This window comes from Centrocercus urophasianus, unplaced genomic scaffold (assembly GCF_019232065.1).
Source record: "Centrocercus urophasianus isolate 14NV4802_14NV808 unplaced genomic scaffold, USGS_Curo_1.0 seq_10, whole genome shotgun sequence".
In the NCBI taxonomy this organism is placed as follows: domain Eukaryota; kingdom Metazoa; phylum Chordata; class Aves; order Galliformes; family Phasianidae; genus Centrocercus; species Centrocercus urophasianus.
Window position 1 is genome coordinate 93,812,190 of NW_024884142.1, and position 144,179 is coordinate 93,956,368.

General features: G+C 41.4%; 1 protein-coding gene across 6 annotated transcripts; it reads right to left on the minus strand.

The window, feature by feature from the left end:
* Positions 1-7,471: 7,471 nt before the first annotated feature.
* On the minus strand, positions 7,472-113,747 carry LCLAT1 (lysocardiolipin acyltransferase 1). 6 transcript variants are annotated; one of them, XM_042810038.1, is made up of 6 exons: positions 113,669-113,747; positions 75,395-75,563; positions 74,123-74,321; positions 63,552-63,698; positions 54,996-55,112; positions 7,472-11,544 (listed from the first exon to the last, which is right to left on the minus strand). In XM_042810038.1, the coding sequence occupies exons 2-6, from the start codon at positions 75,557-75,559 to the stop codon at positions 11,036-11,038; spliced, it is 1,137 nt and encodes a 378-aa protein (XP_042665972.1). In that variant the 5' UTR covers positions 75,560-75,563; positions 113,669-113,747; the 3' UTR covers positions 7,472-11,035. The 6 variants fall into 6 exon arrangements, with proteins under 6 accessions (XP_042665972.1, XP_042666002.1, XP_042665993.1 ...); XM_042810068.1 differs by lacking the exon at positions 113,669-113,747 and adding an exon at positions 111,367-111,388; XM_042810059.1 differs by lacking the exon at positions 113,669-113,747 and adding an exon at positions 104,990-105,064.
* Between the last annotated feature and the right edge of the window lie 30,432 nt (positions 113,748-144,179).

Here is a 144,179-nt window from a genome sequence, read left to right on the forward strand (position 1 = left end):
TTGTGTCTTCCTGCAGCATCCAATGCATTTTATTCAGTTTCCCCACCAAGCATGGACAGGAGGACGACAAGAGACTTACAGATCAGTCCTTTTCCACCAGAGCTATTTGCTGAAACAGGAACTGACCACTGATAACCCGCACCAAGCAGGCAAGGCAGCGCTGGGCCTTGCACAGGCAGCATCCAAGAGTCAGCAAGGCAGCACTGGAGCACGAGAAGCGGTTGCAGCAGCTGTGGGTGAGAAGAGGAAGACATTTGTCATCCCAGTAGATTCACTTTCATTAGCAGCGCCCGGAGAAATTTAGTCAAGTCGTGCTAAACACTTGTGCAATTAGAGAACCTGCTGTAAGCCTCCTCTGAAAGCTGGTGGGAAAATGTTAATTTATGTATCAGCTGGTGCCTGTCTCAGGGTGAAGGATCTCTCAGAAGGGCATACTTAGCATCCTGGGCATTCCAGTCAAGCTGAAATTTTGCAGCAGACCTGGCTGTAGTACCAAAAGCACATTCTTGGCCCCTAAATGAGCACTGGCTGCAGCATATTTTCTCCCATCACCACAGCACAGCACCATTTCTTCCCACGAGCAGACTCCCATCATTTCCCGGATCTTTACACGTACCATGGCAAATCTCTCTTTGCGTGTGCTTGGCTTTGCACCTCAAAAACGTGGTGGAGCACTCATGAACCCTCCAGGTTCAACTTCACCTTTCAGCCCAAGGAATAAGGGAAAGCTTGCCAAGTGCCTTTGCATTAGGAAACTCCACAGTGAATTTGGGAGCTCGATAAGCCAGCTGGGAGCAAGTGCCACCAAAACTCAAGCCCAGAATGCTGAGTTCAACATTTCTGAATACCTGGGTACTTACAGCCAAGCCTGAGCATGGTGGTATGGCTTTCTCTTTTGACCGAGTCTGCACTAATATCCTTCCTTGCATGACAGCCTGCGGGCCCATACCCTCTTCATCAGTAGCCCTGCTTTGAGGGGTCAAGCTTCCTCTCAGATTGATTTATCACAAGCATCTCCTTGCGCACAGCCAAATGACGGATGAGGGTGTACAGTATCCTCCCTCATGGGGTGGGCTGAAGGATTTAAAAAAAAAGAAAGGTTATTTAAATTGGGTCTCAAACCAGGAAAATAACATCACAAAGGCCATAATCCACTTTTCCATCCCATTAACTCTTTCTGAAGGACCTTCTTTGTTGCCAGCAGAAAATCCGGCAGGGTTTATGTGAGCCCAGCCCCTGCAGCCTCACTTAGGGGAGCAGCTGTGGGCACACTGATCTGCCATCTCCACCCTGTGCACCAGTAGGGCCCATTCAGTTACTATTGCTGGCTAAATGAGGATGTGTGAAACTGCTAGGGCTGCAAGTGGATGATCAAGGTCAGGTGTTTGTGGCACAGGGCTTGAAAATTAAAAGCAATTGCAGCAGCTCTTGCAGGATAGGGACTCGCAGCCAGGGCAGGAGAGAGGAGCTCTGGAACAGCAGAGCTGTCAGCATGGAGGATGGAGGAGAGCAGAAAATGTGCATGAGGAGCGCTGCCAGAATCAGCTCTCTTCCAAATAAATTACCTTGCTTAAGAAATATGCAATGCGCAGAGCAGCTTCACAGTTAGTTTTGGATCAGTGTCTTTTCCTGGTTGCTGTGCAACAGAGCCTCATTTCCCAGCCTGGTCCCAGACTGACCAGTGCATCCGTGCTGGGGGTACTGGGTTGGGTGGACAAATCACAGTGGCAGGGAGCTGCCCCCAGGTGCTTGGAGCAATAGCTCAGGAAGACTAGTCTAGTCTCACCAATGGGTGCCCAGGTCACTGGGTGGGTTGGGCAGTGACCACAGGAACCCCACAGGGAAGCATCCAGGTGCAGTTCATGCAAAGAGTGCACACAGACATCTGTGCAGAGCACCAACGTGATGGCAGCCTGTACCCGTGTCCCTCCATCCTGGGGAAGACCCTGAGTTGCTGCACCTCCTGTCCTTTCACTCTGCGCATCACTTCCACCATCCCCAAGACTCTGCTTCTTCTCATAGCCCACAGCTCAGCAGTATCCCTCTTTCAGGGCTAAATTAATACTGGCTGTAGAGTCGGGAAGCTCTACAGCTCATTTAGGTAACCTCAAGCCTGGCATTCACAGGAGAGAGCTGTTTTTTGGAAACTTGTAACAATAGCAATGAGAGAACACCTTCTGATGAAGCTTTTCCAAACCATAACAAAATGTGGAGGCTCCAGATGGGTCAGAGAGAATGACTGCTTTGTGGATGCTACTGAGAGGCACACTGACCTTGGTTGTGATGGGCCACTAATTCACTGGCTCAGTGCAGTTTAACCTCTCAATCATTGTGTTGCACTTCAAGTGGATTCACTGTGTGAATTGCACGTACTGCTTTTGTGCCTCCTTTAGCAAACATACAGATTGTATGGAGCAAGATGCTGAACTAGGTGATGCTGGGGACCAAAGGCATTGCAAGGAGCACTACAGGGATGCAGAGCCATCAAGATGGTCACCGAAGTGGACCATCAAGACATTGAGAAGAACATGCAGCAGGACAGCTGAATGGCCAGTGTCTGCCTCCAGCAGGCAGGTCTTCCATTTAGTATAAGGGAAGGCAGAACTGTGATCCAGGACATAGTGATTAAGAGCTTAAAAAGACAGCTGTCACATACTAGACACTGCACAAAATCAACATAGGGCCTGCAGAGAGAGGACCACTCTGCCCAAACTAAGCTGTGTTCTCAGGTACGGTGGGGAAACATAACCACTTACAACAGTAAAAAACAAACAAGAGACTATTCATTATTCTCCTCCAGCTGTTCTATTTGCCTAAGATATCTCTTCTTAACCACTTCTGTTCATGCACAACAGCAGAAGTGCCCCTCAGGCTGTCTGATCACCTTGCTGTCTCCAGCCACAGGCAGTAAGATCTCACAGGCAAAGCTGAATCTGTGTTGGCTTTCAGTTTCAAGATGAAGCAGCAATAGTGGTCCTCAAAACATTGTCAGCAGACCCTTGTGTGGGTCAGGAGACTTTCTCTTTAGCTCAACACTGGCTCAACATCAAACATCACAGCTGAAGTCTGAAATGAGGATCCAGCACAGGTTCTGCTCTCACAGGCAAGGAGTTTCTGAGCAACTACAGTCAGTGCCAGGATGGCACTTGGTGCTACCTGACTTTGACTCCCTGAGCTCCAGGACACATCCTCTTAGAGTCACTCATATTTTTAGGTTCTTCTCCCTGATGATTCATTAGGAAAGCTAATGTTTTCCAAGTTGCTGGGCATCCAACCCTTGAGGTGGGAACTTCATGCACTTCTGATAAATATAGACCACTTCAATTATATAAATGCCTCTAATAGGCAGCATCTTGTCTGGAGCAGTTTGTCTGGAAAAGAAGAGGCTCAGGGGAGACCTTATCGCCCTCTGCAACTGCCTGAAAGGAGGTTGTGGCGAGGTGGGGGTCGGTTTCTTCTCCCATGTAACAGTGATAGGATGAGGGAATGGCCTTAAGTTGTGCCAGGGGAGGCTTAGGTTGGGTGTTGGGAAAAACAACTTCTCTGAAAGAGCAGTCAGGCACTGGAATGCGCTGCCCTGGGAGGTGGTGGAGTCACCATCCCTGGATATGTTCAAGGTGTAAATGTAGAACTAAGGGACACGGTTCAGTGGGCAATACTGGTAGGTGGACGGTTGGACTAGATGACCTTAGAGGTCTTTTCCAACCTTAATGATGAATGTCTTCAGCGTCTCTGACTTGTTGCACCCACTTGTATTGGGTAAAGTTTTAGTCAGACATATTTTAAAATCTGAAATGGGCGTGATCAGCAATGAGAGGCTAAGAAGAAAGAGGGCTGGGAAGTTTTGGTGTTAGAGTGGTGTTTGCCATGTGGTGGTTGGTTTTTTTTTTGCTGCTGACAACTGAAATCTCTGTTCTCAGTATGAAGGCTTTTAGCAATAATAAGGGAATGAATACAAATAAGACCAAGCAGGATATAGAAAGACCTAGATTTAAAAAAAAAAAAAAAAAGGATTTGTTTCTTAATTGCATGTGAGAGCATTTGGCCAATCAGGAGACAACCGAACCACAGAACCAAGTTGGAAGGGACCTACAAGAATCACTGACCCCACATAGCACCACTCAAAACCCAATCCCTATGGCTGAGATCACTGTTCCAACACTCCCTGAGCTCTGGTCAGGCCTGAGCCTGGTCTGTTCGTATAACCAGCGTTGCCTCATCCCAGGTTGAGAATCCAACACTGGTGCTTGTTTAATTTGAAGTGCTGTATCCAAATAATTTCTGAAAACACTCAAGAGAACTGGCCCTGAAATGGAGCCCTGTGTGACCCACCAGTGACTGGCCGCCAGCCTGATGTAACCCCATTTATTACAACCCTTTGGGCCTGACCAATCAGCCAGCTGCTCACCTATCACATCATGCCTTTGCCTACTTGTATGCTGGGCACTTTGTCCAGAATGAGACTGTGAGAAACAGCATCATACACATCGCTGAAATCTAGAAAGATCACACTGACTGACTTCCCTTGGACACAGAAGTAAGCAAAGGACTTCATACCTAGGTGTACAATGGTATAGAGCTAGAAAAGAAACCTGGTTTTGTTCAGAAAAGGTGCCTGGTTTTGTTAATAAAGCAAAGAGAGCACCCAACAGCATGTTGTGTCAATACAGAAAGCTTGAAAAGTTCATGAGCTTTTTATCAAATAACAAGGCTAATGGAGTTGGGCTGTGATGTTACAAAAATCAGGACTGACAACTTTAGGATCTAGATGTTACTGCAACAACTGAATGACAAAATGCAGAATAATCATTAAAACATTCAAAATACAAAAAGATTCACAGAATTAATAGGCATGAGAAACACTTACATAAACGATGTTTTTACACAGTGATTCAGCCCTTGGCCTCTGTCTCCCTGTAGCACATGCAGCAAGAGCCCCATGGACTGGGGAAGGCCTGCAGTGGGTTTGTCTTGATGTCTCTCCTCAAGGAACATTCAGGGACCTGCTAATCATAAAACAATGAAAGCCCCAGGGGACGGAAAGACATGTTTGCACATATTGTTTAGAAAGAGGAGGAGCTGCTGCCATTAAATGCATTTGGTGCTGGCTGTTTGCTTGGCACTGCTCAGCCAGGCTGGCCATGAGCTCCATAATGATGGCAGAGAGGTCTGCTGCGGTGGATTGAGGGATACTTATGACCAGGACTGTTCTGCCTATATTTGTTGTTCTTACTGTGCAAGCATACATTATGTCCTGTTATAACTTAAATAGCTTTTATGCAACAGCTTAGAACAACAGAGCTAATTAAAGATTAAGTGCTTTACCTCCCTGGCGTTATCCTTGTCTTTACCTAACAGCCAGTGATCCAACCTCTTTCAGTCACCTGTGTTTCTTGCTGGCAGCTTCATCACGGAAAGGAGAGGAGGCATGGTCCTACAATGAAGCGAAGAACTCTGCTTTTGTTCCTGGACCAGCCCTCTCCTGACATGTAACGGCTTGCCAACAGGCTGAGAAAAAGGGACATGTGTGCCAAAACACAAGGGCACGCTGCTGTCATGGAGCTAGAGCTCCTTTGACCCTCAAAGAGGTTCTACAAAATAATGTAGTGTCTCCTTGCTGACAGAAATCCACAGGACCACAGGTCTGGGGTCTGCCGGAGCCTGCAGAGGGGAATGCTGAGCACTGCTCCCTCCTCCACCTCTGGGCCTGCTAAGGATTTTTCTTATGTGAAGACTCTGCAGGAAGCAGCTAATGCAAGCTCTCCTGCTCATCCACAGAGCTCACATCCAACAGATAATAAAACCACAGGCTCCTTTCTCATTAATCCCTAATTAAGCACTCTCTCACGTAGCACTTTCCGTCATTAGCTGTGGTAGAAAGCTGAGAGACTGCCTTTAACCTTCACACCTCACATAGAGGCAGATCCAAGCCCTTGCTGTGATCATGCCTACACACTTCCTATGTTTGCATTTTGGGGCTTATGGCAAAGATCCTCCTCTTTCTGCATGGAAAGATATAAAAGACAAACCTTCCTGAGAGGTCGGCATCCATCCAGAGGAGGCTGGAGAAGGCACACACTCCATGTCATCATCGAGTGACTGCAAGGTCAGGTTTGCCCTCACCCAGCATCAGGGCCCAAGCAGCTCCGCTGCAGCCCCGAGACAGACGCTCTGCAGATAACCTTGGTGTGGAAATGAAGACAACAGATGATACGCTTCCGGCTGGGCTCCTGTCTCCATTACTGCTCTTTGCTGCAGGAAAGGCTTGTTGAGTGCCCCGGTAGGCTTTTAAGCTGCTGTACAGTCGTGGTTCTGGCTGTGGCTGCAGAAGAGTCACAGCAAGCCTGAGAGCTTCAGCTTTTTAATTAAAAGCTAGGGTAGGCATTTGGAGTGTAGATCGAGACACCCTGAGCCGGGACTCTTGAGAGGTTCAGCAAGGACAGACATGAGCCCTCTGCCTCTGCTGTGCCTCAGCACAACCGTTCCCTTCCAACTGCACTCTAAGACGAGACTCACTCGAGCACATTATAAGCACTGACTGTGCTAATAATTTCTGGTCGAGGTAACTTGCCATCTGATTCACAGTCCTCACAAAACAAAACTGAACCTTCTGCCAGCTGTATTGAACCAAACGGGGTGTGCTGAGGGCAGACAGAAGGTGAGAGCTTTAGCTTTCTTTACTACTATTTTCTTTAATGCCAGGTAAGACATACAATATTTTGTTCAGTGCATATTTGAGCCCTGAGGAAACAAAAAGGAAGTGACAACAGCCTTTTCAGAGAAACAAGCCACTCAGTACAGAGTAGAGCACACTTCCACTTCTGGAGACTGATTTGAATGCTCAGAGCATACACAGAAATCCCAAACCATCTCCAGCTGTAAAAACAGCTACCAAAGTCTCTGTTTATTACAGTCTTTCTGACCACAATGAAGCAGCCACATTAAAGTCATTACCCTTGTTACTCTGTTTGATAAAAGGGCCACAGCAACTCCTAAGAAACAGAGCTCTTACCCTTCCACACCAAATTAGTTTCCAGACAATGGAGAAACAAATCACACTGAGCCTGCAAAGCCATATAAAAACAGGTCCTATGAGTAAGTGAAGCTTGCCACAAACTATTTTTTGTCTAATTACACTGATGGTAAAAGGTGAGCAATTATCTACATATCAATACTTAACGTGCTTTTACAAGCCAATTCTTGAGCAATATTGGCTAAGAAGCCAAGCCAGGTTAATACTGAGCTATAGCTCCGGCCTGCCCAAGGGCTTCTGCATCACTTTATGGGAACAGCAGGGAGTGTACAATCTTCTCCACTTCCTAGGAACAGAAGGGAAATGTCACCTCAACAACCGTAACAGCCATAAACCAGCAACCAAGTACCTGCAGATCAAGACATCAGCGTGAGTGGAGACAAGGCTCCTTAAGGATGCATACCAAATATGTGACACAGTAAAATGAAAACAGTGAAGTTAAACACATGCAATGCTTCAAGACTTTATTGTTGCTGTAGAGTAACTGATACATGGTTAAAATACCCTAATATAACCAATGAACTTTGAAAACTAAGGCTTTCTGTAGGTTTGTAGTATCCTGGCATTTTCTTTCATACAATGTACATATAAAATCAAGTTATAAAAACACTCATCTTTTTTAAACAACAGAGATGTACGCAATGCACAGAGCTAGAAACTACATTTCGTATGATCAAGACAACACCTTACAGACCAGCTTGGAGCCCCACAGCTTTGAACACAAGAGAAATGTCTTGGTTTGATGTTCTGTTAGCCAGAAGAGTTTCAGCACAAACACAGATGAGAGGACTTCAACTTTCAGTTCGTAGCAAAGAGAAAGAAACCCACAGCACAGATGAGGAAACATTTGAAGGAACAAACGAAGAGTATCTCCAAAGGCAGGAAAAGCAAGTCGTGTTTCTCAAATAACATAAGGAAGACAGCAGAGATGGAGGCCCCATAGTAGGAGTAGCCGTGGTTGAACGACGTGCTCTGTCTACCGGGACTGCGAGAGGACACAAGCCATGAGAAACTGGGCTAATCAGTAAGATAAACCTGGGTGCCAATATGAGGTCCTCAAAAGGTAGATGTGTGATTCCTGGAGTACTAGCACCTTTAGTCTAACAGCACTGAAAACACTTCAAGTGATTCACCAGCATGTCTTAGTTAGTGGAGTCTGAAAAAGGAAATGGTGAATAAGAACAAAGTATTCTCCCCAAAATATGCATATTAAACCTTTCGAGTAAAAGCTCTTTTTGACCGAATAGGAAAAGAACATACACAGAAGGATCTTCCTCATCACTTTAGCGACTTTTTAAACACAAAAGTTGATTTTTTTTGTCTTGCATTTCTAATTGAAAAATGAGGCACGTAGTCCGAAAAGTCCTGCCTGTCTCAAAGTCAAGAGCCTTCCCTGCGAGGAGGATCCCTCCCTTACCATGGGCTCTCCTACTGTATGCAGCCAGGCAGTGCAAATGCAGCATTTAGAGCTAACAAGATGAAGATTATTTCTGCTCACTCTGAATCCACGGGAGAGGAGGATGAATTACAGATTTGCAGGACATTTCCCACATTACATTAGTTACACGTTTGGCTCCAGCTGGACAGAAAACTTGTAAGGGTCATCTCTGAACCGCATTATATTTCATTTTCAGAATTGAACTCTAATCAAACACAGATACAAAATACTCTAGAAATCTTTCCCTGCTGCATGACCAGGACTCACACTGATGTTTCTGGTATGCTTTATGATGTCACCAAGTTCTCTGAATGATTGAAAAAGTGTAGCTGGTATTTATGTCACAGCTGCCCTCTGAAGTCATTCCCAAAGACTTCTAAGGCTGTTGGTGTGCCCCAGCCATGGCTAGTCCTGGTGTGAAAGCACAGCCGTGGCTCAGGACAGACTCAAAGGCCTTTGGGTCTCCTCTGCTTATCTATAAATGCCAATTTTAGTTTTTCCCTTGTGGTGACTGTTATGTGGACATACAAGGAACTGCACCAAAGCAGAATACTAAGGGAAAAACACCAGCTATGCAGATCTAGGCTTTTGTCTAAATGCCTTTGATATCACAAAATGACATTAAGGAACATCACCGCACCACAGAAGAACTGCAACAAAACAACAGTTACCCGACTTCAGGGACTACCATATAAATATGAAAAATCATTTAGAAACATAATCCTAAATATAAACCTACTTTTATTTATCTTTTAAGAAAAAAAGGATTAAAAAATTAGAATAAAACCGATGGCTTCAAGTACTTTGTGCATAATAAACAGTTATTATAAGCACGGATTAAAAAATACTTGTCACCTTGTGAGGGACAGTCGAATAGAGGCTGGTGATTCATTCAGAAATGGCCTTTGATAGAAACACAGGAGACAACACGTTCAGTGTTGTAGAAGAAACAAATGTACCTACAGTGCTGACCCAGTGCTTGAAATAGGCAGTTCGTATTTCACAGCAGAACAACTCAACATACAGTCAGGCTCTTTTGGTTTAGCTCAATTAAGTCTCCATGCAATAAACAACAAATGCTCAGAAAGTCCAGGAAGTTCTGCAGCAATACATTTGACCAAGTGATCTAACATTGCTGAGGCTGAACAAGTCTAACCTGAAGTGTCTCCTAAGTGCTGGCAATGTTTGTACCTTTTACTGTAGATATTACATTCATTACACTTGCAAAGTGCATTTTCAGAGTTTAATTTGGATTTCATGATATTTAGAAAGCCTCAATATCATGAAAAGAAGGAAGCGTGTTACAGCGGGAGTCTCCCAAAATAATAAAAGCTTAAAAGTGAAGAAGTATGGAAAAGAAGTGATGCAGTCAGGCAATGCAAGATAATTCTGCAAAAACAAGCTGAAACTCAGTTTCCCTGTGCTGTCATGGTCTGAAACCCACCTTTTCTAATACTCACAGAAAGACGACCATTGCATTGGATACATTCCAACAGGTCTGGCTGGCTTGCACAGAAAAGGCAATTTTCTTCTTTATGCATTTGGACAACTGAAATGTCTACAGAAGTAACGTGAGAATAAACCAAAAAAGCCTTCAAAAAACAAAAAAAGATACCTTGCCTTCTCCAAAAATAAAAAAATTTAAAAAAAAAAATCAAAATCATCAAATAGTGTCTATAATGAGACCTCTTTGAAAAACCATTTACCAGCTACTCCAGAGACAGACACATATTATTGCCTTGACCAGAAAAAAAAACCACCAATTAAACAACAAAAGCCAGCTCCCCTATCCTGCAGCTCTACGTACTACAGCAGGAACTCATCTCCCACAGCTAAGAGGGACACCAAACCAGCACCAACAGTGAAAAATCAAAACCTAGCTGCATAGATCTATTAAATAATCAGTAAAGACTTAACTGGAGGCAAAGCCAGCACTGTTTCTCAGACCACAACACAACACTGGCAGGCCTAAAAACCCTTTAAGTTCTGACTGACTGAGGCAGAGCAGGTTGAATAGCGTGCTAGGTTCAGTAGTGTTGGAAGAAGCTGAAGTCAAAGCATTTTAAAGTAAGTGTGACTATTTGAAACAGCAACAAAAAGAAATGGAACATCCTCTTCCAGCTTCCACCTACCATCAAACCACTGTTAAACATAGCAGCTTTTCCAATCCGGTGCTTCATGACAGTGTGATTGTACAGAAGTTACACATCTGTCTTTCTTAGCCGGACAGCTGGGATTTGTACATGGACTTTCAGTGCACGTCATATTTATTAACATCCCTTTGATTGTTCAATAATCCAGCAACGTGTTTCTTAATTACAGCAGAATGCAGTTGCTAGCTGCTCGCAAGAGCAATGCTGAAATTACATTCAGAGATAAAAACTATCATTTTCACACGCAGGGATAACTAACGGTTTTCTTTCTGTTCACAGAATTAAGTGCAAATGTCTAGCAAACAATGACAATAGTAAAAGACAATTCTCATGCAAAAATTCTCTCCTGTCCATAAAATTTGCAGTACGTCCCAAAGCCACCCATTATTATGCCCTTCTTTACGCAAGAAACTACTTCTCTTTAATTTTTGTGTCGTTAAGTTTCTGTTGCTTTTTAAAATATTGATGACAAGCAAGTTCAATTAGTTCCAGCCCACCAAATACCTTTTGCTGCACAACAAAAATGATTATCACGGCTGCAAAATACCATCGTGCAAAGCTGTACAGGTACAGCAGTGCAAACATACCCATTGGGAACACCGTCCAATACAGGAGTGAGATGCACTTGACTGCCAGGACCCTGAGCTCAGACTTACACGGGGGAATAAAGCTTTGCCCCGTCTCATCAAAGCACTTTCCACCTTCATAGAAGCGTCGAAGTCTCTCCTCTTTCTCTTCCCAACGCTTCTGGCACCAAAGCTGCAGCTCCTCCTTAGAAGTGGGCACTGTCTCTACAGGGTATCTCTGGACATGAAAATGAATCTCCTTTGGGAAGTTTCCATTCAAAAGGTGCTTCTCCGTCTGAGGAATGTTTTGGGGGTATGCCACAGTTATGTCATGGATAGCATCAAGATTGTTACCTGGAAGAAAGATGTGGGGAAAAAGATCAATACAGGCTGTACAACAACCAGAGTGCTAATTCACTTCAAGGCACATTGAAAACTGCCAAAATTGTAGAAGGAATCCCAAAGATACGCTAGCTATGCAGAGATTGTTTTATATTCTGGAATCCAAAGGCTGAGAGGTCAGATATTTCCCATTCACTACCTCTTCTGAATTGAGCAAAACCTTTGGAAACAAAATGACACTCACTTCCACAAGCTAGTGTAGAATTACAACACGGGGACTAAGGGGATAAAGTCAAATGAGAAGGAGAAAAGATGCAAATCTGATCTTGGAAGAAGAACAGAGTATGCACATCTAATCCACTAACACACATTTCCAAAACAGTCATATGTGTGTTGCAAACATATCTTTAACTCATCAAACATAACCTACTATGTACTCCTGCGAACAGAGCAAAATGTTTAGTCTGAACTTTGATCTGAAGCAAACAGCACACATAGTCCTAATTTACCAAACATCTGCAAGAACATACATGGAGCATACACCAGTTTAAATACCACTAGGTTCATTAAGTCTAGGGTGACTGACGAAGGCTGAGGAGCCTCTCTGTAGCTCGTCCAGCTTTGCAGAGCACTCCATCTAACACAGTTCTTTATGTTTGACCTGGTACTCCAATAGGGTGAGCTGTGGCTTACTTCATTCCAGAGCTGGTAAACACAAAGACACAAAGTGCAGTGCAAACAGTGGAGAAGCTGAGCTTTATGTAAACCACATACCACTATCTGGCCAGAGTTAACTCTTTGAAAAGCAACTTTGGATTAGAAATTCAAGGAATACTGATGAAAAAAACGGATCTGCATTACCATGCCCGATCAAGCCAACACTCTAGAATGGACAGCACTATTGCCAAAGCTGTTTTTACAAGCATATCTCTGTACTAACCATTTTTACACGGATGCTCTTCCCAGTATTTTCTTTGCCCTCAGCCTTTGCCTAGACATTCTTTTCAGATTTCATAATCTAAATTCTGCTAGTATAAAGCTGATCTAAAAATAGGTGCATGGTGCGCTGGACATTGCATAACTGTTAAGTTCTGCCAGCAGTGATTTATCCTGTGTTGCTGTTTCTATTTTGCTGGCTGTCTCAGGGCAAAATAGAATTGGAGACTAAATGCTGTCTGTAGTTGCAGTGTCTGAAGACGTTTTTTCTCATAGATTACGTTAATTCTTGCAAAAACAAATACAACAACTTCTTCTCAGCTCTGTTCTCCCTTTCCTTTTGCTCTCCTTTTTCACATCTTCAAAAATGACAGGAACAGAACAGAGACTTTAAATGGCCATGTTCAAAATAAGTTATCTAAAGTTCAACTCCAACTATCACAAGAGAGGAGGAAAAAAAAAAACCCTATGCCATCCATCAGAGTATTTTACAACGGTAGCATATTATAATGGTCTCTCTCAAGAGAGTGTCTTGGGTTTCTAAAGAGCAACCCAGACAAGGTGCAGTCTTCCTGAGATCCCCATATGAAAAAAAGTCTTCTGTGAAAAGTTCTTTGGGCTACTTGAGTGTCTCACTCACCTTGCAGTCATTTGTGTCTCAGAAGCTAAACAGGCAGTTTGTCATTACAGAATGTGCAAATGTTCTTGGAATATCAAAGCTGTACACAGACTTCCACATCATCATAAGAATTGTGTTAAGCACTGAACAGCTTAGTACTAGATTATTCTGATAAAGAAGCATTTATGTCTTGTACATCTTATGAACTCTTCGTCAGACTATTGCTTTTAACATACTTCCTATTATATGTGCACATCTGGTTGATCATGGTATCTTTCCTAGCTCGAAAACTTGCTTGGGATGTATCTAGAATTTATGGATGTCCCTTGTTCAGAAATCCCCACCTATGAATGTGGAGCAGGACTTCACCACATTCTAGAATGTTTACACTACACAAAGGTTTCTAAATAAGCTACTCAGAACAAAGCTCCCAGAGCTGCATACAAGAGGGTGAGCTCTATATTTTCTGCATCACAAACAGGGAAATTAAAGCAAATGATGATGAGGTGATCCCAGACTCACAGAACGGCCTGGGTCGAAAAGGACCACAATGATCATCTGGTTTCAACCCCCTGCTATGTGCAGGGACACCAACCAGCAGACCAGGCTGCCAGAGCCACGTCCAGCCTGGCCTTGAATGCCTCCAGGGATGGGGCATCCACAGCCTCCTTGGGCAGCCTGTTCCAGTGCATCACCACCCCCTGGGTGATCTGCTCAGTGTGGCCAACTTGAATCAGCATCTTCTAACAGCCAGCTGCAAAGTTTACCTATTAAACTCAATTTTACTCAAGAAGAAATTACGGTTATTTCAGAGGTAGATTTATCACATCTGGAAGCACTGAAACATCAGAAGGAAAAGATCAGAATACCGGGTTTCACATGCAAGAGCATCAGAGCCTCTCAACAGGTCCCTTGTTTGGGTCATGCATATTTAAAAACACACAAAAGGCAGACTGAAACTTTAATTCCCTGGTGAGGCAGGCAGGTGAAAAGGACCAGCTTCAATCAGTTTTCTACAGCTGTTGAAAGAAGCATGTCCTGCCATTTGTTATGTGCAGTGAAGCTGCTGGATCCACACCATACACTTGAACAAAAGAATTCTGCATATTCTCTGTTGATACGTCAGCAGTATTTTAGAATATGGTCAGGGTCTGTACATCATTTCCAAATGTGCTACAAGTGAATCTGCTAGAAAAGTTACTGCAGCAGATGAAACCACACCATCCACGAACAAGGACAAAACTCCCTTAGGCTATGTTTAATCTGGCAGTTTTGAAGATGCATCCTTGGCTAGAGCACATTTACCACCTTTGTTGCTCTCTGAAGTTAAGTTGGTTCCCTCTGCAGCCCGAAGATAGCTAACAGCAAATGCTTCAAATGAACAGCAAGATGGAGGACAGTGAGTGAAAGAGTGATCCTGACTAGAGATGCACTGAGGTGACTGAATTTAAAGATCCACTTAAAACCTCTATTTCTGTACATTTTAAGAAGAAATCACCCTAAGGGAAGTCACCCCGTTCTACTTCTCCACTGGATCAAAAAATGAAGTGAATTAAATGTGTTTGTTCATAGTTTAGAGAAGCTGCCAGTGGACAAGCCCCTCTTTACATTGCTCTTTGTGATGTCCACACGATCTTCTTTATTCTGCTCTTACCCATTTCCACTCATTGTAAGACTTGTGCCCCAAGTGTTGTGTGCTGTTGACTGAATCTGACCTGACCTGCAGTGCATCTTCCTAAATGACCTAAAAAGCAAGTTGTAACTCAGGCTTCTAAAAACTCAGTGCAACTGTAAGCCAAGTGCTAGAAACTGTAGATGATGAGCTATGCTGCTTGTTTCTTTCTTATGTAATAATAAATCTCTAATTACAACCACGGCCCTGCGGCCAGTTACTGCCAGGGATCCCCAAAGCACCTGTCCTGGTGACAAGGACAGAGAAAATCAAATAATATTCACAATGTTGCCTCTGAAATCTAATTTAACTAAGAAACCTCCATTAAGGCAAAAATGTCAGGTAGCTAGCCCAGTCCTTCCGGACAAACACATGAGTTTGAGTAGCTTTACATCCTCATTGCTTTCACTCTGCAGAATTAGACCTATGAACATTATTCTGTCCTACGCTTTACAGAAACACTTCAGAAAAAGAAAGGTTACTACTGTGCCCAAGAACGATTATAAAATTTGTTTGTAATTATTCTTAAGCAGCTACAAATACAAGGTGAATGATTAATAAATGTGGCAATCTCTATGTTGGGATGACAGAATGGCACAAAAGCCACAGAGTTATTTTTCTCTTTGAATGTTCTGTCCACCAGTCAAAGTGATTGATATTTCAGGATATGCTGATACACAACATTAGTTTAAGCAACCACAATGCATAGTTGGTTGCTATGGGCACTGAACTTACAGGTGGCATAGAAAGAATTTACCAGGATCCTAGCCAAGAGAAAAAACATCAAAGAATGATGCCTTCTTTAAAAAAAAGAATTCCAACAAAAAGTTAGGACATGTTCTCTCACCACACCAGCTGTTCCATCAGCATTTTTGTTCTGTGTCACAGAGTCAGCAGTGGTAGCCCAATAGATGTGAGGCTGCCCTCTTTTCCATCAGTTTTACGCAGAGACAGACATACACACAACCTGGTCTCAGCTGAGCCCAGGCCCTATGCTGCTGGGTTGGACCCAGCTGCGTTGAACCTTTTGATCCCTCTAATAGCCAACTTGTCACCATCTGATCTTCCCAGCATCCAACTCATACATACAGCAGCTTCAATAGCTGTCTCCCGAATATCCCATAAATCCCATATAATCCCCAAACACTCTCCTCTGCATCCCACAGTGATCCCTAAAGTCCTGCAAGGAGTCTTGGTCTATCACCTTGGTCTACAAGGTGATGGGCAGGTGCCTCCGTCACTGACACACTGTGATGGATACCCACCCCAGCTCATGGCTGATGGCCCATGACAACCCTAGGAGGAGGCAGGACAGGACTCTAATTCTCTGTCTGTGTTTTGGGATTTTCCTGCCTGCTATTACATCCCTGTGCTCCCCTGTGTGTGCACAGATCAGCCCTTTATCTCACAACCCAATATTATAAAACCTTATAACCAGGAGTCTATTCTTAGGTTCAAAGTAAAGACATCACAGGTAAATTTTGAATTCTTTTAATGATGTGTGTTAAAAAACCCAAGGTCAGCACAATATATTTCTAGGGGAAAAAGGAGTCCGAATATAAAGCCAGGATTAAACTATTTTAAGCCTCTTTCAAATACATTTGGAGCTGCAGTTGATGAAAATTGCCAGAACTGATGCTCAGCCCAAGAACACAGTCCCAAATAAGAAGGCTGGTCGCACACCCTCATCCCCTGCAGTGTAAGGATTGCTGCTCATTCCCCAGCAATGACTCACACTAGTGACAAGGACATTTTCTTGCTCATACCTGGGACAGAGCAATGCTGAGCAAGCTCACTGTGAGATCTATATAGGCAGTGACTTGAGGGCCAAAATGATGATTCAGAGCAGCAGCTCTTAAAAGCCAAAATGGCCATCACTGTGCCAAAAATGAGGTAAATCCATGTAATGCACTACTCAGGCTTTCAACAGTCTGGAAGGTGAACAGGTAGCTGAGTTTCCTCAACATTAGCAGTGGTGGCTATTATCCATTTCCATTCCTAGTGAGGATCTAAGCAGCTGGACTTCATCCCACTTTACTTACCACTGACACTACCTTAAATCGTACGAAGATTATATGGTCTCTTCCCTTGCATTAATTCAGTAGAGAAGATGCTATTCTTAACTGCAGTACATCACAGAGCAGTGAGCTGATGAGTGGTGAAGTCAAAATGAGAGGCATGCTAAGGTGCTTTCACAACAAAATAGCCATGATAAACTTAAGATAAACCGTTCTGTGAATATACACAAGGCCCCTGAGCCTCGTCCCTTCCATCTCCCACCACAGTGTAATTGCAGCATACCTATCCCATAATCACACAACTCTGAATGCATCACACATCTTCATACTTCCATAAACATCACCTGTAGCTTTTTCACCCTCCCTTCAATAGCACAGAGCCGTTTGCGTTGGAAGGGATCCTTAAAGGCCATCTGGCCCAACTCTCCTGCAATAAACAGGGACACCCACAGCTCCATCAGGTGCTCAGAGCCCCATCCAGCCCAACTTTGAATATCTCCAAGGACAGGGCCCCCGTCACCCCCCTGTGATGCAACCTGTGCCAGTGCCTCACCACCATTTCTTTAAATAACTTTATCTGCAATATATTTATATATATTTCCTTAGGAAAACAGGCAGAGGAGTTCAGCATCTGTAAACAAACATAATGAAAGCAAAGCTAGAAATGAGTAGAACAGATTGTCTACACTGCTCAGTATCTGATTTTTTACGCTAGCTTTGAGACAAAGATACATTTTTGGACATTAAAACAAAAGTTACCTAAAACAGCTTACTAGGAAATATTACTGTGTGGGCTCCTGAGATTTCAGTCATTTTTCTTTGAGAAAAATACATTCCAGAGTATCAAAATGGAGCAGATTCAAGAATTTACAGCTTCTCTTGGGAAGCATCATCCTTGCTGAGATTTAAAACTTCAGGCAGCCCTCTCTAAAGCAGCAGTGTCAACCACGGTTCACCTAAATCACTTTCAATTCAGTAGCTATTGGAAATCTTTTTTGGCTAAGTGCAGCAATCAAATAAGCAAACAAAAAAAGACAGAAGGTTAATGATGACCTTGATTAACAGAGAACAGTAATCCTGCATACCAATTCTTACTCTAGCTATCCCTTTTTCTATCGGCCCTGTGATAAAAGGAGATACAGAGACCTTCCTCCAGAGAAGATGGAGTTCAGGCACCAGCACCTCTTGTCCCTGAAGCTGGAAGCCAACTTTTCTGGTCAGCAGCAGGAAGAAGCAGCGCTCTGGGTGCTGTGCATGGGAGCAGAGGTCTGCTGGGAACCGTCCCAAGGTACCTTTCACTTGATAGTACAGAGGTTGGGAGGTGTTAAGGACATCCTCAAAAGTGTCAGCATACATTACACAAGTTTAGGTGTTTTGTTCAGCACATTCAAACCACAGTTTTGCAGTCTGATGCCATGTGTTGAAAACGTGCAAGAAAACATCATTAACTGAAGCTGTCTAGGGAGGAAACAGAGAAGGAACTGTTTTTACCTCCTGACCATAGAGTTCTGCTAAATAAAATGGGCCGTGCAGTGCTAGTCTGATCTATCAACCTTGTAAATTGCTCTAGAATCATCTAAACATACAGAGAGTACAGGCAGCGGTGCTGAATTTCACCTGTTTCACAACACTTCAGAACCAGCATTAACATTTTACAGCTCCAACCCTCCTCACCATCTCTCTGGATACTGGCCTTGGGATCAAAGTCAGGCGTGAAATGCTGTGTGTCACTACTGGGTGATGCTGCAACCACTATTCCAGTGATTTCAGGAGCCTCATCTGCTGTGTGTTCAGTGTGTGAGCACATGAAGGAGGGCTGTGCAGGGGAAGTGAAGGACCCAGCTATCGTGATAAGGAATGCATTGACCAGAAGGCTCCATCTGCAAGGCTGCCAGATGGTGGCTGCCCTTCAGTCTTCCCTCCTAGAATCCAAAGGGTTATTTAGGAACTGCAAAGTGAAAGCTGTTTGTGCTATTAATAAAATACAAAATATGTGGAGAGGAGGGAGCGAAGGGATAAAAGGGATGGAATAATAAGTTATTTTCAGTCAATAGGGATGACCAGGCACAACTGACTCACCACTCTTTACTCTATCATTCCTGAACTATATTTATCAAATCCAGATAACAAATATACCATATTTATTCCCTTGCCTGCCTAGCTTCCCACACTTCATGTCTGCTCCACGATATAAACATGAAATTTGGTTTTCAAATGCATGTTACACACTAGAAAGGAGAAAACATACTGTTTCTAAGTCACTATTACTGATTTGTAAATGATGTTTCATGTAAGAGACAGACTCCGACGCACTGGTACACCATTCATCAGCTCCACTGAGCTCTAACATGAATTTCCTGGCAAGCGGACATGAAAATCACAATTATGTTTGAAATAAAGATAATTTACTGTACTGCAGTGAAATCCTTCTAGAAGCATCACATGCAGTCTGCCTTGTCAGAAGGTATCTTTGCAGAAAGACAAATTTACATTCACCAGAAAAGAGCTGAACAGCTGTTTAGTTGTTTGTTAAAACCAAAGAAGTTCAATTAGTCGTACAAGTACTTCAGTAAAGCTAAGCATCATAACAATTAAGCAAAAGTAAGGTATCATATAACCTTCAAATACATCCCATCTATATATGATGCATGAACAAACAACTCAAGCTGATTCTTATCTTGTAACACAACAGGCTATCCTCCTAATTTCTCAGTTATTTGGTAGGCATTTGAAATCCCTGAGAATCTGAGAAAGAGGCAATCCATCCACATGTATTTCTTTGCACTCTGCCTAGATGAACAATCTCTCTGCAGCACCGATGGAATTCAGCATCAATCTCTGGAACCAAAACCATATCCTTACTGGAGGCAATCCAGTCCTGCTACAATCCAGCTGCTGCATCTGAAATTTCCACTGTCATGACGACTGGCCTCACTGAGTTAACAGTCAAACAAAACACTCTGGAACAGTTTACATACACAACTGCCATACCAGTGATGTTGAGAATTGCAGGACATCACTGCTACGTGAACAGCACTTCACCTTTGAGCCAGCTCAAAGTCTGTGAGTACTGGGAATAAAAAGTGATACGTTCCTAAAGCTGTCAGGAACAGCAGTATGTATCAACTGTCACGTTATAGCTTTCAGCATCCCAACTAAAATGAAAGCATTCAATGGGCTGCCTTTCCCCATCTCCCTGTTCAACTTATTTATTTCCTCTATGTCTTCCAAAGCCCTTGCTTATATTCTTTTCAAACAACTTTTTTTTTTTTTTTTTTTAATTTAATGAATCTGGGATTAGCCAGGATGTAGAGTAGGAATTTCTCATGATTTTCTCACAGTTTTTAATGTTTTTCAAATTGTTTTAAATGCAGGACCATTAGGCTCCAGCTGATCTGCAGACTGACCCTACATTTTGAGTCTTGTCCATTGTGAAGTGGTTGCAAAGTCAGCATGAGATGGAGCATGAGGATTAAAAAATAATTCACCACAAATATTCAGAAGAAAGCAGCTGTTGCACAGTAATCATCTGATCAAAGTGTATCCTATCTTTTTAGGAATGCCACAGAATTGTCACTTCTGGTCAGACCCTTAGTTCGTGCAATGGAACAATGGCACTGAGTAGCATAATGTTATCCAACTGTACTGCAACGGTAGCAATAAATAAATAAACAAGGGCTTCTACTGAATTACATTCAATCTCTTCTATGACCAAGATAAAGGTTCAGCTTAATTGCCTCCCCTTACTTCTTCTCCCTTCTTAATTGCTACAATCTGTTAACTCAGTGCATGCTGCTGTTTTTATCACTACCCAGAATCAGCCGCTAGAGAGTAGTCTTTAGCTGCTCAGTGACCTTCTACTTTTAGACAGACTTGCCCTCTTCAAACTGTCCCTGGCATTACTCATGGTTACTGACCCTCTAGGAGCCCCATTTGAAGCAACCTGGCATCAGAAATAAACTTCAAGTGGAAGCAAGGCTGCAGGTAGGCTAGATGATAAACCCAGAGCCGTTGTATCTGGGATACAGGAGAAGAAACTCAAAACACTCACTCAAAACTTTTGAGAGATTCAGTGTTACAAATAGGGCCCATACCAGTCCAAAATAATTGATGAAAATGTACCCTGCAACAGAAATAGAATATAAACTAGACGTTGAAAAAACACCTGCTAGCAGCCACCTCAAATATTTGAATGGAGTGTTTCTACAGACATCCTGAGCCAATCTCTCCCGTTTCATGCCTCACCGGTCTGTGCTATTGCCATTCTTGGTCACAGTGGTTTGTTTTCCTTTCAGCGCACAAAGTGAAAGGAATGCAGAACAGCACCAGCAGTCCGACAAGAAGGTACAATTTGAGCACAGAGAAAATCGTTAGGCTTATAACTTCCTTCTGATTGATACACAAGAAAGCCACATTATCCATTTGCTCCACCCGGTTTAAAATGCAGGGCAAGGATTTTGCTGTGAGAACATGTCACACGCTACCTTTTGAGGAACTTCTGCCAAGAATGTGTGTTTTATGATCTAAATGTGCAGCTGAGGCATATTTACACAGAAGCAAGCTCATCTATACATCTCAATAGGTGGTATCAGTCTAGGGCAGAGAGGCACTTGGGCTTCAATTAACCAGCACAGCCTCTTGAATTAATCGACAAAACACAGCCTCTAACCTTATACACTCAGTTATTTAATGGGATTTAATCCCTTGAGGTTCAAATCTAATACCACTAATTCCATTTCCATGTTTTTTTCCCCTGTTGACCAACAAAGCAAAACATAGACCCCCCCCAACACTAAACACAGCACTGCAAATAACAGGCATGCAGGCCCACGACTGCGTGCACTGAGAGATATGGATGTATTGTACCCAATCCCCTGGTGCTAAAACAGTTTTCCACCAGACCACAACACACAAGTGGACAAATCTCATTAAATTTAATCAGCCTGGTACTTGGGGGAGCCATCTTAATCAGTAAGGGATTTAATGAAAAGCCGCAACTCCTATGAATAGTCTTTAATTATGACTGACTAATATTTATCCACAAAGAAGAATTTGTTTCAGGATTAGTCTGAGGACCTGGAAGAAGCCAAAGACATCAATTTAATAATGGAATGCCTAATTAAAGTATAATGGAAACCTAATTGTGATATGCTGCTTTGTAGCGCACATGATTTATTTAGAACAATTGCTTTTCACTGGGCTCATTAGGGAAAGTTAAACAAAACACAATGGTAAAAAAGAAAAGGGAAAAACAGACAAACTGGAACTTCGACGATGATTATAATCAGCTGATGAAAGATAGCGACATGCTTGTCAGATAAAGCACTGCCATGCCTTTGCAGGCTGCAGTTAAAAGTGTTTTAAAAGGGTAGTAATGATTACACAGTTCCTTTGCTCCCTAACAACGTGGGATCAGACCCAAGCCCTACTGCAGCTACTTGGTGGAGCTCCAGTGTTGCAAAAGAAGCCATCAAGTTGAAGGGTCTTTGGACTCTCCTCAGTCAGAGTAACCTCATGTAACACACACACCCTCACAGAATCATACAATGGCTTGGGTTGGGAGGGACCTCAATGATCATCAAGCTCCAACCCCCCTGCTGCGGGTAGGGCCGCCAACTTCCATACCTTATACTGGACCAGGCTGCCCAGGGCCCCATCCAACCTGCCCTTGAACCTCCAGGGACAGGGCATCCACAGCCTCTCTGGGCAGCCTGTTCCAACCTCACCACTCTCTCTGTAAAGAACTTCCCCGACATCCAACATAAATCTTCCCTTCTGCTAGGGCAGAAATAAGAAGATTAGCTTATGGTTTTGTTCCAACTACTGTTGTTCATAGGGATGCTTTAGAAAATCATGTCAGTCAATCCTTCAAATGAAAATGAGAGAAGATTGCAGAGTGCCGACCCAGACATTCCCATGTCTAGATGGATGCTGACTTCTTAATACCCATCTTTGTACTTCCACGTATGTGATGCTATCAAGCTGCCAGTCAGAGAAGTAAAACCCAATTCTTATCTCAAGCAAAAGTAAGATGCGGGGCCAGTGGTTCATCTTCAGATCTGGTCTCATTATTTCCACAGTGAGGCCAAGAAAGACCATTCATCCCAGACCATTCACAATGACCCAGTATTGAGCCAAAGGTAGCATTCTGCCAAGGCAAGTAAGAACAGGTTGATGTTTATAATCGGTATGTTCAACCTTCTTGTTAAAGCCACGGATGACAATGATCTACTCCTTTTTAATGCAAATCAGAAGATAATCACAGAATAATCCTGGTTGGAAGAGACCCATACGGACCACTGAGTGCAACTCCTGGCTCTACACAGCACCACACAAAATTCACAGACCACAGGAGTTTTGTGAGGCAGAAGATCACAATGTGCCTTGCAGTGACTCCACCAGACAACCTACACCTTTGATATTTTTTCACAGGTGGGCTGAGAACATAACATTTCAGTGCTGCCTGATCTGGAAGTGACAAGTGTGGGAAAAGCAGAAAGCCATGGTCTTGTAATCACATGCTGGTAAGTGAAAGCAGTTGTTACTAACATTTTGAATATTGATTTTTGACACAAATAGGAGTTTGTACACAACTAATTCACAAGGAACAAACCAAGGCAGTTTGGTTTATTTCACAGGACTTACAGAAAGAAAGTCCACTGTTGTCAACAGGCAATTGTTTTTCTTCAGCATTTTGGTTTAGAGAAAAATGAAAGCCCCCAAGCTTCGTGCAGCGCATTGAGAGGACAATGCTTAATTAAGGGAAGAGTACTTGCCATTGCAGGAAATTCCTTTCAGCTATGTTTTCCCTAAGGACACTTTGCTATAAGGAAACAAATAGATCTAACACATTTGAGTTCAGAAACACACTCCCTCAAGTTCTCCTGAACAATTTCTCAGCACACCTCCCCAGGCTTACCACTGCAAGCACAAAAGGCATCACATGGTCCTTACTCCACAACTTCTTCCACTCTGAGATCCTGAATCAGGCTGGAGAAGCAAATGGAGAGACGTGAAACACACATACCAGTAACAGACCTCAGAAAACTCCACTTTCCTTGGTTGTAACTTGTTTTTTTTTCCCCTTCTAGTGCTTGCATACATAGCATAATCCACTCTAACCAGCTTCCAGCTGCTGACGCCTTGCTAATTTGTCTCAATGCCCATGACTTGACATGAAAACAGCTACTCAAATTCAATATTTGCCTTATGGACACAACCAGGTGTACAGACCTTCAGCCACGACAGAAGGGCCAAAAGTCTCTGGGCCATGGGCAAATGCCAGCATGCCTCTGCCCTGGAAGAAGGAAGGTCAGGGAAGTGAACTGGCTCAGGGCTGGTAGAATCACTGCTTAGAGCTCTGATCTGCCTGCAGGAAAGCTTCCCATGGCATAGAACTTATTTAACAGCCAGGTACAATTGGATGTCTCCCTTTTTCCAGCCCAATGGGAAGGAGAAAGACTATGCTTACAAATGGGAACAAAGAAGTTGCCACAGGTTCCTATTATACATCAACAAAGGTGGGAGAAAAGTTTGATTTTATCTGAAGAGCATCTACCATCTGAGGAACAGCTTATACTGAACTTTTCAAGGGTTGCAAAATGACAAAGCACCAGTTGTCTTTTGCAAATAAATGATGGGGTGATGAAAAATCCACTGCAACTCCACTGATTTCATAGACAGCTTAATTGTAAGAGGTACTTGGTAGAAACTGAGCTTGCCCAGCAAGACAAAAGAACTTGAGCTACTTTGCTGTATATGGAAAACAGGACAAATGAATGCTGAAACCCAAAGCCAACCCATCTCACTGTTTTCTGCCTAAGCAACAGTGACAAAAACAAACTCCCAACAACTCCTCTGAACACACTACCTTCTGAAAGCAAACAAAAGAAACAATAAGCAATCACCGCATGAATACCTCTGCAAAAACACAGTTAGTGACCAAGACAAAAGAAATGCAAAACAAAGTGAGACCTAATATTTTTCTTCTCCCAAAGCAATGTCAACCTACAGTCATAGTTTTGTTAAGTGTTGAAACCAATTTTAACTGTGGTGGTTCATTCTAACAACAAAACTCATTCAGCAAGCTGACAATTTCTATTTAAACACCTGTGGTGAGACATGTTTAAGTGTACTGCATATCAAAATTGAAGTATTCTTTGGTTAGTTTATAAGACATATTGTATGTCAAATTAAAAAGCAGCGTTAGAAGAGTGAACACGCTGCTGTAATAATAGCCAGTATCACAGAGAGACTATAAAATGGAGTATTTTTCTAGGTCAACCTGCAATCTGAGAAGTCATCATAACATCACTTCATTCTCACTAGCTGCAGCCATGAATGAATAATTCCATCGGTAGAGTAGAGCTCTGGCACACACGGGCAATTTAAATCGACGGGTACAGTGAGTTATGCCGCTGTGTGTGATGAAACAACTGTCGACAACAGCCCCAGATGGCAATGAAGTGGCTTTTGTCCATCGGTCTTCACTGACTTTCTAAAACTTCTCCACTGAGATGAGCAATATGCCCCCAAAGACAGACCCAGTGGTTTGATACAGCCGTATCTGCGCTGCTCTCCCAGCCGTAAGTGTGGCACAAGAGCTACCTGACTGCGCACGGCATTCCTGAGACACGCGGCTCAGTAACCACCGATGGCTCCTGAGAAGCCCAGACCCTGCACCTTAGATGCAACATCTGCAACAGAAATATAAATTACATCTACCTATAAATAGCACGGACATAGTGAAACGGAATTAGCTTGTATAACGCTTTGAAGAACGTAAGATTACTCAGACTCTTCCACAACAAGAAGGGATTTGAAAACTGATGAAAAGTCTGTCGTTTTGTCCCGACAGAATCCTGAAAGAATGCTGACACTACAGCTGATCTATGTAAGAAATTCTGGTTTACTTTACCACGCTTCCTCCTTGGGATCTTTTATCTGAGATGGTAAGCCAGTAACAATACCTGCCTCCTTTTTGAATACCAAAAAGGGGAACAGCATAACAAATACCACTAAATGCATAATGCCCTGAATTCCTGATTCTTAAGTATACATTCTCAACAGGCTGTTTTAAGAAAATATTTACTTTTTGGTTGTTATGGTGATCTTTTCACAGCAGTTTATAAAAATAGAAATGGCTAAAAATAAGAAATAAAAAAATCCAAAGAAACCTAAGGAACTAAAAAGGGAATATGGCATGCAGATTTGTTTGGTTCAGAATAAATCTGCATATAGTGTCTTGCAGCAGCACGCTTTACAAAGGGAATTAAAGCCATGAAATTAACATTTTAATGAAGTAGAGAGACCATTGACGTCAGGACTACTCACTGATTGCTGCTTCCAGGTGGCCTAATGAGATGAAAATGAAGTTTATATCTTCAGCTAGTCTAAGCCAGGCTTGTTTTGTGACTGTGATTGAATTTAAATGAGAAGATACTGCTGTGTACAAACAAGTCTAGGCTGGTAAGTAGCCTTATCAAATCCAGGCATAATAAATGCTTGATTTAAAATCGATTTTATGTTAAGAAAAGAGATTTCATTATTACTTCCGTAACTCAAAATAAATGCAAAGCGAAAGTTTTACCATTAATTCTATAGAATGCCACCAGAGCTTTTGTATTGGTTGCTCCAGGAATCCCCATACAAATATTTTACTGCAAGACGTTTATCTATCAAGAAGAAAAAAACATTCTGGATTCCAACGGTGAAGCAGGAAATCATAAATCCAGCGTAGTCTGTGGATAACTCACACTGTGACTTTGTTTGGCAGCAGAGGCATTTAGACACTGAGGTCAACTGATGGAAATGCAAGTCCACCATGTATCGTGAAACACTCTTGAAAAGGAATTAGTGCATACCATCAATTCATTGCTCCTAAGTGCCACCGAAAGAGTGCATTTCATTTTCTGCCTTCACTGTAAGCAGTGAATAGACGTGCATAAATGTTGCCCATTATTTCCCATTAGAGTAATGAATCAATATTGGTTTTGCTTTAAATATAACATTTCTACTTAGAGAATGAGATAACCGTAATGATGGAGACATTTTCTCAAAATTTCTGTGAAATCCTGTGAAGAAGTGTAGTATCTTTTCCACTTTCTACCACTGTTACAGTATTGAAAAACAAATACAAATAAATAAAATAAATCTAATTCTCACTCCATTCTTGTTCATACATCTGACTTCCACAGTCCAACTTCTCACTTCATAAGATGTCTTGACATAAAGCCTGCTCCAGATGGTATAATAGCTCAGTACTAGGGAATAGAGCAGGGCAGGAGACATGCAGAAAACACAGAACTGATCCTCCAAACTCAGCTCTTCTCCTGAGTCTTTAACCTAGAGCTAAAGAACAGCAAGGAGAGGTCATATTTTATTTCCCTTGCTTGGAAGGATATCAAGGACCACTCACCATGCCCTGCCATGGGAATGCTGAAGCAGGAAGAACAGCTGGCAAACACAGATTTGTGATGCTTGTGTCACCAGCAGAATGACCCACGTTCTTGTGGGCAAGTAAACACATCTGATCAGAACTGCCACCTGGCCCTTAGGACAGCTTTGGATTTGCTGTTTGCATTATTTGCACTGAGCTGACTGACCTGGACAAAAGGTTGGGTACCTGCACGTTCAGTGTGCTACAGAATTAGAAACACAACCTGTTAAGTGTGGCAGCAAATACCTTTCTACCCAAAGCTAGCTGTTTGTAAACCACTTTTGTTCTTAGGATGCCGATGACACCGCTAAACCAAACCAGTAGTAATCCATCTCAAAAGAAGCAAGCTTGCTTGACCACCGCCTCCCAGTGAGTGCTCCCAACACTCCTTGGTGAGCCCATGCAGCAGATGAAGCCAGCAGAAGCTAGTCCTGCCTGTCCTTCATTCACTAAATAGGATCGGCTCTCTATTTCCCTTCCATCCAAGAGGTGGGTGTAGGCACGTCTTCGTGGGGCAGGAGACCCAACCTGCAGCTCACAGCTGTTGTGTTGGTAAGATACAAAAACAAGATTACTCAGAACACAGCGTCCTCCCGTAATTTGCATGAATTCTGGGCCAAGGGTTGGAACATTTTTTCTTCATTATTCTACCGTTGCCTAGTGCGGCATTTTCCTCTGTTAGCTGCTATTACCTCGAACAGCATCTGGAAAAAGTTAGGTGGCCAGAAGAGAGTAACAGACATGAGCTCAGTGTGTTCCCAAGACCTGATTTTCAGAGATACAACACACCTGCAGTTTCAGCAAATACACTGTAGAATTAAAAAGCTCAAAGGTTTCTGAAAAATAAAAAAGAAGAAAAAAAAAAAAAACAACCATGATGATTGAAGCCACTCAGCATGTATGCCCCTGCTTTCTACACACCAGCTAAATGCTCTGGAGGCTTGTGAATGTTTGCTCCAAGCATGGATTGCAGTACTTCATCCTAGGAGATGATGAAGACATGAATAACCTCAGCAAGATCTACATCCGAGGAGGATGCTCACAAATTCCTGGCTAGCAACAGATGGAAAAAACAAAGGCATGGAACCACAGCTGCTCCTTTTCTGAAATGGTGAAGGACCCAGGAGAACCTTTGGACTGCAAGCTCCAGCTGAAGCAAGCAGCACACCCTCCCAGCTCTCTCTGAAAGAGCAGGCACTAACTGAGCTTTGCCAGATAAATGCTCTGCCCATCAGCTAGACACGCTGCTGCCATTCAGATCCAAAGTTCTTCATCACCAACAAAGCACAAAATTGTTCTGATTATGGAAGAGGTACGTGTCTTGCATGCTTTAGCACAAACAACTCTAAGGTAGGTGAGAATAAAACAACCGTGCTGTATAAAAACTGAAGTGAAACTGTGTTTTTCAGCACTTAGTCTCTCCCTCAGCACCCTATGCATGCATTTATCCAGAACAGCAACAACTTCAACAGATTTCTGACACTACAAAGTCCCAGACAACCACACTATGTGTCACCCTCCACCACCAGTCAGTTCTCCGTGCTTGACAACCTCACACACTTAAGAAATTGGGGAGTATCTCAGGAGAAGAACAGAAGGAAGCCAGATCTACACGACCTCCTCCAGATGTGCACGGACTTAAACATTTGAATCTTGCAGAGCTCACTTTGAAAACAGAATCATAAGCAGAGGCACTCCTTAAGTTTCTCACTCCTCTGAACTATCAAAAAAAGTCAGAAATGGCTTCAATTTGTAGTTTATTATTATTATTATTTGAGAGAGTAGGTTGTTTTCTTTCTTAAGGTTGAGTTTCTGTGTTTTGGTACAGCAATTTCAAGATGTTTCCTGCCTCCCATCACTCACCCAGCTCTTTCAGGATGATCTTAAGTGATAAGGAGCTCACAAACACCTCTCCTTCTTATTTCCATACAAGATCCATAAAGCCACTTTAATGACACACTATTAGGCAGTACTGTCTTTAGTAAATACTGCATTTCAAGCTTCCAGTGCTTTTCAGTTTCAAAATAAGAATTTCTACTGAATGCTTAATGCATACATTTGTAAACTGACAGATCAAATAGTGCTAAATTTGATGCAATGTAATTACTTCTGTTAGAAAAAATGCTGTTGAAACAGAGTAAACACATTTGTTGAGAAAATTAAAAATAGCCCACGGCACATCAAATACTGTACCGGAGACAAGACCTCGCATCATCCTTTACTCTTGCTTGCCTGACTTTTCACCGCCTTACAAATGGCAAAGTGCTTGACCAGGGAATTAATTGCAGAGACAAAAATAATACTGAATCCCATCACGGGCTGTTGACAAGAAACCATGTCAGGTACCTATTCCATAATAAAGCTCTGAGTAAGTGTCCCTGAAAAGAACCCAGTTCAGTTAAAGAAAGACTTGCTGTGAAAATGGCATAAAAATAATAGCCTTCAACAAGACGGGGCACTTTCTTCTATGACTCTTGCTACAGTGAAAGGATTTATAAATGGTAGCTAACATATTTTCCCAAAATAAATTTGCAGTTTGTTCATTTAATGTCTGGAATTTGCAGGATATTTTAGGTACATGTTCTCCATACATAATAAGTACAAAACCCGTGCGTGCTTAAACCTGTCTAATTATCTTTTCTACCTTTATGAAACGCATCTAGAATTTCCATCCTAAATTACACACAAGATTCTTTATTATAAACGACGTGACTCACCCATGTAAATGTAATCTGCCCAGAACTGCTTACTGTAGTCAACTGTATGGCAGGCACATTGCTGGCAACACCGTATGTCGATGACCTCAGTCCCTCCTCTCCCACCCACCACCCCACTTTCCAAAGCGGTGAAGTTGAAAGATGTTGTTATGCTGCACTTTGGGAATACTTGAGCACAGTGGAGAACAATTCTGTATGAAAAATATCATCTTCTAGGAAGGATTTATATCTTTGTGTGGTTGTTGTGTATTCACTGTGCTTGGCAGACACGAATCGAACACACTAGTCCTGGTTGAGACCTGTATGAGTTATTATAGTGCCATTCTTTATAATAACTTTCAGTTTTATGGATGAATCTCAAGACCATTCAAATGGACTGTAGGGACTCCTCTTACAAGGGCATGGGACATGATTTACCTTAAAAATATCCGTGCTGGCTGCTGAAAAAGCTTCCTTCAGACACTTAAACAGTTCCTGTGGTGTTTCACTGATTGCTTCTGAAAATTAGCTTCTTGGTGTAGTAAACCCACTTATTTCTGTTGCTTAACTAAGGAAATCAACAGTTTAAAGATGTCATATTCAAGCAAATCCTTAGCTTGTATTTTTCCATTTCTTAAGTAGAAACACTGTTACAAAATGATAGCTTCACCTCTGGTCTCCTGCACAGAATTGCAATTAAATGTTAAGCTCATGCAGTTATAGGTGAAATCATCCAAGTTCTATGTTTCAGCCCAAAACAGAAAGGGACTATTTGGAAAAATATAAAGTAGAATGCAGACAATCTGAAATGAGGCTGACAAGAGCATAAACGTACTGAATTTGGGTCCAAGTCTTTGTTCCATACCCACATGACAGCCTTGTATGCCCTGTGTACGAAGGAGACCTCCAGCCAGGCACTGCACAGCAAGCTGTCTGATTTTGGGTTAGAGAGAAAAGCTCTGACACATTTAACTTCCTTGGGCATTCTGAAATAATTTTTCCATATAGCAAAATATTTCCACATTAGAGCCTAAAAAAGTATTAAGTCTATTAAAAATATCAACTCCTGAGATGATACTGCACATACACGTATATATACATACATATATATACACACCCACATATTGCTGTATTCATGCATGCTTTTAAAAAGCAGGTTTTAGGCTTTTCTTGTTGTTTTCAAGTAAAAAATTATTCAAATTGGACAGAAAGTGTCTGCTGACAGATTCTACTAAATCTGCAAAATCCATTTGGTGGAAAAATATTATAAAACAAAAATCAAGCATGTTTGTTTTAGTGCACTGGGTAAGTAATAAAAATATATTGTGCTTCAACATGTTTGAAAGAAAGAAGATGCCTGCAGAAGATGCATTACATAAAGAATGCTGTTTGGGTTTCATCTAAATTACTTATTTTTATTTTCAGAAACCTAATGCACTAACAGGGCTGAAATCAGATTTGCATAGCTTGCTCTGTGTATTTGTGCAGTCCTTTGACCACAAATGAAATTGCTAGATTAGGATCTAAAATTTAAAGGACCTTCTGTAACCTCTCATGCCCATGTATTCATATGTACAGGCACCAATGCCTTGAACAATTTACAGCCTCTCTGTGCATCCTTATTCATTTTCACTGAGTCACCTATACCTTTCATTTCTCCTCATTTCCTGCAATCCATAAATCATGTTCTGTGCAAGCAAAGGAAGCCATAAAGTGGCCAAATAAGATTGCTGAGACAGTAAGCGAATAACAGAAGCACCACATTATACAACAGAATATTATATAACATGTTATTCTCTTCTCACAAACATCACTTGGCTTTCTTAGGCACACTAATACAGAATGAGGAATACAGACCTGATGTATTTTTTGTTTGTACGTGCTACTGCTGTATCTGGATGCAAGGCAGGTGAGAGCACAAATCTGAGTCCATTTTGAAAAATACATCTTTGTACACCCACCTACATCAAGCTGGACCCTCACAACGCCCCCAGGCAACACTACAGGTTGGGGCAGAGGGGCTGGAAGACGGCGCAGAGGAAAAGGACCTGGGGGTATTGGTTGATGCTCAGCAGAACACGAGCCAGCAGTGTGCCCAGGTGGTCAAGAAGGCCAATGGCATCCTGGCTTGTACCAGAAACAGTGCAGGCAGCAGGTGTTCAGGGTTGTATCTTACAGTCCATCTTTCAGCTTGTACTAAAAAGTGATCATATCACATTTCCATCCTATATGATGCTGATATGCAGATCCTGGATTTTATTAATGGAATTTAGTGTGGCCAGAATCCCAGCAGGGTACACTGACATTACTCTCCCTCCACCCAAAGTGTTCTCCAGTCAATAAACAGGAAAAACTACTGAAGAGCCGACACCATCATAAGCTGCAGCCACAGACACATATATCCTGTAAACTTCCAGCTTACAATACCAACAGCTGCAGGGAAGGAAAAAAAAAACAAAAGGAACATTTCATAACAAGATTTTAAAAAGCACCCTTAACAGTTCAACAGTTTCTGGTTGAGAAGCACCAATTCCTCAATATCCATGTACAAAACTATCAGAAACAAAGATGCTGAAAGACAGATGTCACGCTGCAGATGGTGCGGCATGCAAAAAACGTCCATTTTTATGTCTACCAGCACACAACTGAGGGTGTGCAGGAGGTGTCATCCTCTTGCCAAGTGGATAGAGAAGAATTGCAAGATGGGATGCGTCCAGAGATAGAGGTCAGAGAGAAGAAAAAGGAGAAAAGGTCACATTCAAGCTTTTAATAGACAATAATATTTTCTGGAGGATAGAATTCCACAACTATTTGGCAAAGCTTCAGGACATCCATCAGCACAAGCAAAATGAGGGTCAGTTGGCTATTCTGTGAAATATTGAGCATTTTATGAGTCATAAATTTTAAAAATGTGGATATGCTAAATTTACTTCACTCCCAAGTCACACCCTTTTTTGGTAACCTCTGTCCATGATGCTCTTTAATGCATCAATAATGGGAATCCAAAAAAACTAAACTCAGAGGAATTAAGACCGAATAAAAACAGACAATACACAAATACTGAAGTCCCATTTAAGGTAACAAAAGAATAGAGAAAAAACCCCAAACACACAAACCACAAAAAAAAAAAAAAGCAGATATCTCATTTTTCTTGCAGAGTTGTAAGTGATGATAGGAGAACCAACATTTCATATAGTTAAAAAAAAAAAAAAAATCAGGATCTTGGAAGTGCTTTTGCCAAGCTATGATGGACATTTTGCAGCTAGTTTACTTGAAATCTCATTTTTTTTTTAAACTGAGCTGTTTCCCCACATACTCCATACAAAATCCTAGAGGAGGAGAGCTCAGTGAGTCCTTCCAGTTTACCTACCCACAAAGTCACTGCCACAGCATACAAAAGCAAATCCTGCTGAACACCCATTTGTAGCATATACAAATCTATGCCTCTCTCAAAAGCAAAACAGTAATGACTTCAGCTGAACACAGTAGAAGGTCTCAAGTATTTACTTCTTCATGTGATTCACAGTTGGGCTGGATATTACACAATTTCTTTGTGCCTTGAATCTTTCCCTGAAGCAGCTGCTGAAGAGCATACTAGAAGTTTGGATGCACTGACTGTCAGGTTTTGCCTACCAAGTTACTTCCCTATTAAAAAAAGCCTCAGCAGTAGTCTCCCATGTCTTCTCAAATCTGATCCTTTGCTTGGATTTCAATATAAACTCAAGCACAGTTTCAGCAGGCAGTGTTCTGCTTCCCAAAGTCTTCACGTTGAGCACAGGAGACTCCCTGTTAGCCCAGCTCTTTATGCTAGCCTGCTTGATGCCTCACCTTTTAATTTTTAATGTCAACTATTTGGTTCCGCATTTAATCCTGCAGCGGAACGGAGTAAAAACCACCGCCACAGAAAGAACAGTGTAATGGCCCCCAGATGCACCATGCTTTCCAGGAGTTACTGAGATGAGGAGTGGGAAGAACAAGCAGTTTGCAAAGAGCTTCACGGATTCATTTCACTGCAGTCTGAAATCGGACCCGCACGAAAGGCAGTGGAGAAAGGACCATCTGTAGATTCCAATACTTTTAGAACATAAAAGTTAACTTGAAGAAAACAGCTGGGTGGAGTAGCAGAGCGAGGGAAGCAAGATCTAGTTCAAGAAACCACTAGTACATGCTTCAACTTAACCAAACACTTGTATGTTCTCTGTCCTAAGGAATAAGAGAGAAAAAGGAGGAAAGAATGATAAACAGAACTGAAACTGGCAAAAAGCCATTTTCCCAAGCAAAATCGTCATGCAAGAAACAGTATCAAAACCTTTGATGGATTAAGGGACTTTAAAAGACACTGTTCTGAGGAAGCCCTTCTGTGGCTGAGGCTTTGCATTTCAAGTTTCTTCAAAGAAACAAAAGTAGTGGCTGTTTTCTGTTTTGAAAATTCAGAGGAAAACAAGGGTTGTCACTGTTGTTCAAGGATGAGTTAGCTTCTCTTCTGTTGCATTTCAAAAACTGCAAGTCCTGTAAAGCTACCAAACAGTCTCATTAAAGTACATGAGGTTATGTCATTTCTCTCAAAGGATTTTTGTTTTTCTGGTGTGAGGAGGACAGGATCATTTCAAGATTACCAGCTATCTCAAATGAAATACAGAACGGCACAAACCACGTCACAACTTTATCATACTTGATTCTTCATGTGATTATAACACATAGGCTGCTATTATCTTACTAATTTCAAGTTAAACGTTGTTATTTAAAGGATAATATCCACAAAGGGTGGAGCATTTTGCTTCCTTTGTTCTTGTTCCCGTTGTTTACAAACAGGAGAAATTAAATCAGGCAGTATCTGTAATATTTGTACATGAAATCATGTACACGAAATGACAACACGAGATGATTCTTTGCAGTGTTGGTAAGTATCTTTTAGAATTACTAGTGCAGTCACTTTCAAAAAGAAACAACCTGGAAAAGCAGACTACCAGTATTTTATCCAATTTATTTTATACCAAGAGCACTGCTTTTGTTAAGCTTAAAAAAAAAATTCCAAAGGATATCTGGACAAAGGGAAATTATTTAACTGCTCCTGGTTTTTCCCTCGAATTCTATCAATAAGATACAAAGAATTTAAAAATAGTAATGTTTGACACCTAATATCCAAGACTGACTTTTAACAAATTAATGTTTTTTTCTTCAAAGTCAAGAAGTTAACCAGCCCTCAGACTCTTCAGGCACGTCAAACTGACTCAGGTATCCAGGTATTATATCTGCAAGGATTAATTATTTTTCTTCTGTCACCTGGCCCAATTGCCCTGCTGCTTATGTCAAGCTGTAGTAATTAATCTGACATTGGCATTAAAATGAAATTGCTCCCTGACTCCGGCATGCCATGGCTCCTTCTTCCCCCACTACCACTGTTATGACACAAGCATTTGCAGGCCAAGTAGTGAATCATATAAAAAAATTCAGCACTTGAAAAAAAAAAAAAAAAATTCTTTTCCTGTATTTTTCCCTGGTGGCAATGCTGTTTTAAACATACATAAATCCGCAGCGCTGGTTGCAGAGACGGCACGGAATGAAATTCCCTTCTATCATCTCTCCCTGAGTTGTGCAACTGGTTAAGAAGCAAACTAACTTGAGAACTGCCTCCTGCTTTGTTTTACTGAAGTTCAGCTGGAAAATAAAATCCTGAACTTCCACAGCGCAAACCCAAACATTATGGTTAAAATAAATGCATCCTCAGTTATGTGAAAATACTTGACTGGATGTAAATCAGCAAAGCTTTATGTACTTCTACTGAGCGCCCAGCTAACGATCCAGTCTCGAAAAAGCAGACAAACAGAAAAGCAGCAGATCTTCCCTTGTGTCAGTGACAGCTGCATTCATCTTGGAAAGGAGCAAAATAACTTTACCCATAAAGGGTAAGATGTTATTAGTAATAAAATTCTTCACATTCTTTTCATAAAAAGACATTTCATATTGCAAGATGATATCCTAACAAACTAACCTTAGATGGTTGGATCGAGTCTGCACAGCATAATGCCAACATATCATACATTCTCCTGATCAAGCAAAAATCAAAGTAGGACAAGCTGTCCAGTCCAAATCGGGTTATTTGGATAAAAATAAAGTTCTTGAACACCAATTTTACGCTATTATGAAACAACTCAGACAGCAACAGCCAATTTCTTTTCCTGCAAAGCAGTGTTAGTACCTCCACATTACAACTGACCATGTCTCTCATTACAATACCCTTCTGTAGTTGTTATGTAGACCATCGTGTTTAAACCACTTAGACTGAAGTGGTTTAAATTTCCAGGCTCTTTTAGCCTCAGATTAATTTAGCTGATGGGAAGAAAGGGTACCACAATCACAGCTAAGCAATTCAGCTATATTAAAGACTAAGGCTATGGAAAAGATGACCTTGTAACTTAAAAAGCCATTTAAAAAAAAATAAAATCAGATTGTTTCTTCTTTGGAGAGGACAAGCATCCCCAAAACCTAAAAATGGGACTTAAAGTTTGGCAGGAGATGGTATTTTTGTTAGCAATAAGCTTTTTTGCCAACTTTCAAGAAAACATCCCAAATTTGGCCAACAACTACGAGCCTTTGAAGAATCTCAATTTTGCACACACTCAGCAAACATTTTATAAAGTCTATAGCTGAAATTTAAGAAGAATCTGTCCTTGTCGAGTGTTCTTCCAGCCTTCAGTTCACAAAAAAACCATGCTACAGCCCCTCATCTTCCTGAGTGTGACCACCCATGTAGCACGGGGAAGCAAACAGCCTGACTCAAATACAAAGGGGACAACTATGTGATAGCTCTTGGAAGAGAATCTGGTAATCAAAGAAACGACACAGGCTGAGGAAGGATGGCGGCAGTGTCTGTTGTGTGACCATCTGTTGATTTAGCATTTAAAAATATTTCTGAATAACATAAAAAGTAGTAAAGAACATTAGGTTGCAAAGTTCAATACTGAGAAGTAGGAAAACACCAGATTTAAGGTCATCTCTGACTGTACAATGGACATTACCTTTTGTTCCATGATGATATACTGCTTTGCCCCAAGATCTGAACTTGCAGTGAGTCAGGATTATGTAACAACAGATTGCAGGAGCTTTGCTTCATTTGCTGCATGACCAGAAAAGTCTGCAGTGAACAAAACAGTGTGTGCGGGGGGGAAACGGAACAAGCTCAACTTTAGGAGTCTCAACCCAATCGCAGCTCTAAATGATACCCTGAAGAAGTATATATACTATTTCTGCTTATTTCACAAACAAACTTTGTTCTCATCTTCTGATTTGGCTAACTGGAAGTTTCTAAGGTCAGTTTTCTGCTGCATTCCCAGACGCAGCCAGCAGAAACACTATGACTGAAAAAAATAAGCCCACGGGTGTCTAAAACCAGGTAGCACATTGACCTTAGTCTTGCTGGACTTCAATTTCAGACATGCATGAGATAAATGCAGACACACTGAAAATAAATTCCTTTAAGAATATGAAGCACTTCTGTACTAGAGCAGCAAGCAGCAAAGATGCTTATAAGGAAATTCTGTTTTCGGAGAAGAGCTTGAATCTTGGAGCAGTGGGGCCACACACTGAAGATGAGAAGAAAACAAAATATTTTGAAGTTGCTCCTTCAGTGAGTGCTCAGGGAGGCAAAGGGCCTGCTTGGGGAGAGAATGACATGCAATCATCTAGTTAAAGACCAAGATCATCTCGTATACACATGTAAGGAAACCAAACAAAGATTCAACAAACAACTTTATGATGTTAGTGGATTTCTGAATGCCAAATTTTCCAAGCATTCTGCCAGCAACAGGACAAAAGGGAACGGCCTCAAGTTGTACTAGGTAGGGTCAGGGTGGATATTAGGAAAAATTACTCTCTGAAAGAGTGGTTAGGAGCTGGAATGGGCTGCCAAGGGAGGTGGTGGAGCCACCGACCCTGGAGGTGTTCAAGGAACGTTTGGATTTTGTGTTGAGGGATATGGTTTAGTGAGAACTATTGGTGATAGGTGGATGGCTGGAGTGGATGATCTTGTAGGTCTTTTCCAACCTTGGTCATTCTGTGATTCTGTTATTCTTTACTTGCTGTTGAAAGATGGTAAAGAAATGAAATTTGGCCCCACTCTGAAAGAATACATTAAGCCTTCAAACACAAAGGCATTCATTAGTTTTTAAACTCAAAGTCAAACCTGATCTGTGAAGAAACTCTCAAAGCTTCATAGCATTGCATAACCATACAGGCAAACGTTTGTGTTCTGCATGACTGTGGCAGTGTGTTTACCTCAGATTAAGGAATCACTGTCTTACAGAAAGCTGAATGGTGGCTAAACTAATAAAACCTAATAAAACTCAAGAGTAGATTAGAAGGATTCTGTGAGAAACAGCAGCAGAACAGTTGCTGAAATCAGAGATCACACCAACTGACTTCCCTTGGTCAACTAGGTAAGTTATCTCGTCACAAAAGGAGATTGAGTTGGTTATACAGGACTTTCCCTTGGGAATCTGGGTTGTGAACAATGACTGCATTAACTGCTTCTCACACTGATTCAATGCTAGCCCTATTACTCACTGAAAGGGACAGATGGTGACATGACACCCAACACAGAATTAAATTAGCTTTTAAAAGGTGTACTTGTCTGACTGCTTCTGTACAAGACTATACTTTTGAAGACTACAATTTTAAAATGTATAGAACACCTAATATACATATATAAAATATATATAAAATACCTCCTCATGAAAAGAAGACTTAAGAAGAAAGCGTCTATTTCAAGCATTAAGTTTGCTAGTTTGTTCTATTCAAATGCAAAACAGTGCTGTTGCTTATTATATTGCACTTTCAAAATTGCTTAATTAACATAAAAATTAGGCTCTTCCTCTGCAAACATCAAGCATTCATGGTTAGAAATTTATGTATATTTAATATATTTCCATATCACTATTAATTGCTAGATAATTATTCATGCAACTCTTACCACGTTTCACACAGTGAAACATAAGAAGTCTTTATTCAACATCAAATTTCCATTCAACAGATGAGTAGCAATTTCCCACCCATCTTCACCTCTTCCGTGTTCTGATACTTTTTTCTGATGTTTTACACATGAAGGCTATGCACATTTCAGTTACTGAAGATACACCTCACAGGCATCCAGTCTATTCAAGTTAAACCAGGAATTCAACACAAGTGATGAATTGCTGACCTTTTCTCATCCCTTCTATACTACCTTCAATCCAAACCATACTACCCATTACAACATACTGACATGTAAGACAGCTGCACTTACGAAGCCTCACCGAGATTAAGAATTAAAGCAGCTGTTTGAAACTCCAGGACTTCAAACATTTTTGTGTAAAAACATTATACACATATTGTCTTGCACAGTAACACATACCACTACCCTATTGGAAACATTCAGTATTCAATTTTCAACAAGTGATAGATGTAGCCAGAGCTGAACACCTAAAGAGACACTTAGAATTATCTTAGTGTAACCTTGCACCAAAGGCTGCAGAAATTCCTGCAAAGGAATTCCTATCTGAAACATGAAACAAGACAGTACTATTATATTTTAAAAACAAACAACCAAAAAAAAAAAAAAAAAAAACCACCAACCCTGCATATTTCTATTCTTCACAACACTAAGATAAGATAAAGCAATACTGAGATACCGGCAACAGCCAGAGAGCCAGGGCACAGGTTTGACAGTAACAACTTTACCATTTCTGCCCCTGTTAAGATACTTAAAGTTCACAGCTTTGAGATTCAGTTCTGCTCATTTCTGCTGCTCTCTGGCTACACACTTGGGATCAAAACTCATCTTTGGTTGGCAAGAAGGCTATCTGTTGGATAGTCTTCTTTTTTTTTTTTTTTTTTTTCTCCAATGGGGATCAATTTCTATTTCCATTCTAGACTTGGTGTTACAGCCATTTGCTTTCAAGTCCAGACAGGAATTTATGCCAAAGCTACAGCAGTACGCACAGCCAGGGCCCATTAGCCCAGCTCTCTGCACTCCACACATGCCATTCAAAGTTCTGGTACAGATTTTCCTGTCCCTCACAATTCCTCTAGCAACTCGGCACTGACCTGCCTTTAGATCTGACAGATGTGATCATTTGAGCCCATAGCCCATTAGAAACAAACTGCTTTGAGAGTCACCAGCCAGCCCGATGTCATCCAGGCTGCACGTTTGGCAGTCGGGGCATTATTATTCATGACTGTTTATTCAATAGAAAACAGCAAATCCAAACTGGCTCTGCTCTGTAATCTTGACCGTCCTCTGTTGGTAAACAACAGGAAACTATTGAACTCAATCAACCCCACTTGCATTTTTGCTAATTGAATTTCAATTGAAACGCCCCATAGGCTTGAAATATGAGGTTGTATAATTTCTTCTGGACAATGAGGGACAAAAGAAGGACCCACATATATCTGGTGGGCAAAGCAGCCAAGTAAGAAAGCCCTCAGAAATGCTGAACTAGAAATACTGCTAAGACAGAGATACTGCATAGAGACCATGAGATGGTAAGAATCCTCAATCCCTGGTGAAGCAAGGATGTGGTCAGCAGAACGGCCACTGTGGATTTTCGTAGGGCAGATTTTGGCCTATTTAGTGATTTGGTTGACAGTGTCTCTTGCTTGAGAGGAAGCTCTAAAGGGCAAAGGAGTCCAGTAAGGCCAGATATTCAAGGAGCAGGTTATCCCTATGTGCTAAAAGACAAGCAAGCAGAGGTGAGGACAAGGCTGGCTGAGCAGACAGCTTCTTCTGGAACTGGGGGAAAGAAAAGAGAGTAAACAATCGTTGGAAGAAGGGGCAAACAACAAAGAACAACCATGAATAAGTTCTGAGGTTTAGCAGGGAGGAAATTAAACGGGCCAAAGTCCAGCTAGAACTTAACTTGCCTACTGCAGTAGAAGACAATTTAAAATGGTTTCATAAATACGCAGATGACAAAAGGAGGACTATGGAGAAGCTCCACCCTTTACAGCATGCAGGATGGAAACATAATGCTGAGAGATGAGAAAAAGGCTGAGGTACTTAATGACTTTGCCTCAGTCTTTATTAGTAACACTAATTGTTCCCAGGGTACTCAGCCTGCTGAGCTGGAAGACAGAGGGAATAATCCAAGGTGAAATGGTTGGTGACATAACACATCGCTTGAACATACGCAGATCTACGGGGCCAGACAGGATCAACCCAAGGGTACTGAAGGAACTGGCAGAAGGCTCACCAAGACACCTTCAAATGCAGAAAGCGCACGAAGAAGAGACATACATGGAAGGAATGTCCAAAAGACGAGTTTATGAAGGCTTGGAATCTTCTTTCTTCTCTTGAACATCAGAATTGAAAGCTGCCTCCTTCCACACCCAGATGAAAACAAAAACAAAGACAGAGTGGCATGGCAGAGAAGGAACCTAAAGAACTGACTTTTGCTTCCAGAGAATTAGTGAGGCAACTTACAACACTCTCCTAAGACCTTTTCTGAGCATGGCACACGGAGGATAAAACTGCAATAATTCAGTGAAGGAGGAAATGAAAGTGCATTTTGAATGCTTATTGAAGGGATGTGTATAAGAAAATCCTTCCAAAAAGTCACAAAAGGGAAAAATACCATGAATTTGGATGATCCCGAGCTGTTGTGTAATACTGCAAACAGTAATTCACCTGAAGAAATTGTAGGCTGATAAAGATGTAGCTGGACATCAAGCTGGAATCTAAGCACAGAGCTCTGGATAAGGAACACCAGTAAAAGCAGTGAGTTCTAAAATTACTGTAGGCTGTCAGATGGTCACCTTCCATTTCAGCAGAACTGCACACTCTGTTTTGAAGGCTGGACTAATTTGACTGTCCTGATAACACAAGTGCTCTGATGTCTGCAGTGACAAAAATTATAACAAGGCATACTGCTTTCTGATCTATCCAGTCATTAACTTGCACCTCATAGCTTCCAATTAACCTCTCTCAACTCCAAGGTTCCACCGATAAGCACCACGTCCTCCACACCTATTTCATTTTATCTTGGGTGATAAATCAGAATATTTGTGATCTTCATCTAAACATGACCACAGGTATATAAGCATGCTGGTTAACTGCTCTTTGGTTTTAACCAGTGTAGACTATCGTGGAAAAACAACAGAAAGAACAGTTTATCTGAATCTATCTCAGCATTTCATTTCTCTTGTAACTTCAATTAACTCTTCTGGCTTATTCCTATTTAACTAGACTCTCCACTGTATTTATTTGGTTCTGAACATCCTGCTGTCTAACAAACCCTGCTGAACATAGCATCTGATGAATTACAGTGGCATCCTAAAAAGGCATTTTATACCTACACTATGCATGAAAACAATTTCTGATCAGTCACATTTGGATATTTTCTGAAATTCAAAGAACATTTTCAAACATGCAATTTGCTTCCCCACAGTTGCTGTTTTTTTCTAATGAGTAAGCATACCCAGTTCTCAGAGTTCACTGGAATGCTAATGCAACCCTTTTTTCACACTTAGTTGAAGGATATCCTGTCCTTCTGCTGCATTATTAATACCAACCAAACCGCTGGAAAACTAAGTGCAAATACCAATTCACTTAGTGCTATCATTCGACTCTACAGAACTTTCCATTTTAGCTATAGCATGTGTTGAATATCTGACAAAATATACATTACATGCAGTTTTCAATAGCTTTTGTCTTGTGACAAAAACTGACCAGCATGTTCTTGCTTGTTTATAATTCACTTGTTACTGCATTTATTTTTCTAAGAGAAAAATTTCTGTGTTGTACTTCAGGGATTATAACTATGCTGATGTCCTTTTCACAGTAACTGCTCTTTTATTTCTCCACACCAGATATGCATTGCAAATTCCATGGAGAAAATGACACGATGTTTCTGTTCCATAAAGCAGAAGTGCCATTTAGAAAAGTCACTGAAAAAACATGCCACTTAAAAACTGGAACTGTGTGGTTTTTTTTAGAAGATGAAATTTGAAAGATGGGCAATGCTTATTATGTAACCTATCCAATAGCCCATCTAATACAGCACTGCTTCTCTAAGTTTACTCTGGATTACATGCAGATATGAAACATTACATTTGCAAGATCTGAATTTGAGAATCTCCTGCCACAGTATACATCCTCAAAACCTTTCTTTCAGCTGTCTCCAGAACTTCCATCCTTTTTGTAATTGCCACAACTTTTCTACTAAAATAATACAATTACCAGGCTGGCAAAACAATGCTTGCTCTCTCACCCAAAAGCAAACATCACAAGAGGGCTGCATTCAATCTCACTTATTGAAATTCCTGTTTCTGGGCATTTTGTTATGCAATCTGAGCATTCAACGCTTCTCTTCTGTTTTACTCTCCAACGCCTTATGAGGCCATTTGACTTGTAGGTCAGGACAGATCACCCAGATAGTGAATCTTGGAATTTTTTCAAGTCATATACACCTACTGAGTTCCTCTGTCAGCTATGAGGAAGCAATGGAGCAAGAAGTCAGTGAAACTCCTTCTGAAAAGCAGCTCTGACATCCTGGGTTAGGACGCCCCAAGATATTTTGCAGATGGAGTGACTTCACTTTGTTCATATTCTGAGAGAAATCTACTAATTGGCTTCATTACCACAGTCTTTTTGCTTCGAGTGTAAAGCTGCCCTGATCTCATGATGGAGCTTTCTGTCAGCTCAGATAGGTTCTTACTGCATAAAATCACAAAGAGTAAGAAACAGTTGCTGTACGAACAAGATCTTAAAATGCAATCTTCATCCTAGGCAGTTAGCCAAGACAGACAGAAAATAGCTACCAAAACCCCTATATATATGTACATACATCTCTCCATTTGTACAGTTTATATGTACACCATATAGTCTACCTTACACAAAAAATATGCCATGCAAGCCATAGGCTCATTATATTCTATCAGCATTTATCTGTTTTATTTTCATGAGTTCTGTACTATTCAGTGCTATACAAACAAAACATGAAAAAGAATATGCCACTGGTTGATTATAAAATGTGTCAGGTAACACTGAAAGGCATGAGACTAAGTCAAGACAATTCATCCCTGCAAGGAGGTGAATAAGCATTCAAAATGTTCTCTCCTAATGTACAGCAGTGCATTAGGAATTGTGTATATAGTTTAAATTTGACTGCATGCTTGTGTGCACGTCTTAGTGTGTAATGTCTACTGAGTTCATTAGCACCACAGGTAGCAGAAATCCTAATAAACCTCTGTGGTTTCTCGGCATTGTTAATGGGTTTGTTTAACTTCTGCAAAGCTGTGGACATGCAGAATGCACTACTTGCAGCAGCTGCATTTCATTCACTTCATTGGTACCTGCTTCAACAATACTAATGTACCTGTGTGAATGGTTGATTCAGACACTCCAGAACAAGATCTCAGCTTCAACAAAACACAGTGTGAGCAGATATTTGAATGGGAAGAAGCCACATAGCTGCTGAGCATACGTTTCATTTAATTCTCTGATTCATGCTGCAAGAAGAGCAAAGCAAAGAGTTCACAGAGAAAGCCAAGGAGCTTTCAGATCTTTTGGAAGGAATACTTTTTTGGGTAAGTAAAGACAGAAGAAAAAGGACTGGTTAAATCACAGCAGCGCTGCTGATGGGATGAACCTGGAGACTTAGGCTAACAATCCTTTTGAGGGAAGATTTTTTAAAAGCATCCAAGCAGATTTAAAGAACAGTCATTCTTATAGGATTTTAAATGGGACTTATGTCCCTAAGGTCTGCTCTCTGTCTGTTTGGCTTTTCAACATCAGTACCCATAGCAACTTCCAGGCAACACAAACGCACCATTGCTCACAAATTCCAAAGCGTCTGAAGCATTTCTGAAAATGTCTCTCTTTTTATTTATTGTGCATGTTATGCTTTCCTCCTAATAGATGTGCTTACTGTCTATGTAACGCCTTAAACCATCAGGACAAGCCAGCTCCTTTCAGAGCAATGAAGGACTGGTTATCAGAGCAAGCCAACCAGAAGGATGCTCAGGTGCCTGCTTCTGCAAGTGCTTTATAACAATTAAGAGCACTCACTTTTATTGCTGTACTGCAGAGTCAACAACGACTAGCAATGCAAACAAAACCAAAGACTTGCATCTGTCTAAATGCAGCTGATACGCATTTCAGAGAGGCTTTTTCTAAGACATGAGAACTAGCTTTTAACAGTATGAAATGGGACTGGGGAGAAAGATTACTACAGAGAATGTATGTCAAACACAGTTCTGCAGTTCTCAGATGGCAGCCGTTCCACAGGAAAATGAAATGATGGGAAAATCCATTCTTACTTGAATCTGTCTATACTATACCTGTATATACTTCAGCTAATTCACATTGCATAGTTCTTCAAATAACTGGCACAGAACATACACACTACAGGGAAACCTTTCCTATATCTACCAATGTTTGGTGAGAACACCGACAGCAATGCCCTCTGGAATCCTGCAGTTCAGGAAAAGGTTGACAAAACAGGTTGCAAAGACAACAATATTTCAGATTACATACAAGGTGATGAATGAAGTAGAGAGTTCAGTTCATGCTGAAGTTTGTGTTTTGATAAAAATCTATTTTAAAAAGCATTTATACTCTACTACAATTTTTCCCAAGCTCCTCTGCCCTCTTATGTTTTCCAGTTTTCAGTATCAGTACCATAGCAACATCCAGGGCTCATGAATGTGGCACTGCTCTCTGTCTCTGGAGTAGAGCCTTACAAATGACTGCCAAACTCAGGGATACGAGTCAGTCTGGAGAAATAAGATGCTGGGCTAATTTTTGTATGCCCTCAAAACAGTGACAGGGGACTGGGAGGAAAGCAAAAGGAAGGAGCTGAAGCTGCAACAGCAGAGAAGAACGAAATAATAAAATCTGCTTGTAGTTTAACATATAAGCAGCAAATTCCATAACTAGAGGAGATTTAAAGTTTTATTACTATCTTACAGCTTTCGTGAATGTATCAACAGTGTAAGGATTCCAGCATTTTCAGTAACTGAAGTGACTCCAAGTGAATCTTCTCCCCTGCCAGCAGTTACTCGTATAGAAATGTGATATCAGAAATACACAAAATACATTTGCAGCAACTTTAATGCAGCTGGAAGTGAAAAGAGCCAGCATCTGCGAAAAGTGGAAGAGTGGGGAATCCATTAAACATGATTGAGAATCTCCACTACAATGGAACACTGATTTGGGATTAGTCTATTCAGCCAGTAGATGCTGCTATTTTTCTAATATAACACATCAGGAAACATCATCTCCTAAGTAAAACCAAAGCAGTATTTTGTCCTGGAAAAGTATGCACTCAAGACTGCTTGAAGACAGTATTTGTCTTACTAATAAGCAGAGAGAAATGGATATGGTATGCACAGCACCTGGTAAGGCCATGAGAAATAAACAGTATAACGACTATACTCATCTATTTCAGAGGAATTAATTTCAACTTCAGCAATAATAAAGTATGCCACGAATCCAACCAACATCACCTGCAAAATTACAGGTCATGAACCGACAAAAAACAAGTAGTAACTAATAAACCTGACCTTCATCAGAGGTCTATTGTCTGTCACCTATTGTCTGTCCTACCGCCATAAGTCTTTAAACACACCCAAAACATTCAGTATTCTGACACAAATACCAAAACCACTTGATAATTCTTAAAGTATTCAGCATGCTTTCTCAGCATCAAGCCACTCAAAAGGATACCGTGCACAAAGCCACAAGAGGGACTGGTTTTTGTTTTGTGTGGACTCAGTGGAGCATCAGAAGTATGTCAAGGCACTGCACTGACCTTACTGTACTGCTGTGAAGGATGCTATAGGAAAAAAAAACACAAGCCAATTAAATGCTCCAAGCAGATGACTGACCTTTTGAAACCTACACCCAGAAAGATGCTGACTAGGGCAGCAGATATACGTTACTTCACATGTTCAGTCCTCCATCAAGCTAAAAAGCATTAATAACCAGAATAACCTTTCATTAGAGCATCCTGAAAAGATGACAAACATTAGATAGAGAACATCAAGAACGTGTTCAATTCTGAAGAGATTTAGCCTGTACTTAGTCATTTTTTTCTGATCTATGGACAAGCAAGAGCTTCATTTCTACGTATGCAATGTGATGGGCTAACATAATTCCATGCCTGCAGCTGGAGGAATTAAAATGTGCACGTTCATTAAACATTACACGTAGTTACCACAGATACTGTGTATTCCAAGGTAAGGGAAAATGCTGGAAACCTCTAATACCTCTGTGGGTTAACTGCTGGCAAATAATAACTTTTTAATATGGTTTCTACAGCAACTACTAATAACCTGTGAGGACATAAGTGGAAAACGATCTGCCACATGGTATATCTGCTTGTCACAAGCCATGACTCACATGTAAGAGAGTTTAAGAAGATTACTGCAGTTGATGGGTCTTGATAGGCTCTTGGTCATAAAACCTGAAATAGTTCCAATTAGCTGCACGGATGTGCAGGTAACAAAAATGTGCCAAGCTGCAAACCCACAGATAGTGACTCTGACATGAATCTATTGTAAACACTGCAGTGAAATGCTGCACTTAATTCTCAAAAGCAGTGGAGGATGGAAAGAATGGCATCTGAGAGAAGAGCACGGCTTGGAAAAAACCAACTCCTTCCAAGGATGACTGAGGGAATGGGCTGTCTGCCACACAGGTGAGGTGAATACCGCTCCAGGAACACAAGAAAGAAGAGAGAGGAACAAAGACTTCAGTGTGTAACAGAGGGCAGAAACGATCTGACAGAAAGCTGGTGCTCGCTCTGAGAAGTACATCAACGTGTGCACATCAACGTGTGCACATGCAGAAGTTTGCAAGACACTATAATTATCGACAGACAATTCTGGAAGAAGTCAAGCTGCCCTCTCTCCCATGTTACAAATGACAAAGACTGTCAGGACATGTAAAGAAGAATAACAGCCTGCCCTGTATTTTCTGCATTACTGAATTTCACAGACATGCCTAGTGATAAAAAATGCATTTGTGAACAAGGTCCTTGACTGCCTTCATTAACTAATTTGTTAGAAGGCACAAGAGACATGCAGTCCTCAATTTATAGATATTTTTCTATATCTGAGGCTATGCTATTTACTGCACAGCTTCCAATTCTTATGAAAACACGTTTTCAATTACAACAGCAAACATTAAAGCTTATTTTCAGCTAACGGAATGCTATGAGTACTTTCACAATAGTTCTGCAATTTCTAAGTACTGGTCTTTATCTGCAAGATGACTCTGGGAGGCAGACATACACAGACCAAAACAAGACAGGGAGAAACTTTCCATGCATCAAGGAATGACTGTTTAGTGTTGCTGTTTGATCTGTAATCCTACGGACATACAGGTGAAATTAGGTGACAGAGAACAGTGGTTTCAGTTCACACATGCACAGAACGACTATGGCAAACATGTCAGAGCTGCTCGGAGAGGCTGCAGTGCTCCTCAGTGTGCAAGCTCACAAAATCCATACAGGTTTTGGTAGCAGTCCCACATGTCATTCTGGAAGTCATACGTGTGTGCAGCTACAAAAAGGGAGGCTAATTTTCACTAAAACAACAGACTTCGCCCTTAGTGCAATGTGACAAGGGGCCCTTTCATGTTCTGCATCCCTGTTATGCAGAACACAAAGTGGGCACAAACCTGGAAACTGCTGGTTCCTGCTTCCTCTGAAGGTAACTCAGCAGATGCTACAGTTATCACTTCTGCCTGCTGCACTCAAAGTATAGGTGAAAACAAACTTTGTACATGAAAGTAGAAAGCAGTATACTTAATACCTTCAGCCACACAATACCTAACTCTAAACAGCTTGAGCTGTTCAGTCAATCAAGAGAATTATTACAGCTTGCTTTTTTTACACCTGTTTCAATTTTCCCATAAAAAATCACAAAAATTCAACGCACCTAGAGCTTAGTATCTGATTTACATTTGGAAGAATGAATCACATCCATCTTGTAAGCTCTAAGAGCAGAGACTGGAAGCAGCACCTAAAACAGAAGACAAGCCTTTGGCTTTATCACTGTACCAGCACCCATACAGAGAAGCAGCCCTGGGAGATATAACATACATCACCTCCTTCAGGTTGGAGGGTCACATCACTAAACTGGGAGTCCTGACTTCAATCACCATTTACACAAATACATCAAACTTAAGCATCATGTAACAACTCCAGAATCACCACAGCAGTCCTAAGAGATGTAGGGATTTCAGTGGTAGCTTACTGTATGCTCTGTGCAAAGCAAGGACATCTGGATGCCGCTTTGCTGTGTAAATGCTTGGCTGTATTGAATACCTGAATACAACTTTCCTGCCCAGCAATGAAATATATTGGGATATCTGCAATTACTGAAATGCTGTAGCACTGTACAACACAGATTCAAACAAAAGCAGATAGACCGATTTATGACTGCGTGTATAAACATTTACTTTGGGGCAAAACTATCAATTTTGAATGAATTATAGAAAAAAAGATGCAAATTGCTGCTTATTTCTGTCACTAAGAATACACAATGAAGGCAAGCATGTTAAATTTTTCTCTTTTTCTATATTTGGATGCTGAAGTTGGCAGCTCTTTTCTGCAGTATTCTCTTCTGTTGGCTAATTTATGACCCAAAATAAATTTGAAGCTGAATGAAGTACTGTAATAATCCAAATACTTCTGATTCTGTCATACTGCAAAGCCAGTGAAATGAGAACCCTGTTACAGGAACACACAGCCCAATGTATCCAGGTATTAAAGGCTGGTGATGGATATATAGAGAGTGTCAAAAAGAGGTCAGTTCAAACTTAGTGTTGACAGAAATTACTGCCTCCAAGAGTATGAACAGTCTTCTAATGATGCTTTAAAACCTTAGTTCTGTCTTCACATGTGCCGTTTATACAGCCCTGCGAAAATACTTCAAAGCCAAGAAGCAATTTTCAGAACACATTTATCAACGACTATTTTCTCCTGACAGATTATTTGACTTCAGCTGCAGATATTATGTCAAGATAACGTGTAATCCAATGAATTCATTCCATATTGAATCAAATCAACTGGGATTATTTCCCACCCTTTTGAAACTGAACATTCGAGCCATATGAACGTCCAGTGTCATTTGGCACTTCAGGAAAACTTTATAAAATGCAACGAGGTCTGAAAACCTACACTCAATTTCTGGGTAACTTCCTGACCTTCCAGAGAAGGATCTCTGATCTCTGACAAACCAGATCGTCAAGAGCATTATGTAAACCAAGAGCATTATATAAACCAGAAATGTTTTTCATTAACTTTGTTAAAGGAATGCTTTATAAACGCCTTATTTAAATTCCTGCCTATTTCTGTCATTTTCAAGATTGCACAGGTTATAAAAGGGGATGATTTCCATCAAGCTGAACTCTGCCAAAAATGACTCCACACACAGCATCTATTCCAAGGCTCAAGTCTGAAAGGATTTGATATGAATTAAGGTGACCATTAAAGAGTGGTACATAACAATTATTTATTTTATTATATAAAATTACGACCAATCTTCATTTTGGTGTATAGAATTCATTTTTCACTGCTTATTCATATCAAAACATGCTGTGACTGTCTTTCCAAAAACACTCCCCTTTGTTATCCAAGGAAATACAGTGAAAAGCACTAATAATTTTTTACCAGGTGCTCATTGAAACTGGGATTCATAACAGCTGAGGCAAGACAAATGATACACTTAATCATGTGAAAAGAGTTGGAAAGCAGCAAATCAACTGTTTCATTTCTCTTTGCTTCCTATCAATAGCCAACTAAGCTGATGTGAATAAAGTATACGGGATCGCAGAAGTCATTTTGGTCAAACGCGCTTTGGTCTTCCACAGGATAATTCCTCTGGCTGCCATGACAACTAAACTAATGGGCTTCAGTGCTGACAAAGTGTAGAATTCAGCGAGTTCATAAAATTTAAGTATTTTGATAGACAAAGGACAGAGAAGCACAGAAGGAAAAGAAGACTGGCACTATTCTGAGCAACGTGCATCAGTAAAGATTAATGAAGTAGCTTGCAAACCTGCAAATGGAAATTCAATAACCGTTCCCATGAAGGAACAGCTCACATGGGTGAAAAATGCATATATTTTGTTAATCTAAATTTAGCCTAGGTGTATTTAACGCCTCTCCATCTTCAGTAGTCCTTACTGAAATTTCTTTTTCTCTTATTCACCTCCCACATCGTAGTTAACACACTACTATACTGCATTATCAGGTGGCAAACTGTCCTTACGCAACAACCATGTGGTCTTTTCACCTTCACATGTCCATACAGCATCTTCTCTTACCACACAAACAACACCATACTAAATCATCCTATTTAAATTTGCTATTGAGCCAAAGGAACACACTTCTTAAAAAAAAAAAATCAATGCTGAATCAAAATTATGTCTTTCTCTTGCTTAAAAAACAGCAACTGTAGACCTTGTTCTACTCAGTACATTATTAATTACCCATCTAAAGCACGTTCATCATTCTGTGCTCACTCTTGGGTGGTTCTTTGGTTTGTATCAGTGAAAACCTGTAGTATGACCTTTACCTGCATGTATTTTCACTATTGTGGCACCTGAGCACAATCAAAGGAAAACACAGTCAGCTATTACCTGGGTTTCTGTTTAAAAGATTTAGTGCAGGGAGATAAGCACTACCACGTACAGAGAGCTAGGATACGGTGGGGTGGGAGGGAAGCAAATAAATGAAAAAGAGGGAGTCAAAAGCCAAGGAAGAAATGCACTGCCTGAACTGTTTTTATTGCCAGCCTGTTTGGTGGAGGCTAAATAGATTATTTTTTTTTTTAAGCTTCTTTAATCTTAGAAATGACACCTTAGCAGCATCTCTGGGCAAAAGAGATCAAGTAGTTGAACTAATGACCGTACAAGAGCAAGAAGGTGGTCACAGGAATTTGTGTGCTGGTCATCCCTGGCAAAAATCCATCCAGGTGGTTCAGGAGGTTGTGCTACCTATGGAAAGCCAAGGACTGGTAACTGCTAGGATTATACTGCCAGCATGCAGATAGTGCCTCCTCCAGGAAGAAGCTCTCCCGTAGAGATACAAGCCACGTTTAGCTGAAGGTTATTTTTTCATTTCCTATTCAGATGGGATATTCTCACTTATTTTATGTAATAACAGGTAATTCTTTCACGCTATAGCTCGTGATGCATATTAATCAGTGTTCTTGCATAATTACAGTTTCTTTCAACATTCAAAATGCAGTTAAACTACTAATGACATTTTTCCCCCTCACTTCATCAGCCTATTTTGGGAGTAAAGGCCTGAAGTAGACACCCGAGCTTTGGGAATGGAAAACAGCCACGAGCCTGAATGTATTCACAGTAGAACTGTAGGGCAATAAGGTTGTCATCTACGCACAAAGATACTTCCAAACATGTAAATATGATGTTAAAGTCTCCACCACTCCCTCCTCAGTGTTAAAGTCACACACACCGTCTTCTGCAGGCCGTTACAACCAGTAAAAAGGAAACAACACTATTTTTATGATTACTGGTACTACTGTAGCACAGTGACATTCCTGAGACACAGATACAGTGTTAACACCCTACCCTTACCACTCCTGGTTTTCTTTATCATTGCTGGTATCAGAAATTAGAGTTGTAAGAAAACAGTTCAGATGAGTCAAACCAGAACTGCATGATAATGTTTGGTATCAAATGTGCCATTTGGATCTAAAAATCCACCTGGACATCAATATTTCACAAAATGATGAAGGCATGCAGATACGTAATACTCTGCAATGCTCTCGTAAAGCAGCTACAGGTTGGTTGTCCATAAAAATACTTCCACACAAATGTTCCATATTTAGCACACTTGCAACAACAGAAAAAGTCTTACATGAGGAAGTGATAACTTAGTATTTGAAAATGCTGGTTGAACTACCTTCTCACTCATACAACACTACATAATAACCCACAGTCATTGTGTATGTAGCATACAACGCCTAGCAATGTACCAAGAGCTAGAGGGACATTAATATTTCACATAGTATCTGCTTGACTTAAATAAAAGTAGGACTTAAAGCATTTGAAAGCTTAAAAAAATATCTAGAAATGCTTTTGGCATTTTCCCTAGGTTGGTGCTGTGTAAAACTAGCTAACTGCCTTTAAATATTTCCATTTTTATAACCCAACATCTATCTAATTTGCATAGACCTTTTATAAAAGAGTATGAGAGAAAAAAATTAGAAAATGACCGTACAACTGTGAAGCTCATTTCTGAGGTAATTACAGAATCTATTATTTGTTAAGTTGATAACATTCCAGGTTGAGAACGTTTCTTTAACTGAAAACTTATTCCAGGCTAGAATTACCATTATGCACTATGTCATGGTTTTATGATTTTGGTTATCAGTATTCCACACCATAACATCATGTAATGCACGGGGGGTTTGACAGCTGATGCTCAAGTTCTGGGTGCCTGTCCACAGGGGAAGAAGAACTACATTCCCCACGGGCTTTGTGGCCAGTGAGGAGATAGAACTCCTGGCAAGGTGACCTGATGCTCTCTTCTTCGCCTGCATCGGCTCTTCTTCATGGGCTCAACTGGACTGCACTTCTCACCTCAGCGTTGTGGTGAGACTATATTTTGCTGATACTACATTTAGTAAATTAGTTTGTTTCTCCTCAGATCGCTGCTGTTTGTAATTATTTTGGGGTCCCCTGTTTCCCTTTTCCAGAGGTGTAGATTTTGTGAAATCCCTCCACCCCGCTGGTCACAGAACCAGGCCGAACCAGCCCGTAAACCATTGACAACCAGGTTAAACCTAGTGTTGAAAAGTTCCCAGTAAAACACGTTTTGAAATTTCATGTATCATTTTTCACTACAGCAAAATGAATAATAAACTTCCAAGATACGTGAAAATCTAAGATTTCTAACACAAACTGCTGGGTAAATATATGGCCATATAGATACACAATTCTTTATGAAGATATCCAGTCAGACAAATTATTGAATATTAGCTGTGTTTATATTGCTTCTGCTCAAGCAGAAATCAGGCAAAATGCAAGTCAGCTCTGCTTTTAAAATCCAAGCAAGGATTCCAGCAAGGAAAAAAAAAAACCTACCATCAAGACCTCATTCTTTTTAATAATCTCAAACTTCTCCCTTTGGCAGACAGAATAACCAACATGTGTTAAAGATCTGGAAATGCTTATTCCAGAAGAACTAGCCTATAAATAAGTCACTTTACATTTACTGTACACGTTTATTTTCTTCAATCATACATTCATACATCCTGAGAACATTCACTCATTTGCATCTGAATCACTGCCATATCAGTATTATTACAGCGATTACACCATTATGGCCTAAAGCCTGGCAGAAATCTCATCAAAATGCCCATTTCCAAAACATCCCCCAGATGTTTCATCCTAACAAGCAATCGCATCTCTATACTCTGTTCCCCTGACAATACGGAATCAGTCTCTTAACACCAGATTAATACAAGAATGGAAGATCATTTCTAGCTAAAAAGCGAGCACCACACGTTCTCTCACCCACTGACCATGCCAAGCAACATAATTCATGTTTTACACAGCTTCTCCAAATCAGCACTGCCTGGAAAAGCTGACAACATTGGGCAGCTGATTTGCTGCATCTGCATGTTGCTGAGCATTTCCCATGTTCACTGAACACAGCCATTTTTTCACAGCTGAACATGGCAGCTTTTGAAATACACATCTGTGTGTTCAGTGTCAACCCCATGAAGGTTAAGGACTGGCACAGACAATAAGGCTGAAATTCCCTGGGATCTTTTCCACTGTTTTCTTGAAGTAGACTGACAAGCAAGCTACAGTATTTGAGAAAAAAAAAAAGCAAAAATGTTGTTGTTGTCATTCATTATGCCTCTTCAGTATTCCTTACCAACTCTCTCAAATCTATCCATGTTACAATCATTTTAAGTACAACGGCAAGCAAGACCTTTTTGGTAATCAGCATACGTAAAGTATCTCTGGAAACACTTCAAGCTTTGTGAAGATTGACTTCCACCATTTTGGGGAGAGAGGTATATTCAAGACAAAAATGTATGTAGAAATGGAGAGCAGGATTACCTTCTCTTAGACATTCCACCACAAAAGTGAATCCTGTAGTCCTTGGATGTAACACATACTCATATTTTCGAAGCCCATTCTTTTCAGCAAAGTCATTACTGCGAGCTTTGGTATTGGCTGGAGGAGACAATAAAAAAGCACAATTTTCTATGAGTGTGCATGTAGAGCAAGAATAATCATGATATGTTAGGAAAACAAGTAGAAAAACAATTCACACAGCACAAACGTACAACAGCTTTTCAGTTGGGGGCCAACTGCAAGATGCTTTTGGTTATACATATATACATATACATACATACATATTTATATATATATATATACATATATATATACATATATGTTGTGGCATGATAAAGAACAATGTCTACTGCAAAAACAGCCTTCCTACTTGCTCATTTCTTCTAAGAAAACACTCAGCAAATCCTTCATATTTATCAAATGCAACCTGAAATCTAGAAATTGAAGTTTAGTAGTTCTTCAGATACTTCAATACCCATTTTTAAAATAAAATGTATTAATGAGTTCACTAGCATTTTTTTAAATAAAAAAAAAACATGATGTGTAGTAATGCAGGTTTGATTTTATATCAGCTTAACCATGTAAAACTTATTTTGTAAAGAAAACATTAAGTAGAAAAAAATAGTTAATCAAATACACTGAAGCAGTATTCTAGTTCTTCATTTTGAACATGGTACACGTTATTCATCAATCTGCTCTACACATACATTCCCCATTTTAAACTTTCTGACCTAGTGCCCAACATCACAACACGAGGTTGTTGCCAGACACAGAACTGGCTAGGACCTGGAAGGCCACCAGGCCAAACCCCAGGACACATGGATTTCATAGAATCATTAAGGTTGGAAAACACCATTAAGACCATTAATTCCAACCACCAGCCCATCCTCACCACGTTCACTCACCACATCCCTCAGTGCCACATCTCCATGGTTCCTGAACACCTCCGGGGACAGTGACTCTACCATCTCCCAGGGCAGCCTGATCCTTGCTTCTCTTTTTGAGAAGAAATGTTTCCTCTTATCCAATCTGAGTCTACCCTGGAGCAACTCAAAGCCATCCTATCATCCTACCTCTATTATCTGGGAGAAGAGCCAACTCCCACCTTGCCACAACCTCCCTTCAGGCATGTAGAGAGCCATAAGATTTCCCCCGAGACTCCTCTTCCCCAGACCAAACAATCCCAGCTCTCTCAGTTGCTCCCCATAAGACTTATGCTCCAGACCCTTCACAGCTTCGCTGCCCTTCTTTGGATACTATCCAGGGCTTCAATGTCTTTTTTGCAGTGACAGGCCCAAAACTGAACACAATATCAAGTACTGGTGCAGCTTCACCAGATCAAAACTCTGGCAGAAAGAATTCTACCCAGAGCAAACCGAAGTTTTAAGAGTCAATTGCTAACAGAGCCCACTAAGGGAGAGAGAGGTAGATACAGTGGAAACTCCTCAAAACAAGTGGAGAAGCAGCAATTTGTTCTCTCCCACACGTAGGCAACTTGAAAAGCAGAAGTCCAACAGCCTTGGGGGCTGTGCTTATCCTTTGCTGTGGGTACTTCTGCACCTCGCTTTGGGCCAAAAGGCAAAGGACTCATACAATTTTCCCATAGCAACAAGAAATCATTTTACATAACTAACATATTAAAGAACTAGTTTTATAGAGTCCCACATGGTGTTTTAGAAGATGAAATTCTAGCACACATCTGTGGAAGAAAATCACTGCCTAAGCAATTCATAATCTTTCTCAAGCAGAAACAGCTCATTTTTCTAAGTGCCCACAGTTAACCTTACCAGAGATGAGAGATAAACTACTGGAAAATCATACCAATGCTTAATAATTTAACACAACTGCCACATATAGGCAAGTTCTCTGCCTTACACTCAAAACTTCACCCTATGAAGGGGCAACAGAACATGCTGACAAATCAGCACAGTAGTACAGATGCCTTTTTTGCATGAATACATCTTTCTAATTTCTAAACTGCACGAGCTCATCGTTTATCAGCCAATGTGGGTCTCTCTTTCACTATTTATCAGTATTCCACTATTTATCAGCTATTTATCAGTAAGTGCTATATCATATTAGTATTACGAGGTACTCTTCCCCTGTGGCCTATTTTACCTGTATAAGGTAACACGTTACCTACACGCCTTACAGACCTGTACTCCTCAACATTTACTGCACAACATCTCCTGACCTTGTGACTTGGAGGAAAGGAAATTATTACTGCACAGTAGCCAAATGGTTCAACAAGGAACAGCCAAAGATTTAATTCCTGCCAAGTTGTCAAAACCTACAGATACTTGAAAATATTACATCTTACAGCAGTGTTGTAAAAATCATAGAATGTCTGAAATGCTAAAATTACATTTGGCTACATAACTTAAACTCATCTTTCCCTGAGCATATGTATGATGGCTCTCGTGACTGGAGTACCTATTTTTGACTGCTAGACTGCTATTTCAGTGTTGAAAATAGACTATTGTGAATCAGTGAAGGGAACTTGCCTGTGGGATCCTTGCCTCTGTTGTGGCAAAACTTGAAAAATGAGTCATAAGCAAGGCTTGGAGTGGCAGAGAAGAATAATCCCCTAAGTATTAAATGTTCATCTGAAAAGCTGGGCTCTATCTTACTGCCATAACTGTATTGTACTATTAGGACAATGACCACTAGGTTTCCTCTAAAAAATACACAAGTCAAAAGCTCTAAAGCTCTTTTCCAAATTCTGTGATGATTCAAGTAATGTGCTTAAAAATAGTTTATCACAAAGTTTCTAAGCTACTGTGCTGTTTCTTCCAAAAGACACTATAAGCTTCTACTTCATTTTCTGCATATGCAAATTAAGATTTCAAATCTGTAAATCGGGTCAAAGCTTTGAGACAAAAGTGCTATGCAGTTCCACATTAGCTGAGCAGTTTAAAACAATCAAAACCTTAAGCATCTGAAACTGCACAGTGTTTGTGTGCACCCAGAATCTACTCCTCTATATGCCTGCTCACTAGCACTTCTGTTACAAAGGGCAGCATGAAAACAAGTTCTGTCTGCTGAACACTTCTACTTGCACAACATACAAAACAATGAGTAAATAGGCAGCTTATTTTTCTTTACCCTGTAAATAAAGTCAGAACCTGTGCTGCTCACTGCATTGAAATAAAACTCACACTCACCTCCTTGTACTTGGAAAGATTTCACTGTAAACATCTGCAAAGCATCTTCTTAATTTCCATTTACTACAATGCCTTTCTAAAAATGTGAACAGCTGGACACTGGTGCTCCAGCCAACACTCATCAGCTATTTCCTTATATTCCATTTGTGCCCCTCTTGTCTCTGGACTGTAAGTTTTATATAATGGATTGTTCCATCCTCCTTTTCATGAGCCTAGTGTAATGGGATTTCAGAAGCAAAGTGACACAGCTAACACAATGATCATTCTCTTCTGGAACAACTATTTTCCTCTGCAATTTGTAACATCTATCAAGCCACGGGCCTTTTTGCATTATATTTATTATTACAATACTGTAATACAGCAAGTTAAGGGGGTCAAAGGGGTTTTGATGCTATCCTGAAGGCGCAGGATAGACTTCCACTATACCAAAAAGTAAGCATCACACTCTTCCTCCCCATCCTGCCTCACCTGGCATTTTTTAAAACAGTATGTTATTTTGATATTATTTCTGCATAAATGCACTGACTGCTACATTATCTGATGCAAGCATCTCAGTGCATGCTGCTGCTTGCAATCCCTGCATGAGACACCCGTGCTTAAACCTTCTGAGTGAAAGTCAGAACAAATCTGCTTAGTACAAAGTTCAACAAAAGCCAGAAAATTGGATGTTCCATATTACATGAAACTTCGAGGTTAAAAAAATGATGCAGGAAATTAAAAATACATTTATTTTATATCCTCTCCAGCCTAAGTGAATTTACACAACAGTCACCTCCTATAAAACCCCTTAGTCAGCAATCAACACTGCAGAATTTGCGTGGGTGATTCATTATTCTGCAGGCAAACTTGTAATATTTGTAGGTGGAAGCAAGAAGAAGAAATAGAACTGTAGGATGCCTTCGCAAGCCTGTTAATGAAGACACCTCCTTAAAAAGGGGAAATGCAAGTGTGATGCGAGCTGTATAAAGGAGCACTTGGAGCAGGGACCAGAAGTGAACTTGGTTCAGGTCTTCCCAGTCCCAAAATGCCACTCACATCATCTGGAAAAAGGTAACGCTCCCTCTTGCTCACTCACACACACAAAACATATTGCTTTCTATAAACAAATATTTCTGTTTTTTTCCTCTGCAAATAAGAATTAAGCCAAAGTAAATCTACCTCCTAAGCTTTCACTCATCATTCCTATTAGATGAATTTTGCATTTTATCTTAATGCCTTGGTTCCAATAAGAAGGATTAGGTTAAATGATCTATTCTTATGAAAAAACTTCATATATGGATTTCAAAAGGAGCACAAATTATAAAGGCAGTAAATGTCCAGTAAGGTATTCATTCTCATGGTAAGGTTATGCTACGTGCACCTTTAAGAGACACCCAACTAGGACTGTATCAAACCCTACATTGTTGAAGAAAGAACTTCAGATGATGTAGGTAAATAATGGCAAACAATGTTGGTTTTCACAAACAGATCTTCTATCAGCCAGATGTAACCCCTATTAGAATAGCTATATACAAACATAAAACCTCCCTACATCCTCATCTAAGTCCTGTCATATAGGCTAACAATTATTTCACAAGGTAACATTTAATAGTTGTGCTTGCTTGTGTTCCAGTGTCTCAGCTGATCCATGCAACTACTTGGAGGGCAGGTGGCAAGCACAAGACGACCCATTTACCCGAGGCCTTTACACACTGCTGCAGGGCACTTGTCAAATTATGCAATTTTTCCTCCACTTATCTCAAAATTTATGTTGGGAAGTCCCAGTAACTGCATTACTGCTGGAAAAGCTCAGACGTCAGCAGCATCACAGAGGCACCATATCTCAGAATCTCATTTGAAGTGAACTGGAAGACGACGTTATGTTAATCTGTTTCCTTTGTCTTCAAGCTATAAAACTTCAGGAACTTAGAATTGCTTTATACCCATGAAATCCAGAGAAGGAAAAGTGAACAAACTCCCAATCTTTTAAAACCATTATAATTTATACTGCATTTTTGGATTAAAACAAAAACCTCTAGAATTTGACTCTGAAGGGAGCCATAACACAGTAATGAGCTGCACTTGCTAATGTAAAGATTTGGAACTACAGCTCCATAATCTGTGCCAAAGAAGGAGGTACGTCCGTGCTTCCCCAAAAACACGTAAGCAGCATGAAATCACCTCAAAAGAACAAGTTCATGTGTGTTTACATCCAGCATTTTCCAGCTGATGCATTTTGCTGGACATCACTCAAAAGAACGATACATTACCCTCATCATCCTACTGGAATGCTAAGTCAGACAACTTCAATACAACTCTCAACTCTTTTCTTCCTTTTTCATTAGCACTGAAATTTGGATATCATGTACTTCCTTTTCTTTAATCAGGCTTATGATAGAAGCACACATGTATTCCCATGGCGTCAAGTACTCCCAAATGCCACTGGTACCAGATGGAAAGAAGAAGTGGACAGTCCAAAAGTCTTTTTTTTAAACAATTTCTCATTCATCTGTTTATCAGAAGTTTGCATTGAGAGCATAATAGCTATATTGGCTCACAGTTATCATTTTAACAAAAAATTAAGCAGTTCTTGTTCGCACTGTTTTCAAACTACTACCTCTTAAACTCTACCAGCGTGTCTTGAGTAATTGTGCATTACTCCAGCACATCACATTACTACAAAGGAGATAAGTACTACAGTACTATGCTATCTTCTAGATAAAATAGTTTCACATCACAACTGCCTAAATTTTGGCATCAACAAACTTTCCAACTTTTGTTTGGTTTTTAAGCTATTTCTTATGAAAAAAAAAAAAAAGTCTGTGGAATCACAGTTTGGCATAGAGAAGAGATTCATAGCTAGTTAAGCCCTAAGGAGTTTTCAGAAAAACGAATGGCAGAACAAAGGGGAGCTGCCAGCAGTAGAGATCTTAGTAATGGGAAAAGCTGGCATATCCTCTGCAGGCAGTGGGCCTGTTGGGGTTTTCAGCACAGCGTGCAGCAGTTAACACGACTGCTGGAGAGGAGAACCACAGCACATAATGCCTCCTGCAGAAACAGCAGCAAGAAAGATTTGTGGGAATGTCACGTGAAAGGAAACCCAGGAAAAAGGAAAAATTGAAGAAGAAACCACGTTTAGGGATGCAGACAAATCCACAGGCAATGGATCCTACGGAACAGACCCAGAACAGTACAGCAACTTTGTTGTCTTACTACTTTGTAGAAAGTTACTACGAGAGCTTCACACAGATCATCAACAAAAAAAAATGAGCAAAATGGTGGGCTGCACGAGATGTTTGTTTTCTTCAAGTCTTCAGAAAGTCTGATTTCTTAAACAACTACAATAAAATGCCTTTGGTGTATTTAGTTTTAAGCTTCAAGCACTCCAGAGGGAAAAGATGACCAACTGACCAGAAATAATCATCAACTTTATACACAGATTGCAAACACATTGTTCAGGGTTCAATGACATTACTACTTTTTAAACTTACTTAAGTATCATCTTCCAATGCAAAGTACCTCAACAACTTGAGCTCAGGCAGCAGACCACATATACTTTGTGTTTCTTTTAGATCTTTCATTCTTGAATATTTGAAAACATCATACAAGAAGAGTAAATCTATCGCTGCCAGGTAGCTTGAGAGGATAAGAATTACAGTGGCAAAGAGCTGCCCAGCAATACTCCTTTCCCCTGAAGTACCACACTGCTTCCTCCCTGGGCTGCCCAGTGGACTGGGGGGAAATTAGCACCATCAATCAGTGGTAGCTGAAGCTACCAGGAGAACGGAGTAAACACAGTGCAGACATCTATTTGCTGCTGCAAGGTGATGCTGCATTACATGAGCATGAGAAACGACAACTAGAGCAACAGAAGAATCCCACCTGCATCAACTTCTGAGTTGATGGCATATACCTAAATATAGGCAGAGTTGTTTATAACCAGTTACAGTGGAGAAGAGACAACCCTCTGCTGCCTTATGGAACTCCACGTTTGGGTGGGGAACATTCCCACCACCACCTCTGGGACTCCACAGCACAACTGCTAATATTCTGCAGCTGCCTTAGTCCTCAGCTAGTTCTTGTTTAAAACTGTAATAAGGAACTTCTTCAGTCCTTTAAAATCTGTTGTCTCTGAGGAATACTCGGAGAGATTGGAAGGCATACATAATTTGTGGGTAAATTATGAACAACCCAATCCTCTTTAACCGTCTTGGAATGGAAACACTTGGGTGACCCAAGGAGACATTTTCTGACACGGAGTAAGATTAAGAATTTGTCCTAACTCAGAACAACCAGAAGACAGGTAGTCATTAATTAAAAAAAAAGAGATAATTTCCATCCCCCTTCCTAATTTTAGATACAATTACTAATTCAGCAAGAGATATCATGTGATGCAGCCCAAGAATGTTTAATGATCTATCCTCCTTTAGGAAGAAGGATCGAGTGACAACAACTCCCCGCAGTGTGATGCCATCTGAACATTACGTATCCGTGTTTAAGGATACTGGGAACATGAAGAAGAAAATAGCAGTTTCCATTATGGATTTTCACACCGTGCCTAGTATTTACTGATCTGACATTGCGATAAGGCATGATTTGAGAACAGCTGCAAAGGAAAGTATAGTAAAGATCTAAAATAAGCTAAAAGGTAAAAGTCTAGTTGTAATGGTTTTCTGTTTTAAAATTGATGCTTATCAAATAGTGCTGCAGGCATAAAGAACCACAGAACATTCATAAAATGCTTTCTTTTATTGGCATTTGAGTCTTTTTCAACAGCAGTTAGCAGCTTGCTATCGCTGCTGTAAAACACACCTGCATTAACACAGATATTTTTACTAAGAATTAAGCAAACATTTAACTCATTAAATTGATTACAACAATAACACTGACATTTGTTTTCAGGAAACATTTTTTCTTTTAGATGCAGATACAGGCAACTAACATGGCCTAATGAAGAAGCATATCCATTTTCTCCTCTTAAAACATGAAGCAAGAAATCTAATAGAATCATTAGCTCTCATCTTCAATCACCTTTCACAATTTTGCACTGTTCATCCCAGTCACATGGAAAATAGGAACATAAAAGCAATTTATTCCAGGTCTTGTAAACTATTTTTCCAATACAGTACAAAGGTAGAATTAACCAATGTTAAGCTCTTTCAATTATGGGATGCTTTTGAAACTTAACAGTTATTTCTGGAAGCCTGGTTAAACCCCTTAGCGAAACCACACCTGTGTTTCTTGGGTATATTAGCACATCAAGATCGTTAACTACATTTTCTACTGCCTGAGAGAATGCAGTATTGCTCCTAGCTTGGATGTTTTTTCAATTATTTCCACAAACAACGAGGAATTTCCACATCAATCACTACACAAACCAACAAATTTATCCTACCTGTGAGATCAGTTCCTTCCGGAAAGATGAGGAGTTGTAGTGGCTCATGAATGTCACAGAAATAATGCAGCATTTTTTCAAAGTGACCCTTGTCATCTTCCCATTTTCTCTGAATGAAAATAAAGGCAGCAACCTGCATCGCCCAGCCTGTAGTTTAAAAATACACCTTTAGTAATATTTCATGGTCATTCTGCCACAGTGTCTGTTATTCCTAAATACTGTACAGATTGTGTCAGACGCAACATTTTATCTAAAATCAGCTAAAGCAGATGGAGCCCACGCAGCCAACATGCCTTCTGCAATCTGGACCTAATGAGTCTCAGATACTCAGATTATGAACGATATCCAGAGAGCTGAATCCTGGAAAGGGTTACGTGAATTAAGAAGGGAAATGCTTGGGATGCAGTCTCAGCAAATCCTGGCAAATTTCTAAACTGCATCTTGTTAAAAAACCTTTGTACACAAACCAATATGTTCACCACCAAATCTGATGTGCATCCCTGCACATACCGTGAGCCCACATCTTTAAGTAGCTGCCCATACAGCTTTTTCAGTACAGGCCATCCACATTTGAACAAATCATTTGCAGGAAAAAATAAAGATCAACTTTGAAATAATTAAAATGCGACTTCCACAGTTGAAATATGCTCTGTTCTGGCATTTAACCACCTTCTATTATTACAGCATGTTTTACTACAATAGTGCAAAGAGGAGATCTTTTCATACAAAATTATGTCAAATACCAAACGGTACCACAGCATTCAGTTATTCTAGGGGGCACCCCAACTGAAATTAAATTCTTCAAAACGGAGACAGCAAAGGAAAAAAGCCCTCTAAGCTGTAACAGAAATGCCTTCTCCCAGTCACAACTCCAAGGACACAGCAAGCTCCATCAGACAGAGTGCAAAACACATTTTAGGAAAGTTCTACAGCCATTTTGGTAAGTTCCTTCCACTCATTCTTACCATACTGTCTAAACTTTCTGTATGTTTTATGTACTCAAGTCAGTCCCCTTGAATTACTTTATGCAAAAACTGTACTGTGCTAAGCCATTTTATTGTTTGGTATCACACATCAGATCTAAATAACTCAGTCCTCAAGTTCTCAGCACAGCCTGTGGGTGGAAGGAAGGGAAGCAAGAAGCAGAAGAAGTGATCAGTCGGGAAGCACGCTGATATCGTCCCAGGTCAGCAGCTCCTCAGGAAATGTGATTTTGGTCCACAATAGAGAGGGACCATGGAAAAAAAAACACAAACCTGTCAGATTCCATTCTCTCCCTTGGATCTCTGCAAGGAGCACGAGGCTTTAAATTACATGAAAGCTTCCATAGTAAACTCTTTCCAGTGATCCTCCTCCAACATCACCAAGAACATCAAATTACACAACACTTGTAGCTAACAAGAAAGCTGCTTGGGTGACTTGTATTTTACTTGCTTAACATCCCTTAAAGCAGAAGATATCCAACATTTCCTCGTTCCTATCCTAAGTGGTGGTGTTATATACAGGCCATGAAAAATTAAACAGACAGTGATATAATGACAGTGTCAAGGAAGAAGGACAAAAGACAGAAATGAGTTGGGAGGCATCTAGCCTTTACAAATAATCACAGGTTTGATTTTATAATCTAAATATAACATTCAGTGTACTGGAAGGTTTTTTCTATATTTAAATGTGTATATAATTAGATAAAAAAGCCCTGACTGCTCCTACAAGAGCAGATTATCTAACAGTCAGACGACAGATAGCAAAGGATCCTGGTTTCCCTCCCTATTTTCTCCAGCACAGCACACCAGGCCAAACTATTCTGACTTCTATGAAAGTTGAACAATCTTCCACATTTGTTCAGCACTAAAGCCTCCAGTGGAGTGTGACATGAATGTGAATTCCTGCTTTCAGTCACAGTCCTGGTCCATACAACCAGTGATGGTGATGTCTGCTGTTTGCATGGCTCACCATTCTATTAGATTCACGAGAGGAAACGTGGCACAAGCTGGCCAACACATGTCTTTAAACAGAATGAAAACAGGCTCCTGCTTTGATTTCCATGCCACAGTCTGTCTGCATCATGCTGCTGGAAAAACAAGGCAGCACCAGTCTGAGACATGATGTGAGGTCCAAACGGGAGGACAAAGGAAGGTGGAGGAATTCAATATAGCATTGAGCAAAAGGAAAGATTTTGACAATAAGCAAGATCTAAAAATAAGCAGAAGGAAGTACCTTCTCATGTGCTGCCTGCAGGAAGAGATGCTGTTCAGCTGATTAAGTTTAGGACAAGATATTGTCTGACAAAAGTAATTACATTGTGCTTGCTTGCACAGTGGTTTTGGTCATCCAGAAGGTGCTGGGCAACAGGAATTTTCCAACCAAAGGCAGCATTTACTTGAACGGGGAAAAACCATTCTCTTTCTGTTTGCAGATTTTTGAGAAATGTTGGATTAGGAAAACATCTTGTAACATTCAACATTTACGATAACCAATACAGCTTGGAAAAGCATACAACAGTAGATCTCTTAATGAAACCTGCAAAATGGTTAGCAGCACAAAAGTTCTACTAGGTAGAATACCTAGCCACAGTGACATTTAAACTATTTTTTTTTTAGCTGAAAAAAAAATAAAATAAAAGATGAACCTTCAAATCTCTGAACAAGAGAAGTAAGATGTACCTAAGAGTTTCCTTACTACCTTGGGGATAAAGCAAATTACAGCTTATACAGGTTGAGTGTTTGCAGCACTGTATTAAAAATGCTAATAGCAACTACAAATCTTTATTTTAAGACTACACTTCTATCTCCCCCAAACCTTTGGTCTGCCAAGGGACATTTGCCACCAACAAGAACCATCCACATGACACACCAGTCACAGGAGAACTCTTCCCAGTAGGTTTCACTTATGCCAAGGATGTAGTAGCTCTGGGACTGAACCAAGACTTCTAGCTGCTCTTGCGTGTTCCTCATGCTGAGTACATTGGTGTAATAACATTTCCAATGCACTTCATGGTAACCAGCAATAGTATCCATGTATTTCCTACAACTGCTAAACTAAACCACACACACACATCCAATAAATGATTCAGAACTATAAAACTAAGAAGGAAAGTGTAAGGCCTAGCTATGGGGCCTCCTTACTCTACCCATTCATTTTCCCTCTTTTCTTCCATCAGATTTTTCACTGTTTTTCATATCAAGAGTTCTCTTGGTCAAATAAAAGCATTATTCAGTGAGTATATTCAATAGGGACATAGCCTTGCTCAGGCTTCTGACATAACAGTGAACCACATGTCTAGGCTTAGTAAGAGAAACCACTTGGAAGCTCATGATCATGCATACAAATCACAGGTCCAATCAGAGTTTGGTACTCCAAGTGTTTCACTGCATAAAATACAAGGCAACTAGCACGCAATTCTAAGTACTCCTTATTTTGCAGATCCTTATTTTGCAGATTTTGTAGGTATGGAAAACATGTCAGCACGCAGCAAATTACATTGGAAAACAGGGTTAGTGTTATTATACATACAAGGTTAAGTTTCAATCTTTATAGTGTGCTGAACAGATTTCTGAAAGTTCAATCAGACTCATTCATTTTACTGCACTTTTCTGGATAGTTTTATCTCTAATAGCTGAAAGCAAATTAAAAATCAGAAGTTTTTTTTCCACATAATGGTTTAAGTGCACAAACTAGGAAAGTAATTAAAGAAATGCTTCTTGAAATAGCCTTGCAATGCACGATTTCCACTCCTTGCAATTGTTTTTAACAACACTCATTAACAATAACATAGTTAATAGCGGTGTGAATTGAACTACCATCTGATTTGATGCATTCTTTGAGCAAATTAGAACTATAAAACTAGCTAAGAGATAAAATTCACGGATATCCATTCTAGCACTCCCAGCTCCATAGTGAAAAAGCTGATTCAGCTGTGTTAAAGTATCTATTTAACACTCGTATGCTTTCGCTATTACCTTGCCCTTTCAGATTTTGTATATTACTTTAATCTGCATCTGGTTTTTTGGTTATGTTTGTAGTCACATTCAGTTTACACTCAGATTTTATACAGGTATTTACTTCACATCCTGCTTATTACTTGGACCAAATAACAATCTATTACAACACATGTGAAACAAACCTTTTTTTCTTCAACGATTGAGTGAACAAATGGCGATGCTAGAAACACAGAATTGTAAGACAGGATCCAAATAGATGCACAGTATCTATCACAGTAAATACAAAGGTTTCTTTCAATATTCAATCCCTTAATCACGGTTCTGAAATATCCTATTTGGACATTTAACACTCAAATATTCATTCTGTATTTGCTAAATTGTATTATTTTTACTTAATACAGACAATCAGATGACCTATTAAATCTACAACTATATTAGTGCTATTTCCAAATAAACCTTGCACTAAAATGCTTTAGTTACTGTGAAGGAACATTAAACCTATTCAGTTACAACATCTATCTTAAAATAACATTTCAAATGTGATTTGATGCTCTGTATGAAATCGTTAATAACATAATTTGCAACTAAAGCAAAGGGTTAGCAGCTAGAATGGCAGAAAGGCTGCTTTTTCTAATGCTTTATAAAAATACAGCAACACAGTCAAATCGTGCATGTAAACTTAAGTATTCAAAAGGAATGTGAGAGATGGTTTTTCTCTTCACAATTCAATACTTCTTCCATTGGCTGGCATCTTCTTCAGATGCTCTACTTCCTTAAGGGAAGACTGCAAAAAGTAAAGACTACAGAAAGTACTGGCTGCCTAACCTGAAAGCAGAAGAGGGCATAATTAACTTTTCAAGCTGCATCTCTGCACTGGGTTCCACAAAGGTGAGCTTTCTCAGCCCACATTCGCAGTCAAGCTGGTGTCCAGTGCTGCCAGGTGAGAGTAGGACCAGCCAAGCTGAGATGGGCAGAGAAAGACCTTACCCCTAACTAACAGGGCCTGAAGAGTTGATCCATAGAGGTCCAGCAGCATAACCTAGTGATAACAGCAAAGGAATGTAAATCGGAAAAACATGCCATGCAAATTGTGCTGTATTTATTAGGTGAGCTCAAAGTAAACATTCTCTTCACCAACTGCTATTTGTACAACGGAGAGAATGAGAAAGGTTATAATCTGATCTCACTCTTTTGATGTTTCTCTGGGAGAGGCAAAGGTGGCAAAGAGAGACTGGAATTTTTATTATAGATAAAGGATAAGGAAAGTTTTAATGGAAATAGAACAGCATATATTTTTCCTGATAGAGTTGGGAGAATTTCTGCTGTATACATCTGAAAATATTCCTATGATTTGTTCACTGAGTAATCCAGTAAAAACTAGATCAAACTGGGGATAGGGAACCTAAGACTTTTTTCTTCCAACATGAAAAAGGCATGCAAAATTGCGAGCAAATTAAGTTACATTTTTGCTTCCAGGTATAATCGTTCCCTCACTCCTAATGCTGCTCCTCCAAGAAAGCCTTCCACATGTCTTTTTGTAAATAAATCATAGAATCGTAGAGCTTGGCAGGGACCTCTACAGATTATCAAGTCCAACATCTGCTACAGCAGCTCCCTACAGCAGGTTGCACAGGAAAGCATCCAGGCGGGTTTTGAGTATCCTCATAGAAGGAGACTCCACAGCCCCTCTGGACAGCCTGTTCCAGTGCTCTGCCAACCTCACAGGAAAGAAGCGTTTCCTCACGTCACACGGAACTTCCTCTGCTCCAGTTTGTGCCCACTGCCCTGTCACTGAGCACTACCAAAAAGAGCTGGCCCCATTTTCTTGACTCCTGCCCATTAAGTATTTATGAGCATTTATAAGATCTCCTCCCAGTCTATTTCAGGCTGAACAGATCCAAGTCTCCCAGGCTTTCCTCACAAGGGAGACGCTCCAGGCCCCTGGCCATTTTGTGGCCCTCCACCAGACTTTCTCTAGAATTCCTTCTCTTTCTTGACCTGGGGAGACCAGAAGTGGACACAGTACTCCAGATGTGGTCTCACCAGGGCACTATAGGATGGGCAGGATCACCTCCCTCGACCTGCTTGCTACGCTCTTTTTAACACGCCCCAGGACTCAATGGGCCTTCTTGGCCACCAGGACACACTGCTAGCTCATGCCAACCTGTTGTCCGCCACAACTCCCAGGTCCTCATCTCCATCAGGTCATCATAATGAGCAACTCCACTACCATGTCCCACCACATCTCCTTGACTGCAGTGAGGTCGTGATCCTCCGGCTACACACTGAGCTCTAAATCTTTCTGATCATTCTTCCTGCTACATGCATTGGTATCCAGTCACTTCAGAGAAGAAAAGAGAGTAGAGGTTGCAGCGATCTCCAGAGGAATGCAAGAGGATCTCCCACTGCCACACACACCCGTGAATAATAACTGTGCTTTCCATTAGAGAGCATACTCTCTAAATTCCACTTTCAAAATCACCTAGGATAAAAACTAGAAAGTAATTAAGTCTGGCAGCTCATAATTGAATTTCCACAAGACAAGATGCCACATCTGAAAACTCTAATTTCAGACTATATTATCATAACAAAGATAGCTGAAACATGAGCTATACTAGAAAGTTCAATAGGTTATAGTTTTAATTTTTAAAACCAGTACGCTCTGTTGATAAGAATGTGAATGCCAATCCACTGTAACCTGAACAAAGATGCTTTATGCTGAAGTATTTACAATCTCACCTATAGAAGCAGCTGCAAGTAGCACAAGCACTTTGCCAATACGAATGTGTACAGATTCCTTGCAGTGTTCCGCTGTAACTGTACTTTGGTTAACTGATAGTATTTTGTAAGGTTAGCTACACCAATATTTTACTTCAAGATAGCTGATCCATCACATACATACAACTGACTGTATGTACGCTCTTAGCCCATGGCAAAGGCAGGATAATTGGAGCTGTTTTGTCCTGCTTCATTGAAAACTTAGATGGCTCAAATTCTTTGAATTTGCTTCAGGCTAAGCTCACACACATGGACAGCTATAATGGATCCAATGACATGAAGGAGAATACTGGTGGGGCTAAGCCTAGTGCTGCAATAAATCACAAATCCTCTTCTTCCCTGGTAGTTAACAAAACAAGGCTCAAGTTAGATTTGGCCCTTTGAGAGTTACAAACTTGAGTGAACAGACAAGTGGTAAATAACCAAAAAGCTCCTTCATCCTACAGTCTATGTAAGAGCAATATTAGCCATACAATTACTTGTATACACAGATGAAGATCTGGGCAGAGTTAGTCAGTTAACTCAGATCTTAACTACTCTAGATTTGCCAGTTTTGCTTATTTTATTGGTTGTTTTTTTTTTTTTCCTTTATCGCCTTGACGTTTTCTGCCACAATACACTCCAGGCTCAGCAAACAGTTTTTAAAACGTTAAGTCTTCAAGATCTGTCCATCAGCGGTGCTTAAAGCACCTTCATACTTTCCATTTGTGCACTCAGATACTATGTTATCTTTTCCATTCCGTTAAGCAAAACCAGAATGAACATTATCTCACACAGCAGCCATGAATTGTTGTGTTACCCCTAGTTACCCTCTCATTTTTCCACCCATTTCTGAGAGCGATCAAATGTAATGAAAAACTAATTGATTTTTGTTGGACAAATGCTGAGGCACATTTAGGCACTAAAATCGATGTATGACTGCAAGCCCACCAGGAGTTAAAAATCCTACAACAATGAGCACATCCAAATTGCCAATCACTGAAATACATCTCTAGTTCCAGTTCCTTTGAAATTCATGTCAAATCAAGGCTTGTACAAATGAAACTACGAAGAAAACATGAAAAGGTGCAACTAACTCATCACTTAGTCATTACCTGGTCATCTGACATTACTGTGTATGCTCCTTGGAACCTATCTGGACATTATGTATTCCACAGCGTATGTTGAACACAAGAGCATCACCACCTCTATCACTTCCTCTGCTACTTTTTTTAATGGAAAATATAAATTGTGCGTATCTATAATTGTACAAAAGTCCTATCTTGTCAGCTGTGCAGGAAACTGACAACGCTATTAGAAATTCTCCTTGAAAACTGACATTGCAGAGTATGTCAGTAATTGCTGATGATGTCATATGAGAAACTGCAGCAACAGCTCAGAGCAGAGCAGCGCTCTCCTGAGACTCCAGCCTGGGCAAGTTGTACTGAAATGCTGCAAGAATGTTTCTGAAATTTAATACCACTTTTCAAAAACTTTACTGCACACAATTCATCAAGCCAAAGGTACAGTTCCAGGAAAGAAGGTCCATCTGTTTTTCTGCTGGGTTTCTTTATTTAAGGCTCACATTTAATCAAGTTAAAGTTTTTGGATATATTGGAATGCAAAGAATTAATAACTTAACAACTAGATAAGTGACTCTATGCTTCTCCTTGAAATACTCTCTTCTGATTTTAATTATAACTAACTGGAAAGAATTGCCAACTTGCAATATAGACTTATTAAATACGATACCTTTACACTTTTCACCTACAAAGGAGGTGACAAGGACTCTGGATCTATTTCCATTCACAGCCTTGCTCTACCTACCATTTATATCACTTGGAGCAGGAGAATCTCATACATACCTTAATGATCAATACATAATGTATTGAACCATAGCTGCAGTGCACTGAAACTGTCCACCTGATTTTTAAGCTATGTTCTGGCCTTAAAACTTATAAAATGAGCAAAATGTTTATGTAAAAACCACAGAACACACTTCAACAAACAACATCTGGCAAATGCCTACTGAAGGTCTATCACATAACGCAGCAGTGCCACTAGAGGTAAATAGAAGAAACTCCACTTTTACTGCAGGGTTGTTCTTTATGGACACCATTCTCTGCATCAACATCCACCCCAAACGTAATTTCATAATGAAATCTTTTGTCAAACTTCATTTAATCCAAGAGTCTCACCATTCAGTTGCCATCTATTGGGAATACTTCATTTTTGCAAGAATCTGCTACCCCAAATACAGGCTGACTGAACAGAGATTTGAATTTCTAAGGCCTCTTTTTAGGTATACTGCAATTGAATAGATGCTTATCATTCATGACTTAGACTATCAAATTATGGCTTGAGTCAAGGATGTGGTTTGGCTGAATTTCCTCCTGTGATAAATCAGATTAATAGTTTACTAAAAATTAAGCTAAAATATCAACGCTGCAATCAAAATTACTCAAAGCACATATACTGCAGAGGATATTTAAGGATCTGGCACGTAACTAGCAGTTCATAACACTACAGATCCAGGCATCCACTCTACTGCCAGGAACTGTCATCCCATAACAAGAACAAAAGAAGTGTCTGTTTGTACCACCCCAACCATCGCAGTTAACAATATGGAGTACAAATCCAGAATGCCAGCAGTAGCTTAAGCACCTAAGTCAGAACTCTGAACCAAGATGTTATTGTGAGCAGGTAAGATTGCTACAACCGTGTTTGCCAGAGCTCATTCATCACATCTCTTAGATATGCTAAGTTTATGTTCTGCGGACTGAAAAACTTCTGAGCAGCTAGAGGCATTTTCAGGAGCAAACTTTTGCCAGGCACACATAACATCCCAGACTCGAGCTGACCTTCGAGTTTTATTAAAGGCATTCTAATACTAAGCAGGCACACGTATGCTTAGTTACAAAAAAAAAAAAACAACAACCCAAAAACACGCTTCTTTTGAAGATTAATCTATCAGACTTGCAGAGCATTATCCTGGATTCCATCTTCCAATATTTCCTTTAAAAGCTGCATGTGCAGCCGATTCCAAGACTTCAAAACATCTCCACTGTGTTCTGAAAACATTTATCTAAATACGTATTTTCTCATTTCCTGTAATGCTAGAGGAGATGTCTTTTGTCAAGTAAAACTGACCATGTTTGAATATTAGGAAAAAAAGGGGGTTACCTAGTTGCAGCTTTTACTTAGGACTAAATACCCAGCAAGCGAATGCAGCATAAGCACAACAGTATGAGAGTTCCTCCTTATGGAATGCTGCCAGAATTATCTGTTCAGATAAATGACCTGACAAAAAGCAACCATAAATAAGGTTACTCTTTCAACATGATAAAGTTGACTCATGTTCTGCCCAAGCTGGTTTTGTATAAAACAGCAAATAAATCTAAGAGATAAATATAATGCAAAAGGGATGCTTTTATTTCAGATAAGTTTGTTGATTTGTTCAGAAACCACTTAGGCAGCAATTTTTGGCATATCTAAAATGGTTTCTCTGAGTATGTGCAACTCAGATGCGCTCCCATCTTACGCCACTATAAATACTGATTATTTCACGTCCCACCAAAGCTAAAGTGTTGAAAAAGACCATGAAGAATTTTAAAATCTTCTCTGAAATTATCAAATTTACAACTTGAAATTTACTTTCAGTGAAAAAAGTAGCAATATTTTTACAAATAAATGCTTAAGCATGCAGTCCAGGGATCCCTTTGAAGACAAAGGATCTTGTATACTACGTATATTTAAGAGAAGATTTTTTTTTCTTTTAAACTGAAATAGAATTCAAACTTGGGCATAAACAATGCTGTACAAAAGAATTTCTGAACAGATCTTCCCTTCCAATTAAAACATTTAGAGACCTACCAAATCCTGGAATGCTTTTGAGACTGGATTTGAGACAGATTTTTTCAAGTCTGAGGTAGCTGTATCGCAGCAGGCAGTTCCACAGGAACATCCAGTCCATTCGTGTGCGATGGTTCATGATAATGACACTCCTTTCTCCAGGAACAAATCCATCACCAGTGACAACCACCTTGGCACCAAACACCATCTCCAGCAAAGCCTACAAATAATACATCTAATTTTATGACTTTACTCACCGAAGAAAAACAACAGTCTATCATCAATACAAATTAATCTCAGTGACATCACTTCATTTGTTCACGCTCACTATCACTGGTAAACAAATTTGTTTCCTAATAAAAAAACAGCTTTTCAACAAGGATCAAGATTGTGACACTATCAGTACTCAGCTATATTTCATCACAGCAAGAAATTACAGTCCCTATATTCTCTTCACTGATAATTATTGCTTACCTCCTCATTTCACTGCATTTAGTAAAGGAGAAAAGGGTAAAATATTAGAAGATGATTGCAACCCTTCAAAACATACAGAACAAAAAAAAAAAACCACAATCTGATATGTAACAAACCTTCATTTATGTCACAAGATATGCATTTCTGAGCACCAATACAGTATCTTATTCCAGAAAAACAAATCTTAAAAGGAGAGGAACAAAGTCCCTTGATTTCTGGAGAAGAGATGAAGGGAGAGACCTTATGCACATCACCTTTCTACAGGAAGAGCTCAAAGAAGAGACCCCCAGCTACAAAGTTGATGCAATGTGAGGACAACTTTATCTCTAAAGGAATTCCTTCTTTTCGACCTGAGACCATTTGTCTAATATAACTAGATGAACTAAATTCTACGAGGATTAAGTAAGAGAATAGCGAAGGTCAGCAGCGCATACCATACAGTAAGTAATTTCTGTAATTAGATAGCTGGAGCACAGTTGGAAGCAGAAGTTTATAAGAAGAGTCATTTAGGAATCTCTGCAATTTAAAAGAACCTTTTGCTTGTTAGTGTTTCACCCACCCTTCTCAGATCAGCATTTGACAATGAATAAAGATAACATGAAAAGACCTTTTCAAGAGTACAAACAACACACAGCAGTAATTTATCTATACATTAAGCTGTAGAAGAGAGGGACTGTAAACAGGAATACAGCCAACATTCACTGAGCTGAAGTGTTACCCATCATAGATGGTCAAGAAAGTTACGGTCTGTTTAAAAAAACAAATTATTGAAAAAAGCATTAGTAAGCGAAATGAACAGTTACTCAGACTGTAACTTACCACTGGAAGTGTGAGCCACGTGGCCACAATGCGGTCGGTGATCCAGCGATACCAGGCCGGGGAGATAAACATTAAAGGTAGAAAAGGACCAAGCATGAAAATACTTCCAAAAAAACTTCCCAAAAACAGTGCAACTACGAAGTATATTCCTTTCCATGACACCATGGCTCTGAAAAAGAAAGTCGGCAATACGTTAGAGAGGCAAAGTAATTATAGAACTCTTCAGACCTGTAGGTTCAGTCTGAGGTAGCATTCCTCCTTCTCTTCATAGCTAACAACACAAAATGACAGTAAAAGCAAAAAGCAAACTAAGCGTTCTACCTCACAAGTAGCTTTTGGAGAACAACTACATAAACACAGTAATCTGTAAGACACACTAGCATAAGGGTCAAAAAGTACCAGCTACAACATAATTTCCACCACTTACTGCAATATGCAGTTCCATTCTGAAATCTTAAGAAGGCTATTTTTAACATGGGAAGGCACAGAAGACGCCTTACTGTGAAACAGTTTAGCTTGGAAGGGTCCTTAAAGCCCACCCAGCCCTACTCCTGCCCAGGGCAGGGCTACCCCCAACCAGGGCCCAACCAGCCTGGTCTTGGGCACCTCCAGTAATGGGGCAGCCCCAGCTCTGTGGGCAACCACCACCCTCTTAATAATTTCCACCTCGCATCCAATCTAATTCTCCACTTATAGCTTAAAGCCATTCTCCCTTCTCCTATCACTATCAGACCATGTAAAAAGTCCTCTTGCTCCTCAGTTTCCGTCAAGTACTGGAAGGCTGCAATGAGGGCTCCCCAGAGCCTTCTGCAGGCAGAACAAGTCAGCTCCCTCTGCCTTTCTTCACAAGAGAGGCATTGCAGCTCTTTGATCATCTTCAGAGCCCCTGTTCCAACTGTTCCTAGTCCTTCCTGTACTGGGGACCCCAGAGCTGAACACAGTGCAGCAGGTAGGGCCTCAAAGGAATGGAGTAGAGGAGGACAATCACCTCCCTCACTCTGCTGGCCACACTTCTTTTGAAAGCAGCCCAGGATACAGTAGGCTTTCTGAGCTGCAAGCACACACTGCCAGCCCATGTGCCATTTTTCATCAATAAACATCTCCAGCTCCCATCTCCACAGAGATGTTCTCAATTCATTCTCCATCCAGCCTATATTTGTGCTTGGGATTGCCCTGAGCTAGATGCAGCACTTTGCACTTGGCCTAGCTGAACTTCGTGAAGTTTATATGGGCCCACCTCTCCAGCCTGGCCAGGTTCCTCCTCTCCATTGTGCTGTCTACATCACAAAGCTTGGTGCTGCCAGCAAACCTGCTGTGGATGCACCCAGTCCCACTGTTTGCATCGCCAAAGATGTTGTATGATATAGGTCCCAATACCAATGAGATATTTGACATTAGTAAAGTACAAACATTAGCAATTTCTAAAGATAAGGAACTTTGCTTTTTTACTTCTCCATCTTGTTTCTTCCTTCTAAGCCCATAATTACAGAAGTTTGCCTTACTGTCTAACCAGGGTCAATGTCTGACCTTCAGAAACTATTTGAACTTACAACTGATCAGTCATTCTGAGCAAGATCTTCTTTTTCAACGCAACAGAGCAGGCAAGCAGCATCTGCAGTCTCCCAGCTCACTCTTAGTGCATTTCTGACTCTTTGAAGTCTGCTGTACTTCCACTGTCCTTCTCAGTTATTTTCCAAAAAGCCAATAGCTGTTGCTTGAGAAAGTCACTGAGACTTGAAGTAATTCAGTGCCCATGCTAGCTGCTAGACTGCCTTATTATAAATGCACAACACATAGAGCTTCTGAATGCATTATGGCAGAACACGCAGCGATCCTCCAAGCAACTGTAATAGCTGTGAGCTTTCATAATTTAGCAACTACTATCAGTTATGACAAAGCAGATGTGGAAATATCAGTTCTTTAAATTAGGGCCTAAATATAGACTGTTTTCAACTATTTACGGCTCAGCCAATTGTTTATAAAATGAAAGGTTAAGTAGAAGTCACTTTCCAGTCACTTCACTGAATTCTTGTTTCGACAGGCTATTTTAGAAATTGTAAGAGCTCAGATGGACAGGACTTCAAAAGAAGAAAAACAGGAAGCTGGTGTTCTTAATTGGAAGTCAGCAATGGAAAAGTAATCCATTAAGACTTGTGTACTCTAAGATTTAATCCATTAAGACTTGTGTACATTCGTGATTTATCTCAAGCTTGTTTTGTGCCACGTCCATAGCAATATTGTTTCCACAGCAAAGTACTCCAAAGTCAAAAACCGCATCCCGATTGTCACTAGCACAGAAACCTGCTTCTTCTACTTGACACTGATAACTCACAAAACAGCATTTGGGGATAATTTTATGTTTAAACAGCTTCATCATGTGCATTTTTGAAGGAAGGCTGAGAGCAGAGACCATACAGATTTGTCAACACATGAAGGAAACAAAGTTGTACCAAACTTGATTTCTGCAGCATGGCAAGAAGAGTAACACTAAACGTTAACTACGATAGCTGTATCAGAAAGATTTTGGAAAGAGTAGAATTTGAAGTTGTTTAAAAAACTACACACTGTTTACATTCTGGAGTGCACAGCCCTCTTTTTGTTGCAAGAAGCAAGGCATGAAGAACCAGCCGGTCACATCTGCACACATTAAGTAGGATTTATTTTAACATATCAAAGGGTCCTTGAAGAGCACTGCGCCAACTGCTCTACATGCTTTCTTGTATGTGGTACAACAGTGAAGGAAGGAAGGCTGAAACAAACATAGCTGAGGGCAAAAGAAACCCAGAGAATAAAAGAAATAGCAACACGCAAAGGAAAGCACTAATTGTAGCAGGTCTAGAAACACTCTTCCTAAAATTCCCAGATTTGAGTCCTGCAAAAGGGAACAGATAGCATTAAAATTCAATATCACTGATCTGATCAGGCACATGCACTTTTTGAGGAACAAACACAGCAAAACAACTGAAAACAGCTTTCCAACCCACTAGCAGCACAAGCACAGCACTTGGTCAGCTTCAGCCAGCTGCAGCAGTTCTCTTGGAGGCTGCTCAGAGCCACCACTCAGCACAGCAGGCACGCACACATCTGTCTGGCACCCCGGCCCCAGGACACAGCTGGCAGCACCCAGATACCCACAGTTTTCCTAAGAGAAGGCACTGCTCTGCCATCCTCCCAAAGTCTTTTTGAAAGCAATCTAGGTCACTTGCTTGCAGACTGAGCTTTTCAGTTTACATTATTCCTTCCCTCAAATTATAGCACGGAGCCAAATATTTAAGAAAAATCCTTTCTGTATTTTATATAGAAGACTGTCTTGTAAACATAATTTCTTTTTTTTTCAAGATTGAAGTATGTGAGCTGTGGTAAAGACTTGGGGAAGTTCTGAAGTTTCCCTTCTTTCACCTGCACTCCAGCAGCATTTTGTTCATTATAACAGTATATAAATATATACTGCATCCCACTGGGATGAACACTGCCATGCTTATTCCTAAATACAGAAGATCATAAAAACCACAGAATCATTTCAGTTAGAAGGAACCTTTAAATATCATCTAGTGCAACTCCCCCTGAAATGAACAGGGACACCCACAGCTAGAAGAAAGATAACATGTGTTTTTGTCATTCATCTCTTGCAGGTACATTTTGAAACTGTGATACATACTGCATTTTGTTCATTACGTATGTAAATAAAACATATTACCTTCACACTTGCACACACGCATTCATGTAGAATAATGGATAGAGCTTGCCATTCACTAACTTCCAGCACAATGAAGTACATACCATGAAAGCACACATGAGAAACAGAAAAACAGCTCCTAATGAATTCAAGCAGAACTGCAAAGAAAGAACCCTGTGCTAAGGTGAAGAACAGCAGAGCGTAACCATCCAGCTGGCCTCCTGCACGCAGCAGTCAGCAAGACCATTTTAGTAACCAGGTGACATTGTTAACGCTCCCAGTTCATTTGCTCTTGTTTGTGGGTACACATGATGGAATTACAGCCTGGACAACAGGTTACGTGATTAAAAACGCTCCTTCAGAATGACCTCCCTCAACCTACTGGTCACGATTCTCTTCATGTGACCAAGAACACGGTTTGCCTGGGCTGTGAGTGCACACTGCTGGCTCACACCGAGTCTTTCATCAACCAACGCCCTCAAATCCTTCTCCTGAGGGTTTCCCTCATGCCATTCTCCATTCAGTCTATATTAGTGCTTGGGACTGCACCAGCCCAGGAGTATGATAACTCTACTCCTATCTCACACCTAGCTTGGAACCAGAGTGTTCTTGTACACACACATCACCTACCCTAAGTCTAGCATATGCATTTAATGAAAAATGCAAAAGTACACACCAAGAGTTTCAAAACATGATTGCAAAAGCAACCACACTGGAAAGGTACCTCATGAGAACTTGTACAAATGGCCTGATGCAAAAGTGAAAATCTGAAAACAGAGAAAACCCAGAGCTGATTCATTTGAGAGATGAGATACCCAAGAAATCAATCAAACAATTACATGGAAAGTCTGAGCAACAGAAACCAAGCATTTTCAAAGTACAAAAGTACTTCCTTATTGCTGTTGACAACTCTCTCTTCCTATAGCAGTAGTTAGCCCTGGATTTGGAATACATAAAGACTTCTGTCCATTTTAGAGCCACTCTCTGTTGGAGCTCTATCAGAGCTGCGGGAAGATGGTCAAAACTATTTTGAGACTCAGGCTCAAAGCTGCAAACAGAAAGACAGCATCCACGTTCTGGGTTTAGAGCTCTTCATCTGTTTTGTGGCAGAACTCCAAGTTATCGAGATACTCTTCGTGTTCTTGTCGCCATAGCAGAAGGAAAACACGCGCTGTCTCCAGGTAACAGGAAACAGTAATTCTTAAAATACAGTTTTTGTTTTACATTTTAGTTAATTCTAAAAATTCTTGGCTACGATGGGATAAATTATTTCCCAAAGCAGCTGCATTTCTGTCAAGCTCATCTTAATTAAAATATTTTCTTGAATTTATTTCACAATTCCATGCAGTTTTTGCATAGTAACATAAAGTAGAGGCATCTTCCTGTGATCATATTCTGATTCAGTTCATTTATCATCTTTATGATTTTATTTAAGATATAGATGGAAAGACAAACCATGGCTTATTATGATGTTTTCAGAAGGCCTTAAATAGGATCTGTGAATTTGCTGTAGAGATCATGCTCTTAAGTTTTTCTTCCCAACTCTTTCTATGGCTTAGAAGTGTGCAAAAGATGCACACAAATATATCTGTTTAGAAACAAGAAGGTTCCTCTGAAGTTAAAGCTTGAAGTCTCACAGTAGTAGACTCAACACATGCTTCACATTTCCTGAACAGTTTCAGGACAATTTGAGTTTCTTGTACAGTTTAGTTGTCTTCCAAATCCAATTAAAAAACAAACAAACAAGATTTAGCCCACACTACTGAACTGGAATCATAGAGTCATTAAGGCTGGAAAAGACCACCAAGTCCAATCCCATCCCATCCCCATCACACCCTGACATTGTCCCTCAGTGCCATGTCTCCATGGTTATTGAACACCTCCAAGGCAGTGACTTCACCTCCTCACCAGGCAGCCTGTACCACCGCCTCACTGCTCCTTCTGAGACGTTTTTCCTAATATCCAACCCGAATCTTCCCTGGCACAACTTAAGGCCATTCCCTCTTACCCTATCACTGCTACTGGGAGAAGAGGCCGACCCCCACCTTCACTGCAATCCCCTTAAACAATATTACAAAATACTACCTGACAGGGCCAGCTTCCTGATAACGAGAGCAATTTTCAAGTGTTTAGCATTATGCGGTCAACAAATCAGGGTTTATTACAGCACCAAAATAAATGGCAAATAAAACAATGCTGCGTGGTTTCTAGTCGGTATGGTCCCCTTCAATAGCCACGGGCAATAAAACTGCTTGTTCAGTAGTCTTTATGAGCTGAATGAGGAATACCAGGCACTCAGTTTAATTTTTTTTTTCAGTCAATTACCAGTGGAAAACGTAAACACGACTTTCAATTAAAATTGAGCAGAACCTCATACAGTCTTTCTCCAATGCACTCACAAAGAAAAATGCTCCCAAGTCAGAAGATAGGTTTTTAAAACCTTTCACCTAAGTAAAGTGAATTGGTCGTCTTAATGATGCAATTTGTTCATATCCTTAGACCAGTGAACACACAAACAGAACTGCCTGGAAAGGAGAGCATGCAGACAGAAAACCCTTCCCAGCTTTCAAGGCAAACAACACAGGGGTCCCAGCAGCCCCTGCCCAGGTGGGCCAAGTGACAGACCACCGGGTAGGCAGAGAAACTGGAATGGAAATGACACGTCCTAGCAGAATGCCTCCTGCCCAACAGATTGCCTTTTCTATTACAGCGTTTTACAGCTTTTCTCGTAACAGTTCAGTGGAAATTTTCACCAATTCTTGCACTCAGAGCAAGAAATGAGTTTCTACACAGTGCTATCTTAAAAAGAAAGTTGCTTACAGTTATCTGTTGTAGACTGACTCGGTCTTATTTTTCAGATCCACAACTCACCCCGTCTCCGATCACATAACTTCTCACTTGTCCCTCTGTTAAAAGAACTTCAGAAACAACAGAAGTTTGAAGAAGCTGAATTATTATATTATGTATATTTATAATAATAATTATTATAGACATCCCCTCTAATTAGTAGCACATAAGATACATGCAAGAAGCCCCATCAGTTTCCACACATCCATTTATGAACCACATTTTATTTCTCATGCCTCTCGAGTCTTCAGTGTTATAAGGAACATACGCATATGGCACAGATCAACACCATATGTGAGGAAATGGGCACTTGACTGTTAAAACTATTTCCCTTTTACTCAGTTCCTGCCTTTAAAAAACCTTCAGGAGATTTAATATATGCACCATAAAATGATATAGGAGAGGACAATAAAAGATAATTACGATCACAAACCGCATCCCTGACTCTCTCCAACAATAATATACACAAATAAAAAGCACAATAATTAATCAGTAATTTCCATAAATACTATTGATAAAATATGACTGCTGGTGTGCACCTTACCATTTATTATCTCTTTTATTTGCACAGACTTAATCTGACTATCACACTTCAATAAAAGATGTAATGGAGTATTTGATTTGCTCCAAGTAATCGTGCCTTTCCAAATGCAAAAAACCTGGCTGAGATTCTCTGCAGCACAGCCCTTAGATGCTGCAAGCAGATAATTCACTCAAGGTACAGACATCAAATCGGGCTGATGATTTTTCACTGTAGTTCACTGTAGCACTATTTCCACTGTTGCTCTAGACAACCACGAAGGCAGCAAAGCTTGAACGAGAACACCAACAAAGGTACTTATAAATAGTTTGTAAGAGGGCATCAAGTGACAGCTATGGCTATTTCCAGGAAAAAAAAATTGGAAAAAGAAGTAACTTTAAATCTTCACTATATTCAGAAAATCAAGTATAATCGACAGGTTGGGCTGCTGCAGGAATAACCAAGCTGGCCAATTTTGATAGATAAGAAATCCACCCGAAAATGTTGAAAAAAGTGTTCCTCTTTGAAACTGGAGATGTTACAATCAAAGTGTTAAATCAAATGATCTTCCCTGTGTAACAGCATCTCAACACTCCAGTTCACAGCTATTCTTAGCGAGAGGCATTCTTAATTTCAGAAGTAGCTGTTCAGCAGTAACACCACCAACTGGGGAACAGAAATCAAGTTCTGCAAGCAATAGAAAGGAGAGCCTAAGACAAAACTGGCAGCGCATTCCATGGGGGATCCGACACTGCCACTGGAATTAACCAACGTCACCCCCTGAGAACAGTAAAAGCACTTCAGGGTTATTCATATCTGCTGCAACAGAGCCTCAACACACACTCATTAGAATTTGCATTTCCAAGGCTCTAAAACCTTTGCTGTGCCCACCATTTCCAACTGTTAGCTCAGTTTGCTCACAGAAGAGTAAGGCACCACTTCCTTCTCTCTAAGGATACATCCTTAACTCAAACAGAACTTTCTCATTGGGTTAAGAACACTGAAGAGAAACAGGAGACAAATATGTGAACAAAATCCAAAGAGCCTCTTTCACAAGCTGTATAAACTACCAGCCATCACCAGGTCAGTAACAGCGTGACAAAAAACCCACACCAACTCACATTGTTCTGAACAGATCGGTTCTGGAAACAAAGGGGGAATGTAAAGGCAAGCTCTCAGGCCTTCAGCAAGGTATCCAGCTTGGAGAAGGTTCCAGTGACAGCTTTTGTAGTCATCCTCTGTAAAATCTTTGTGCTTTAGAACAGAACGTATTAACTCAAATAATTCCTGCTTTTCCAGTTACTGTGTATGCTACAAATACAAGTTGCAAAAAGTGAACTTGACTCTGATGTATACTTAGCATTATTTATGCTATGAGAGCCGCCACCTATAAAACAACTTCAACTGCCAAATTCCTTCATTTCCTGGCAGCATGTTACAGGCTATAAAACTTCAGCAGGGCCAGCCCCAGCCATCCCAATGGCAAACACCAAGGCCTCACCCAGACTCAGCAGTGAAGTCAGCTCCACTGAAGACTTACCTTCATTTCCCTATGCTTTAAAGCATCCTGACTAAACAGTACAATCACAGAAGATGGTTTGCGTTGGAAAGGACCCAAAAGCCCACCCAGCCCCAACCCCTGCCATGGGCAGGGCTGCCCCAACCAGCTCAGAGTTTGTCAGAGTCCATCCAACCTGGCCTTGGGCACCTCCAGGGATGGGGCAGCACAGCTCTGGGCAGCAGTGCCAGGGTCTCACCGCCTTCTGAATGAAGAATTTCTGCCTAACATCTAACCTAAGTTTCCCCTCTTAATTTTAAAGCCATTCTTCCTTGTCCTACCACTATATCCCCTATTGCTCTCCTCCTGCTTATAAACACCTTTTAAATACTTTTAGGACGTTTAGCCCTTATGTAAGAGATGAAGAACTGTGCCTACAGACAGATTTATGCCTTCCTCTCTCTCTTTTTTTTTTTTTTTTGAATAATAAATTGCTATTATCAATCACATAGAACTCTGCCAAATCTTTCAGTCTGTGCTACTGCCTCAGGCTTTTTTTTTTATTAAATATATTTCCAAGACAAATATCAACAAAAAAACACATTCATAATCAATGTTAATCATGTTCTAGCCACATAAATGGAAAATTCCATGCAACAGAGAACTTAGCAGTGCCACCTTTGTATCAAGAATACGTAGCACGTGGAAGCATACTTAAGCATCAGCAAATATTACATGTTTCTAATAACTTTAAAATCCACGAAAATTGTAATTTTCTGTTCAGTTTGCTTGCAGGCTGGCTGCTTTTCAAGGTAAGCACAACAGAAAAAACAGATCAGTTACCTGGCAGGCTTGAAAGCAAAAAGAGGAAAAATGCAGTGGTTCTGCAGAAAAAAAAATACCATTTAATCCCCACCAGAATCACTACAAACTGCTCATTTACATTTGAGCGATTTCTGGACATGAAATCCTGTGCTCCATCTGCTATGTTTTGGTGAAGATGAAATATCCAAAAAACGCATAGCCAAAATACACAGGATGCCAAACTACTGCCCCACTAGTAGTTAATGCTGTTTCTGATTCGGGACTCGAGAGCAAGAGGCAAAGTTCTGCAGTGCTTTCCAGAGCTCTTAGGAGAGCACAGAGAGCAGGGTTTGAAAGGGCCCTCTGGAGATCATCTAGTTCAACCCCATTCAGCTAGCACAGATGCTGGGTTTGCTCAGGAAGATGCACAGCTGAGTTAGATGAGCTCTACTTAAGCTCACAAAGCTCCATGCCTCAGCAGGGATTTCTAGCCCATGTTGACGCTTTTGCTCCTGGTTTCAGGGCTACTGAATCTGATTCTATAAAATACACACTTTTTTTTCTTCAAACTTTAAGTGTTGGCAAAGTAAAAAAGTGTTCTACCAAGATACAATAAAGCAACTGCTGTTTCCTGTTAAAGCTGAATGGATTTGGTCCCTCAAAAGCACAGGAAGATAAGAGCTAACATTTGGTCCTTATTTCTAAAAAGTAGTTTGCATTTTGATGCAAAGGACAGGATGTTTTGCATGAACACTTAACAAGGTCATTCTGTCCCATAACAAATTACCAGTACAGGATGCTGATCACAGAATTCACTGCTGAAGCAACTGGGGAAGTTAACTGCCAGTGCTTAATGCTTATGCAATATTTTACTAAGCATCCAGAAGGCAAATGGAAAAAAAACAACATGTAAGACTAAGATTTTTAGCCTTATGTAAAATAATAGCCAGAATGAAAAAGAACCTCCACTTCTAATAACATTTGCCAGAACCGAAGAGAGATCATAAAAAAAAATTAAAAGGGTTTTCATAGGTATTGCATTTCCCATTACAAAGACCAGGTCAAAATTACAGTGAGTTTCAAGCCAGCTGCAAATTGACTTGGCAGTTGCAAATTCATTAGATATACATGCCACGGCTGACACATAGGTGCTAAGCAATCCAAGACTAAAGTATCCATGAAATAATCACAGAACAGCGAGTGCCCTAGTCAGGGTAATAACCCATAACAGCTACTTGGGGACTACTACATTTTATACTTGAGGAAGGCTCCAAATTAACAAGAGGTAGTAAGAAAAATAAGGGGAGGAAAGAAGGAAAGCCTCACAAGAGCTGTAGAAGAAGAGCCTCCCAACACACACACACTGGGTGCTGCTACAGAACAGCTTCCAGCCTCTGTCACAGCACTGTTGATGTTGCCATAAAAGTGCCTTAAAAGCTTCAAAGTAATTGGGAAAGGAACAAAATGAAAGGACAACTTTTAAAAGGCAGCAACTGCTGAAGCAAAAACTGTTTGGATGGTAAAGAAAAGTATGCTGCTTGTAACTTGGTCTGGAAATGCAAAATACCCAGACCTACACCATCAGTTTCGTGTGGGAGACATGCAACAAGGCATACATAGTACAGGGAAGGTTGTGAGCCCATCTTTGTATTAGATAAATCATATCCAGAGAATGAAGATACCATCCAGATTTGACAGTGCAGATCATGCTACCAGAAATATTTAAGCTATGGATATTCTCCTAACAGCCTCTGTAGTTGTGGAACATGGCTAATAACAGCCATACCTGGAGTAGAGCACCTACATTTAACGACCTAGCAATTCATTATTTTCTTTAGAAGAGTTTCTCTTCCAAGAAAATCTAGAATTCTTAGTTATTTCCAAGCGGGAACGCAATCTGACACAATTTTGCTTCAATTTTGAGCAAGAGCCCTGACCTTTCATTAAAGTGTTTACACAAAGAACACGGAATTCCTGGAAAGGATCTGCTCTTTTCAATTAGCACAGTAATACCTCTGAAACAGAACACAGAAGAGCTTATCTTGAAGCTACAAAATAAGCTCATTAATAAGGATACGCATGGAAAAACATGCACATTTTCTGAGTTGTGTGTGCAGAATTCCCAAACGCAGTCATGGATCCCTTTAAGAGCTTGAGATGCCTCCAATAAGCATATAGAGGTGACACTTTTGTTTAGGAAATTAGAATTTCTGGACTTGTCAAAAACAGACACTAATGACATTCCATTTCCCTCTCTTCCTCGTCACTTTGATGCTTCTCCCCGCATACAATGAAAGTGAACACACTGCTAAAACACTTGCTACTCCCAAACAACCAAAGCAGGGTACATCTTCATACACTAAGACATTTTCCTTCTACATATAATGGCCCACAGAGAGACGATATAGAAATCAATCCATACTGCAAGGGCTGCTATGTTAAGAAAAAAACATCACAAGCACAGCTGCAAAGCAGAATACAAAAGCAAGAAAATTAAAAGTAGCAGAAGTGACAGTGAAATATTCTTATGTCCCAGAGCTAAGTGACATTTCTCAGATGAGCGTGGAACAGACAGCTACGTTACCCTCTGCTGAGATCTACAGCCTTGACATCATTTTTGTTGCCAAGAATGACCCCTCAAGTAAACAGCTTGGTAAACAGAAGCAAGCATAGCAATGGCAAGTGATGCAATACAAAAACTTGGTAACACACACTACTACTTGGAGTTTGTTAAAACTATTTGTTTATGTCAGCAAAACAAACACTAACAAAAGTTATTTCAAGCAACTCAAGTTGCCAGACCTTCATTAAACAAGGGCTGGTAAAATCGTTTCAACTAAAATGCAACAAATTAACTAAGTGGAATCTGGGTCTTCTCTTCTGGTATCTTTCCCAGGTGCATAAAAAACCAGAAAGACACACAGGATGCTGCTGATCAAATTCAGCAACAAGCAACGCTGTCTTCTCCGCTCAGAAGTTTTAGCCTGAGCAACAACTGAAGCACTAATGCCTCCATAGAGGTTACACTGCAGTTCTTAAATTGAAAACTCCCAGTTCTGGCTTTTAACCATTCTGGAGGTTTCTGTTGAGTGCTTCCACGCTTAACACTGATTTTTTTTCTTGGATGTATTTTGATCTTAATTTACCCAAGAGAGCTGTCCATTCCATGGGGGCAGTTCTTTACATGTTTATGGCCTTAGGAGTGCTACACAGAAATGCAGAATTAGACTTTTATTTAAAGAATAACAATTTATTTTTCATAGTTGAAATACAAGCTAAATGCAAATTATACTATGATATCTCTAAAAGAACTATGTGGAAAAACTCCAGGCTGTTATAGCATCAGCTACATGCTCTGCACAGAACCACAGGATAGCTTGAGTTGGAACGGACCCAAAAGCCCACCCAGCCCCAACCTCTGCCATGGGCAGGGCTGCCCCAACCAGCTCAGGCTGCCCATGGCCCATCCAACCTGGCCTTGGGCACCTCCAGGGATGGGGCACCACAGCTCTGGGCAGCAGTGCCAAGGCCTCACCAACCTCTGAGTGAAGAATTTCTGCCTAACATCTAACCTAAATCTCCCCTCTTTTAAGTTTAAAGCCATTCCCCCTTGTCCTACCCCTACATTTCCTTACCAGGAGTCCATCCCCAGTCTTCCTGTATTAAGCTCACTTCAGCTTTTCAGCCACCACCACTCCCAAGTCCTTCTCCACAGGCATGTTCTCAACTCATCACCCAGCCAATATTCATTTCTAAGACCACCCTAATCCCAGTGCAGCACCTTGAAGTCAGCCTTGTTGAAACCTCAGGCCCACGTTTCAAGTCTATCCACGTCCCCTGGATGGCATCCCCACTGTACAGTGTCATCCACCAGGTTGCTGAATGCATACTCAACCCCTCATTCTGTGTCACTACCAAAGATGTTAAATAGTGCTGGTTCCAAAACTAACCCGAGGGACACCACTCGTCACTGGAATTAACACTGACCACAACTCTTTATGATCATTCAGCTAATTCTTTACCCACTAAATGGCACATCCTTGAAATCCACATATCTCCATCTTTAAGACAAGGATGTCACGTGGGATGAAATAAATGATTGATGTTAGGATGGTAAGAAAATCACTTTTAGTTTTATGTAAATCTGCCTAATATCCAAAACTTTCTTCTCACACCCAAATCATTTTCGCTTGCTCTTGCTGCTGTCACAGAGAGGACAGAAGGCACCAAAACAATGCAACAGTGGGAACGATGGAACACATTCTGTTACAGTGATAGCTCGTAGCTACTTGAAAGTACTGCCTTACAGCTAAGCAAGACAAAACAGCACGCTTGCTAACACAGACAATTAGAAGCCAGTTACAATAGAGGCCAAGCAAAAGTGACTCGAGCATATACAAGTGAGTTTTTCATCACTCATCGCTGAAGGAGGGGGCAAAGTTGGTTCTAAGAAATTTTCAATGGTGCATTAAGGATAACATCTGAAAACAACCTCAGGAACATGGATTCCTGAGTTCTCAACAAGCACTGAGTTCTCAACAACAGTTAAGATTTATTATTATTTTTTTTTTTTCCAGCAGAAAATACAAGGTATAACAATGTGCTTCCCTACCAGTTTTACTGAACCACTGCTGTACAAAAAACGCTTCCACAACAACTTTTAAAAGATCTTTTAGAATCTAACAAATGTATTATTGAAGTAATCACAAAACTGTAGCGGTTGAAAGGGACCTCTGGAGATCATGAAATCCAACCCCCAACAGCAGTTCCCCACAGCAAGGACACAGGAAAGCATCCAGATGGGTTCTGAGTATCTGTGAAAGGGAACACATAACCGCAGTGGGCAACCAGACCCAGTGTTCCATCACCCTCACAGTAAAGTTACTCCAGCTGGTGCCCCCTGTCCTGTCACTGGGCACCTCTGGAAAGAGCCTGCCCTGTCCTCCTGACACTCAGCCTGCAGATACTTACAAGCATCCATGAGTTTCCCTCTCTGGCTTCTGCTACCTATGCTCCTCCAGTGCTAATAGCAGGAATCAATCACTGGATTTTGTGATGTCAAGAATTCCAGAGCACTTAAATATCATTGCTAATTTTGATATATTGATGAGAACATCAGAACATTTAGCTCCTCTTTATTCTTTTTAGTTCAAAAACAATAACAGAAACCACCACTTTGCCTCATAGAATCATCAGCAATTTTCCTAGGTGGGATGCAGTAAGAAGTTCACACACAAAGCACTCTCATCAAGGAGACGATGATTACATGCCTTGTTAAATACGCATGTTCTCACCTTGAAGATATTTCGCTGGAACAGTGTGAGCACAGGAGGAAGAAGCTACAGACTCTTGGCAGCACATACAAGCTGCCATTACTGTGATGAAACATCAAACCACAAGCAGCTCCCAGCTCAAGGCATTCTTATGGAAAGGAGCAGGTTTCCTCCAATTTTTATCTTAAAAAGTCAAAGAAGTAATTTTAAGAATCATCCCCTAAATCACCTCTTTGCACATACATTACAATTACATTGCCATGGTTCTGGACTAGCAGTTTGGTTGCTTTTTATTTTCCTCCTCATTCTCCTGTCTCGAGTCTCTCCACTCATTAGACTGTTCCTATAATCTAGCCTGAGAAAAGAAATCTCCACTTTCCCTTCCTGTGAAGCACCAAATACATACACAGCTTATTTTCACGGCCGCCTGACCTACAGGGGTTTAATATTAAGAACTTCTGAGCAAAACAGGTGAGCACAATAGGGAAATCTAAACAGACACTTGGCCTCAGGAACTCTCCTTATGCTTCATGAGACACAACATCCTTCCACATTTCTTCTGAGAAAAGGGAAGAAAGGAAAGGTGTACAGGATGCCCTGGAAGAGCTCCCACTAATGAATAAAGCTTTTCCTACAAAATACATCACTGCTGCTGTCCCATACAGATTGCTGTCTTAAAAGGCTGCAAAACATAAAACTTAGCTCTGACAAGTTGGTTTTGAGATCAGATCAAGACCAAAATTGTATCAGAACTGCAGACACACATATGAATAACGACACTGAAAACTGCTGTTTCTTTTTACATACAAGAAGCGCCTACACATATGATGAATAACAAAAGGCATCAGCAATTTAAAAACCTGTTTAAAAACGAAGTGCTTTTGCAAACTATCCCCCTTCCAGGGATGGGGCATTCAAGGCCAGGCTGAATACGGCTCTGGGCAGCCTTAATAACAGACTATTCAGTACTGCCAGTCACTACAGCACTAACACTGTCCAGTAAGACTTTGAGTTCAGTAATTTTCTTTTGTCAAAGTTATTCACTAGATTATCCCTTCCCCCCCCCCCCCCCCCCCCCACAAATTCAGAAACAGTATCATCTGTCTCCAGGCAAATTACTTGTAACTCAAAAGAATAAACAGCAACCTAACTGGGAACTTTTCTAGTTTATCTGGGGACTTTCCAAGCGCATATCTAACTTACTTACAAGAACTTGGCCCTCCAACAACTACTTATCATTATGTCTACATTCAGAGACAAGAATACAAAAACAGGATTGTAACAATCAAACATGGTAACAAGTTCTTGCTCAGGGTTCCTACCTGGCTAACAAACTGAGAAATATCTCATATCCAGAATATCTGAACTCCAAAACAAGCTGAGCATTTACACTTCATAAATGGAGACGCACAACATGCTTACACAGAAAATGAGCTGCACATCTGCCTGATCCCGCATGGAAAATTCCCTCCATCTCTGAAAGGGGAACCAAGTGAGCATTGTCACAGCTGAGGAAATGGCCACTTCCTCCAACTACTATTGAAAAGTTACCTATGACATAACAGCTGTAGGTTAACAAAGAGAAGATTGCTCCAGTTAGAGTCCACGTTGCTGTTGGTTTAATTTAGGGTTTGTTTTTTGATTTTTTTTTTTTTTTTTTTTTTTTTTTGAGTTTCAGTGTTTAGTTTGTTCTCAAGATAATTTGCTTTTGAAATATCTCAAACACGGCTCAGATGCAGTAGCTGATCCAACTAAACTAAGCAGCCAGCATAATTTCTTGACAAAATAAGCCCAGTTTTCACGGAGACTGAAGAAGTCCAACCATGAAACTCTCAATATTATAGGCCTGTGTTGCTTACGAGTAAAACAGGTATGTTTCTAATGAAAGAGTAAGCAACATTCCTGATTCCAGGCCTTTCAGTCAGTCACTTACAACTTTAGAGAAAGCAAGCAGCAAGATACAGAAAAACTAGTACGTGTTCATACAAATCAAAGATGCTAGGAGTCCATATCTGAACTGAATTCATCTGTGCATGGAATCTTACTTCTAGCATTTAAGTTTTGTTTTCTGACAAATGAATCATTTAGAAATTAAATCATTTCATTCTTTTCATTAGGGAGACCACAGGGTTTTTCAAAATACTAGAGGGCTTTGTAAATAACACAGCATATCTGAACTGTGGAGGAGGTGAGAGAAGTATCAGGCTTGCACGGCAATCACCTATCAAACTTTCACATCTATCACACTGGGGTGTATTCATTTCTCTTTCTCCCATAAGAAGAAATTAGTCATGCAGTGGTCAAGGCAGAAGACAGCTACCCTCACCTTTGTAAAAGACATCAGCTGGCACTTCAGGGAATGAGTTCTAGAGGCTGTATCCCAACAGAAACGTAAATCAGCACAAACCGAAAACTTGAGTTAGAAGCCACAAAATCCTAACAAGGACACTCACTGCCTCCTGTCAATACCAGGTCTTTGCAACCATCAAAAACACCTGCTAAAATAAAGCCTCCTACTTCCCCCCAGCTATTCCCTCACACAATACACCTCTGATTAATAGCAGTTTTCTTCTGAAGTAAATTCCTTACTTCCGATCTTTGTCCACAGGATGAGAAGAAGGGTTATAAAAAAAAGTGGCAATCAGTCCCTATGGAGAATAGACTACAAGGCCTGATTACTTAGACGACACAGAATAACACCAAATATCCACCTTTGCAAAATCCATGGAATACTGGGCAGGAAAAAAAGCTACCTACTTGTCTAAAATCAGCCCAAACTATGGACTTAAAAGGGATCATGAAGGATATGAGTCATGGGGAAGATTTCAGGGAAATTTCACATGAAAAGGAAACCCACAAGCAATTTCGTAGAATTTTCCATGCTCACTGCCCTCCCCCCCCACCCTGCTTTTTTTCTTTCCTCCTCCTTCCCAGAGGGTTGATGGCAGAGGATAGGCCTTGAAATGCTTTTATTTTTCCTGCTGCTGAAGAGAGAGTGAAATAGAAAATAGACCATGTTGCACTCTGATGTCCTGATGTTGGTTGCATCTTTTCACTCAAGGAATTAAAAAAAAAATAACAAAACATCCATAATGTTTCACAAACTAGCTGTGACAAGCATTCAAGAGCCATGATTCAGATTACCAAAATTCTAAACACTTTAGATAACCATTCTACTTTCAGTTTGCAGACACGCTGCTGAGGAATGTCCAGTTTCCACATGTATCCTTTCTCATCCTACATAAGCAGGCAGGTGAAAAATTCCCAAGCACATTTGTCTTGCAGCTGTGTTTCCAATCAGCTGTAAAGCAAACATGCCAAAGTCCCCATAAGGTCATTTGGAATTGATGTCAGTTCACTCCCTGAAACTTTGAGTCAGCCTCCTACTTTTGCTCCTGTTTTAGAGCGTCTTAGCTTCAGCTGGGACAGAACTGTCATCTTCAGATCATCTGGTATGATGCTATGGCTTGGTTCTAGGAGAAAAACAATCTGATAACACACCAATGTTTAGAGTTGCCTGCTAAGCAGAGTTGTACAGAGCCAAGGCCATTGCACTACTCAGGACCCAAGGAGCTGGGAGGGAACAGAAGTAGCACAGCCCTTAGACTGGCCATAGGGATAGTAGTGATATTCTATACTGTATGACATCGAGCAGAAGGTGTTTTGAAGGGGATGGGAGTTCACCTGGCTCTCTTCCACTACTTGGGGGCTAGCTGGGCATTGGTCAGGAGGCAGTGAGCAATTCCTCGTGTATCACATGCCATATATACATATGTATATACTAGGCATAATTATCATCCTTTTCTTTTTCTCTTAGCAAACAGTTTTATTTCAACCCATGAGTTCTACTTTTAGCTTTTCTTCCCCAGTTCTTTCTACCACCCCACTGGGACTGGAGTGGGGGGGGGGGGTGGCAGGGGGAAGAAGTGAGCTAATGACAGTGTGGTGCTGAGCCACTTGCTGGGTAAAACACAGAGAAACCAAAAATTTGAGGGGAAAAAAAAAAAAAAAACCCCTATACATGAACAGAGGTCCAACAGGCTTCATTCAAGCAAATGAGCTTCTTTCTGCCTTTCTGCTGTCAATATCTTATGTCATCACTTAATTAGAGAAAGAGAAAAGCAAAGTACTTTACTGTTCCAGGTCAGCATAGCTTTTTCCTTTTTTTTTTTTTCCCTTTTTTCCCCTTTTTTCTTTTTACAGAAAGCACAGCACATTGGAACTTCTCAGCACACAGGTCACGGTGCTCTGCTTGATACAATTCCCTGCTTATACACTTCCAGCCTCCGCAGCTTCTAAACATCCAGTTAGATTTGGTCTGGATTCTGAATAGGGTTGCATTTCTGAATAAAGTTTAACACAGTTTGCAGGGTAATTTGTCTGAATGTGTTCAGAACAAGAAAAATTGAGTTCTCATGCAAAACATCTGTTTCCAGTAGGCTCACAAAAGGATTCTGCTACTAAAATGATATCATGTTTGTCTCCAAAACAAGCATGTTTTCCAAAAGCCTTCCACTGAGACCTTCCATGGACCTGAACCAGATTTTTAGCTTTTGCTCTCTTCAAAAAGCAAAAAAAGCAGAAACTGTATAAGAAAGCTAAATAGAAGCAGCAGCACAGGAATTGAAAAGAGCTTTTTTGACAGACAATGATCCTCAGATTCCAGACTGTCTCAGTTTGGGTGGCTGCTCCTCCTGGTTTGGGAATTCCAGTCTGAAAATCAGTGAGCTCCTCAAAAAAATATCTCAAAGAGGTTGCAAGTCCCACCATGACTTACACTGAGTGAAATGGTTTCACAGAATCAATTACTGACTCTTTGAATGTGTCACAGTGTATCTCATACACAGAGAGAGCGGTGAGGCGCTGGAACAGCTGCCCAGAGAGGCTGTGGATGCCCCATCCCTGGAGGAGATCAAGGCCAGGTTGGATGGGGCCCTGGGCAGCCTGGTCTAGTATTAAATGTTATTATTATGGTATTAAAGGTTGGTGGTCCTGCATGTGGCAGGGGGGTTGGAGAATCATGAACTTTGAGGTTCCTTCCAACCCTGGCCATTCTATGATCTGTGATCATTATTAAATGGGAGACAGGGAAAACAATGAGGTACTGTGAACACCTGCTTTGCCTCAGTCTTTACGAGAAAGGCCTTCAGGATGTGCAGGTCTGAGAGAGCAAACTGAAAGGCTGCAGCATGGAAGATCCACACCTGATGGAAAGAGATCAGCTTAGGGAATATTTATGCAAGCTGGGCACTTGTAAGCCCATGTGGGCTCTGATAGGATGCACCCACAAGTGCTGAGGGAGTTGGCAGATGCGATAGCAAGGCAACCTACAATCTCTGACCAAACATGGTGACTGGGAGAATTTCCCAAAGATGAGAGAAAAGCAAAGGCCACTCCTATTTTTGAGACTGGGTAAGGAGGTCCTAGGGAACTACAAACAGGTCAGTCTCTCCTCAAACTCTGGGAAGGTGAAGGGGCAGCTAATCCTGGACACTATTTCCAGGCACAAGCTGATGGACAAGAAAATCATCAGGAGCAGGAAGTCACACTTAACCTACCATGTAAGCTTCTATAATAAAAATGACCAGCTTGATGGATCTGGAAAACAGCTCTGAAGAAAAGGAACTCTGAGTTTCAAGAGTTTCAAAACTGAAAACGTGCCAGCTGTGCCCTTGCCACAAAGAATTCTAACAGTATCCCAGTACACATTAAGCAAAATTATTGACAGCAGGTGAAGAGAGATGGTCCTTCTCTGTTCAACAGCAGTACTGCTGCACAGACATACTGGAGAGGGTTCAATGAACGGCCATGGAAGTGATGACAGGACTGGAGCATCTTCCCAGTGAGGAAAGGCTGAGAAAGTTGAAACCCTGTAGCCTAGAGAAGAGATGGCTTGGGAGAATCTCATCAGTATCTGTGAGTACCTTAAGGAAAGGTGCAGAGGGTACGGAACAAGGCTCTTCTCAGTAGTGCCCAAACAAGAGAAGAAGCAATGACTTGCTGATATAGAATGCCTTTGGGGAAAAGAAAAAGTTTCCTCTCTCTAAACTCTCTTAATAGTGAATTCATTGTAACTCCTAGAATGTAAAAAAAGAATGACCTGTAGAAAACAGCAACATGTTCAATTCAAGACAGTGAAACTGCAGTCAGTCACCAACATTCCCAGAGTCAGCTGTCTGTGTGACAGCCATTAGTGGTTGCCACACACACAACCCAAACAGCTATTTTGTAGTTGCAGAAAATACCTGAATTATTGCTCTAAAAATCTGCTTCCTGTCCCTCTGAACATTGTTCAGCTTGATCCTGCTCCTCAGCAGTGGCTCTTGGCACTCCAGTCCTATCACCTCCTCCTGCCTGCATGCATTCTGCTCTCAGCCCTGTCTCTGGTCTGCTACTCAACACCACCCCCTACATCTCACTCCACACCACATCCAGTTCACTCCAGCTTCTTCTGATCACATCACTGAAGCCAGAGGAGAAACAAGCAGGTGTAGATCACAGGCTCTCTAGACAGAGGCTCCTTGTACATCACTGTTTTCCAGCTCTTCACCACAGTATTTCATCCCAACCTGTTCTAAATTATAGGGTCTATTCATCCATGCCCCATTTAAGGTTCATCTCAATCAATTAGAAGAAAAGCACCAAGCAGCTAACTGATGCTCCAGCTGCAAGAGTAATGGATGGTATCAAAGAGCAAGCATATGCCTTAATATTTCCTGCAACCTTAACAGAGAGATCAAGTCTCCTTCACTGTTCTTGTTCCCTGGCATTTTTGTCGCTGCACCTACTGTGAATTAAATCAGATCTGAAAAAGAGTCTGGTTTGTTTTATAGATTCTTTGGGAAGCTTTGTTGTTATCCTGGGACAAGGAAGTAGAGCAACATTTACACAAAACCTGGCACGAAGTGGCAACACCCTCTTTTCATTTGTTATTTTGGCCCCCACTGCTGATATTTGTGGATTTTTATTCTGGAAAAAGGATAAAGATGAGGAATTGTCTGAGGGAGTGTTTGCTGGGCTTCCTGCCTTCAGCAAATTGGAAGATTGCCCGGGCTAAAGAAAGGACGGATTCTGTAAATCCTGATCTAATCTGTGTTTAACAGAATAACATTTATAGAGAATGAGTATTTACAGTGTCTTGACCTAAGATACCTTGTATCTTGTATATGATGCTGGGAAAAAAAAATACCAGGGGAAGAAGCATAAAAACTGCCCAACTGAGGAACAGTAATAACAGTAGCCCACCCAGTGGTATGCCTGCCCATGTCTTGAACCTTCAGAAGAAGGGGCAGGAAGAAAGCCTGCAGTAGGCAGTTATGGCACTTTTATTCTTAGTCTGTTGACATTAATCTGTAACCATAAAATACATGCTCTTATGTCCTTCCCAACATTACTCGTTCATTAACAGATGGATCTTATCTTATGTTTTCCATAAGAACAAAGGGATTATGCCTGCTTAAGCAACATACTTTGAAGCCTTTTTCACTGTTGCTGAGCATCCAAATCTATAAACATGAGTGACTGACAGCAAGCAGTCAACTTGCCCATTTAGGGCAACAAAGGTACAAATCCCACCCAGCTTCACTCAGCTACCACTAACAAACAGGTAGGAAGAAGTGAGGAGAGAGGAGGAGGAGATGTTGTTAGCTGTGAACAGCACCTCAGATTACGTAAAACAACTTAAAGGCTTCAGGGAACAAACTATTAAAGAAGAGGAAAGTAGGAAGGAAAAAATTAGATCTTCTAGGATTGGATAGTTATAATAGAGCAATGGGTGCCTCTCCAAGCCAGGAAGATCTTGCTGAACTTGCCAGCAACAAAACATGCCAACTAAGACTTAATCATCCTTGAAGTGCTGGAAGAAGCTTCCAACCGAAACACAGAAATAGTAAATGCAACTATCAGTCATTATTTTATACAAGAACAACGTACATACCATGATTCACTTGCACCAAGTCTGACTAAATATATCACTACCTTTAAACAGAAAATGCATGCAATGATTTAAAACTAGAAATAGAAATATGTGGATGTGATGTACCGACTGTGTGATTTTCTCCTATTTCACCTTCCATACAATCATAGAACGGCCTGGGTTGAAAAGGACCATAATGATCACTTGTTTCAACCCCCTGCCATGGTTGGGTTGCCAACCCCTAGAACAGGCTGCCCAGAGAAAGCGTTTTTGTAGGTGCTTACCAATTTTGCTGCTCCATTCCTTTTCACTCACGCTTGCTTTATTTTTCTGCTGTTTACTAAAGTAAGAAGACTACAGACAAATGTGTTTCTAGAACTTTATACAAAATAGGGCTGCATCACTACCGCAATAAGCATGCTGATATGAAACGTAGGTGCCATTGTAGCTGAAGAAAAGCAAATGGCAAAGAAGATGACAAAGAAATGTGTGGAAGAAAATACCTAAATAAGCCCTTCATAATGAAAGAAACTAGAACTAAAAGTCTTCTAAAAATGTCAGCTAGTGGAACTCAATAAAGGTCAGGACACTTTGAAAAGGAGAGGAGAGAAGATTTTCTGTATTTACATTCCTTTGTTCCATAATTCAGTACAATGTATTCCAGGTTACTTTAATCTAAATGTGACCTTTATTGCCAACATTCTCTGTCATTATCCAAGACCCAATTTTTGCCTGAGGAAGCCAAACTTGTTGATGTGTAAGTTGCCTAAATCTGCATCTTGCAGCATGCTTACTCATGTCAGCCTTCAAACTCAATACTTAGATGCCAGAAGTTAACCAACGTAATTGATTTCCACTATTCTTGCATAAATCAATATAAACAACAGCTGGGAAATGACTTCACATATTTTACAAAGCCTGTATCATTACTGATCCCACCACTAACAAATGGAAACAGGTGAGGAAAGTGCTTTTGTGCCAAAAGAAATCTCATTTAACCACAGAAGCGTGCCAAGATAGTTAAATAAAGTATACAGGCACGTTTTGAAGTCACTGAATTTACAGGCACAACAAAATTGTGAAAATAAGTGAGCAGCTGAAAAAGGGGAGCACTTGTCATTACAAAAAGGCACGAAGGTTTCCTTCAACTAATAGAAAGTCACGCTTTCATAGTTTTTAGAACTGTCACTCCCAAAACGAAAGCAAAATCAGGAACAATAAATTGTTTCTGATACCACACATGCTCCTGAAACTTAGTTTTTTTTCTGTTGGTGGGGGTTTAACAACCACATTTTCCTGTGTTAAAAGTGCTTCTGTCCTTTCTTACAGTGCAAAACCATTACACAAACAAGAGTACATAGCAAGTGCTTCTCTTTCCTTCCTCCCCCAGGAAGGAAAATTATTTCCTCTGGCAGCCCCGTTACAACACACAGAAACTGCTCTAACAGCAGCAGGTTTAAAAACACCACTTCGGTTCTCAATTCACACCCTTCCTAAGACTTAAAAGAGGAAAGGAACCTTCTTCCAGAACAACATCCCTGACTTTGCAGCTTATTTTAAGCCAAGTATTTAACTCCTCCGAAGTGGATGAAAGCTTTAAAGGAATTCAAGTAAGTTACCTTTTATTTTAAAGAGAATCATCTTCCCTCAAGAAGCACCTGTGGGTGATCTCAAATCAATAAAGCCTTTATATCGTGTGCACAAAGTTACCTGCAGCATGCATAAAGGATACAATACAGCAAAGAAAACGAGATTGATTTCACAGAATTATAAAGTTTGCAAGGGACATCTAAGAGATGGAGTCCAGTCCCCCTGCTAAAGCAGTTCCATACAGTGGGTCACTAAGCGTCCAGGCAGGTCTTGAGTATGTCCATAGAAGACGACTCCACAGCTTCTCTGGGCAGCCTGTTCCAGTGCTCCAGCACTGACAGTGAAGAATTGCTTCCTTGTGTTACTATGGAACTTCCCCTGTTTTGGTTTCTGCTCACTGCCCCTTGCTTCATTGTTGCTCACCACCAAAGAGAGCCAACCACATCAGCTTGACTCCCTCACTTCAGATGTTTATAAACAGCGATGAGATCCACTCTCAGCCTTCTCTTCTCCAAAGTGAAGTGTCTCAGGTCTCTCGGCCTCTCCTCATCAGGGAGATGCTCCAGGCCCTTTATCATCTTTGTGGCCCTCCACCACACTCTTTCTAGCACATCCCTGCTTTTTTTTGAGTTGGTGAGCCCAGAATTGGACACAGTACTCCATATGAGGGCAGAGCAGAGGGGGGAGGATCGCGTCCCTTGACTTGCTGCCTATGCTCTTCTTAATGCATCCTAGGACACCACCGGCCTTGGCCACACTGCTGGCTCATGGCCAACCTGTTGTCCACCAGAACCCCCTGATCCTTCTCCACACAGCTCTTTCCCATCAGGTCATCCCCTAACCTGTACTGATGTATGCAGTTATTCCTTCCCTTGTGCAAGACTCTACACTTACTCTTGCTGAATTCTGTGACATTTCTCTCTGCCCAATTCTACAGTCTGTCCAGGCAGTGGGGCCTTCCGGTGCATCAGCCACTCCTCCCAGTTTCATACCATCAGCAAACTTGTTGTGAGCAGACTCTATTCCTTCATCCAGGTCACTGACAAAGATGATGAAAAAGATTGGGCATTAATGACCATCTGATGACATCATTTCTTCAGATGTCAACATGTTTAATATCTAACATGGCAAAAAAGAAAGCGATCAGCGGTGACAAAGCAAGAAATCAAGTAGAAAAGTTACTCTAGGAAACTCAGCCTATGCATCCTGGCGTTGTTTCAGAATTTAGTTAAGCAGCTGCTACAAATTTCAACCTGTACACTGCAAAGACATTCAAACCACTCTGAACCTCAAAAATAAAAAATGTCTCTAACTAACTTGCTGGTAAACCAGCAACACTGCAGGTTATGGGAATGGCAAAGCTTTAATAAGCCTTAATGAACCGAACAAAGAAAAGGCTTGCAAAACCAGCTTTGCACGTAACACAGCCTATTAAAAAAAAAAAAACTTGCAGAAAGTAACAGAACACAGTGAAGGTGTACAGACTGATGGCTTACGAGTGAAACAGGCGGAATCTTAGGTATTATATGGGAAAAAGGAAAATTGAAGTGATCTAAAACATCTACCACCATCACTGCAAGCCTTTTGTACTGTTAACAGATTCTAAGCTTCAAGTCATGTTTGCCTGTATTCGTCACTGAGAAAAAATGCAATGTTTCCTGATACTTCACTGAAATTCTTCAACCCATCTATAACAAAAATAAATTACAATCCTTTTTAGAAAGAATGCTCTGAAAGAATGCTCTAACAGTTCTTCAGGCACAGTATACATTGAAAATACTTTAAATTTTCTGGCTGCAATTCAAAACAACGCAGCTGGGAATCATCTATCAATTGTCCCACAATACTCAATGTAGACGAATCATTCCTCTTTACAACTTTCCATCTGCAGATTCTCAGATTAAGATATCAAGCACATACATGGAAAATTACATCACGATATATCATAACTAACCCTTACAAGCTGAAAGTAGGTTTTGCTGTATGTTACGTATAAGAATCAAATCTCCAATTCCAATTACTTCAACATGGCTGCAAGATGCTCTATTAAAGAAAAGCATCTACAACCTGCAATGTTGGTAATGTTACACATTTTGATCGTTTATTTTAGTCAATTCTTACTGTGCAGGACAGAGTTTACTCTGCAATGATAATGTTTTTTTCTGAAGCTCTTTAAAATGCGTAGAAGAGTAATATTTTTCATTAGCAAGGAATTTAAGAGAAACTGTAACTTGTAGTCATCTATATGTGTAAAGACGATTACTGCATCCAACAGCTGAAGAAAAGATTCAACTTGTTATCAAATAAGAGAAGCTAGAATGAAACTAAAAATCCCAACTTCATGCCTCACTCATCTCACACATCTCTCATAGCACACATCTCCAACTGACCCAACTGTAGAGATATCAGCTAGTTCATCAAGTAAGCTTTGTCTTGTTCTAAATATCATGAAAGACAAAGCTGTATTTAGATCAAGTAAATCAAAGTATATTTTCACAGTATAAACTTAATGGTGAAAGCCAACAAAGTGGCTCACTAATTAAGCAGTAAAAGCCCATCAGTGCATAGTGGCTTAGCACTGATTTCCCAATGGAAAGGCATCTCAACCAACACCCTTTATCTTGACTGCAGAGGCATCAGATTGAAACTGCAAATAGCTTTTTCCTAGATAGCCAATACAATTTTAACATGGAATTTTGCAAAGGAGAATTCAAAATCTTAACTGATCGATTACAAAAGCTGTTTTCCTATTACTCCTCCTTGGAAAACAAACCACATGCCCAATCATGCATATAAAAGACTATTTCACTCTGGACAAAAGCAAAATTTGAAGAGGAAGCTGTACAATTCAAACTGCAGGATCGTTTATGATCATTAACTGCTTCAGAGAAACAAACTGGAATGTTGTCAGTTTTAAAGTCAGCTTAAAGGGTGTGAGGTGTTCAGCACCCATCAGCACCCATTACTGAACTGTTACCTTTACAAAACATTCAGTGAACATCTGGGATATTGAAGCTACATGATCATAGAATTGTTAAGGTTGAAAAAGACCACTAAGACCATCCAATCCACCACCCACCTGTCAGCAATACTGCCCAAAAAGCCACATCCCTAAGTGCCACAAGTGCCTGTTTTGGGAATGCCAGGTGATTTCCACCACCTATTAGCTGCTACGTGGTCTCCTTAAAATAAACTTGCCTTCATGGACACGTGGCTGGATCACCAAGGAGACAACTGAATTCGGTACCATGCTGCAATGGGGAAGCCAAGTTCAGGTAGAAGCAAATGCTTAACATTCCTACCCTCAAGCATCCTATCATCAGGCCAAGGCTGCACACAGTGATGTGGGACACCAAGCCCTCCGACCGTCCAGTGGCAGAATCACCACCATCATTCAACCGAATGCAGAGAAATTACCTAACACCAAAATTAAGGCTGCTCCTTCCCAGCTGGTGTGTCTGCCACATCCACAGCACACTGTTTGAGACCAGTTAGCAGGGATACATTATTTTTAACTTCATTTTCTCTTCTCGTAGTGCAGTGTTAAAATTAGCCTAAACTACTCAAATCTTAAGAGGAAAAGGAAAAAAAAAAAAAAAGCTGTTTTTCTCCCTCTATATTATGCTCAAGATATTACAATCTGAATGTGTTACATGTCATTTTTTCACAACAGATTATGCTTTTGCAACTCAAGATCCACAGCACAGCGCATACAAATTGTGTGTGCCCGATCTGGAATGTTCTCAGTCTAATTTTTCAGAGTGTTTGTCACTGTGCATAAATTCAAAGTTACTATTAGCTTCAGCTGTAGAAGCTTTACATGGCTCATTTTATAGGTGTCCAATTTGAAATCTTAGCATTCAATAGAAGGATCACAATTAGCATTGCTTTAGCAGTAGCTAAGAGTCTCTATCATGTAAACAGCAAAATCCAATTCTTAAGAGCGGCATTCAACTAAAAAGAACTTCCAGGTGACCATCATCAATCCCTCATCCAACTCAATATACCACACCAAGCACATACAACTAGCACAATGGGTTCTATAGATCATATGCTTACAGATGCTTAAGGCATTCCTAAAATACAAGCCATTCTCAACAGTAAGTCTATTAGGCAGAAAGATAACACACTGATGGAGTTAGGGGCAGTTAATTTGTATGAGATGTAAAAAAAAAAAAAAAGTTAAAAAAATGTCATTGAACATCTATGTTTTGATGATACCATAATGCAGGCTAAATTCACAAATCTAATGCAAAGAGAATTTGTCAAAACAACAAGCTTGAGAAATTTAATTTCATTAATTCCACGGGATGGAAGAAAGCATTTTGTTCTTCCTGGATTTCCAGCAGTCATAATGAAGAAGTTGGACAGCTTCAACAAGAAGGCTGGCCATTTCCTTGTGCAATATTTATGCTTTTCTCAAAATCCCAACTCGACACTTAATGAGGCCACACAACTGTAACACCTAAGCATCCTCTGCAAGGTCTTCGTGTAAATAAATGACTGAAGCATGATCTGAAGAGGTAACAGGCGTAAGTTTTTCTGCAAGGGAAAATCTGTTATCAACAGATCAATGAGAGTAAGAACAAAGCTTTGGGTTTAATTACCACTTACAATTCAAACCATTACAGTAAGACTGTGTATTCACTGTATAACTCCTTAAAGCCAGCAGGCTACCCTGGATTAAGGAGTAAATCCTATCCCATTTAATATTCCACAAGCCTGGTTCAGGTTTCTTTTACACGTGCTTCACTATTTCCCTGTGGAGAAGCAAAACAATGCCTCCTGCTGCTATTAACTGCTCATAAAAAAAACACCTCTTTGAATAAAAACTTAATATGATAATTCTGAAATGCAGCCTATTATTTTTCCATATAAATTCTGTCCATTAAGGAGTATCACTGAAAGCAAACTTTTAGAATTTGAAGATAATAAAGATAAAGCAAAATGACTCCAAACCTTTTTCCCTCCTGCATTAGTTACATTTCAGTTAGAAAACTTCCTTATTCTACATTAGGGAATGACTTACCTACCTAAGGGAGCTTGCTTCTGAAAAAACAAATGTGGCTTTTAAAAAGAGGTTTAGTTTAGAATAGGCACATATGGAACTACCCTAACTCTATTCCAGAGCAAAAATAGTTTAAAATGTTTTAATTAATCCACTTTTCCTTGACAAATAGTTCCTTCACAATGTTTCTAATATAACTCAACATTGGCTGCATCTTTCCTGACAGCTGGTATTTCCTTAACAGAGAATGTCTCAAATGGCTTATGTATAACATTCCTTCTAAAATTCATTTCCTTTCTGTGTAAGACGTTAATACAGCAGGAAAAAAAAGCAGCAATGTTTCATGCCATGTGGGATGTAACAGTTCTAGAGTTTTGCTTTAAATTAGCCCAATAGCTTTTTCTTGGTAGAAACATTATTAATGTGGCTGTAGCTTAACATTTGGAAAAAGGAAAAATACTTGCCCACAACTTTGCTTCTTTCCAGATCACATTCCAACATGAACTTCATTTTTATGTTCTAGCTCTTCAGTACAAGCCCAGTGGAAGTCTGATAGTATCTTAGGGGAAAGAGGTAAGAAGAAAACAATTGTCTTGTTGAGAGGCAAGAGACTGATAGTTCCATATCAAATAGCTTCCTAACCAGAAAAAGCAGCTCTCAATAACTAAGCTCTAAACATTAAAATCATTCAAGCCACTGAAATGAGAAGAAAAGCACACCACAGTCTTTCTCAAGAGAAGGACAGACACTACAGCCTGACAAAAGATGATGCAACTGCCATGGGTGGGCCGCTCCTCTACATTAACAACAGATCCACTGCCCTGAAGCGCTGGGAGACTTGTAGGAGCTGCATGTAGGAGAACTGAGGTCTCACATGCACAGACCCCTGGAAAGGCTCCTTACAGGATACTGCACACAAACAGAGGCATTCAGTCTAAAGTCAGTGCCTGCACCATTGAAAGGTTGTAAAACTTAGCCAAATGCCTGTCACTGCTGTAGCTCTCCAAGTCTTTAACTGATTAAGAAATACATCTTGATAATTTCCTTCCTCCGTCATGCTATAAAGCCATATACTGCTATAAATCACAATACTACTGTGACAGATCAGACCATTGTCAGTACTGCACAAAATTTCCAATCTTCAGTATTCTGCAGCCTATACAAATTGATGCACAATGGTATTTTTGCAGCTACTCTCCATTTGAGGCGGGGTATCTCCTAGCCAACGTGCCCTTTTGTGATTATCTTTGTTAATAACTGCACACACACAATAGTGAAAGTCAGTTACCAGAAAGCTTCTCTACAAGTTCAGGTTTGCTTATCTTTGCTTTATGAATTGGCACATTTCTAAACTTCAGCAAAAGCCCATCCAAAATATGCCCTCCTCAACTAATTCTACATTTCAAGTCACAGTGAGAGAAGATGGATGCAGGAAACATTCTTTCTTTCTAACAGGCCAACTCATTTCAGCACCCAGCTCACAAAAGTAATACCTTTAGTTCTGAAAGCAAGATTCATCCTGCATGCCTTAGCACTCACATCAAAGCCATGGACAAGCAAACAAGCACTGCAGATCTTAACTGAGTTTATGGATGCCTTATGCAAAGCTAAAGCAAGAAGAAAAAGCCAAACTTACCACTTCTCTCTGCCACCACCTACATGTAAAAGGACAAGAATCTGAACACTTTGGGGGCCACAGGAAACAAAGGAATCATTGAATAGCTTAGAGGTTTTAGCTTTTATTCTTATGAAAGTATTTGCTACAGCCACTTCAGAGGCTTAGTGCCGTTACACAAGGGCAACGTTTGGCAAAGCTGAAGGCACAAAGAGAGGACAGGCCCGAAGGAAATCATGCTAACATGTGATTGATGCAATCAAAGCTTACTAAATCCTCTAAACTTTTCATGACGTTACTTTCACTGATTCAAAATACCTGCTATTAGTGTATTTTCAGACGTGGTGTGCAGCACAAGGGGCTGTGTCTCACATGGTGCTGTTCTGCAGCAGAATAACCTACTGCAACTACTTTAAAAAGAAAAGAATTCTATTTATTTGTCCTGTAGAGAAGAGATAATATAAATACTGCCACAATCTAAACGAGATACATCATTTACTTAAAGCACTGACTTAAATTTGGGAGGTTTTTCTTGCTTATTACAGCCAATACTGCTCAACACATAGTGCTATATCCAATGGAGAGGTGCAAAACCAATTGCTTCTCAACATTTAAGAGACCAAGATCCTTCCTTCGGAGTAGCACTGAGATACACAAAGTACAACAACCTGCAATGTAACAGAAGCAGAAAAACTTTTTAGTGAACAAAGTCACACAAATGACTGCCCGAAGTAAACCATGGAAATGGATCTCAAAGATACAACCATACATAACAAAATAATGAAGTATTCATCTTGTAACGTACGGCAGACCAATGCAAACACTGGAAATAGTGGAAACTGACTGGGTTTTATTTTAAACTCGGTATTTGAGTGAGAAAATTTAAACCTGATGTTCCCAATAAAAGAACCCATTTCTCTGAGAAAAGCCGTAACTCTGGGAGACACTGTCACTGCCAGCAGTCAGAAACAGATGGATGAGCCTGCAGAACACTTTCTGTAAATCACAGTGACACATGAGGATTTTTGTGAGGAAGCTACAGTGCAAAACCCATCCATCTCCTGGAGACAGCACAAACTGCAGCAAGTCTGATCCCTTTGTATTTTCTTTTCCTGGAGCAGTCCATCCCAAACTGCAGAAAGATCGCACACTCCCAGAACGCTATACTCCATCTTCCAGTTATTTAGGAGAGATTAAACCAGTTCTAACACCCTCTTTCCAAATAGGAGGCGTATGTCAATTCCCAAAACATTAACTGTTTCCAGTGTCTAATGATGGCTTACACATAAGTTCCGTGGCGACATATTTACTTGTTGCAAAGACAAACCGGGGCAAGAAACCTTGGAAGAAATGCCTAAAACTGTTTTCTCTTTAAAGCAAACCACTGCTCAAGTTGACAGATTTACTGACGTTCTCACATGAAGAGGGAAATCTGAAAGAAAGGTCCTGTCAAGGCAGGGCACTAGAAGGAAACGACTCGCCTTACTTTACCAGGCTCCACGCAATGCTCCATATGAATTCCAGGTAACAGTCCTGGTTATGAGAAAAACTATGGAGCAAAATCCAAAAATATTTATTCCATCTAAGTTTAATAGGATTCAGTGTAACTGTACAAGGTGCAGCCACAAATAATCATGATAAAGTTGCTATTGCTTACTATTGCTGTAATATTATCAGCTTCCTCAAAAAGCACATTCATTACATTCTAGTAGAGTGTAAATAGCAGTAACAAAAGTGATGTGACAGCAAATGGAATTAACCATCTGAGCAAACCTACACTTATTCTAAAATTAACTATTAGGAAGTAGAAGCAAACTGAAGCCCATAAAGTGAAACATCTGACAAACTAAGTTTTACATTTCCACATCCAAACCCGGCCAGTATTTCACTTCTAAATCATTCTCACCAAAGGACCAGAGGGTCAAAGTTACCCGCAAGTCTCAGAAAAGCCCACTGTGTTGCCTGTAATGGACATCCATGCCACTCACATCTCCCTGTCATGACATTTGCCTTCACTACTCTCTGTGAGAGCACATCACCATGAGTGCAAGTGCTAACAAGGGGCAACCTGAAAAGATGGCTGCTGGCAGAGCAGTGCCCTTCACCTCCATACATGCCTCCTTCTGGACATCCCCCACATCACTTTTTTAAGCTACATTTGGGTAAATACTAAGGGGTATAAGGTTGGCAACAGGTTTGGTTTTAAATACTTCTCTAGAGATTGAGCCTATCAAATTTCTGGCAGCAATTCATGGAGCTGTAATAACCACCCGAGAGTCAATTTTGGCATCAGATTCTTTCTGTATGTCTTCAGAAACAGCAGCAATGTTGAGCACTTCCCACACAAAGCTTAACATCTGCTACAGACCCATTTGCACCTTCAGCACACCGCCAGAACATGGCAGTGACACCTTGCCTGAGGTACAACACGACCCATCTCCAAAACCACCTGCATTTTACTTTGTTCTCATGTTGGAACTTGGCTGCGTGCCGGTAGAATTCACAAGGCATTTCCAAACAGCTACCTTTCAACCTTCAGAAACACAGCATGAAGTGCTTTCAGTGGTATTAATTACATAAAGAGTACTAGTATCGAGTCATATTTAGGCAGTCTATAAATGTTTTTAAGTTATAAAAACACTTCACAAGCATTAATCAGCTTAAAAACATTCACTGCCGCGTACATCTCTCTACATATGTTCAATCACATTAGGAGAACACATCTTCTGAAATACGGCTCAAGCTAATTTTAAGCATGGTTGGAAAAGTTTGGCCTACGCTGATTAAAACTTATATTTAAATGAAAGGAAAATTTAACCACAGAAACTGTGCTTAGTTTAGAAAATAAGCATATCGCTGCCAAAGCGCCGTCCTAAGTTTGGATTGCTGTCTAACTAAAACATTACAGGAAACTAAAATGGATTTTTAAATGTTTCAAGATGAAACACCCATTGAGTAATTTGCAAGATATCCAATTATCTGCTGAATTCAAACACATAATGCTAATGCTTGATCCGAACAAATGCAGTCTGTAGATTGTTTCTTGTAAGGAAAATGAGCAAATCGATGTCAAAAATCAATAACAGCACTAGATTAAGAGAAACCATAATGAAACCTAAGAGCAAAACTACCAAGTGATGTGGAATTAATTACTCAGACATAAAAAAAAAAAAATACTGTTTAAAGGAAGGGGAAGGAGTGTTTCGACTCTTCACCTACTGCTTCTGTCCCTCTGAGAGCTCAACAAACTGAATAAAGGCTTCTCAGGTTTTTGAGGAAAGGAAGATTGAGGTTGGATGTCAGGGGGAAATTCTTTACTATGAGTAGTGAGGTGCTGGAACAGTTGCCCAGAGAGGCTGTGGATGCCCCATCCCTGGAGGTGTTCAAGGCCAGGTTGGATGGGGCCCTGGGCAGCCTGGTCTAGTATTAAATGTTTGAAAGGTTGGTGGCCCTGCCTGTGGCAGGGGGGTTGGAGATCCATGATCCTCGAGGTCCCTTCCAACCCTGGCTGTTCTGTGATTGTTTTCCCCACTTTCAAAACTGTATCAGTGCTGTATGAAGTGTTTCATGCAAACTCCCACGTGAAGCAGGACAGTAATGTTCTCACCTTTCAATACCAGGGAGGGTCTTCCTAACATATTTGAAAGATGACATACTTTTCTAACTTCCAATTCACACTTGTATCTGGGTGAATTCATTATCATACCATCCACACAAGAAGAAAATAATAAAAAAACAACACTCCACACACTAACCTCAGATCTGTATGTTTATTTTATGTACAATCATATCACATTTCCAAGTACCTTGAACAGTTACCTAAATCTTGATCTGAGACAACCATCACTAGACTGATTCTCAATCCAGATCCCAGGTGATGAAAGTAACTCCCCACCTACTTAGAACTGATCAGGACTGCATGGACCTGTCAGAACCTGCACTGCTTCCTACTGCTTCTGTTTGGATGAGCAAGAGAAATGAAGTTCTTGGTTTTATTTCTTGTTTTCCTGTAGAAGCCTGGGTGTTCTGTTGCTTTTTGACTCTTGTAGTTGTTACACTGTCTTGGTTACACTTGGTTACACTTTGTTACACTGTCATCAGCTGTTACACTGACTTGGTGAAGGAGCACAAAACAGTTTGTGAGCACGTCTGAGGACACAGCAGTTTGTAGGACACTGCCACAATTCAAAGACTAATTTTTGTAAGAAATTAGAACAGTCCTCAGAAAAGTTGAATCCCTTTCTACAAGCAAAACATGGAAAGCCTCCTAACTGCTTCATACAGATTCACTGGGCTGTCTATTCATTCAATCAAACAGATATACACTGATTTCAATCATGAAGAACAGTGAATGTCTTAAGAAGAGCTCAAATGCTACAAGCTCAAAGCACTCAAGATTATGCTGTACCATCAAGAATCGCTGGAACTAAAGCATTACTTGCTCTCTTGTTACTCAAAAGGACATCAATAGCAGGCTTATATCAATGGGTGACAAAAGACAGCAGCACTCAACAGTGTAGAAGTCTCAGGACCACAAAGTAGCAGCCTTGGAAAAGCATGTTTAAAAGCAGTAAAATTTAGGAGAAAAAAAAACAACCACCACCACAGTTCCATCAATTAAATCCCAGAAAAGAATAAATCCATTGTCAGATTAAAAGTAAATTCATTTTCTCAAACTTGTTAGAAGACAGTGAGTGAACTAAGCAGAATAACTGTTTTTATATTGATCAGAAAGCTTCCCCCTGTTCTGTACTTCTAAGCATATAAGAAACCCCAATAAACACAAACTGAATTAAGGATATATACTTTTTTAATAGCAGAACAAGTTCACAAGCAAACAAGCTCAACTTGAAAGAAAAAAATATCTAGAAGAGAGAGATGATGTCTAGGCTTAAAGAAGTCTGCTAACATTTTCCTCTAGCATCTCACCGTGCTTGCAGCAGCAACAAGGGCCGTTACAAAGCAGAACTGTCTTCAGTGGTGGTCAGCTTTCCAAACAGATCAACAAAAAGGCACACGAAAACAAACTGCAGGCCTTCTCACACACTCAGAAGGGATCTGTTTCAAAAGTCAATTCTCTAAAGGTTCCATTTTCCCCTCCAACAGCTCCAACTGTTGACCAACACACATAGCACAAACAAGCCAGCTGCCACCAATCCATAACTAGTAAAACATCAAACCAAATTTCACAACTCAATATCAGATACAGACAGCGGGGAATCTTACCTGCCTGTTCTCAACACCACAACCTGAAGAAACAAATGAACAATGGGTCAGTGAAGAGTATGAATTAAGAGAAGAAAAAAGGAGAAAGGAAAACAAACATCACCTGTACACAATCAGCACAAGCCCAGACAGGTATCCTGTGTGTCCCAAGGAGTTGCAGTGGAAGACAGCAAAAGCAATGAGGTGCATGTTCTGGCAAAGCAGGGCGATGTGTGGGGCAGGGGAGATGACAGCCTGCCAGCCAAAGGCAAGACTGGGAAGAAAGAAAATAAATTAAGACCGACAAAGCAAAAACTAGGAAGTGAAATTCCACCGGGAGAAGACTTGGACAGCAGAAGCCAGCAGAAGCACAGGGTTTGTGCTTAGGACAGCTCAGGTGATTAAGAATTTAGTTTGGCATCTTTAGAAGTAGCAGCTGAGGAAGCAGAGGCTCTGCAGAAACAGATGAAATACATGCCAGTCTCCCACTTGTGAGACTGGAAAAAAGATTTGCTGGATCAAGTAACCTTAATGCTGCTAAAACCCACATGAATGTTTTAGTGAACACTTTAATTTTCTTTTCAGATTACTTCTGTGAAAAAACTGGGGAACTCCACAGAAGTTAAAATTTGCTAAGACTGAGGAGTCAGAATGTACCTGAATCAAGGGTTCTCTGTGTAACTTCAGTTTGGCTTTTGCAGGAAGACACAATACGGTTTCCCCCCATGACTCTTGTCCTTAAAGTCTAAAAAACATTTTGTAAGGGGTTTCTCTTCTTTTGCACAGGAGCTCTTTGACACACAGAGAATTAGTGGGACTAAAAGTCACTTTAGATTTTTAATCCTTGCCTTCTTACCACTTATTTCCTACATAGGGGCTGCCTTTTTTTTTTTTTTTTTTTTTTTTTTTTTTTTTAAAATCCAAACTTCAGCAGCTTGAAGTGTAGTCCTTACTCTACTGAATGAGCATTTTGGGATTCGGTTTTTTGAGGTACAGCTGCACCTTAACCCACATTAGTACAAAAGGACAAAGTTCTCATTCATACAGTATCAAACACTCAATAGAATAACTTCCTACTGACAGAAGAACACCCCCTTGGAATTGTTGGATCAACTGTCCCTGCAACCATCAGATCCATTACAAAGAAAAAAGCAGTAACCTGTAACCTGCAATTGTGAAGGAGAGAGACTATGCTTTTAGATGCAGCCCACATATCAACCAACGTATTCACACTTAACTGTACCCTAACTTGCTGAGAAGCTAAAATTGCACGGCTGCCACCGAAGCTTATACTCAGAGCATTAAGAAAATACAATGAAACCTGACAAAAAAGTCAGTCAACATCTTTCAGCTTTCTGTGCTCAGTCTAAGACACTTTTTAATCCATGTTTCCCCGTTTGTACAGTCATAAGAAAAACCACCTCAACCTATGCTACAGCAGAATTAATTTGTGCTCTGATAAAGGTTAGAACGCAGCTGTAATAATCACTACTGAAAAGTCCATAGTCCAAAAGCAGAGCGTAGGCGGTGTTTTTGAAATGAGAAACACCTACCACAAAGTAAATGAGTTATGGAGACACTTAGCAATCAATAAGCTGCCCGTTACATAAGCATACTCCACTCCATGAATTAGCATAAGTACAGCTTAAAAATAGACCAGTTACATCCACTTATCACCATCAATATACATACGCAGCAAAATGAGCTAGCACACACAGCTTAACTCCAGCACTCAGGTCTCAGCAGGCAGTTATGTTCCACGTGGTTTGACTGCCAGAGCCTTGACTGCCAGTGGGATGGAGCTCCCCGTCCTACGTTAGGGACCATTCAGGTCAAAGTTCAGCTTTGCTACAGAGTGAACAAAGCTGAGATAGCAGCACAGGAACCAGCAATGCTGGCAGAAGTAACAACAGGTGCAGTAACTACAGCAAAGCACGCAGCTACAGCTGGGAAAACCTGACTGATTTCTTCGTACATACAAGTCAGCAAGAGACCGCGCTGCCTCCAAAAGAAAAAGCACCAAGGGTCAGACCACAGCAGGAACCCTCCGTTTATTCATCTATGTAACAAACGTAACAACCCCTAAAGCAAGGCTTCTCACACAGAGAACGTATTTCCAGACGAGCTCAAGCACTTCACTTCAGCCACTCCCTGCCCGGCATCCCCCACAAGGCGGCCCCGCCCGCGGAGCAGCGGGATGCAGGTGACAGGCCGGCACGCCGCACCTCGGCCATAAGAGCCGGCCTGCCCGCTGCTCGACCAGTAACCAAGGCCCAGAGCCCCGGCTCGCGCCGACCGAAAGCTCCCCGGAGCCCGCCCTCACCTGAAAAGGGGCAGCGCAGCGGCGGCAGGCTCCCGCCTCGCTCACGGAACCGCCGCCCCGCCGAGCGCGGCCACAACGGCGCCCAGCGCCGCCGCGGCCACGGCCGCCATGTTCCCGCTGCCAGCGGCGACCTCTGACCCCCAATCGCTTCCGGTCACGGCCGTCAAGCCGTTGTTATGGCGCCGCTCCCGGCCTCGGCCGGCCTTAAAGGGGCAGCGCGCCCCCCCGAAGCCCTGCTGGCAGCTGCTGGGCTCGGGCAGGGGGGATTTAACGTAGAGACGCGACGCGTTGCAGCGCTTACAGATCAGCCGTGTGCCGTCCTTGTGAGCAACGGTTTGATCGAAATGACAGGAATTCGCATTGCAAAATCTGTCCTGCCGCTGCCAGGCCTTTCCCCCAAAAGCAGGGCAGCTCGGCTGCGACTCTCAGCAGGGCCGGGTCGGTCAGTGCGTGTAGGGCTGCAATGAACGGCAATAAACAAAACAGAAACAACAAGCATTCCTCTTAATTTTGCTATTAGCTTAAAAAGGACGATGGCTAATCAGCCACTGAGTGCCAGACGGTGGGCAAAAAGCTGTGCTACTGCTAATGGCAGATTTTATCATCAAATAATCTGCCAAGAGCCAAAGCAGCAGCAAGGGGCCACGGAATGATTTCCATCCTTACGAGAGCAGGGCTGGGGGTGGTTGCCCTGAACTCTCTCTGAAACTGGCAATATTTCAGTTTCTATTGCACCTAACTTTACTGCTGCTCAGTCATTTTATACCCTTTCTACATATGTGTTTTTATAAGGTAAAATGGATCTGGTGAAACCTCCCCAACCCAAAAAGGAAAACTCCAGGAATTTTCAAGTGAAGTTTTATGCTGTGTTAGACCAAACGGAACGTGTCCAACTCCATGGATGTGCTGCATTAGGACCAACGTGACCTGGGCTCTCTGTCTGACCCCCCAGCCATTCTGTATGCACAGCAAACAAATCCCTTGGAAAACCTTCTACAAAGCACAAGTGCCAGGGCAAAAAACCTGAGCCTGTAATCAAAGTATGGCTCTTTGTATTTGTAGCACAGGGAAACCATGGCTCTTCATAAACTTGATAAACTAGTAATGGGTAAAAATGCCTGTGACTTAATGTCATAGGATGAAGTTCTCTGTGAATAAACCCATGCTAAAATGGGTTAATAAAATGCTGAAGTAGATTTTGTAGCTAAGCAAGTCTTTTTCACACACCAGCGTTTAATTCTTTGCACATAAGGAGGTTACACTTACCATCTTGCTCTGTCATTGTGGCTCTGGACAAATGGCTCCTTCTGCCTCTTGTACAAGCAGGAATAATGACATTTTCTCCTGGAAGTGCTATCAGAAGATACTAATTAATATTCATAATTTGATAAGAAAATGTGAAACATTATGCAGCTTTGCTTGTTATGGTGGAAAACACTTAGCTATATGAACTTCCAGGCAGGACATTTTACTTATGCCTGTGGAGAAAACAGTTTGTTAAGACAGATTATAACACGCAATTGCATTCCAGTTTTCCTCAAGGACCCCATTCTGTGTAGTTTGTGGAGGCATCATTTTGTCATTGAAGTGTAGTCTCCTGTAAGGAAGAACATTGCTCTTTTCAGCTATTCACCACAGCAATCTACTAGAAAATGCACGGAATTGCATTTCCAGCCACAGCTACACAGGCATTGTATATAAGCCCTTGAACTTCTCTGAGGTGAGTTAACATAGCCATTTTGTGAGAAAGCAAATGGTCTACTTGAATCTATACATGCAGTCATAATGCCCCTACAGTTTTTGTGAAAGTGGAAAGTACGATTTCGACAGCCAAAGACAACAGTGAGGGGAAGAAAAGAATGTTCAGTATTCAGCAAAAAGAAAGAATCTGGCTGACTGGAAATGTATGCACATTTTAAAAGGCCTTGTTAAAATAATATTAGGTACCGGTTTTACCTCTGCAAAAATAATGCTGTTTGAAGCTGCAGTCAAGCTTTTGACATGTTTGAAATAAAACAACTTAGATTTAATTTAGGCTCAAAACAGTTCCTGTGTGGAGAGCTGGCAGTAAGGAGGCCTGATTTATGACATATTTATTCCCTGCATCCCTCGACTCACCTCCTTCCCTACTACATTGATTTCATCTCCTCCCCACACCGTGATCATCAACCCTGCTAGGTAAAAAGTGGTAGGTACAGGTTGGCCAGAGTGTACCAGCTGCCAAGAACAATAATGATGTTTAATGAAGTTTATTTCTTTCTCCTCTGAGATGCTGTTGGTATTAACAAATCTTCTAGGAAGGTAATTGTTTCTGAAACCACTGCTCTTCCATCACACCTGACAGAAATTTGTCTCTCAAACTATTGGAGGAGAACTTGCAGCCAGGCTAAAAGCCAGCATGGCTGAAAAAAAGAAGAAAAAAAAAAGAGAGAGAGAGAGAAATTAACTGTGGAATCAATGAGAATCTTTTTGGATGGGGTTGGAATTAAAAAATGATTCAGACTTTGTAGTTGTGCAACACCTGAAAAGTAGAAAGTGAAAAGAGAAAAGAGGTGAGGCAAGCTATCATCCATCCACTGATAGGGCTTGGAAATGTATAGATGAAGAGCTAAGAATTTAAGACCTCAGTACTAACACAGCAAAAGAATATTTTGGGGCAATACCCAGGGCAGGATTTGTAAAAGGTTTTCAGTGATATGATTTGCTATGTGCCCCGTCAATCTGTCATCTGTAGGCATGGCTCACCAGGGGTTTACAAGTAGCATCATAGAGCTCATGAAAAAGCACTAAGAAAGTGATGACAGAGAGGAGGAGAAGCTTGAAGCTGGCTTCTCTAACAACAGCAACACACCTTTAACATTTTGCATTTTAATCACCATTGCTTAGCTCTGTCTTTTACTTGCAGATAAGGCCCCCTTGGGGCCTCTATCAGTGCCCAGGGAAATGACAGACCATGTGGCACTCAAGAAAAAAAAAAGAAAAAAATAGATAAGGAGTGTGGAAAATATCTTTAAGCAGCCAGTCACAGCCCCCCTAGAACTGCCAAAAAACAGCAGGTAAAAAAATTCATGTTGTCCCATTCCTTGCAAAATCCTCAGTGACTTGATTGAGAAAACACTCTAGCAGCTCATGCTGTATATATTCTGGGCTATGCTTGCATCAAAATGTCTTCAAATTGTGACCCGCAAGCACCTTATGTGTCTGGCAAGAACCTGCTATTCACATGGTTATTTCCAGCTCCTAAATAAATCCTTTGACATGTAAGCAACTGCAAAGTTGGACTCGAGTTGTAAAATGGTAAATTGAAGAAGTGAGAAGAATCGGAAGAGGAAAGGACTGTGTGATTGAAAGGGAAGGATGAGTAGGGATCATAAATGCAACAGGTGAGGGGTTGTGAGATGCTCTTCCCAAAGACTTCCACCCCAGAGAGCAGTAGAGATACTGCCATCACGGCTTCTGTGTACTCTGTTACCCCTTCAGAGCGGCTTAGTGCTGATCCCTGTGATGTGCCCTAACACAACTCATGTGGCTCATTTGCAAAAACTGCAGTATTCCACCTGGATTTTTCCTCTCTCTTGAGCTTCTATGCAAATTTAACTGCTTGTAAGAAGAGCTGAGTTACAGGATATCTGGTTCATTCACCTCCTTGCCTTCGTTTTCCTGCTTTTCTGGAGAGCTAGAGATAAGGAATTGACAAGCCAACATAAGGACTTTCACTTCTCCATCTGCTTATAAAGGAAACCAGATACCAGATCCCACATACCCTCTTAGGTGTGGAAATTCATTAGCTGCTCATAACATGCCTAAGCTGCACTTGTTAAATTTTTCAAGAAGGGGCCCTGACTCAAAGGGTATCAGCACAGCAGTGTGCATCGAAACGGGAGGCAGTGACAGCATGGAAAGACTGCACTGATTTAAGCTAGTACGATATTTCTGGTGCCAGTAAGGTAGGCATGTATCTCTGGAGACAGACTAAACTTGTTCTTTTGCACAGTCCCATGAAAAGCAAACAACAAAGGCCACTATTTACTGCCCTACAAATACAGTAACTGGCACAGGTGATATAATGAATTTAGGTGATTTGTGAAACACCATGAGTTTAAGTGCTTTTTGCTCTCAAATTCAAAAGCCGTCTGCAGGTATAACCATGAAAGGTAATTCAATACATTGCTGGTTTTGTGGGCTTTCTGTGTGTGTGTGTGTGTGTGTGTGTGATTATTTTTTTTTAACTCCTCAAAGCCTAAGAGAAAATGGATTTAATTCAGAAATATTTGTTTGATTTATTGGCTGTTTGGTTCACAGGAGACTTCCCACAAGGGCAGTAAAAACCAAGACTGCCTTTTTACAGTACAAAGATTTTACACTGCATCCCTCTCAGTCTTTTTAAACATGCCTCCCTCTTGTTTAAAATACTAAAATATTCCATTCATCATGACTCAGAAATTTCAGAGATGGAAATGATCTATTAAGTCCTACAATCCATCTCCTGAACACTGCAGAACTGCTCTGTGCAGTGCATTTGTATTTTGAACATGTTGTCCATCAGTTTAGAAGGTCACATTACCAAGGTGTTTTGAATCAAATTTCACGTTTGTGTAAACAAATACATGTTTGCAGTGTTTCAGTGTGGTCTGACAGATGAGCCAGAGAAAGAAGGCAAGTAGTAGCCAGGATAGATGGCAGGGGTCAGTATTAGTGGTTTGTTTTGATGTTAAATGTGATTGGTGCTGTGTGCAGTGGGCTTTCAATTACTCCTCTTTGGAAAACAGTCACTCTAATGTCAGTCACTGGCAATTTACTGCTGGTCAGTTGGGAACAGCATGCTTTCTACAAATACCTTCCATTAGTCACTGGTTCTGGTCAAAATAGCTGGTTAGAAGAGAGAGCATGCTCGTGTGACAGGAGTTAACAGGATGGCAGAATGTATGGGTCCGTTATCGTAAGACACATACTTAACATTTTTTGAATGCCAAAACTTAGCCAAACAGGCTCCGATCTCTTTTATGTTGAGGTCAGGCTGGAGCTGCACCACTGACATCCAATGGAGCCTTTTGAAAAAAGCTAATGTACATGAGATCACTGTCTGGCAGCAGTACAGAAGTACATTTGCTTGTCTCTGAAATGCAGCCACCTCTGGCTTGAAACATGGCAGCTGTTTAACGTCAAATGGTAAGGATGTTGACCAGTATGTTTCAGAAACGAAGGAGGAGATAGAGGGGGAAGAACATGGAAGAGTCTCACTAGTTTTGCATTCCTGTCATCAGCCTGTTTAGTAGAAGCTTCTATGACAACTACACGTGCTGTCAGTTCAGATACTTGCTGTTTTGACAGTCTTTTGTCTCACTGAAAATAAGCATTTGGGCATGATAGGAGACAAAAGGAATGAAAGGATATAGCTTGGTACTAAGGAGAAAAATGATGCGGCAGAGAAAACACATCAGAGTAAGCAGCACATCAGCATTCAGCTAAGTCGTTCTTCAGTTTTCTCATGGTACAAAAGGTTGCTTTAAGATCATAGAAGTCATTTTGGAGCCTCTAAAAACGTATACTGGGACTCACGTGCAGGCATGTTCAATAGCAGAGCAGAAAGAGAAGCAGCAACTTTTGAATACAAAGCTGCTTGTTTCTGGAGCAACATACAGGGAACTGGGTGGTTGCTCCCCAGGGTCAGGGTAGGAGCCTAAGGGTGTAACTGGGAAACTGGGGGTGGATTAATGCTGTCCCTGGAGGAGACAGCAGAACCCGAACAATGGATGGGGATCAGAAAGGGGACAGAGGAGCCAGCCTTGCATAAGTCATTTCTCAAAGTTACACAATGGAGAATAATACTAATGCAGTTTTATAATGCATTCCTACAGAGATTTAAAATGCTTTGAAAAGGAAAGTAAATATTATATCATAAGATGACAGATGGACAATCCGGAGCGATGCGGAAGTAAGTGGCTTCCTTGTAGGTGGAAGGAGAGTCAGAAGGGTGGTGGGGAGCAGAAGTAATGTTCCTGGAGCCCTCGGAGAGCTCGGGGCTGCTGGATAGAAGTAAAACCGGCAAGTTAGGAAGAAATTTTCCCTAAATCAGGAAGCAAATCTGAGGAGAGAAGCACATTTTTCAAGATGGGAAAAGATGTTTAGTGAAAACATTCCCAGGATTTTATTATCTTTTTCTAACGTGAGCCAAAGGATCATATCCAAGTTTCCAGAGTTGATTCTTCACAGGAAAACTAGGCTAATAAAAAGCATAGCAATTGCACAGTAAAAACAACAACAATAATAAAAAAGATGCCTTTTGTTTAACCACCTGGATAGATTCAGCACTCTGCAAATAAAATGTGGGATAACAAACTGCAAGAGGCAGCTCTCATCTATAGGGGCCTGTTAGACCAAGGCAGTGAATTGAGGCAAAGTGAGCTGCTGCAGGGGAACGAGGAGCAGCACTCCCAGTAGCATGCTCCTGCCCATGGTCTTCACACACAAGCTGCTGCTTGCCATTGGTGCTGGGGACCCTCAGGAATTTTCTCCCCACCTTGGAGAGAGAGAGAGAGATTTGTCCAGTCATATGAAATTCAGTAACTAATAAATAATCATCTGTGTTTCTCTGGCTTGAACATTAGCAGCCATTAATGAGTGTGCTATGGTAACAGCTCAGTGGCCAGCCAGGCATTAGCCCATTTCTTCTGGGAGAGGTTGCAAGCTGCCAAAGCTTGCTTGTTTTTATATGAGGAGTGTGCATACATTTTGTCCTCATTTTTCATATGTACAACTTTGACCTTCCTATCTATGCTACCTGCTGACATTCTGGGTAGAATAGGGTGCCTGACTGTGTCTTTATTTCATGATATACACAACCCTCACCCAAGTCAACCCCAATTTCTCATTTTGCTGCACATATTTTCTCCCAGTTTTCTCTTTCCAACCACCCTGTTCACTGTTTGGAGGGGTAGAGCAAAGCCAACAGTCAGGTGCTGTATTCGGGCCTCCTCCCAGTTATAATCCCTGCAGAGCATCCCGGGCGAGACCCCAGGAATGCCCATGGTCTGTCTCAAGCTGCTATTTTCCTCTGCTCTGTCTCATTGCAAACAGCTGAGGCTGGCAGAGAGGGGACCAAGCTGGCTGCAGGAAAAGCATGTGGCTCTCCAAACATCTTGCAGAAAAAGCAAAACCAGCAGTTCTGACATGCTGTGAGCAATAAACAATGAGTTTTGTCAGCATGTCTAGAGGAAATGGTAATTCTTAGAGTGTGAATGATGAAATGTTAACCAAGGTGGAGGATTTGGGTTGCCCTGCACTTAGAAATGCATATGTGCATCACTGTGGAAGAGCTGATGCTAAGACAAAGAGCCCTTGACTAAATCATTACATCTTCACGACCTCTCAACCTACTCTCCATGGTGGTTTCTTCTGCTCACTTTGTCAGGGGAAAAGCACGTCTTCTGCAGGAAGGCACATTTGCACTGTTGCAACCAACACCTGAATCTGCTTCTCTCCCCATGTGGATCTTCGCCACCAACCACTCCGTGCTGTCATTCCGACCTCTGAGACACACAGGTCTTGGTTCAAGTCAATTTACTATTGAAAATACATTACAAGATTGGCTATCCATCTTTCCCATTCTTTGTACTGATACACAACTCTGATTGCTCTGGTCTTTTCTCCTAAAGGTGAAGCTTACTGAAATCAGTGGGAGACTTTTTATAGCTTAATGTAAACTTATCCTGGTAGCCCACGATAGTTTTAGGACCAAAAAGAGTATTTGTCCCCTTTGCTCACAGGACATTAGATCTATCCACTGCAAACCATTTCACATGTTCCCAATCAATCTAGCAATGGATACCACCAACATGCATGTATTAGAAGAAAAGAACAACTGAAATCAAAGACAATAATATAATTATTCCAAACTAATACTACTAATTTCATTATGTTGTTATTATAGTGGTAAAAATAACCTCAAGATTTATTCTAGTGTGTGGGATGGAGGACTTCTGTGTACCTGAGTATGTGCAAGATCTTATTAGGCAATAACTTTCTCCCAGTGTACCCTTGGAAACATGGATCTTTGCTGTCCCCATTATTCAATGCTGAGGAAAAAAAAAGAAGAAAAAAAAGAAAGAAAAATAAGGCAAAGCCCCAGTGTTCTGCTATGGCTAGTGTTACCCTCAGGCATTTCTGGTATGTTTCTGTTATAAATTAATTTTATATGTGGCCAGGAAGCACAACATCTTGTTGCATCATGTAAGAAAATACCATATTTCTTCCCTGTTACTCATTTCCAGTCTCTATAAGCATCTGGTGGGAGCGTGTCAGAAGACCTGTCATTAAGAGTTTTGTCTCTCAATGCAGTTTCACGCCTGGGCCTCATCTTGAAAGAATAGAATCAAATCATACTTTAGTTTTCTCCCTTTTTAACTGTGTCTTTTTGTTGTGCTTCTCTCTTTTAAATGTGACATCCATTTTCTCTTCTACTAAAAACAGCTTTTACCACTTCCACCTCTGGGCAATTTTCTTTCGAGCGGAGATAAAAGTTAACCCTGGTGCTTTCCAGGAGAATCCTAGCACCATTCATTTCCTCCAAAGGCTGGCCAACATTTTAACATCTCCAAATTTTGAGGCACCCTTAGAAAAAAGAAAAAAAAAAAAAATAGCCCAAAACACTAAACAAGGAAAAGCAGTAAAAGACCAGACACTTCAGCTCATAAGAGTGATAATGCAAGGTCTGAGATGATGGCTAGCAATACTGCAGCATTTGCTGGAGGAGCACAGATTAGTTAGAGATGCGAAGGCTCATCTGTAGTATGATGAACATGGCTTCTCTCCCACTTCTCGTTCTCATTTTTTTTCCTCTCTATCCTGATCAAGCCAACATCTGCTTTACTGCTTCCGTCGTTTTCCCAATAACTCCAAAACATGTCTGTTAAGCATTAGGGGAAAGATAGCAAGCCATTTGCACAGCGCAGAAAAGACTTTCATTGTTCCTACAAAGCCAAGGTCCATGCCCAATCTAGAGCACTGTCTACTAGCACAGTGCCCCTCAACTCACTACCCCACACACACAGACATTGAGCACTGCAGCAACAGAGTTGGATCATTTCTGCCCTGCTCTATTCCTTCGTTATGTAAAGCCATGATCTGCATGTTTCTGTCACTGCGCCTCATCTCCCATGAGTGTCTCTTTGTCACGTATTTTATTTGAGAACAAAGATATAGATAGGAGAAGTTGTGTTTCCTTGTGGTCAGAATAGTTCCTCTGCCATAAGCCTCACAACTCATAATGGAAGCAGGAAAATGTGACAAAATGCATCTGATGTAATTAGTGTAACCTTTCTGCCAGGTGGTTAACAGCGGAGAAAACGTCTGGATTTAATATACCCATGGCTCCCTTTGATAAAGGACTGAATTCCAGTCTTCACTTAGAAACCTGAGAAAACCAAACATACCCTCCCTGAGAGCTCTTAAAGAGATGGATTTCCACCACTCATGCATTCCCAGCTTTTTATTAGGCTCAGGGGAGCACAGTCATAAAGCCAGGCAAAACCAGCAATGGCAATATATATGCAGATAATGAGTAGAAGACCCCTCTTTCTTGGTTTTGTTGGCAGGGGTCCACCTGCCTCCACTCCCTCCCTCTAGTGAAGTTGCCCCAGGAGAGCCCCATAGCTCCAGCAGCGTGCCCAAGGTCAGGACTGGTGAGCAGTTTCACCCCAGGCAGTGGCGGAGGACCCCAACTACACTGCCTGTGTTACTGATAAATGAGTTTCCACCTGGCTGCTCAACCACTTAATGACAACATACACTGAGATGCCACAACATCTCTGGGACACATCAGTCTCTGCGCGGTGCAGAGCTGCAGAGTGGGGGGTTTAGGCAGCAGAACGCCATCAACCCCCATTCAGTTATCAGCGAAATGGAGTCAGCGTTAGAGTCACTATCATAAAAGTTGTGTCCGCATTGGTATGCCCTGGGGACGAGAGTCTCTGAGGCTTCCTGCTCTCAGGTGGCTGGACAGCAGTAGCTGTGATTTCCAAAAGTTGTGCATGACTGGGAGGTTGCATCATCCCAGCTTGGAGATGGGACCTTCACCTTTCTGCCAGCTGGATTGCTATGCCTTGCTCTGCCCAGTAGCTGGGTTTCAACCTATTTGGAAGCTACTGCTCCATGCTGAGTGGTGCCCAAGGCCAGCTGTAGAAGGTATTTCCAAATGCATTTCACCATTTGCAGCTGCTTATACATGATTTGGGATGATGATGAAAGTGTTGATCTTCAGTCTGAAAGACTTAAAGGATTTCACTCATTTAGTCAAACTTAATCATATAAGAGATGGATGGCTTTTTAATTACAAAATGTACTGCTCTCCCCTTCCATTCTCTTACCCACTTACTGGGTCTGAAATACACGGGGGCTGGATATGAATTCAGTTCACTCTAGGTTGGATTCTTCACTGTATTCGGGTAAGCTCAAAAGTAAGCATAACTCTTAGGGATGAAGACGGAGAGTCAGAAATGATAGGGAATGCTTGGAGGATTTGGCTATTTTCCAGGTTTTGCACATGATAGACTTTTGCCTGACTAATGTATACTTTGTGCCTGCTCTAAATCTAGAAACTTATTCAAACAACCTAAGTGACTCTGAGACCCTTTCAAATTACCTTCCCCAGATATGAGATTAAGAGGATGCTCTTTCTCCTTTCCTTAAGTCCCTTACTAAAACAATAAAAGGCCTTGACTCCAGAAAACAAGGAGCAGAACAACAGTCAGGACCAAGGAAGGAGATGACAGGGAAAAGACAGAGCTGGCATCCTTGAGAAATAGCCCAACCAGTAGCAAAGAGACAACAGGAGATGTTCACAGGCATTTCTCCAGACAGATCCGTTCATCCCTCCGTCCGTACACCTGGATGAGGAGAGCTGGGACAAGTCAGTGCTAACAGCAGGGCTGTGCGGAGCGCTGCTCAGTGTTTGCATAACGCAGCCAGCCGTCCTCCTGGCTGTCCAAACACATCTTGTGACGTGGGCTGAGGCAAGAGGGGCTGTCTGGACAGTTTCAGAGAAGACTCATCTTTCCCATCTGTATCGAAACAATTCCACTTAGTTCTGATCTTTGCTCTCTTTCCCTCTACCAATTCTTTCCATCTCTTTTTTTTCCAGAAGGCCCATCCCCATGGCCATCTGCAGCATAGCAGGTTTGCACTGAGCAGCATCAACCCGCAGCAGGGCAGCTTGGCGAGGGGAGCTGACGTGAGCTCTCCTGTGCAAAGTTTGTGTAATGCTGTGGGAACTCCTGGAATGAGCAAGAGTTCTGTAAAGGAGAGATATTCCTGGGGTCATTACAAACTGTGGGATGATCCTCAATCCTGTGAATTGCTTTCGTTCATCTCAGCTGATGTCAACAGTCCAAAGCAATTTTAAGCACTTGGATCATACAACATATGTAACAATCCAATGATAAGTATGGCTCCCCGTTGAATGAACAGGATATCACAGCCTTGTTTCGTCTTCCAGATGAGTTGGAGTTGATTCTTTCTCTGGATTTTCACACATTTTCTCACAATAGGTTAGCTTTTTACTCAGAGGAAGCGTTGCTATGATACTCAGGCTCATCATAAGCACACAAACACCTCTGGATCTTCTGAAGATACTTAACATGAACTTTTTACAACCTGCAATTCATTTTCTCTTTCTAACAAACACCTTCATTCTTAGGTACAGGTATCATTTTGGCTCATGCACTCAGCCTGTACTGCACATCTGTGGAACCAGTAACCTGGAATCAATACATATCCTCTCATACTTCTTTAAGGTGAATCAACTTTTAGAGACAATTATGGCCTTTCCCATAGTATTCCTATTTGAGTACCAATTCTCTTAAAAAATGACATTGTATTCCTCGTTTCAGATAGACTATTTACAATACCAAAATAGCCTGTGTAAAAGATGATAAAAAATGCCTGCAGTATTGTACAAGAAGAGCAATTTTGTATTTTTAAATGATTCTATGCTACAGTTTTTTGAAATTTCAGCAGCCACTTGCAAATGCTGCAATTCTCATCTGGCAGCTGCTTGCAAAGAATGAAAACCACTGAAGTGAGCTCAAGAGTAAGATTATTTTGGCTGTGTGTGTGTGTGTGTGTATTTCTTTAGGACTTAAAAATAAGACAGTGAGAGAAAACAAACTCCAATCTTAGCTTGGAGAGTATAGTATGTGTTTATTTTCCAGTATATTTTGGCCCCTGTGTTCAACATACAAGATATATTGTTCACCTATATGTCCAGATGGACTGTATCTGGAGTTGGAACCAGGTAATGTTTAAGCTCCCTTCCAACCCAAGCCATTCTATGATTCTGTCTGGACTTGGAAGGACATGCATGCAAATACACATGCATGAGTATGGGCTTGTACGCATACATAAATCCAGACCTAAATTCATGATTACAGGATGTTTGTGCTGGTACTCTATGTGATGCCATGGTGAAGACTTTCAGTCAAAGACCTCAATCTATTCTGAACTCATTCAAGAACCACACAGCCAGCGGGTGTAGCCATGTGCTACAGGTTGCCTTGAAGCACCCACACTAAAGTAGGTTGTTTGTCAGAGGAGAAGCAAGCACGGTGCTCAGCAGCTGGGTGAGCCCCAGCAGAGGGCCATGAGGTTTCTGTGAGAGGCTTTGTTGAGCAGGGCACAAAGCAATCAGCTTCCCAGATCTGCTCTGAGCACTACGGAAAGGAAAACGAAGTTCTAAATTAAAAAAAAAAAAAAGAAATCCTGTCAAGGTTAATCTTTCAAAAGCATTAGTTCAGCTGGGTGCCCTACTCCTCAGTATTAATTATGAAGACTCACCCTGCAATCCATAAAAGTGAAATATGAGTGAAACGTAAGCTCACTGCAGTTGCATTTAATATTTTGCTTGCTAAATCCACCACGAGCAGGAATTCATCTAGCCTCAGGGGCTGCCTAAAACACGCAACCTCTTTCAGTGAGCGCTAATCCCCTCCACTGAATCTTCAAGCTCATGAAGCGATGCTAAAGGCTGGTTTGCTCCAGGAGCTCCCAGGGCTGGAGGGGCCGAGTGCAGGTGCGGCAGTGAGCAGGGCTCTGAGATGAGCTCGTCCAAAGGAGCCGATTCCAGTGTGATGTTGGAGGCAAAGAGCACTCAGCTGAGTTTGTCAGCCACGGGAATGCTGGCATACAGAGCCCCCGCTAGCAGTCTTGAGCAGTGAGATCGATAATAATTTCCACAAACGGCACTGTTTCGCAGAGCTCCTTTCACACCCCCATGGGACACACAGCTGGGCGCTGGGCTGACATTTTGCAGATGCGGCTCCGGGAGCAGCGGTGGAGGCGGTGATGGGAGAAGGGACACAGGAGGAGGAGAAGCGGCTGAAATTCATTACTTGGAGGGGTCACGGGGGTCAGTGACAGTGGCACTGAATGGATTTTTCCAGTCGTTTCGAGCTGAGATTTGCACTCTGTAATCTGAATGCTTTTATCTATTTCTGAAAATAGACAGGAATTTTTTCCACAGGCTGCTCCAATCTGGCCGTGGAGATGCAGGGAAGGATTACAGGGATAAATTCAGGTTTTGTTAAGCAAGCAACGCTTTTCCAAACCAAACATAGAGAGCTTCCTTGCAGCATAAACACACGTACAAGAGCCCCCTGTGAAACAGATGCAATGCCGGGTGCCCTGCACTGCCCTGCAGTCCCTACCTCTTGCTTTGCACACTGTTTGCTCCTCTGGGCCAGCTGTGCTGGAGCCAGTGAGAGCTCTCCAAGGCTGCAGAGAATGCTCTGCATTTGTTTCCCCTGCTGAATGGACGAGTTTACTCAATGATTATTTTCTGTTTTACTCGCCTTGTGCTGCAGCTAAGCTTCCTCTCTTGCTTAGTCACGTTCTCTTCTGGCAGAGGTTTCTTTGAAAAGAGAGCTGGTGTTAGAAATTAGGGCAGAAACCACTGTGTGGCAGAAGCTGTAACACAACAGTCTCAGGGGTGAGGAACTGATAAGGAGCCAGCTTTATTTACTATGTCTCTTCTATCTATCTGGAACAGACGATGCAATGCTAGGGCCTAGTTCTGGTGTTAGTAAAGGACTTTGAGCTGGAAGCTAGAACATGTACTTAGGTATCTGCATGCCAATGCTTTGGGGTAAAACACTGTGGAATGACACAGCCTGCAACCCCACTGCATCAACTGTTCCCATGAGATTTTACCTCTTGGTGTCCCTTAGTCTTACCAGTCCTGTCCTTGAGCAACTCACCTACCACACTTGGAAGGCCTGGGCTCCTTCCAAGTGCCAGTGATGAACAAGCTATCCTTTCTTCTCATCTGTATTTTAGCCACCTCACTTTGCACACACAAATAAAAAAGTGTTTATAAACCATTGAGATGCCCTTTTTGGGTGGCAAGAGTTAAAGACTGAGATATGAACCTGCTGTCTGTCTGCAGGCTGGGCAGCAGATCCAGAGCTGTGTTTCCCATGCTGCCATCGGGTGGCTCTGCCTAGCCATACCCACTCAAAGGAAACACCCTTCAGCAGTAATTACAGGGAGAAGTATAAAACAAAAGGTAATTCCATTAAGCATTGCAATTATTAATTACTTTAATTTAAAAAAAAAAAAAACAACTTTGATGTGAGGAGGTATAGATCTGCATAGAAAACAGCATATGTCGTTAGGCTCATCAGGGCCACATCAGGGCAAGCAGGAGTTGGACAGCCATGCCAAGAGCTGCTAAAGCATCCTGACAGCTCTGAAAGATGGTGATGGCAAGGGAATGTCCCCTGGGAGTCTCCTCAGCTGGAGATTCAGAGCAGGGAAAGGGTCTCCTAGGAGGCTGCCAAAGCCATTGAGCTTCAGTTGGTTGACAATAGAGGTTTAGATCAGCACTTCTCTATGCTATCCAGCATGTCCATCAAAACAAAGCAAACACACACACACACAAAATCCACAGCAAGTGCAAAAACCCATTGACATTCATCCACGTCGTTAACATTTACACATTTACAGGCAGTCTCTCACCACCCTCCTGTCTGTGCACCCTGCCATTTGCCTGAGATCAGAGCATTCTCATCGCAAGCCAACAGCAAGCACTGCCTTGGGAGTCAAATGCCTTCAGACACAGCCATTCTCTGGCACTGAGGAAGATATGTCAACAATTTCCCCCAGCCAGCTAATGCTGACAGTAAAATCACTTGAATACATAATTTGGAAATTAAGTTTCTGTGATTTCCCAAACAGGTCAGATTGAAACTTTCGAGATCCCGTTCTCCAGGCAGGAAAAGAGTCTGAAAACAAGCTCTAAGGAAGCATTCAAGGGAATTTGCTTGTGGGGCAGCAGGTCTGGATGCAGAAGGCATCCCAGTGCCAAGAATATTAGCACAGTGCTTGGACTCAGAGGACTCTGCACTTGCTCCCAGGGATCCCACCGGGTAGAGTGCCCCACACATCAGCCTACCCACACTGATGGTGGATGGGCTCTGTGCTATCAGAGCTCCAGCTGCTCTTCTGCCTCTCTCTCTGCCCACCCCAGTAAACAAATAATGGCAGACTCCTGTTCAGCCTTGTCTATTTTGGGATCTCTAACAGTCCTAGTGATGATCACTGATATAAATGTTTATACGGATAGGAGACTGGCCCTTATTGTGCAGAGATAATAACAGTACAATTTGATATTCAGGAGGTGCTGATGATCTCCAAATATAGAAACTGAGTAATTATTGGTGGCATTGCAGACTGGAATTCAAAAAGCAGATAAATGGAGAAATGGATATGCTGTTTATTGCAGCTTCGACAGTTCACAACAGGAAAGCTCTCTTGATTAGGCAAGGGCCAGACTGCAGACAGCCGAGCACAGGGCAGAGGGTTGAAACATTCTATCAATGGGAGAGAAAAACACAGAAAATCAGAAAATACACCTAATGCCAAGCTCGCTCCATTGTGCATGACTGTGCAAGGCAGAGGCGAAGGAGGTCGACAGTACCGTGAAAATCTATTGTGTAACTGAGTGGGAAAAGCATTGCAGCCTTTACTACCAAGCCCACTTCAGGCAATACAAAGCCTTTGGCCACCACAACCCATGCATGTCTGCAGTGAGAGCACCAACAAGGCTGTGGTGAGAGCGTGCTCAGCACCAACCCTGCCCACCTGCAGCACAGGCTGTGGTCAGTGGGCAGGTACAATAGCATCATGATAAAGTGACACAGTCCTTTCCTCTGTAATGTCTTAGGAGAAAATGGTCCTGTGATCTTTTCCCTTCACGGAATGAACCACCCACATTATGTCCAGTAACAAAAGGCCAGTGTTTCAGACAGTCATATCATGACTGATAACAGCAGGAAAACAAACAAACAAACCAAAAAATACCACATGAGCTCCTATTTTGTCATCCTTAGATCCATTATAAGGATATTTATCTCTTATTGATGGCAACAAAAATAAAGGGCACTCAGGGCTTTAATATACAGACTGCTGTCTGACTACAGTGCTCTTACACACAGGTGTAAGCACTCAGCTTCACACTTGTAGGCTGAAATCACAGAATGATTTCCTGGCAGAAGCTCTCCTTTGTCAGAAGTGTGTGTGCATTTGAGAGTGTGCATGTTTGGGGCTGTGCCCTTCTCCCATTCTCAGAAGGGTGCTGGTAGTATTAGTTACCTAATGACTGGAAAGATACCCATCTGTCTGTCCTTTGGAGTTTCCATGCAGCAGTGATACCCACAGGGCTGAGTGTTTGGACTGCCAAAGTCACCCAGGATATAAAGCTATTTTGTGCAGCCCTTCCCTCCCGCACAAAGCCAGATGCACTTCGACTTTGACCTTTATTGCTGCTGCTGAAGAAAGCACTCACAAGCTTCTGTTGCTAGAGAACAGGACATAGGGACCATAGCCTGCCTGTTCTGCAGTCCTAAGAGTTAAGCAGCAAACTGGACTCTAAACATCTCCCAGGTTAAGGGATTCACTGCTTACTTGTGAACTTCACATGCATCATCTCAATGCATGAAGAATGAAAGTTTTTCACATGCACTGCAGCTCTGCCCTTCCTGTATCTTCTTTGTGAGTAGCCAAAAAAGAGAGAGAAAGAGAAAAGAAGGAAAAAAATGTCTAGAGTTTCAAGTGAGAAAAAATAGCCATTACACTCCATAGCTTGTATGTGGCATTTAGTACACTGTTACAGCCTTATAAATGTTGGCCAACTTGTGAACCGTGCTATAGATTATTGAATTGGGTTATTCTATGTTGTTGGAGCAGTGAGGGTGGAAGTCCCCAGGACTTGTACAGCTGTCAGACAACACTACAGGATTCTTACTCAGATTTTACAGTCAGGGAAATGAAAGTGCTGAGAAGTTGCATGTCTTGGCCAGGGACACACAGCAAATCACTGTCATGATTTCCCTGGACACTCAGCCTTGCTCTTGGTCAACAGCACCCTCAGACAAGAAGTGTTTTGGTTCAAGTGCACAGGCATGGGGTTTTACACTAGGTCTCCCCAGCAGCATGAACTACATGCGTCTGGGGACACTTTCATGTGTTTTGCTTGGCTCTGTGTCAGCGTTAGAGAGGGATGAGACTGCAACTGGCTCAGTGTCACTGCCCAGAGGTCACAGTGACTTGTCCAACGGACCCTGACCTGGTCCAGACTTGTCTGCACCAAGTCAACTCCCACACTGACAGATTCATCAGGCATTTTGCTCAAATAACTGGCAGGGGATGTTCTTGTTGTTGAACATGTGTTTCAGTTGGATAGAGATTGCTCAGCCTGTAGGGAATCCGCTGTGGCAAAGGCAGATGAGAATGGTATTTTTTAATTAAAAAACCAAAAAAACCAAAAAAACAAACGTTTTAAACACAAGTTTCCTACTCTGCCTGGGGAGGAGCTTTCTGCCCTCAGGGAGTTTTCAAGATGTTGAGCTGTGGGAGCAGCTGTTGCTTCTCCACTTCTTGCTCTTAACCAATATATTGCTCTCCCAGACAGGTGATGACAGAGGCAGAGCAACACCTTCTCCAATATAACTGGAAGCTCCGTGCAGTCTGTTCAGGTTACAAAAGATGCCCAGAGTGGGGGTGCTTCTTCAGAGCTGGAGGTCAGAGATGCTTGCCCTGCAGTCTGTAGCCCCCAGGTGCCTAGCAGGAGCTCCAGGTGGTCCAGCACAAATAAGGGAAAATGTGACATTTATTTATAAATTCTAGATTTTTCCAGTTCCCATTTGGTCACAGTTCAAGGATGGGCTTCTCAATTGCAGTCTTTACTGTTGTTTTTTTCCCCAGTAAAAATATGAATTTTGTCTTCATTAAATCAGTGATTGGAGTTTTCTACTCCAGGAGCTTTTCTTCTCAGTCACACATGGCCTTAGGCCCAGTAACTGTATGTCTGAAGACCACCCTGTGGCAACAGGCAGGGTTTCTCACCAAAATCAGTTCTCTTCACCTGAGACCTCCTCCACCCTTACATCATAAAATCATAGTATCATTTGAGTTGAAAGGAACACTTAAAGATCTTCTATTCCAACCCCTCTGCAATAAACAGGGACACCCACAGCTCCATCAGGTGCTCAGAGCCCCGTCCAGCCTGACCTGGGATATCTCCAAGGATGGGCATCCAGCACCTCCCTGGGCAACCTGGCCTCACCACCATTACTGTAAAAAGCTTCTTCCTTATATCCAACCTAAATCTCCGCTCTTTTAGTTTGAAACCATTTCCCCTTGTCCTTCCACAACAGACCCTGCTAAAGAGTGTCCCCTCCTTTCTTACAGCCTCCCTTTGCATAATGAAAGGCCACTCTCAGGTCTCCTTCTCCAGGCTGCACACCCCCAGCTCTCACTACCCATGCTCATAGGGGAGGTGTTCTCTCTTCTGGATGTACTCCAGCAGGTCCACAACTCTCCTTTGCTGAGGACTCCACATTTGGACACAGTACTCCAGGTGAGGTCTCATAGTGCAGAGCAGAGGGGCAGGATCACCTCCCTGACCTGCTGACTGCACTGCTTTGGACACAGCCCAGGATCCAGTTGGCTTTCTGGGCTGTGAGGGCACATTGCTGGCTTACGTCCATATTGCCATCCACCAGTATCCCCAGGTCCCTTACAGCAGGACTGTGCTGTGTCCTTAAATCCCCTAGCTTGTACTGATCAGTCCTGTTACCTGAAACCAAGGGATTAAATAGAAGTGAAATAGGATTGAAACGAGTATAACAAGCCCCGAGAACTAATGTAGCTGTGTGAACTAATCTATTTGTTACATTTCCTCTGCTGCAGTTGGTCTTATTCTTCATAGTTGAGGCTAAGAGATGGTAACTTCTAGGGCTTGAAATAACTCCTTATTTTTTAAACAGCATACCCATGTAACTCCTTTGAAGCACAGTGCAGAGAAGTCAAAGCATGTACTGGAGATGAGAAAGGAGTTCAGAGAACAGGAGAGAGTCAGGAAGAAGAAGGTGGAAAACCCAAATCTTCAGTTTTCACTCACTACAGAAAAATACATCAAAAGCGCATCTTTACATGCAGCCGAAGGTCAGTTTGCTGTTTGGGACAGTGAGGGTGGGAAATGGAAATAATTATTGTTTTTAGCTCAGAGTACACATCCAAACCAAACCTCCACAGCTATCTTTCCTCATAACTTTTTCCACTTCCGCTACCTGCAACCCTCGCTTTGGAATGAATGGTGGAAACAGTCCTTGTAGGTCATGAGAAAGGATCAGACCTCTAAACATGTTGTTATTCCTGTTTTCCAGCTCTCAGCACCCACAAAAACAGATGATTAGATACAGTAGGTAGCAGTCAACTGATCCAGCTCTCCCAGCAGGTAAAGAGCATTCTCTGCTGAGAGCAAAACCACTGGAGTCGACATTCTCCCTGTTGAAAATGTGTATGTCGTTCTTTAAGTCCAAATCAATGCATATGCTGCAAAGAAGCATCATCACCGTACTGAAACAACCCTTCCTGCCTTTTTGCTCAGGCTTATTACTAAATTACTTTGTCTGCACTGTCCTTCAACAAACTGATGAGCAAATCAGCACCTCTCCTACTTGAATGAGGCAGAATTGTGGACTCCTTTTTAAGAACAGGGACTTTCTTACATCTGGATCAAAGACAAAGCTTCTGTGCAATGTAAGCTCCTATACAGCTACATCTATACAGCTACATCTGTACAGGAGCTTACATTGTACAGAAGCTTTGTCTTTGATCCAGATTTCTTGCCAAAATCATTCTTTGATCCAGATTCTTGCCAAGAATCAGTAGTAACCACACACATGCACACACCTGTTATCTAGTACTGACATTTCTGAATTTACAATAGTCTTACCCCTTAAAGAAAAAGAACCAATAAAGACCATTGGTTTATGTCATTCCTCTGCCATGGAGTCTATTGGATACCAACAACAGAGCTCATTTTCTGCTGATGCACCATCATCCTTCTCAGTAAGCTGACTGGTATGGTACTTCTCTTCTAACATTTAGACCTTTCACAGCAGTATCATTTGCAAAACATACATGTGTTGAATGGAAAAAAAAAACACTCAATGGGCATTAGATTACCCTGTTGCTCATCATAACTTCATCTGTTGAGTAAGCTCCCTGGCATCTGCTGGGACAGAGGATGAAGTCACTCATGAGTCCAGGCCAGGGAGAGGACTCAACGGCCTTTCCTAGAGGAGCATTCTCCATGGGAGAGTCTGAAAAAGATGAAGAGGTTTCAAAGTAGATCAGTCAACAGTCAAATTAAGAATTGCTTAGGAACTCCTGAAGATAGATTCATGCTCTGCTGGGATACCCTCAGGTGGCCAGGACAGCCTTAAAATAGACATAATCCAGCCTCCTCTCAACTAAGCACCCTCTTCCTCTCTAAAATGAACTCACAGAAATATGCATTATATGTATAGCAATTCCAGCTCCACAACTGCCTCAGTCATCAAGCCTGGAGTAGAAGGTTCAGCAGAGGGTGTGCTGATGTGAAGGTAGGGCAGAAACCAGGGCAAATGTGTAGGACATCTGTCTCACACACAGTCAACAGCTCCAAACCAACAATATGGGAGATGAGTTATGTCAGCCCTTAGAGATGGAGCCTGAAGGAGGGTCTAGAGGTTTCCAAGCAGAAGAAGTACATTCCATTATGACTCCAGTCCCACTACACTGCTTCAATAGTCTGTTACCTCCACTTGGACATGAAATGCCTCCCAGTTGCTGTGAGTGCTGCCCAGCAGGGCTGGCAGGGAAACTTGGCCTATATGAAATGTACAGCCAGCCCATGAGACATGCTCTTTTACTTCAGAAATGCCAATGGTGTTTTCAGAGTGACCAAAGCCATCCCAGCCTTTGCTGCATGCCTGGGGTCACCACCTCACTGAAGTTACCAGACCAGCTGGTCTAGGAGAGGTGGCCTTGCTCAGGTCCCCACATACAAACACTTCAATACAGTCATTTCTTTGCACTACCTGGATAGAAAGCCAAGGTCTGGCAGCCATGGGAGATGAGCAGTCAGGATCACTCCTCAAACAGCTCTGCAAATACAATAGCCCTGTTTCCAGAGGGGCCTAACTAGTGGCAACGTTGCTTATGCACATATACAACTGGGATTCATTCCTCTACAAAGGGATTTTTAAAAAGCCAGACGTTTTCCCTTTGTCCTTTATTTTTCTGCAGTGACACGATGCAAAGGGCGATGTTACACAGATGGTCAACAATGAAGCCATGTAACAAAAGAGAAAAGGAATTGGCCTAAATATTTCACAGGGAGCCATCACATTTAATTATGGAGCAGAAATAAATGTGACCCACACAGCACTGCTAGGGATAGCTGGGATTTGACTCCCCAGTGCGACTTCTACACCATACCAAAAGGCTACCTGAAAATCCCTCACTGGAGTCAGCCAAATTTTTCAGACATATTCAGGGACCTCAGCCAACTCAAGTAGCTTCTGGTTTATGAGCTTTGTGGACCCTAAGGCGTGTGCAGTGCTCCTATACACCGCAATGGATTCAGACTGGCTCTCTGCTATCTATATTTATCACGATCCCCTCAGGAAGTGCTTTGGCAGGGTTTTGTAATGAAAACCCTGCCCAGAGCACTCTTTGGCATGCAGTGAGCAACCTTAAAATAGTGCGGTGACATACTGCAATAATTACTCATATTAACACTCTTTATTGTGCAGCGTGCTGCTTTGTTCCTATTGCCTGGCTCGTTCCACTGCCCGGCGCCTGGTGGGAAGGCAGGGAAGAGCTGGCCCTTCCTAAAAGGCAAAGTTCAGTGCCAAGCTCTGACCCAAAGTCCCGAGAATGACGCCAACCCAACCATGCTCTCCTCCATTACACAAAAATAGCCAATGACAACACTGCAATTTTCTTCCAGATCCAAAGCTTGCAGGTGTTCAGGCAGGATATCTTGGCTGTTGTTTGTGGAGAACATTAAAAAAAATATAAGTGTAAAAACCAAACCAGAGAATGACTATGAATCCACACTATAGAAGCTGGTTCTTTGCTGGTTATGTGCTTTTAGCCTAGCCCACATTTTGGGGTTTTATACCTTTATGACTAATTTTTACTGCACTGTGCTAAGCTACGCCTCGTTTTGCCTTAAAAGGTTGAAGAGAAAAAGAGTTGTTTCAGTCATAAGAGAAATGGAGAAGCGGAGACAACTTTGCTTGACTTTCATAGAACCCTCAGAAGCTTTAGTGTCTTTGAGAAGCGTTGCTCTCTGTTCAAAAGGAAAAACAAAACTCAAACTGCTTGAATTGTGCATCTTGAACATCTGCCTATACAATAGCTCAGAGTTCCCCAGGGCCATGGGACAAATGTTTCAAGAACACACAGCCCTATTATTACATGGGCCAGGATCTCTGAACAGTTATCAGTAACTGCTTAATTGCTGCTTCACAAAGACAGATAATACTACGGTCTCTTCAATATACTCTGATACAGAGAAAGATAAGTTATGGCTTGATAGCAGCCGCTTCTTTAAGTCTTTAATTATCAGCAAGCCTTCTGTCATTCTGGGGAAGATTAGCACCTGATAACACACATCCCTTGATTTGCTGGCATATGATGCAGTCAGTATGAAAAGACACACCACATATTCTATTTGTGTATAGACTTTCATAATGTTATCTAAGGAGCTCAAAACACTTCCTGAACTCATTTGTGCCTACATAGCACGTTGCTTTCACGCTAACCCTTCCAGTCAGCCCCCTTTTTAAGATACAATAATATCAAAGATGTGGAGATGAAGCAGTTGCCCAACATCTCTGAAGATCCCAGAGGCTGAAGTTAACGTGCATAAGTGGGGTCTGGGCTGAAACCTCACTTACCTGTATGGGATCCTTCTGCTGTCTATAGGGAATGGCAGGAAACCCACAGCAACAAGACCAGAAGATAACAGCGAGAAATGTCACTATGAGAAGTACAGTTAAACTGGTTCAAACATACATCTGGTACCTCAGCATCAGTGTAAGCTAATTGCTGAACCTCAGAACACTTCAGCATTCTGATAGTCTCGTAGTCACCAACAGATTGAGATTTGGATTATATTCACCGGGCAGCAGTCATCCCAGGATCTGTTTTTTGGTTCCATACTCAAGGTCCCAGTTCTGCTTCCTGGTTGACTCACTGAAACTTCCTAAGGAGAAATGAATAACAAATATCCCCTGTGAGCAAAGCGCTGGGGAGAAGCAGAAGGGGCAGTTCCCTTTCTGGCCAGCTTCCAAATGGTTTATTGACTGTGAGCATCTTTCAGCGTATTTATGAACAGCAAAATACAACTGAAAGGACAAGAGCAAACTGAATCAACACTCAAGGCCATTTTCTTCATTAAGAAAACTAATTCAGGTAACGCAAGTTAGTGAAAGTGCTCACAACCACTTCTGTAGCTGCGATGCCATGGAAGAAATGCTATTCTGAGAAAGCATCTGGCTAAATACAACAGGCTTCCATTAAGCGTTCCGGCACTTTTGCCAAACTGCAAAACATCTTACAGAACACATCCAAGGACATTTTCCAAAGCTGCCATTCTCAGGCGTGTCGTCAGATCTCCCCGTAAAGCACAGCCCAGCAATGAACTCAGGATCTGAATTCGTAATGGCCTAAGTATCTGCCAAACATATCGTCACCAGTGAACAATGCACCCGTCATATGGATTTTTTTCCCATGCACCAGTCTTTATTAAAACTTTTCTAATTAATTCCCTGGTCTCCAGGACCTTCTGCCAAGGTCACCATTCATGGCTGAAAGCGCTCCTCACTGAGTAATGAACACTAACTTCTCTGGAGACTTTTTGGCAAGACGTAATGGAACGCAGTCTTCTGTTAATTGCTTACGCATATTTGGTGTATTAACAAGAGCATTAACGTACTAACAATGTATATATACACCCTAACACAACTGAGGAAGGCAAGGCTTAGATATTAGCACCATAAGAAGATCTTGTTGATGACTTTTCTATTAAAGCCGGATCTGATTAGTGACACGGGGGAAATGTATTATTTGGAATAAAGCCTTAATTTCAAAGACTATCTCACAAATGCAGTCCTGTTCTAGCATAAATTCTAGCCTGTGAGAAGAGCTTAACAATGGACTCTTGTCCTAATTACTGCTCTAGGACAAGCTGTCAGCTGGAAATCCACTCCTGACCATCTGGAATGAACCTGAACAACACTGAACAGCACAGCCTGCCTCACCACACTCAAAAAAATAAGAGGTCCGAGGAAGTGCTGCTGTGAGCAAACAGGATCTGATCAAATCAAAACCACCCACTCACACAACATCCCACTCACCCTTTAAAACAGGGTTATTCAAACTTGTGAGAATACTGCTACTTAAAAGTGATCGTTCAGCTCGGCTGTGACACCAGGGATGGCTCTCGGTCCTTTCTCAGCAAAGCCTCTGGTTAAACAGAAGCTGATGAACCTGTTCTCAAGCGAAGTGGCAAGAGATCTCCTCTCCCCAAAACCCTCCTCAGCCTGACTGTTGACCTAAAGGAAGTAATAACCCCTACCAAAACATGGAGCAGAGCAGGACGTCATCACAGACAGCTGTAGGCATTAGCAGAGCTCAGCAGGAATCAAGGAGGGGTCAGTGGGCAGGCAAATGCCTGTCCTTATCTCCTAAATGTCTAACTGACAGGAGGGAGCTTGCACATTGCCTGCCTCCAGGACTCAGAGCCTTTCTCTGAGTTTATGGAGATGGCATCTTTTGTCATCATTTGTCTCGAGTGAGCTTACAGGCCACTCCTTCCTACCCCAAACAGACAAATCCATGCATTTCTGATTGTACTTTGCTTCCTATTAAGTGTGAAGAGAGGCAGCCTTTGGTTTTCAGGTGGAAACTGGACAGTATAGTGATGGATAACCGTCAGAGCCTGTTAAAGATATGCATCTTGCTTTCTTTTTCATTTTTTCCCTTTGAGGCAATGGCACATGGGACCTTTACTCCCCAGAGAGTAATTTCAACAGGTAATACAGCTCAGAAAGTCCTGGAGAAGCATGAATTTGATCTCCAGGCCTTTTCTCCTTGCTTTTATGATCCTTGTGCAGGTTAACATGTTTTTCTAGGTATGCCACAATTCATATTACATTATTTTTCCATTGCTAGTTTCAGATTATACTGCCTCTCCCTCTAAGCCCATAAAGTTCTTTTTAAAAGCTCATAAAATTTCACCTGCGTTTGTTTATGGCTCTCAGGATATGAACTAACCTCAATTGATTTAGCTATATTTACCATTGCTGAAGTTCACTCTGTATTTCTCTGTACTACCTTTTCAGGTGCCACTTCCCCTTCCTTTCCTCTTACTGAATTCTCCCAGCGTGGCCACTGAATCCAATTCTGTTTTTCCATTTGTTGGAAACTCACTGATACAGTTTTGGTTTAGGACATAAATAAGCATGTCTACGCTGACAGATAGTGTGGTTTCCCACCTCTCTCATATGCCATAAGTTTATGATCATCCAGAAAACATATTCACTAGTTGGCTCAAAGTATTTCCTTCCAGAAAAAGCCACAAGCAGAACTCATGGGACCATTACTCTAGTTTTCTCATGGCACTGGCACAGTAGGCATGGAAGACTCTACTGGTTCCTTCATCTGAGAAGAACCCGCAGTGCTTTTATGGGACCCTTCACATTCACCTCCTCTGAACATTCTCTCATGATAACCCAGAGCACGCAACACATACCATTAGCATCACATTAGAAAAGCACCAACCTATCTGCTTGCAACATGACCCCCTTGTTTCTTCAAGATTTTCAACCAAAACCCAGAGAAAAGTACAAGTGATGAGTCAAGGCCATCACCTGCGGCCCAGAAAATACCAAAGCCAAACACTTTTCAATGTAGGTACAGCCAGGCTGCTCCAGAGGAAGTAACCTGCAACAGCATTGACACCAACCACTGCATACCCCTATGGTCTCGGGACAAAGGATTGCCTTTACAGATGGCCACCTTGAGCAGAACAGATAAAGCACCTGAGAAAGTTCAAACGTGAAGCCTAGATCTTATAAGCAGCCAGAGCAATGGCAGTGTTATGCAGATCTCAGCTTGGAAAAGCCTTGTTCTGGAAAACCTAGGGCTTGCCAAGGTTGGGCAAAGAGGCTTTATCCAGGAGGAGTCCAGCAACAACTTTGCCCCTCGTGCTGATAGAAATTAACACCCATACAGTAACACAGTAACCAGGCGTAAACCCAAACCTGGAGGCGAAGTTTATCTAAACACATCTGAGTTGCCATGATTTCTTTTCCCATTTTAGACAGGACCGTGAAAACAGTTTTGATCTCTAGCCCTTTATTTCCTTTATGGCTGGAACATGAAGTGAATCAACATTTCAGGACCTCCAAAATATTTTGATTTGCTTTCGGCATTTGCTTGTAAAAATGATTGGATTTTATCAAAGGGAGTGGAAGAGCAGGGTTATTTTTTGCTACGTGGAGAAGGAAGGAATTTGCAAAGGGTACAACAAGAATTGGCTCCAGCCTTTCCAAGTCTGTGAGTTTACGCCTCATTCTCTTTCTTGGTTTTAAAGTAAATTGAATGATCCAGCCCCCTCATTCCTCACAGCTTGGGACTTTGAAGTAGTCGTTCAACTTCGGTAGCCTCACCTCTTGACAGAGGCCATCACTACACATTCCTTACCCTTCTCCTGCATGGACCTCATGGCCATAGTAGGATAAGAAAATGCATGCAGGGATGTGGGAGGACAGCTGTTGAAGCCCAAGTTGCAATGCAGAGGCATCCCACATGCTGGAAGGGGAGCACTGCTCCTCAAAGATAAGCAAGGTTATGATTGCAACTGAAAAGAAGAAAGCTAGATGACTTCATTTAAGTGTATTACGCAGAATTAAATGTGATGGAGAAAAAATAATCACCTCAGTATAGAAGCTTCTGCTTTTTCTTCTCCAAAGAGACAAAAAAAAAAAAAAAAAAAAAAAGACGCACATCTGTCCTGTCCAGTGAGATCTGAAAGGCCTGGGCTGAAAGCAACATCCCAGGTGTGAATTTCCTGAAGTTTAAAATTGAATCTCATCTCCCATGGTGTCCACATTTGAAAAAAAAACAACAGAACACTGTATAATAGCCATACCAATATTCTAAAATCTAAGTAAAGGTGGATTTTGAAACAGCACATCTAGATACATATCTCAGTTTAGTGGGTTTCAGATATGGGAAAACAACTGATGTGGCATGCCACACTTTAAAATTCAGTGTTTTTCTTCAATACCACATGCACTGAGATACCTCAATAGAAATACTCTCAGGATACTCCAGGATATTTTCAAGTGAGAATAAACACAGTCATATGTGGAACTTTCCTCTTGCTTGGTTTTATACAGCAGACTCTGTGTGAAAAACAGCACACCATGCCTATTAACAGACTCATAATTCTGGTAGCACTTCCTGGAGGGAGCTGGTTCACTATAGTCTCTTCTTCTCCTTTTGTATTATTGCTTTAAAGGTCCTACCATTTTCTTCAGTAAAGAGACTGATGGGCTTTAATGAATGGACCAAATACCCTTCCATAAGCAGTTGCAGAGGTGGTCCACACACATCAGGCCATAGTGAGGTGTAGGAAGGGGATTAATCAACTGGAATATTAGCTCTCTGGGTTCATGGGTCTTATGAATGAGAAAAAACAAGATGAAATCATAGGTCTTAGCTTCATAGAATCATTAGGATTGGAAAAGACTTCTAAAATCATCAAGTCCAACAGTAAACCCATTAGCACCTCAGACTTCATTCACTTGAGCATTTTCTTATATTTCAGCTTCCCTCAGAAGTGATTTTTATTTTTTTTTTTGACTCAATGAGAGGGGCCATAGTAAGAAGTACAAGCTGCAAAATCTGCTAACACACACCATCAGCTGCCACACAGCTCTATGAGTGTGCTCATAACCCCACACCCATGCCACACAGCTGCTGCCTGCTTAGGCAGCTTTCCCTTGAGCTCCTGGCACTGGAGCTGCCAAGGTGCTGGCTTCACACCCTGCTGAGATGACAGAGGATGGTCCCAGCCACTGGCCGTGCACACACAGGTAAAGAGCAGCTAGTTCAGCTCTGACTGCTCTTCACCAACCTCCCCACTGGAGGTTATCAACACCTTACCAAGGCACTCATGGGAATGCTCCCAAAGCTGTTTCTCTCTCACAAAAAAATTTTTATAAAGGATTTTTACTACTTCATTAATATGGTTCAAATCGCTTGAGATCCTTTGCAGATAACAACATGACAACTCTATACACAGATCTAAAGGATTCAGAATTCTTGGGGGAGGTCAGCAGTGGGCGTGCAGATGCAATAATGTCTTCAGCAAGCAGAAGTGCACCTGGAAAAACTTACAAGCACACAGACTTGGCACCATCTTCTCCCCTTTCTTCCTTCCACTGGAAACTTCTTTGACACATTTAAGTTAATAAAGTCTGTTTGATAGATCACCTACCACTCATGTTCCCATCTCCTAATCACTCCCATGTCTCATCACCACCCTAGCTGAAGACTGATGACCATTCTTACTCACTGCCATTGCTGAGAGTGCCAGACACCTGGTGCCAAGGCTCTGTGAGCTCTGTCCGTGGAGCACCCGCATGCCAAAACCCAACTGAAAATGGCTCCTTCTCCTGGGAGATAGATGGTGGATGCTTTCACCTTAATAGCCCTGTATTTTTAGAGCAGTGGAGAAAGTCAACAGCAAGGCTTCACAAAGGCTGGCATTTTTAGAGCAGCACCAGGCACAACTCCATGGGATAGGTGAGGAACATCCTGGTCCCACCACTGGCCTCAGAACTGGAAAGTACAGAATCATGGAGTATCCAGATTTGGAAGGAACCCATAAGGATCACTGAGTTCAACTTCTGACTTGACACAGAACCATCTAAATCACCCAGAGCATCCATGCAGGGCCAGGACAAGAACGTGCAAGCCATCTTTGGGTGCCCTGGGGGCCACCTGGGTTGCGAAGCATCCATGGGTAGCTGGCAGAACTTCCGCAGAGGAAGCACCAAGCCATGGCCTGACACTGGCAGCCACTGTTAGTGGGATGAGCTCGCCCTGCCTAGGGAGAGCATTTGAATCCATGCTCAGGGAGTGCTTGCACATCGCTGCTGCCATGGTGGATGGTTGCTACAAAGGTGGGGTTGGTGCCGGGAGCTTTCCCGAGTCACGCAGCCTGCCTCCCTCATCCCCCCTGCAGGTTCCTGTTAGGGCAACACAGTTTCTCACCACACTCTGCTAAGGGTGTAATTTCACGCACAGTCTCCATCTCAACAGGCCCCTGATATCAAAGGGAAGAAGCTGGTATTGCAGAAAAATTCAGATCTAGTAGGCACGGTGCTCCGCTCTGTTAAAGGCCATCTGGCAGTGGAGAACATGAATGAGGAAGCGCTGGGATGTTCCTACGTGCTGTGAGGGCAGTGCAGGTTCTATGCAGAAACATTTGCTTGCATAAGAGGTTAAAAATTAGAGCTACTGGAGACCTATCTGAATCCTGCATGCATCTGAACTTTGCAGCATGATTTTTTTTCTTGCAGCACTTATTAAGCCAGAGACAGAACCTTTTCATTTCAAGCAACTCATCATGTATCACACCCTGTTAAATCCATTCTGGCACCAAGACTAGAGTCTCAGAAGTCAGAGTTCCCAAACTGCAGGCCCAGAATCATAGGGGCTGGATTCACTCCCCAGGGGAGCTGGGGGATATCAGCCCTAAGCACCTGCACACGTGGGCCAAGACAGAGGTGTCTGCAGAACATGGCTCTGCTGCAGTTCCTCTCCTCCTGCACCTATATCACTTTCCACTTCAGTTTTTCTGTACCACTTCCCCTACTCAGATGAGCAGTGCTTCAGCTGTGGCCAGCTCGGTAAAAGCTTGTGTGCACAGGTGACCCCAGATCAAGGGCGAAGGGTGCTTTTGCAGAAGTGGAGATTCGGGGTTGTCTGGTTTGGGGTTCCCAGACAGAGATTTCAAAGGGGCCCAAAAAGGGCCGATGATGGGCCTGTTTCAAACCAGGCTACATAGTGTATTTGGACCTGAATTTTTGAAAAACTCAAGCTCTTG

What these genes read in the sequence shown, in the direction of transcription:
- LCLAT1 (XM_042810021.1), bottom strand. Translation starts at nt 100,485, where the DNA reads ATGCACCGGAAGGCCCCACTGCCTGGACAGACTGTAGAATTGGGCAGA. An exon ending in CGTGGCTCACACTTCCAGTG is followed by an intron (nt 74,322 to 75,394) that starts GTAAGTTACAGT and finishes TATTATTTGTAG; the next exon opens with GCTTTGCTGGAGATGGTGTT. An exon ending in GGTGGAATGTCTAAGAGAAG is followed by an intron (nt 11,545 to 54,995) that starts GTAATCCTGCTC and finishes TCTTTCTTCCAG; the next exon opens with GTAACAATCTTGATGCTATC.